This window comes from Muscardinus avellanarius, assembly GCF_963383645.1.
Source record: "Muscardinus avellanarius genome assembly, chromosome: 19".
Classification (NCBI taxonomy): Eukaryota; Metazoa; Chordata; class Mammalia; order Rodentia; family Gliridae; genus Muscardinus; species Muscardinus avellanarius.
Window position 1 is genome coordinate 40911348 of NC_137805.1, and position 141740 is coordinate 41053087.

General features: G+C 52.5%; 2 protein-coding genes across 2 annotated transcripts; one reads left to right on the plus strand and one right to left on the minus strand.

The window, feature by feature from the left end:
• Positions 1 to 10001: 10001 nt before the first annotated feature.
• Positions 10002 to 40819, minus strand: BPI (bactericidal permeability increasing protein; the record flags this gene model as incomplete). The annotated part of the gene is made up of 15 exons (XM_080716511.1): positions 10002 to 10052; positions 10157 to 10233; positions 10983 to 11046; positions 15780 to 15822; positions 18197 to 18264; positions 19724 to 19891; positions 22000 to 22059; positions 22895 to 23071; positions 27367 to 27458; positions 28794 to 28857; positions 31013 to 31076; positions 32246 to 32407; positions 34435 to 34563; positions 36184 to 36298; positions 40693 to 40819. 15 exons carry the CDS (start codon positions 40817 to 40819, stop codon positions 10002 to 10004), a joined length of 1461 nt encoding a protein of 486 aa, XP_080572637.1.
• An 18919-nt stretch (positions 40820 to 59738) lies between these two features.
• Positions 59739 to 113153, plus strand: KIAA1755 (the record flags this gene model as incomplete). The annotated part of the gene is made up of 27 exons (XM_080716512.1): positions 59739 to 59883; positions 62497 to 62722; positions 63138 to 63477; positions 69566 to 69645; positions 72050 to 72341; positions 75652 to 75717; positions 77772 to 77959; positions 78097 to 78247; positions 78412 to 78421; positions 79999 to 80060; positions 83494 to 83574; positions 86526 to 86565; positions 86658 to 86722; positions 87232 to 87273; positions 89065 to 89262; positions 92498 to 93818; positions 94333 to 94530; positions 96913 to 97036; positions 98212 to 98305; positions 99243 to 99329; positions 101093 to 101209; positions 103645 to 103743; positions 104444 to 104592; positions 106980 to 107118; positions 108374 to 108496; positions 109283 to 109504; positions 112455 to 113153. The coding sequence occupies 27 exons, from the start codon at positions 59739 to 59741 to the stop codon at positions 113151 to 113153; spliced, it is 5358 nt and encodes a 1785-aa protein (XP_080572638.1).
• Between the last annotated feature and the right edge of the window lie 28587 nt (positions 113154 to 141740).

Below are 141740 nucleotides of genomic sequence, written 5' to 3' on the forward strand. Positions count from 1 at the left end.
TCCCTGGGTTCAATCTCCAGTACCACGAAAAAGAAAAAAAAAAAATTATGCATTGGTATTTAATTTTTTTTATTTTCTTGGGGTATGGTCCTGAGCATATATTTTCAGCAAGTAAGCCAGACGTGGTGGCGCACGCTTGTCATCCCCGCGCTTGGGTGGCTGAGACAGGAGGATCGCGCAGGTTCGAAGCCAGCCTCAGCTACTTAGTGAGGCTCTCAGCAACTTAGTGAGACCCTGTTTCCAAATAAAGTATAAAATAGATCTGGGAGTATAGCCCAGAGGTAGAAAAGCCCCTGGTTTCCACCCCCAGTACCACCCCCCCCATATATATATATATACATATATATTTGAGTAAGTAAACATAAAATTTCACTTAGAAAACCAAGTTTTTCTTTTTGTTGTTGTTGTTGTGTGGTATTGGAACTTGGGCCTTCTACCTCTGAGCTACACCCCCAGCCCTATTTCTTTATTCTTTATCTTGAAACAGGATCTCACTACATTACAGAGGGCTTCACAAGTAGCTGAGGCTGGCCGCCGACCACAATCCTCCTGTCTCTTGAGCTCAACACACACACACACACACACACACACACACACACACACACACACACAAATTCTCTGAAACTCTTCTCATCACAAGATGGAGTCTGTCCGGCTCCTGTGAAATCGGAGGGCCCCTGTGTCTGCCTGCAGGGGGTGCTGTGGGAGCAGGTGACTGCACTGCTTCGCCGAAGGCCCCAGGATGCACTGGGGTAGGGCGGGAACCCCCGCGTGCAGCCCGGGAGCCCCACGGCTGCCCTCTCTGTCCCTCTGTACCATGCTGCTTCTGTCTCGGGCCGGGCCCCGTGGGGAGGCATTGTCCCTGGCCCCAGCACCCTGGCCCACAGCCTGGTGGCTCCTGGACAGCAGGACGGAGCCCCCTCTATCCGGTGGGCCTGCAGCAGCATCAGGAGCCACAAGGAAACTGATATTTATTGAACACCTACTATGCACCAGGCAGATTAAATGCACCTCCTCTTGTCCCTGCTGCAGCCCTCTAAGTGAGTGTCCTGGCGCCATCTTCAGATGAAGACGTGGAGACTACTCAGTGGAGATCGGAGCCCAGGGCTACCGGGTGCCTTTCTGGAACTGTGGTCAGGGAAAGGCTTCCCAAAGAGGGAAGGTGGCTGTGGGCCGAGGCCTGAAGGACGAGCGGGAACTGGCCTTGGAAGAGCCATCCTGGACCCAGCAAACAGCAAGGACAGACCTGCGGGCAGGAAGGCTCAGACGTGCCCCAGAGTGCCAAGGGGCCTCTGCTCCTGGACCTCAGCCTGAGGAGGGACCCGCCCCCGGCTCCTGCCCCATGACCCTCTGCAGCCTTTTCTCCTCCTTGGGCCTCAGCCTTCCTTCTGTAAGATGATGGGCCAGAGCAGGTGACTTCTGTGGGCACTTCCAGTTTGGAGACTTGGGTTGAAGACAGCCTGGAGAGTGGGCGTCATGGGGACATGGGTGTCACTTTCCCTCTGGCGGCCATTGGAGGATGTCTTCAGCTGGAGGTTGATTGCAGGGTTGGGAATTTCCCACAGCAGTGACTTTTGGACCTTAGAGCTTCCCAGGCAGTGTTGCATGTGGCCCCAGGCCAGGTCAGGACTTTACCCCACAGGGGCCACCCCTGGCTGATGGCCTGGGGCACAGCCTAACACTGGCCGGACTCCAGGGCCTTTCTTCTACTAGGCTGTCTGTCCACATTGGCAAAAGTGACAGCTGCCATGCCAGGCATGGTGGCGTGTGCCTGTAACCCAAGCAGCCAGGAGGCCGAGGCAAGAGGATTGCAAGTTCAAGGCCAGCCTGGGCAACTCAGAGAGACCCTGTCTCAAAATATAAAATGAAAAGGGCTGGGGAATGCAGGTTAGTAGTAGGACATTCCTTGGTTCCATCTCAGCACAATAAGAAAATAAAAATATTAGTGATCTGGTGCGGTTTGAAGACTGTATGTCATCTAGCTACCTCTCACACCAGAGAAACCTACGGAACCCCAGGACCCTCCTACTTCACCCCCTCTTTGCCCCTGCAGTTCCTGGCAGTACTCTCAGTTTACTGCGTCTTGATGGCTACGGGGCCCCAAATGAGCTTCTGTTGCAATGGACATGGCTCAGTAAGAAGAGAGTTTAAGATTTTTCAGGGCTCATTTGATTAAATTCTTGTTCTGAGGTCCGGGAAGCCCTGACTTTTACAGCTGGGGAAACAGCCTAGAGGGGGAGAAGGACTAGCCCTGCCCTGTCACACACAATCCACCACGGCACTGGTGAGGACGAGCCTGAGATCTAGCCAGCCAGGGCCCCGAGTCCTGGGACAGACGGGCCCGGGCAGACAGCCCTGGTCACATCTGAGATACCCGACAGTGTTTTTGGGGATGTGGGATCAACTCTTAGGTCACTCTCTGTTTTTGGTACTGGGGATTGAAACCAGGGTCATTCTACCTCTGAGGTACACCCCCAACCCTTTTAAATCTTTATTTATTTTGAAATAGGACCTTACTAACTTGCTGAGGACCTGGCTAAGTTACCGAGGCTGGTTTCAAACTCACACAACTGTCTCAGCCTCCCCAGAACTGAGATTACAGGTATGCGCCACCACGCCTGGCCCTCGGCGTGTCCTTGCTCATCCTGGCCCCAGACCGAATGTCCACAGCTCAGAGAAGCCCCCCCCAGGGCGGCGCCATCAGTCTGAATTACATCAATGGCTTAGCCCCGTGGATGTACCATGCTGGGGAATGGCCCAGAGCTCCTCAGGAAATCCACAGACATCCAAGATACTCTTGGCTGGGATCCGGCTTCCACATCAGGGCCTAGAGAGTCATCAGGAAGAACTAGTTGCACCCAAGGGTGGCCTATGTCCCCTGGGCCAGGGTTCTGCTGTGGACACAGTGGCTGAGCAGGAGGGCATGGACCAAGGAAGCCATTGACCTGCAGCCCAGGACAGGGCAACGGGCTGTGCGGGACAGATGTTCAACAGTGACACCATGTGGTCATGGCAGGAACAACAACCACAGTGTTGGCTACCCAGAGAGAGGCAGACAGGTGCGCAGCAGTGACACCTGGCGTCCCTGGTGACAGAGAAACAGTTCGCTTTAAGGATCACTCTCCAAACCCCTGCTGGACAAGAGGAAGCTCCCTGTGGACTAAGAAAACCAAGGACACTTGGGACAATGAGACTTTCTGCCAAGGTATGGAGGACTCGAGAGATTAGTTGTAGAAATAAAAAGAGGTGATTGAATCTGAGCTGTACCTTGGCGCTGCAGGCCACCAGGGTTACAGACAATGAATGAATGAGTGGATGAATAATCATAAGTAGGAAACAATATCAACCTATAGATTCTACAGGAAAACAAACCAAACTATCAGTTCCTAGCCAGGCTTGGTGGCATACACATGTAAGCCCAGTACTTGGGAGGCTGAGACAGGAGGATCTGGGTTCACGACCGGCCTCAACTACTTAGTGAGGCCCTCTGCAATTTAGTGAGACCCTGTTTTAAAAATAAAAAATAGAGCCAGGCGTGGTGGCGCACGCTTGTAATCCCTGCGCTTGGGAAGCAGAGACAGGAGGATCGCGCAGGTTTGAAGACAGCCGCGGTGGCTTAAGAGACCCTGTTTCTAAATTTAAAAAAGTATAAAAATAGGTCTGGGAGTGTAGCCTGGGGGTAGAAGGGTTTCCAGGAACCCCAGTACCACAAAAAGAAAGAAAGAAAAGAAAGAAAGAAAGAAAGAAAGAAAGAAAGAAAGAAAGAAAGAAAGAATGAATCAGGCTGGAGGGTGTAGCTCAGAAGTAGAATGCCCCTGGATTCAATCTCCAGCATCACGCTCACACACACACACACACACACACATACACACACACACACACACACACACACACACACACACACCTTCTCTTCCATTGTTTCCTTTCTCTCTCTCTCTCTCTCTTTCTCTTTTTTTCTTTCTTTCTTTCTTCCTGACAGGTTGGGTCCCTCCCCGCAGGGGTGGGACCTTAGAAAAGGAGGAAACTCTGCTGGGCAATAGCGTGAGGCAGGTGCAATGTCGCAAGAGAGGGGCGGCGTTTCCACACGTAGCCCCACCCACAAGACGTAAACCTTAAAAAGAAGGGCATTTCCTTTCCAGTGATGGAGGAGCTCAGAGGTCTCCAGGAGCGGTCCAGCTCCTATCCCCGAGAGAAGACCACATTAAAATTATTTTCGGCGCACCTGGTCTCTCTCACCTTTTTACTGCACCAAAACCTAACATCTGGTGCAAAAACCTGGGACGATTACTTTATTTTATTTTAATTTAATTAAAAAAATTTTTTTAAATTTCTTGCTGCCGCCGCTGCGTACTCTGAGCAGGCTTGGCAGAAACCTCTGTCTGAATCCGCCAGGATGCTCAATCTGCTGGGACCACTCCCACCCTACCTGCCGCTCCAGGACCGCAGCCACCGCTGCCCCCTGCCTGCCCAGACCCTGAGCCATCTTCCTGGCCCAGAGCTCTGCTGAGAGTCAACAGCCATCTTCCCCCACCCCACGCTCTCTTCTGGAGAGCCAGTGGCCATCTTCCTGGTCCCGAACTCTGCTGAGAGCCTGCGGCCATCTTCCCAGCCCCGAGCAAAGCTGAGAACCGGCATCCATCTTCCCCCACCCCAAGCTCTGCTGAAAGCCGGTGGCCATCTTCCCCCGCCCCCACACTCTCTTCTGGAGGGCTGGCAGCCATATTTCCCCATCCCAGCTCTGCTGAGAGTCGGCGGTCATCTTCCCAGCCCCGGGCTCTGCTGAGAGACGCCGGCCATATTCCCCCATGCTCTCTTCCGGAGGGCCCCTGGCCATCTTCCCCCACCCCCATGCCCTCTTCTGGAGGGCAGGTGGCCATCTTCCCAGCCCTGAGCTCTGCTGAGAGCTGGTGGCCAGCTTCCCCCCGACACACGCTCAGAGCCGGTGGCCATCTCACTGCCCTGCCAAGCCCTGCAGGCCATCTTAAACCTCATCTAGCCCTGTTTCCACCCAACAGCTCCACAGCGTGCCCTCCTGGCTCTGCAGCTTCCCAGCGCTGCGGTTTCAGTCAGCACTGGCTGATAACACTGCACTGGTAAGCTTCCCCTTCCTTGGACAAGCGGGTTCCGGCTTTTAGCCTCTTCCAGACTTGGGCTCACAGCTATTAAAAAACCCAGATATTTGGTTTTCAAGTTCTCTGAGGGTAGTCAGGCTGCCCTACTGTTGTGTAAAGGGAATGGAGACGTCCTTCTCTAACACAACCATGCTGTTTCTGAACATTAGGCAGGTTCTTGGGACGCCAAATTTCTGTTTTCGTCCTCACCTGCTGACCAGTCATGGGGGAAAGCCAGTCATCTAAAATAGACTCCCAATCCTCACTAGGCCGTGTTCTGGTTAATCTCCAGACTCTAGGTTTATCCGGGGAACTGTGCCCCAAGCAGCTCATATTTTTCTGCACAAAAGTCTGTACAATATGTTGAAATTCCTTAATAAAACCAGAGGGATTGGCAGAAAAGTAACCCAGTGTAATTGGATTATTTTTGGGTAATGGTTCTTGGTGGCCTGAGATGGGTACATTAGATATTAAAATGTTGACTGATCTCAGTAACTTTTGCAAACAGGCAGGTAAATGGTTGAAGGTTCTATACATACAGGCTTTTCTGTGTATGTGTTCCTGGATTTCCCTTTCCACCCCTCCTGACTCTACTGCTGGAGTCATGCTGGCTGGGGAATCTCGCCAGCCACAGCTGCCATCTTGGTCACCATATGGAAACTCACAGGTGCCACGTGGTGGCCTTTCTGGGTCACAGGCCTGCTATTCGGCTAACTCAAGGTCCCCATTCTGTGATGACATGTGGATGCTGGAGTCTGACCCGGCCGAGTTGCAGGCCCCATTTCCTGACAACCCTGACCCACAAGACTTCTCCTTACCACCACAGTCATCATCTTATTCCAGGGCAGCCTCCCATTCTAACCCACTCCTTTCTCCCCTGCCTTTCTCCCTTAAGGAACCAACCCTTTTACCTCCCCCTCGCCTACCCCTGTAGGTCACCCTACCCGTTCCAGAGACCCCCCACACACCTTTTCTCTCGGCCCCGCTTCATGAGGTGGCTGGTGCAGAAGGTGTGGCTGGTGCAGAAGGCGTGGTCCAGGTCCATGTTCTTTTTTCCCTTCCTGACCTTGCTCAACTTCAAAAGAGACTGGGTTCTTTTTCTGCCAATCCCTCTGGTTTTATTAAGGAATTCCAACATATTGTACAAGCATATGATTTAACTTGGTGGGATCTTCATGTCATTTTAACCCCCTCTTTAACTGCAGATGAACGAGATCGTATTCTTAAGGCTGCCAGGGAATGGGCCAATCAGGCTCACCTAACCAACCCACAGCTCCCTACTGGAACAGCTGCAGTTCCTTCTGAGGATCCCCACTGGGATTATAATGACAGGGGTGAGGGAATAAAAAGAAAAATCACATGATACTATGCCTTCAAGCTGAGCCCAGGGTAACTCTCCAGGTAGCGGGTGAGCTAATCTCCTTTTTGATTGATACAGAATCTACCTCCTCTGTCCTCCCTTCCTTCTCAGGACCTACTTTCGCTTCCCAAATCAAGGTTCAGGGGAATGACAGCATGCTCTCTTGCCCAGGTACCACAGGCCCTCTTTTATGACATTTAGAGACCTTTATGGTTAACCATCCATTCCTGATTATCCCTTTATGTTCTACCCCCTTTAAGGTAGAGACTTTTTAGCCAAAATTGTGGCTGAACTCATTTAATTTCCCCACAGCTTTGTTTCCTCTAATATACTTTTAATGGCTGCAGCTACAGTTGATGACTGGGAAGCCAAACCTCCCCTTCCAATAGATTTGGTTGACCCTATAGTATGGGATACCAGCATCCCAGTTGTGGCAACACACCACACCCCGGTCCGGACTGTCCTACGTTAACCTACTATTTTCCCTGCCTGCTCCCAGTTTCCCATATCCCTCCTTCACCAACATGGGCTTAAACCCATTATTTCTCGTCTCTGGGCCCAGGGACTGCTTATCCCTACTAATCCCCCTTATAATACCCCCATTCTCTCAGTTAAAAAGCCTAATGGGACCTATAATGATGCGGTGGTCCCAATCCACCCAGTTGTCCCTAATCCCTATACCCTCTTATCTCAGATTCCCCCCGATACCACCCACTTTTCAGTTCTCGACTTATAGGACGTGTTTTATACATTTTCTCTGCATCTTGAGTCGTACCCCCTTTTTGCCTGCACTTGGGAGGACCCTGATACCCAGGTTGCTCAACAACTACTTGGACCATCCTCCCCAGGGTTTTTGGAATAGCCCACACCTCTTTGGACAGGTTCTAGCATAGGACCTCCTCCAGTGCCACTTGGAGCCTAGTTCTCTGTTACAATATGTGGGTGACCTTTTACTTTGTAGCCCCTCCCTAGAAGTGTCCAAGCGGCACACTGCCCTTCTCCTTAATTTCCTTGGAAGCAGGGGTTACAGGGTGGCCCCACATAAAGCCCAGTTATCAGTGCCTGAGGTGCGATATTTAGGCCTACATCTCACCTTGAACACCCAAGGACTAACTGTTGACCGGGTCAATGCCTTATGAGTCTTGCGGCTGTCCACCTCAGCTGACCAGATCCAAGAGCTGCGAGTATCATGGCCTGAACTCCTATCACTAGCTCTGGCCCATGTAAGGGCCACCCCTCGAAGGCCCACCTTTATGAGGCCCTTTGAATTGCTATACGGTTGCCCTTTCCTGCTTAATCACGTTCTCCCTTCAGATCCCCCTCCTTTGTCTTCCTATCTTCCTTACTTGTCTTTTCTCAGGCATCTTCTTAGGGAACACGCTGACCAGTATCTTCCCCAACCCGGGACTGAAAAAGCAGCTCCACAACCTGCAGTTAAGGCCCTTAAGCCAGGGGATCAAGTCCTCCTCAAGTCACCTCAACCAAAACATCTCCAACCACGGTGGACTGGGCCCTTCACAGTGACCCTTACCACACCTACCGCAGCCAAACTGCTGGGGTACCCCAACTGGCATCATCTTACCCAGCTAAATTATCTTGCACAGTGTTGGGGCCTATTAAGCTTCGTTTTTCTCGGCATAATTCTCTTTGATGTTTTATTTTAGCAGATCCACTTGTTCACATACTATGGTGCTCTCCCTCTTCAGATGCCATACTGTCATAACTCCTTGTCTGCTAAAGTTTCCTCGAGCACACATCACCAAGCTGTCCAGGGTAACCTCTGATTCACGCCGCAGCCATACTCCCACCTGCCCACTTCTGGAGGACCCGACCTCTCCCGGCCGAGGGCCCCCCTTACGATGCCCCTTGACAGCAGGAAATAGTTTAAGATTTGAATCTCCGCCCATTATCACCAAAAGGCTGGGGTGACAGATTGGGTCCCTCCCCTCAGGGGTGGGACCTTAGAAAAGGAGGAGACTCTGCTGGGCGATATCACGAGGCAGGCGACATGGTGAGAGGGGTGGCGTTTCCACGCGTAGCCCTACCCACCCACAAGACATAAACCTTAAAAGGAAGGGCATTTCCTCTCCAGCAGCGGAGGAGCTAGGAGGTATCCAGGAGCGGTCCAGCCCCTATCCCCGAGAGAAGACCACATTAGAATTCTTTTCGGCGCACCCGGTCTCTCTCGCTTTTTTACTGCACCAAAACCTAACACTTCCCCTTTTTTGTGAAGCCCAAAGAGAAATCTTACAGTTATTATTGAAACACCACAATATCTGAAGTATACATTGAGAAAGCTTCTCTTTGAAAGGAACTCAGAATCCTTGAAATACACTTCCACATACACAATGGGCAAGTTTCCCGTGTTTAGGTCATTTCTGGTTCTGAGTCCAGAGACGTTTGCAAGGGGCTCTTGCTCAAGCGTAGTTGGGACTCCCTGGAGAAAGGCCGCCTGTGCCATGACCCTGCCCTGCTACAACCTGGTGACTTCAGTCAAGGTCAACATCAGCTCCCAGCAGCAGGAAATTCTAGGGAGAGAAGAAATATCATTGTCAGCATCCTTGTTTTTGAGGGCAGGGGCGATGGGTCTTTAAGAAGGAGCCTCTGGGAGCCTGATTATCAGGAAGGAGCGAGCAGAGTGGAGCCTGTCTGCTGCCAGAAAGGCAGGAGCCTGTGGGGCGCTCAGGGTCGCCCCATGGAACCGCACATCGCAGCTGCCAACACCCGGAATCTGTCAGCAGCGTCCTGGGCAGCTGCTTCCTTTCCTGACATGGAGACCCCCAGGCTGTCTGGGAGGCCTCAGTTGTCATCTCAGCCTCCTGGCAGCTCAGGGAGCCCACACTCCAATCACAGCTGCAGAACCAGCTCCCCTCACTCCTTCATGCCCGTCACTCAGAACTTGCAAAAGTAAGGAAATTAAATTGTGCCAGGGGGTCTTTTTTTAATGATGAACTTGGGAACCTGTGGGGAATGTGGAGGCTGCTCTAGCTATATTTTCCTCTGGGCTCTTAATCCCGTCGGCTCCCTAGTCTAAAGATTTGGGGGTGGATTGAGTGGACCTTTGGGGATTAGGGAGAGGGAAGGTGGGGATAATGGGGGTTCCCATGAGCGCCACAGCTGTCAGGAAAGCCATCGACCAAGGTAAGAAACTGTCGCTGGGTGATGTTGCAGAGATGATGTGTCAGGCTGTGCTGGGTGGAAGGCACCTCAGGGTGGAGACTGGGAGCCAGCCAAGGAGACCGGAGCCTGGAGCCGGGGCCGGGAGGGATCAGAGGAGGGGGCCCTGGGTGGAGAGGAGTCCTCCAGTGCTGTGTCCCAAGCTGCCAGGCACGGTCCCCATGTCACACCCACAGGGCTAACACAACTCCAGATGCAAGAGGAGGCACGTACGGCACATGTGCTAAGCACTGCAGCGCACCTATCCTACAAAAGAGGCCTGGCGAGCTCCACATTCACAGCACGAAGTGTGGGAATCAGTGGCCAGGATTCGGGACCGGCAGCCTGGCCCTGCACCCGGGCTTCATCCAACATCATGTGCCTTCTCGTTCCTGTGTACTGACAGTGCCCACGTGGCAGGGTTGCTGGAAGGGCAGGAAGTCAGGGTGCAGGCACAGCGTGGACAAAGCTCAGCAGCAGGGGGTCAGTATGGTTGGGGACGCGTGGGGACAGGAGGCGTGGGACTCACCTGGTGAGACTGAAGCAGCAGATTGAAGAGCTGGACCCGGTGTGGCATGGGGAGAGGGATGCCTCTCTGTAGCTTCTCTGTGATGGAGAAGGGTGGTGAGGACCAGGACAGGGAAGAGAAGGGCCATGGCAGGCGGCCTCCTGGGTAGTGTGCCCAGCTGGAGGGAAGACCTGACCTGGGCAGGCATGCCCCAAAATAAGGCTGCCCTGGGGTCTGCCCCCACCCTGTTGTCTGTTCCAGGCCTGTGCAGGTCTCTTCTTCACCAGCTGCCTCTGGAGAGTGTGGCCAAGCTGGGATTCACCACACCCAAGTGTTGGCCAAGAGGCAGCAGCCTACAGTGGTTAGGTGGAGTGTGGACCTGAAACTAGGGGTGTCTGTGCACGGGGGTGTCTGTGCATGCAGGCCAAAGCCCCTCGGTGCTGAGGATGGAGCTGGAGGTGGGGCAGCCGCGGCCAGCTCCCCCAGACCTCTACTCTGGGACAGGGAGAATCCTAAATTCCAGTGGGTTCCTTAGGACATTAAGCTATGTGTGTCAGGTGGGAGAAGAGATTGTCTTCTATATCACGGCTTAGTTTATAGTTTCTGAACATTCTAGTTACACAGTATGTGGGCCTCTGCTGGCCCCCTTGTCCCTGGTTCTCAGAGGCCAGGGCAGGCCCACCTGAAGCTCTTACACACTGTGTGACCTACGCGCCCCTCCTCTCTCCGGGTCACATGCTTTCTGAGTTTCACTTGGCTTCACAGGCAGGTTTTAGGAGCTTCTAGGTAGTCAGCCCCAGCTCCTGCTCCAGGACTAAGGACTGATGGTTTCTCCAAAGCTGCTTACCGTTGATCTTGGGCAGCACCACGGCAGGCACAATGTAGTTCATGAGACCCTGCAGCAGCTTCACCTGCAGACCGGGAAGAGGCCCCCAGCGTCAGGGCGGCAGCCCCCTCCAGGACGTCCACCCTGCCCAGGACGCTCAGCAGTGCCCGGCGGGGAGGGGGACTGAGAAAGCCAAACACGGCAGCGGGCCGCTCCCCTCCCCTCCCCTCCTCTCCTCCTCCTCCTCTTCTTTTTTTTTTTCTTCTTCTCCTCCTCCTCCTTCTCCTTCTTCCTCTCTTCTCTCTCTCTCTCTCTCTCTCTCTCTCTCTCTCTCTCTCTCTCTCTCTCTCAATTGGGATGGAACCCAGGGGGCATTCTACCTCCAAGTTACATCCCCAGCCCTATTTTTTATTCTTTACTTTGAAACAGGGTCTCACTGAGTTGCCAAGGGCCTCACTAAGTAGCTGAGGCTGGCCACAAACCTGTCCTCTCCTGTCCTCTCCTCTCCCCCCTCCTCCCTCTTCCCTCCTCCTTCTCTTCTTCTCTTCCTCCTTCTCCTCTCCCCTTCCCTCCCCTCCCCTTCCTCCTCCTCCTCCTCCTCCTCCTCCTCCTCCTCCTCGTCTTCTTCTTCTTCTTCTTCTTCTTCTTCTTCTTCTTCTTCTTCTTCTTCTCTCTCTCTCTCTCTCTCTCTCTCTCTCTCTCTCTCTCTCTCTCTCTCTCACTTGGGATGGAACCCAGGGGACATTCTACCTCCAAGCTACATCCCCAGCCCTACTTTTTATTCTTTACTTTGAAACAGGGTCTCACTGAGTTGCCAAGGACCTCACTAAGTAGCTGAGGCTGGCCACAAACCTGTGATCCTCCTGTCTCAGCCTCCCAAATGCTGGGATTACAAGTGTGCGCCAGCATGCCCAGCTGAGTCCTCACTTGACATCAGGTGTAAAGCCCATTCTAACCTGCAGGGCACTGCCTTACACCCTACAGGGATGATAAAGAGGGCCATCGGAGAGTACTAAATCATGTGTGTGTTTTATTGAACCCAGGGCTGCTCTGCCCTGGCTACAGCCCCAGGCTCTCCCCCGTTTTTTTGTGTGTGTACGTGTGTGTGTGTTACTGGGGATGGAACACAGGGGCATTCTACCTCCAAGCTACACCCCAACCCTATTTTATTCTTTGACTTTTGAAATAGGGTCTCACTAAGTTGCTGAGGCTGACCTTGAACCTGTGATCCTTCAACTCAGCCACTCAAGTACTGAGATTACAGGCATAAGCCAAAGCACCCTGGCTGAGAGTATTTAAATATGAAAAGCTTTGCTTAAAAAAAAAAACAAAAACCCACCTTCAGCAGGTTGTGGTGGCGCCACCTGTAATCAGAGTACTCGGGAATCTAAGACCAGAGGATCACAGGTTTTAGTGAGACCCTAAGCAATTAGTGAGACCCTGTTTCAAAATAAAGAGGGTTGGGGTTGTAGCCTGGAGGTAGAACCCCCTGCGGGCCGGACGGCAAATGGAACAACCTTTGTGAGGATTATTGAGGAACATTCATCAACAGCCTTTGTGAGCCTTCTGGACCAGCAAAGATGTCTGCAAGGCCTTTATCCCAGGGAAATGATGTGGGCTCAAGGCAAAATCAGCCACAGGGATGCTAACCAAAGCAATACACATAGCCCGCTCAATCAGCTGAGAGCAGTCAAGGAGCCCAAATTAGGGGAGTTGCTTGGAGGAGATGGTAGTACTGCCTTATTAGAAAATAGCATAAAAGTATTAAGAATAATTTAGTAGAAATTTAATCATCAACACATTGAATCAGTTAATGTTTGCGTGAAGAAAATGAGGCTGTAGAAATCACATAATGTCTTTTTTTTCCCCCCAGTACTGGGGATTAAACCCAGGGCCACTCTACCTCCAAGCTACACCACCAGCCCTATTTTTTATTCTTTATTTTTAAACAGGGTCTCACTGAGTTGCAGAGGACTCTCCCAGTAGCTGAGGCTGGCCACGAACCTGTGATCCTCCTATCTCAGCCTCCCAAGTACTGGGATCACAAGTCTGTGCTACCATGCCCGGCTAATGCCATTTTTTAAAATTAAACAGGCATAGCAAAAGGTCAAGAAGGACATATTTTAAATTATGAAGTGTTTTTTCATTGTTTGGCAAGTTTGTAAGTTCCAAATGCTGTACGGCGGGTATGTTTTGCTTTGGCAATAAAACTATACAAAACAAAACCAACTAAAAATAATGCAAAACCAGCCAGAGGATTGCCAGTAGTGGTGACATTTACAACCTGTAAATATGTATGTTTTTGTTTCTGGAACAATTGAGTTTCTCTCCCCAGGCTATAATTCCTTGGGTTCAGAAATGTGGTACCCTCCTTCCTCTGAGTCTGAGGAATTCACATGTTTTTTTTCTGCAGAAGCAGAAGTTAGTTACGGACTAGGTCCAGTCTCCTAGGAAGCCTGGGCTGGGGGGCCCTTGGGGACATACTGCGGAGCTTTGGGGACCTTGCTGCAATCTCATCACAGGGAAGTGATTGGCTGGGCTTTTTGTTTTGTGGAACTGGGGATGGAACCCAGGGGCATTCTATCTCCGAGCTCCAACCCCAGCCTTATGTTTAAATTCTTTATTTTGAAACAGGGTCTCACTGAATTGCAGAGGGCCTCACTAAGTAGCTGAGGCTGACAGCAAATCTGCTAGTCCTCGAACCTGCCATCCTCCTATCTCAGCCTCCCGAGTACTGGGATTACAAGTTTGCTGTAATATGGCTGGGCTTTTATCAGAGGTGGAGGGGAAGCTGGGACAGTACCTTGGGGAGCCCTGGGGGTCATATCAGGGATCTAAAGAGATGCTCTCCAGAGAACGACTTCTACCACAGGAAATTAATTCAGGCCACGTGTAGCAAGACACGGGGCAGAATCAACTCACTGGGCTTCTGATGTGAGGCCCAGGCGCATGCTCTAAATGGAGGGGTTAGAACCTCTAAGCAGCTGGCTCACTGTGCCTCGGGAGGCAGCCAGGCAGCTCCACCCAAAGGTCACCAGTGATTCCAGAGCGTGGAATTATCTAGAAAGATGGGGTGAGATCCTCCTCTCCTTCCTTCCTTCCTTCCTTCCTTCCTTCCTTCCTTGGTACTGGGAGTTGAATCCAGGGGCATTCTACTTCAGAGATGCTCCCCAGCCCTATATTATTATTATTATTATTATTATTATTATTATTATTATTATTATTATTATTTTGGTGGTACTGGGGTTCCTGGAAGCCCTTCTACCTCTGGGCTACCCTCCCAGATCTATTTTTTGTATTTTTGTTTGGAGACAGGGTCTCTTAAGCCAGTGCGGCTGGCTTCGGACCTGTGCGATCCTCCTGTCTCTGCCTCCCAAGTGCAGGGATTGCAAGCGTGCGCCACCACGCCCGGCTATTTTATTATTTTGAAACAAGGTCTCACTAAGTTGCTGAGGCTGGTCTCAAACCTGTAATCCTCTTGCCCAGCCTCCCAAGGGCTGGGATTACAGGCATCTGCTACCAGGCCAGCTCCCACCTGCCCTTTCTCACCTCGGACAGGGACAGGGCTCCACCGCTCCCCCAGCCAGGAGTCTCGGCTCCCACCCAGCTGGTTCCTCGGCTCTGTCTAAATGTACCTCCCACGTGGACATCCAATCCACCATCTTTATCCTTCCTGGCCGAGCCCTAGCCCAGTCCTCTCACATGGGTGCGTGCAGCAGCCTCCCTTCGTACCCATGGTCTGACCTTCTGACTGTAACCCATTTCCTGCCCCGGCCAGGGGTCTTCACAAAGTGCGAGTCAGCATGCCGCTCCTCATAGGAAACACCACCGCTGGCTGCTCCTGTCCTTCAGATGCAACCTGCCCTCCTCTGCCCTGCCCGCGGGCCCTGGGTGAGCCGGCCCTGGGTGATCGGGCCCTGGGTGAGTGGGCCCTGGCTGCCCCTCGGGGCACACCCCTTCCTGTGCCCATCCCACTCCCTCCCGCCACTCTGGCTTCCCGTGCCCCAAGCGGGCCCAGGTTATTCCTACCACAAGGCCTTTGCTGCTGGCTCCTCAGAGAGGCCTTCCCTGACCACACCCTTGAACACGTAATTCTCCCCATCATAGTCCGACCCCCCCCCCCATTCTGTTTCTCATATCTCTGACTGCGATAGAAACAGTCTTCAAGCCGGGCGTGGTGGCGCACGCTCCTGTGCTTGGGAGGCGGAGACGGGAGAATCACACAAGTTTGAAGCCAGCCTCGCTGCTTAAGAGACCGTTTTCAAAAAAATATATAAAAAATAGGTGTCTGGGAGTGTAGCCCGGAGGTAGAAAGGTTTCCAGGAACCCCAGTACCACCAGAAAGAAAGAAAGAAAGAAAGAAAGAAAGAAAGAAAGAAAGAAAGAAAGAAAGAAAGAAAGAAAGAAAGAAAGAAAAAGAAACTGTCTCCATTTTCATTTCCTACGGTCCTGTCTCCTCAAGACCAGGTAAGGCTCCGCATACCCCACGCCTAGAGCAATTCCTGGTACATAGTAGGTGCTCAGTAAAGTAATTTGTTCATCCTACTAACATTTGTTAAGTGAAAAAAATTTTTTTGCACCAGACGTGCATATTTAGTCCGATATGAACCTCCCACCACCAGCTGAGTGGAGAAGGCTGGACGTTCAGAGAAGGCAGGTGGTCTGCCCGGGCTCCGAAGAGCAGGGCCTCCTGCCCAGCCACTCAGCCCACAAGGCCTCCCGTACTGTTAATTCACAAGCAGATCATACACAGAGGAACCTAAGGCCCCGACATGATGCCAGGGGCCTGCAAGGAGACCCCGGGGGCCTCAGACTCACTGGGAAAGGGCCGACGTCCGAGTGCCTCAGCTCCAGGAGCAGCCTGTGGAGAAGGAGGGGACACTGAGATGCCGGTCTGCAGGGGGGCCCAGCGCAGCGGGGTCCGGGGTCCGTACTGAGCATGTGCCCTGAGCACGCACAGCCCCCTCGAGAGCCACGTAATCCCACACAGCAGGTGCTGTTGACCGTGCTGGGTTCCTGTCCCCACCACGCTGCAAGGCTGGACCTGTGGCCCTGCTGGCCCAGTGAGCTGGTCCCAGGCTTCTGCTAGAAATACTGGGAAGGAAGCGCTCCTCGGCCGGCCGCTGAGCAGGAAGCTGCCACCTGGTGACCGCACACTGGGGAAGGAGGCCGCGCTGGGCAGTGGCGCCGAGAGAGGAAAGACAGATTCCTGAGGATGTCGTCTGAGCACTGGGCCCACACTAGCCTGAAAGCTTCGGCCTTGCCAGGCCCCGGAGCCATAAGCCCCCTGCCCCTGCTGGACTCAGGGATGCTGTGCTCTCCCAGCAAGGGAGAAACGGGCTGTTTATGGACCCACTAAGTCGGGTGTTTATCCCGTTTATGGACCCACTAAGTCGGGTGTTTATCCCGTTGAGTTCCTGTCGCCCTCCGAGAGCCAAAGGCCATTGCATTCTTATTTTTCAGATGAGAAACTGATCAGGGTCAGAGGGGCCAAGCCCGTGGCCACAGCTAACAGCCAAACAGGATTTCCAAAAGACCTCCGAGAGGCCGAAGCCCTGTTGTCCCCCAAATCCTCAAACTTTGCAAACATGCTCTTCACCGAGAGTTGGGAGCCCAGGTCCCCGGCTGGGTGGACTCACACCCTGCCTGTTCCGGAGCCGTGCCCAGCTCGTGGGGCCTCGGCGGGAGAGGCCTGTGGGGCTTTCAAGGCAAATTAGGCCCACGTGTTTCTGAGGCAGCGCCACTTGTCAAAACGATGCCAGGAGGAAGGAGCAGAGTGTGAGTCTCAGAGGCCGAGCTCAAGGTTAGGAAGGACGCTCTGCGCCAGGGAAGCGGAGCCATGGGGTGTGCGGAGTGCGTGAGGAGGTCGCCGCGTCCCCTCTCCTGTCTCTTCCCATCACCCTTTGCGTCTCTCCCGGCTTCCACTTAATGTGTTTCTCTCTCTCTCTCTCTCTCTCTCTCCCTCTGTTTTCTTTCTTTCTTTGTTTTTTGAACTAGGGATTGAACCCAGGGGCATTCTACCTCTGAGCTATACCTGAGGGCCTCACTGCGTTGCTGAGGCTGGCCTTGCACGGTGATCCTGCTGTCTCCGCCTCCCAAGTACTGGGATTACAGGAGTGCACCACCAGCCCGGCTTGTCTCCTGCTCTCTCCAGGTCTTTCCCTTCCCTCCTGCCTCCCTCAGTGTTTCTCTGGGTGTCTTTTTCTCCATTCTTCTCCTCCCATTTCTGTCTGTCTCTACTGTGTCTCTTGCTTATTGGTCCATAGAACATCCCGAGAAGTGTCCCCGAGCCCTTCAACACATATTAATACCTCATTTAACCTGCACAGTAACACTGTTGGCAAAGAATACTTACTGGGCCCATTTTGCAGCCCGGGCAGCAGGGGTTTGGAGAGTTTTTTGCTCCTCTTGGAACCACAGCCTCTACTGCTCGACACACCCAGCTCACAGGAGCCCAGAGCCTCCCAGCAGGGGAGGGCCACTGGAGCCCCAGGGTGGGGCAAGAGATCAAAGTGGGATTCCAAGTGCCAGGGCCTGCCTGGTCACGAGTACGGACATCACGGGTGCGGACACTGTCGTGGAATGGACCCTCAGCTGGTGCTTCTGAGCCATGAGCCAGCCTGGGACTGACAGTGTCCCTGGGGGAGGGTCCACACTAGCAGGACCTGCAGTACTAGGCTGGACACTCTGGGTAAACCGAGGTCACCCTACAACGTGCAGCCTCGGGCAAGCTGCTTCATCTTTTTTGTTGTTGTTGTTTGTTTGTTGTTGTTTTTCTGGTGGTACTGGGGTGGAACCCAGAGGCTTTCTACCTCCGGGCTATACTCCCAGACCTATTTTCTATTTTATTTGGAAACAGGGTCTCACTAAGTTGCTGAGAGCCTCACTGAGTAGCTGAGGCTGGCTTCGAACCCGTGCGATCCTCCTGTCTCAGCCTCCCAACGCCCAGCTCTCGTGTGTGTGTGTGTGTGTGTGTGTGTGTGTGTGTGTGTGTGGTACTGGAGATTGAGCCCAGGGGCATTCTACCTCCAAACTACACCCATTTCTTATTCTTTATTTGGAAACTGGGTCTCGCTAAGTTGCTGAGAGCCTCACTAAGTAGCTGAGGCTGGCTTCGAACCTGTGTGATCCGCAGGCCACACGGCTACACGTGTGACAGGTGAACAGAAACAAGGTCACGGAGCCTGGGACCCGGGGACGGGTGGGCCGCCCCTCCTCCGCTCGGGCCCGCTTACCTCTCCACCTGGAGCTCCCCCACGAGTCTGTTGGACTTGGCACCAACCTCCATGAAGGCGTTTACGCTCTGCAAAGCAAGGACTCGGCTCAGGCCTGGCCTCCGCCAGCCCCCGGGACGGAGGGGCCGCTTCTCTGCAGCCCAGATCAGTTGGCCTTTGCTGTCTACAAGTCCTGGACTGCCCACCACTCATCTCTCTCCTTTTTCTGCATCTTGGAGCATCTTGGGAGCCGGATGAGACTGGCCCGGGGCTGGAGTCCCACCGAGCTCACTCACTGATTCGTTCAGAAAAGACTTATTAAGAAGAAACTGTGCTTGTAATCCCGACATTCGGGAGGCCGAGACAGGTGGATCGCGGTTCGCGGACAGCCTCAGCTACTGGGTGAGGCCCTCTGCAACTCAGTGAGACCCTGTTTCAAAATAAAGAATAAAAAATAGGGCTGGGGGTATAGCTCGGAGGAAATGGAACCCGGAGTCCATTTCCAGTACCCCCCCCACTAAATTGATTAATTAATTAAAAAATAAAAAAAGAAGAAACTGAGGTCCTGACCTCAGCTTTCCACAGTCTGTGACTCTGGGTGCCCCAGAGTGGGAGTAACCATTCTCAGCTTGAAACTGGGCAAACCTGCCAGGAACCCATCAGTGCCCCATGATGGAGAAAGGGTCCTCGCTGCCATCCTCGGCCACCAAAGGCCTGTGGAGGGAGGGGCGACCGAAGGACAGAATGCACAATGAACCATGGAAACTTGAAGAAACACAGGATGGGGCAAATCTGCAAAGACGTGCATGGATGAATAGATAATGAATGAACGAATGAATGAATGAATGAATGAATGAATGAACGAAGAAATATACAAATGGATAGCCGGTGGAAGAAAGGTGTAAGTAAAGAAATCTATGAATAATTAAGTAGATGAGCGCAGGTAGGAGCCGGAGGAGGCATAGCGCCTGATGAATATTTGCCTGGCAACCCCATGAATAATGGAATGAATTAATAATTGGGCAAAGAATGAATGGGTGAGTGAAAAATGTATAATTAAAAGACCAGAGATCAGAGCGAGTGAATTGCAAACAGTAAACAGATTTCAAGCTGGGGAGGAATGAATAATTGAAGGAATGAGGAATTGAGGGAATGCCTAATTGAATGAATGAATGAATAAATAAAGACAGGCTGGGAGTGGAGACAGGAGGGTCACGGGTTCAAGGCCAGCCTCAGCCTCGTAGAGACACTCTCAGCACTTTAGTGAGACCCTGTTTCAAATTTTAAAATTTTAAGAAAGGGCTGGGAGTGCAAGTCAGAGTTAGAATGCCCCTGGATTTAATCCTCATTAACACACACACACACACACACACACACACACACACACACACGTGAAGGAGTGAATCTGGGAGAGGCTAAACACAGTGCCTCTGTCTCAGGCTCCAGAGTCATGGTATCATCTGGGCTTGACTCTGGGCGGCGTTGGCACTTGGTCCTCTGACTCCTAGAACAGTGCTCCCCCTCTGCCCACACCCGGGAGCAGCTTACCACGCCAAGCACAAAGAGGGGGGCCAGCGTGGCGTTAGGGAGAACAGCAAAGAACTGGGCCTCCAGCGTGGGCGCGAGGGCCAGGCCGGTCGGCCTGGTGGTCAGGTGCGGCGGGGAGGAGACGGAGACCAGGATCTGCACCTTCTTGTCCGGGAACATCTTTGCCACCTGCAGCCCGCGGTGGGGACAGCGAACAGGAGGTTGTTTTATGAATGTGTCCCAGAGTTCTATCTTGCCCTTCCCTTGCAAGAACACCTTCAATGTCTTCCTGCTCTTAGAATAAATCAAAATGGCGGCAGGCTCCGGCTCCCGGCCCTCTGCCGGCCTCCCTCCGTGGGCCTCTCACCCTTGGCCTCCATCTCCACACACACGGAACTCTTTCTGCTCCTCAAGTGTGCCAGAGTCTCTTGTCATCTAGACCCCGCACACTCTGTTCCTTCTTCTTGGACGCTTGTCCGTCCATCCTTCCTTAGCCTGGCTCCACCCCTTCCTTCAGGCCTCAGCTCAACTGTCCCTCCTCAGAGCACACTGGAGGCTATAAGGGGAACCAGGAGGGCCTGGGCCACCTGCTAGTGTGGCCCGTCCCTGGGGAAGCCCAGCCGGAGCACAAAGGCTCTTCATGCAGGGCCCTTGGGCAGCCTGCCGGCCACGCCTCCTCCCCAGCCAGGGTTGCCTTCTCCAGAGACGGCTAGGGATGCCATCACCAGAGACTGCTACCAACGGGACGCTTGTCCCCTCTCCCTTCAGCTCACATATGAAAGCCCTAACCCTGGCTGTATCTGGAGATGGGGCCTCTCAAGAGTAAGGTTACACGAGGTCCTACATATGGGCTCCTCGGCTGACAGAATTAGTACGTGTGTGTGTGTGTGTGTGTGTGTGTGTGTGTGTGTGTGTGTGTGTGGTGTGGTACTGGGGTTCCTGGAAACCTTTCTACTCCGGCCTACACTCCCAGACCTATTTTATACTTTTTTAAAATTTGGAAACAGGGTCTCCTAAGCCAGCGCGCGCGGCTGGCTTCGTACCTGCGCGATCCTCCTGTCTCCGCCTCCCAAGCACAGGGATTACAAGCGTGCGCCACCACGCCCGGCATGAATTAGTACTCTTTTAAGAGATATGTCAAGCCAGGCGTGGTGGTGTGAGCCTGTAAACCCAGTGCTTAGAGGTGGAGGCAGGAGGATTGCAAGTTTGAGACCCGTCTCAGCAACTTAGTGAAGCCCCCTGCAACTTAGTAAGACCCTGTTTCAAAATAAAATATAAAACAGGGCCATGAGTATAAGTCAAAGGTAGAATGCCCCCTCGGTTCAATTCCTGGAGAGAGAGAGAGAGAGAGAGAGAGAGAGAGAGAGAGAGAGAGAGAGAAGGAAAGAGGAGGAGGAGAGGAGATGCCAAGCCAGGCATGGTGGCACATGCTGTAATGCTAGTACTTGGGAGGCTGAGACAGGAGGATTGCAGATTTAAGGCCAGCCTTAGCAACTTAATGAGACTCTCAACAACCTAGCAAGACCCCATTTCAAAAAAGAAATGAAAATTTAAAAAAAAAGAGGGGCTGGAGGTGTAGCTGAGAGGTAAAAATGCCCCTGACTTCAATCTCTAGTACCACAGGCACACAAAAAATAGAAATGAAGAAGAAGAAGAAGAAGAAGAAGAAGAAGAAGAAGAAGAAGAAGAAGAGGAGGAGGAGGAGGAGGAGGAGGAGGAGGAGGAGGAGGAGGAGGAGGAGGAGGAGGAGGAGGAGGAGGAGGAACGGCAGCGATGATACCAGAGCTCTCTGCCCACCCCCCATGCACTGAAGAAAGGCCACACCAGGACACAGGGGCTGTCCCCGAGTCAGGAAGACGGCCTCTCCCGGGCTGAGGTGCTTTGTTACAGCAGCTGGCGAGCCCTGAGACAGAGGCTTGCCTTGCTGCCACAGGAGAGCAGCCTGCACCTGTGTGGTCACTGTCTGTATTTTTTCTGTCTCCATCCTGTGGACCTGCACGGTCACTTCTCTCCCCTTGGGACCAGGAGCCCCTGGAGGGCAGGCAGGTGGTCTGCTTTGCTGGGTTCCCAGCACAGGGCCCAGGCTGGACACTCAGTAACTATCCCTCAGGTGGACGGGGCCAGAGCTCCTCCCAGGGCCACAGCAGCAGGCAGCCGGGCTGGACGCAGCTGTTTCCATTCTCTCTTGCTGGGTGGCCTCTGGGTCCGATGGGGTCCTCATCCCCCACCCGAGGAGCCCAGTCCTGCCCCGAAGCCCAGGTCACCTCAGAGCTGACAGTCAGAGCAAGACCCCCTACCCCAGGCAGGAGGCTTCCAAGGAACTTGGTCGTCAGGTGGAACTTGGATCCCTTCGGCATCTGCAGCAAGGGAAGAGAAAAGGACTTGGGGGGGGGCATGTCACAGATGGGGGGCAGATGCTGCCCAGGACTGAGAGACTGGACAGACCAGAGATCACGCCAGAGCGCTGACCCAGCTGGTTTGCAGCGGCCGGCCCGGGACGGTGGCCCTGGGCCCCTACTTCTCCCCCCAAGAAACCCCAGTCGGCTGCCAAGCCGGCGACGCAGGACGCTCGCACACCGGAAGCTTCTGTGTCCTCGCCTTCACCCCCACCCCTGCCACTGGATCCTGCCAGACCCAGGTGACGGGCAGACGCCTTCTCTGAGTGGGATGGAAACTTGAGTAAATGAAGAATCAAGGAAATTGCCAGTGCAGGGGCGAGGAATGGCACGCAGGACGGAATAAATGAGGAATGGATGAAAGGAGGGGTATGCAAACAAGCCACCGGGGGAAGAAAGGGGCCCGCCTGGGCAGTCTTGGTTTATTACCAGGGTGGGCACGATACTTCTATAGAGAACAAGACCAGTGGCCAGGCGGGGATTGGGTTGTACCTAGACTCTGGAGAGGATGGTCATATCCTCATGGACAGATGGGTAAACTGAGGCCTGAGCGAAATCTGGCCATGAACCCATGATGGAGACGAGGCTGAGCCGGGTGCGGAGTCTGGCCGCGAGTCCCGAGCCCGGTCAGCCCTGGGTCGATCGTGCATTGCCTCCTACGTGCTCAGCCCCAGCCGACTGTAGACTCAGCATCTTGACCCCTCGGGGAAGCCAGTGTAGACAAAGCTTCAAATGCAGAAGTCCTGCTGGACTCGGGGTCCAGTGTCTCCCACGTCCACCCTCTGGCCGGCCTTACCATGCTGTCCTTCAGAGTCAGGTTCAAGACGCCAGCCTCCTGGTACACGAGCCCGGCTGTGTTGAAGAAGTAGTCGGAGATGCCCAGGTACACCATGCGGTCGTGGTGGGGGGGGAACGCTATCTCCGGCGGGGCGAAGGGAGGCGGGCTGCGGTGAGTCAGACTGAAAAACTCCCCCTGGGGGTGGAGGCGCCAGAGTGAGCCCCGGGAATCAGATTCAGCATTGCACCCCAGGAAACCGCGGTGGAGGACCCCAGCCGGGCACACAGAGGAAAAACCAGCATCAGACCAGAGCGCCGCACGCCTCCTGGGCCTTGGCCTCCACACGCTTTTCACTGCCAGCCTGGGCTGGAGGCGTGATTCCACCCAGCCTACAGGAGGGGGAATCGAGGCACAGGAAGGCAAAGAGACTCGCCCAGGGTCTCACATCTGGTGAATGGCGGAGCCAGCCCCTGAACGCGGGTGCTGAGTGGAGCGCACACACTCCTGAGCACGGCGTTGGCTCAGCCTGCGTCCATCAAAGACCCGCAGAGCCGGGGCAGTAGTGCACGCCTGCGATCCCAGCGGCTTGGGAGGCTGAGGAGGGAGGATTGCAACTCCGAGGCCAGCCTGGGCAACTGAGCAAGACCCTGCCTCAAATAAAAATATAGAAGGGGGTGGGGAGATGGCTCAGTGGCCGCGTGCCTGTGGGTTCACGCCCCAGTGCTGCAAAGAAAGAAATAATAATAAATAAATAAAGGAAAGAAAAGACTCTGCTTGTTTTTTCCCCTGTGAAATTAGGAGCATTTGAGAAGAGCTAAACTGTTTGAGTGTTGTTTGTATTTTATATTGATACTATCCAGTTTTGGGTAAGAGGACTCATGTGCTGTCAGGGCCAATATATTTATGATGTTTCTAAAGAACAATTTGACCGAAGGTTACAAAGCAGATTACTTATTTAGCTAAAAAAAAAAAAAGCAAATTATATATGGATACATATGATAGGATACACCACTTATGTAAAATTTAAAAGCCCATAAACAGTATAAAACGCCAGCAGGAAGGACCCTGGCCATGGTCAGCCCGGGCACCTGGACGGGGGCAGGGCAGGCGTGGGTAGGGCTGATCCCGGAGCCCGGAGAGTTATTTCCACAGTACTTCACCAAAAACAAAACAACAAAACAAACAAAACAAAACAAAACAAAACACCCCAGCAAATATGACAAAATGATAACATCTCTTAAATCTAGGTGGTGGGTACTTAGGACTGTGTAATGTCCTCTGTCCCTTTGAATCATGCTTATTTAAAATGAATGGCCACAGCCGGCCGTGGTGGTGGCGCCTGTAATTCCAGCACTTGGGAGGCCGAGACAGAGGCCAGCAGGTTCCCAGCCGGCCCCAGCAACTTCTCTAGGCCCTCTGCAACTTAGTGATGCCCTCTTTCAAAATAAAAAATAAAGCAGAGCTGGGAGTGTAGCTCAGAGGTAGAACGCCCCTGGGTTCAATCCTCAGTACCATCAAAAACAAACAATAAACAAACGAACCCCACCCATGCTATAAAGTACTACATAAAAATAACAAAACTGGATGAAGGATCACAGCTTTGAGACCAGTCTCGGATACTTAGCGAGGCCCTGCGTAACTTAGTGATATTGTTTCAAACTAAAGAATAAAATAGGGCTGGGGGTGTCGCTAGGAGGTAGAATGCTTCTGGGCTCCATTCCCAGTAACACACACACACACACACACACACACACACACACACACACACGCAAAAAGAATTAAAAAATAGGGGTGGGGATATAGCTTGGAGGTAGAATGAACCCAAGGGCATTCTACCTCGGTGCTATACCTCCAGCTCCATTTTTACTTTTCATTTTGAAACAGAGTCTCACTAAGTTGCAGATAGTCTTATGAAGTAGCTGAGGCTGGCTGAAAACCTTCATCCTCCTGTCTCAGCCTCCCAAGTGCTGGATTAGAGGGGTGTGCCACCATGCCTGGCAACAGAACTCTTAAAAATAACAAAAGGGCCCTATGTGTTGGTCAGGATCCATCTTCAATACATAAGGTCAGATACGAAATGCAAGCAGGACGGTGTGTCTCCATCTGTGTTAACAGGCCCTTCGCAAAATCTAATGGGTTTTCACGTGCATGTGTGTGACTCTCAGAACCAGAGACCTAAGAGGTTGACAGGCCCCTGGCTGTGTGTCATCAGCTTGAGAAGCCCAGGAGCCAACATCCCTTCCCCTTCGCTGGGGTAATTATGAATTGTTCTAATCTTTATTGTGTTACTTAGATGTATGTACTTGTGGTTTTGTATATGTGTGGTACTGAAGATTGTACCTCTGAGCTACGCTCCCAGCACCTTTTATTTTTTACCTTGAAATAGGGTCCCTCTAAATTGCTGAGGGTCTCATGAAGTTACTGAGGCTGGCCTTGAACCTTCAATCCCCCTGTCTCTGCCTCCCAAGTACTGGAATTACAAGTGTGCTCCACCCAGCCCAGCTGTCTGTGTTGTAAGCCTGCACTTGGGTTCAGCAATTCCACCTCTAGGAAATGGTTGAGGATGGGCAGAGACACCATTGCGAGGAAGATCCCTGTGAAACGGAGGGAATCCTGAACAAACCTCCGCTCTCTGTCCTGGACTCCACCTGCGCTCACTAACTTGCTTGTCCAGGCCTAACTCGCTGCGCCTGCTCCTGTTATCCTCTGGTCGCCTTCCCCGCACCAGCCGTGAGGATCCAGGGCGCTCCCATCTCCGCGCCTTGGTGGTGAATCACTGACTTGCAGATCATCGCTCCAGCGTTCAGTGTACCGTGCAGGGGCAAAGCGGGCCTGCTGGAGCAACAGCTGGCTCGGTTTGTGAAAAGGTGGAAGGAACCCAGATGTTCCAGGTGGGGGCACTGTCCACACCTCATCCCAGGCTGTCAAGACTGAGCGGCCAATTGAAGGGCCACAGGGCCGGTCACGGGTGGCGGGGGTACTGTTCACGTTGAATTCTTCTATTTTCAGCAGCTGCAAGCTGTCTGAATAACGTGGCACGTGCAGACGTACGCATGTGTGTTTCTACGCCTATGATAATGTGTGCGCTCATTTCTGTTTCGACAATGCGGGTTTTGTTTGTATTTGTTTCCGTGTGTGTGTGTGTGTGTGTGTGTGTGTGTGTGTGTGTGTGTGTGCGTGTGCGTGTGCGTGCGCGTGCACATGCATGCGTGCTTGCCTGTGTCTTGGTGTACATGAGGATTATAGGTCGACACTTGAGGACTGACAGAGCTTCTCTCTGGGTTGTAGATTCTGGCCTTCCTTCCTTCCCTCCTTCCTATTAGTCCGATTCCTCTGTCCCTCTGTAGTTTATAAATTTTCTTTTTTACATCAAATGTGTTTTAGACCAACAGTAAGCAAGGAAGCAGGTCCCCGCGTGCGAGGGAGTGCTGCGGGCTCCAGCAGGTGGGGGTGGGGGAGGGGCTGGAGGTCAGGGATCGAGCTGGGGAGGAAGGGGCGGGGCGGAACGGTGAGGACGGCTGGGCGGGGACAAGCTTGGCGTGTTTGAGGAAGACGGAGGCCTTGGTGTCCGGGCGAGTGGGGGGAAAGTGCCTTGAAATGAGACTCCATCCTTCTGTCCATCTTCCATCATGTATTCATCTACTTCTCCATCCATCCATTATCTACTCATCCACTCATCCATGTGTCCACCCATCATCCTGCCATCCAGCCTTCACCCACGCATCTGTCTATTCTTCCATCCATCCGTCTGCTCCTCCAACATCCATCCTCCCATCCACCCATCCACACACTTACCATCCATTCTTCTCTACACCCACCCTTCCTTCTTTCCGTTCATCCATCTGACCATCCATCTATCCAACAAATATTTACTGAGCACCTACTATGTGCCAAGCATGGTTTCAGGTGCTGCAATACAGTGGTGAAGGCAGTACCAGCCCCTTCTCCCTCATAAGTGTGTGTGTGTGTGTGTGTGTGTGTGTGTGTGTGTGTGTGTGTGTAATCAGTGCTGCTGAAGAAAAGTAAAGCAGGTAGCCAGGAGTGGTGGCGCGTGCTTGTAGGCCCAGTACTTGGGAGGCTGAGACAGGAGGACTGCGGCCAGCCTCAGCAACTCAGGGAGACCCAGTTTCCAAATAAAATAATAAAATAGATCTGAGGTAGAATGTGCCTGGGTTTCATCCCTAGTACCACCAAAAAAAAAAAAAAAAAGTAAAGCAGAGTGTGTGGGAAGTAGAGGGCGCTGCTTGGTGGGGCGTGGGGCGTGGGGAGCTGTCTCTGGGGAGGGTCTATTTGAGCAGAGACAGGAATGAGCAGAGGAGAGGCGCATGGGCGTGGGCATCTGGGGCGGGTGCCCCCAGCAGAGGGTCCAGCGGGGCCCAGGCCCTGTCTCCGGGAGAGCAGAGGGCCAGTGGGGCAGACAGGAATGGGTGAGCCCTTGGTTCCCAGGATGCAGGGAGCCCCTGGGTCCCAGGTGGAGGTGTGACTCTCACCTTCAGCTGCCCGTCCAGGCTCTCAGCTGTGACTGTCGGAGGCGCCACCAGGTGATAGTCGATCCCGGCCACAGCATCTATTTTGGCTGTCACTAGAAACAAAGAGGATGGGGCGTGAGCGGGCTCAACAAAGAGGATGGGGCGTGAGCGACCCCTACACATGGATGAGGAAAGACGTGCCAGCCACGCTCTCCTCCTCCAGGGAGGCCTCCCTGAGCTTCCCTTCAAGGAAATGAAGCTGCACTCAGCACTCACAGACACCTCACACCCTTCCTCCAGCAGCCCCATGGTTAGGGTCCCCAAGACTCCCCAGGCTGGAGGGGACAGAGGGAGCTGGCTCTGTGTGACTTTGGACGAGTTCTGGCACTTCTCCGGGCCATCGCTGTCATTTGTAAAGTGGGGGATGGTCTACGACCATACCACCCTGAACACTCAAGATCTCGTCTGTAAAGTGGGGGTGTATCCACAGCCTCACAGGTGCTGAAAACTGGATGGGCAGGTGTAGCTGTGCACCCTGTTGGCGCCCAGGCACAACTCTAGGAGGCCGTCGTCAGCAAGGACGGCATCCCAGGCCAGGCCGTGCTGTCTCCCATCGACAGCGCCTCGGTTTCCCAGCTGACGTCACTGAGAACAAGAATCAGCCCCTCTCTCTGCTCTTTCTGCCAAGACAGGAGAAACTGAGGCTCAGAAATCCAAGGTGTCCAGGACCACACAGCAGTGCGTGAAGAAGCTGGGACTCTAGCCCAAACCTCGTTCCTGCCGCTGAGCCCAGACCCGGGGCCGGCAAGTGCCTGGAACCTGCAGGCTGGGCTCCCCGCCTCGGGGAAGAAGACATTGTAAATGAGCCCGCACTGGGAGGCCGCCCTCGGAGCAGTTTGCAGTTTAGAAAACCAGACAGGTTGGGATCCTGCTTCTACCCTTAATAGCTCTGGGCCCTCAACCAAGTCTCTGCTCCCCTCTGAGATTCCCCTTCCCAGAGACTCCGCTCTCAGTTTCCTCATTTTTGCAGCAGGAAGAATAGTGCCTGTCCCAGTGGGGTGCTGGAAGGCTGAGGCGACCATTTCCCAGGTGCATGCAGCTCGGTGGGTGAGCCCGGCCAGATGGGGTCCAGCTGTTGCTCTCTGGGGTCACCACGTGCCCATGGACAGAGCACAGTTCCCATTTTAAGGATGTGGGAAGTGGAGTCTAGAAGGAGTGATGTCGGGCCTGTCCTGTGACTCTGGCCTCAAAGAGCCATAGCATCTGTGTCTATCCCCTGCCGGGCTGGGGGACCAGCGGGTGTGAGCAGGGCTGGGATTTCCATCTCATCTCTGCACCTGCAGCTGGGGCGCAGCCCACTGCCAGCTGCCACTTGCCCCTTCCCATGGAAGTCCAGGCCCGCCACACCCTTCCCACCCTCCCTGCCCTTCGGCACCGGCCTCGCCCACCTGGTAAGGTCCGGATGTACGGCTGCAGCCTGGAGGACACAGAGTCGCTCAGCACCTTGCAGATCTAGGAGAAGCCAAGAGGGACCCTCAGAGAAAACGTTCTGAGGACACAGTGGTCCAGGAAGGCTATAGAAAAGATATCCGAGGCCAGGTAACTCATGAGAGTGATGTCGCTCACAGTCCGAGGGCAGCGCCGGCATCTGGAGCCGGCCTTCTTGCTTCGCGAGAACGTGGCGGAGGGCATCACAGCAAGCAGGCTAGCTCGGGTCTCCCACCTCTTGGCACTTGGAAACTCGCTAGTGCTACCATGTGGTGGGGGCTCGCTCTTAGGACTTCCTCTAACCCTAATTACCTCCCAAAGGCCCTGCCTCTAAGCACCGTCAACATGAACAGGGGGATTAAATTTCCAATACGTGAATTTGGGCACATTCAAAGCTTAGAACATTATATATATATATATATATATATATATATATATATATATATATATATATATATATATGATTTTGAAACAAGGTCTCAATTGCAGAGAGCCTCACCTGGTAGTTGAGGCTGGCCAGGAAATGCGATTCTCCTGAGTAAGCCTCCCAAGTATTGGGATTACAAGCATGTACCACCATCCCCAGCTTCCTCGAATGTTTTCTTGAAAATTATGTTACTTTTCTCTTTGACAACCAGGAAGCTCCCAGCCTTAATTTTTTTTTTTTTTTAATTTTTGAAACAAGGTCTTGCTAAGTTGCTCAGCGTCTCACTAAACTGCTGGGGCTGACTTTGAACCTGCAATCCTCTTGCTCAGCCTCCCAAGCACTGGGCTGGTAAGTGTGCACCACTGCATCCAGCTTCTGCATTTGGCTTCTTTCTGGTGTAGAACTTCCCTGGTGGCTGTTTATGTTTTTTGTTATAATGTGAGGCTTTCGTCTCTGGTTGTTTGGTTTTTCTATTATTGACCTGTATGTATATAACGTATGCATATATATTAATGCAATATTAACATACATTAGTATATATTAATATATATGCAAATGTAACAGAGCTCTTTTAAAATTAAAAGATTCAGGTTGTTTTTACCCCAACTTCATGGTAACAGTTATTTTTCTAGCTGGGTATGGTGGCACCCATCTACAATCCTAGTATTTGGGAGATCGAAACAGAAGCATTCTACCTCCAAGATACACTCCCAGCCCTTTTAATTATTTTTTTGGTAACAGGGTCTCGCTAAATTGCTGAGGCTGGCCACAAACCTGTGATTCTCCTCTCTCAGCCTTCCAGGTATAGGCCAGTGCCACCAACCTGGCTCTCTGCCTTCATTTGGGATCCGTCTCTTTTATTACCTTAAACTTGGGGTTGAGTGCCAGCTCAGCTCTGCACGTAGGCATATTAATCATTTAAGGCGTTTCCATCTAAATACACGCACCCAGTGCATGGTGGCGCACGCTTGTCATCCCCTCGCTTGGGAGGCTGAGACAGGAGGATCGCACGGGTTCGAAGCCAGCCTCAGCTACTTAGTGAGGCTCTCAGCAATTTAGTGAGATCCTGTTTCCAAATTAAATATAAAATAGGTCTGGGGGTATAGCCCAGAGGTAGAAAGCCTCTGGGTTCCACCCCCAGTAACACCAAAATAAATAAATAAATAAATAAATAAATAAATAAATAAATAAATAAACAAACAAAAACTAGTCACCCAAGATCCATTAGCCCCACGACTTCCTGACCCATCCTGTCCTCCTTCAAGGCAGGCAAGATTGCAGGCTCCTGTTTGAGAGCCCTGGAGCGGTGCCTAGCGGCCATGCCCTGGCCTTCTGAAAGCAGAGCCTTGCAGAGAGAGCACCTCCAGGGCAGGGGCACCTGTCTTGTTGGAAATTGACTTGGTCCTTTCCAAGGTCCCAGGTCTGACGTAAAGGTCCTGAGCAGCAGGTGGGAATCACCCTTCGAGGCTGGAAAACGGCTCCAGGCTCCCGCAGAACCAGAGCCAGAGATGAGGCGCCGGACCACTCGGCTTGCCTGAGACTGCTCCTCCGTGCCCGCCTCTCCCCCAGCCCCAATCCTTCCTCTGTTCAAGCTCAGAGCTCCTGTCTGTGGCCCAGGACGGGGCTAAGAGGCTGGGTCTCTGTCTCCCGGTTGGGGCCATCCCTTTGCTGTCCGGTTTGTTGGGCCTGGGAGTCAGGCCTCCGCTAAGGGGAGGTGTGTGGCTCCCACGGCCCCGCCCTGGCCCCTCCTACCTTGCTGCTCATGGTGTCTCGGAGTGACCTCTCGATTTTCTTGTGAAACAGCTGGATCAGCCACCTGGAGGTTGACACGTAGGGCCATGCATGTGGCTTCCCGGTGTCCCTGGGCTGGGTTCAGGAGGCCGCCTCATCTGAGAAGCCACCCTCCATCCCTCCATCCGTCAGTAGGCCTTGGCAGGCTTACCCAGGCTCCAGCTGTGCACACCCCATGGGAATCTCTCCTGCTGTCTGTACTGACCTGCCTATGGGGTCCCCGTCTCCTTCCCCACCTCTCCCCTACCTCTCGGCTACACCAGCCACGCGGGGCTGCCATATCCTCTGCGACCCGTCCTTCCTCCCACCCCAGGGCCCATGCACATACTGTTCCCTCTGCTTAAAACACTCCCTGTCCCCAGCAAGGACCTAATCAGCTCCCACTTAATTCTTTTCATCTCAATTCAAATGACATTTCATCCAGGAAGTACGGGCCAGCCCCCGGGCTGCGTCCCATCCGCCTGTTCTAATTGTTCACAGCACTTTGTACGTCTTTTTCTCAGTTTGGTTTTCTTTTGTAAGTAGAGGTGTGCCCTGCATGAATGCAATGATGTTATTAGTGTCCGTCTCCTCCACCATCTCCTCCACTGGGCTGGGAACTTGGGAGCAGGGTCATGTGGCAGACAGCCTGGGGCAGACAGTGCTGAGCTCAGCACTCGCTGGCTCTGGAAACGGGTTACTTCCTACCCTCTCCTGTCTTGCTTCTCTCCCCTGAAAACGGGGTAACACTAGACCAACTTCAATCCATGGTGTGGATTGAATGAGATTATATCTCTGCTAAAACGGTGCCTGCACACAGTAGGCCTTCAACCAATGCTACCTCTTCCCAAGTGTTTAGGGGACACCGCTGCTTCCTGAGCATGCTGCGTGGCCGACACGCGCTGGACACTTGTGGAGTGGACGGATGCGTGCCTGCCTACGGCTTTGGGGGTGAAGATCGTGTAATTGAGCACAGATTTAAAGGACTTAGCATGAGCCTAGGGCACAGTGGGTGCTCAGTGCTGAGTGAGGAGGGGATGAGCACTTATGCCCCACACAGGGACAGTCGCTGCACCCATGGGCCCCGGGGTCCTTCCCCGCCTACATCTCTAGATAAGGTCTGGCCTGGAGGGAGCAGTCCAGGGCACTTCCTAAATACAGGGATGACCAGGCAGCTCCCCAGGAAGCCCCTTGGCCCCGCCCAGGCGCACCTACCCCAGTTTGCTGTCCGAGATGTGCACGCGGACCCTGTTGATGTGGTTGCTGCAGCTGGTGCAGGCGACGGTGATGCGGCCCGAGGTGGGGTCTCTGCCCAGCTTCAGCTTGGCCGAAATGGAGGCGCCCTCGATGCTCAGGTCAAAGGTGCCACTGCCCTTGCTGGAGGAGAGCCGAGGGAGTGAGGGAGAGCCGGCCCTTCCTTCCCGCTGCGCTCACACGAACACCAGCACTGGGAGGTGGGCTGTGCTCGTACCCCCATCCAGGGGGCAGGGAGGGCACAGAGAGAAGAGGCCGCTGGCCAAGGTCACACAGCACTGGGGGGTGGAGTCGGGATTCCAACCTGAAGTCTGGACCCTGCCTGGCCGCGGTCCTTGTTGTATGGCTTTGGACGTGTCTCTTAACCTGTCTGAGTTTCTGTTTCCTCACTCAGACCCTGGTTCAGCAGAGTGCATATTTCATTTTGGTTCGGTTTGGTACTGGAAGTTAAACCCAGAGGCATTCTACCTCCAAGCTCTACCCTGAATCCTTCATGAATGTTTATTTTGACCCAGGGTCTCCCGAGGTTGCTGAGAGTCTTATTAAACTGCTAAGGCTGATTTTGAGCCTGAGATCCTCCTGTCTCAGCCTCCCAAATACTGGGACAACAGGCATGTGCCGCCACACCTGGCTTGTTTCTCAGTTTTGCCACTAAAAACCTGAATGTTTGGAGCTGGTGACTTGAAGCAATCACTGCCCCATTCATTTAATGAATGAGGTTACTAGCTCCTTCCTCAGAAACGAAATGAGTGGGATAAGACAAGGGTTATGGATGAAAGTTGTTAGCTCTTCAATAGCATAATGAAGTGTCGTTCTTATTTTGCTCATAAGTGAAACGATCGCTGTAACAGAGCCCAGGTGGAGGGAGGGGCGGTTCCCACTGTGGGAGGGGCAGACACGACCCTCCGCCGCACATGTGGCTTCTGCTGCATCTCCTTCCCAGACTCCCCACGAAGGCGACGTTCTCAAAGCGAAGCTCAGTCTGGCCGTGATTACTAGTCGGCAGGGGACTCCGGGGTGGACCCAACGTTCACACTCAGAGCTGCAGTCTGCGGATTTGCCCCAGTTAGTCAGCCCTGTCTGGACCCACACTCTTGACTTTGCCTATTCTGGGGTGTTGGGAGGGGCGCTTGACTTTGTCTTGGCCACGTGACATGATTGGCCAATGGTCAAATGGAGAGCAGAAGCGACCGAGGGCCATGTCTGAGGCCAGGCCTTCAGAACACCTGTGTGTTTCTGCTTTCTCTTTTTGCATCTTTGTGCCATTAAGAATCTACACTGGGTTACCATAGGTCCAAGGAGAAAGAGCTACACCTCCTCAGCTAGGCTCAACCTAGATCAGTCAAACGCCAGTTAATAGGCAGATAAGAGGCTAGCATGATTGCTGTTTCAAGCCTCTGAGCTTGGGATGTTTTGTTACACAGCAACAGCTAGCTAACAGAGGGAATTAATGAAAGGCCCTGCTTAGCTTTCCACTCTGGACATGTGGACCAACTCAATCTTGCCATGTCCTATGTTGAAATGTGGACAGGTGTTCAGCTTTTCACTGAGGGTTATGTTGAATATTCTTACGTGAAAACTTCCCCTGGGAACCCTGCAGGGACAAGTCAAAAACTGGCCAGGAATGGTGGTACATCCCAGTACTTGGGAGGCTGAAACAGGAGGATCACAGGTTCTCAACCAGCCTCAGAAACTTAGCAAGGCCCTCTGCAACTTGGGGAGACCCTGTTTCAAAACAGGGTTGGGAGCCAGGCTTGGTGGCCCACACCTGTGATCCTAGTACTTGGGAGGCTGAGACAGGAGAATCGCAGGTTCGAGGACAGCCTTAGTAAGTAGTGAGATTCTCATCAACCTGGTGAGACCCTGTTTCCAAATAAGAAATAAAGTCGTGCTGGGGGGTGTAGAAAAAAAGTAGAATGCCTCTGGGTTTAATCCTTAGTAACGCACACACATACACAAACGCGCACGCGTACACACACACACACACACACACACACACACACACACACACACAGAATGCCCCTGAGTTCAATTACCAGCACCATACACACAAAAAGAAAAAAAATAATCGTGCATTCAGACACCCTGGCCTTGATCCCTTCCAAGGACCCCAGGAGTCCACCCAACAAACCCCAAGTGTGGAGACGCACAGGATGTTCTTCTTCGCCTTCCATTTCCCACGGATCCTCATGTTGATGTCGCTGACGGAAAGACTCGGGCCCACGCCGGGCAACAGGCTTATCTGGGGGTTGGGAAGCTGGAATCTGAACATGGCTATGCTGCAAAGGACAAAAGTCGGGTGAGCTTCCTGGGTGCTCACTGCTTAGGTCCTTCACCCCACCCATTCAGGAGGGGGCTGAGAACAGCTCCAGCAAACACGCAGGCACCGAGGTGGCTGGGGCTCCGCGACAGACAAACCTACGTGCAAACCCCACTCCACAGGTATGCTTGTGTTACCCTGGACACATTACTAGTGACTCAGTGTCCTCATTTGCAAAATGGGCATAGTCACCTTTATCTTGCAGCTGTGGGTCAATCAGTGCAGATAACAAGTATTGTCACTTCACAAAGCTGGAGCCTCTTTTACTATTGTAGCCCAGAGCCCACTGTGTCAGACACATAGTAGGTGCTCAAAATACCTGCCGGCTGGGCATGGTGACACACACCTGTAATCCCAGCCCTTGGGAGGCTGAGACAGGAGGATCGAAGGTTCGAGGACAGCCTCAGCAAGTAGTGAGATTCTCTGCAGCCGAGCAAGACCCTACTTAAAAAATAAAAAATAGAAAGGGCTGGGGGGGCAGCCTAGATAGAATGTTTCTGGGTTCAATCCTCAGTACCACCCCCCAAATAAAAAACAAAAATAGATAAAAAGCCTGCTGGATGAAGGGGATGCTCATAATCTGTAGAATACTTTTATGTTTTTCTGCTCAGCACCCACACTCTCTTCTTTCTTTCTTTCTTTCTTTCTTTCTTTCTTTCTTTCTTTCTTTCTTTCTTTTTGTGGCACTCAGAATTGAACCCCAAAGGCATTCTACCTCTGAATTAAAACTCCAGGCCAATTACATATATATATATATATTGGAAACAGGGTCTCACTAAGTTGCTGAGGCTGGCTTTGAACCTGTGACCGTCTCAGCCTCCCAGGTACTGGGATCACAGGCATGCTCCGGCTTCCACACTCCCTTCTTGTGATAACAGAACTGGCCTATTCTGGGGGCAGCCCAGCCCCACTTCTGTTCATGACTATCCAAACACGGTTGACCTTACTTCCATCTTCCAGAGGAGGAGCCTGAGACTTAGCCTTAGCCAATCAGTGTAGTCTTTTCCCTCCAGGGCCACAGCGATTGGTTCAGGGGTGCGTATAGAACCTAAGGTGGACCAATCAGAGCAAATCTCGGGTTTTTTGCTTGAGTTATAGGGAGAAGGAGGTCTTCTTCAATCCAAGCTAGAATTGCCGCCAGCCACTTCATCTCTGGAAGGGGCACTGCTCAGGAACTGGGCCTCTCGGAGGAGTGATGCTGACGGCTGGCAAGAGAGACGTAGCCTCCGGTGGCCTGTGAGCCTGGCTCAAGCTGAACCTGAAGCCCGCGACTCCGAGGTCTTTTTAGTCACGTGATCCAGTTACTTCTGACTTAGGCCATTTAGAATTAGGTTTCCTGTCTTTGAACCTTCTGCCAAATCCTAACCGATCCATGGAGCTGACCCAGAACTTTGGGGTTCACCCCATCTGCCCGGGCAGAGCAATGTGTGGCCTGGCCAGGCTCAGCGTAGGGAATGGCGTCCCTGGGGTGGTGTGGACACTGGCTTGGGGAGCCCAAGGTGCCTGTGGCTTAGTGGCTCTGGGACTGTAGGTCTGGCGGCCCTCACGGGAGCGGAGGCGGAGCTGTTACAGACCTCACCTGTGGAAGCTGTAGTGCCCCTTTCCCAGATGCTTGACTTTGAAGCTTCCGGAGTAGTCGGGAATGTGGATCACCTCCAGCTCCTTCTGCAGCAGGACCACGAACTGCTGGCAGGCTGTGGGGAGGAGCAAGGCAGACAGTCACAGGGGGCCGTGAGCGGGCTCAGGCCCCTCGCGCCAGGCAGGACCGCCAGGCCCAAAGCAGGGCTCCGTGGCGGGGTTCTCCAAGGGGCTGGAGAGTAAATCTTTTCAGCTTCTCGGTTCACACTGTCCCTGTTACAGTGATGTCACTCCGCTGTCACTGAGCAAAGGCAGTCACAGGTGACCTGCAGGTGCGCTGAGGCGGCCGTGTTCCAGAATTTTAGTTATGGACACGGGAATGTGTATTTCCTCTCGTTTTCATATATTGTGAGCTATTATTCTTCTTTTGAGCTTTTCAACCATTTAAAAACATAAAAACTTCAGCTAAGCGTGATGCCACACGCTTGCAATCCCAGCATTTGGGAGGCTGATATAGGAGGATCGTGGTTCACGGATAGCCTCAGTTACCTAGTGGGGCCCTTTGCAACTCAGTGAGACCCTGTTTCAAAATAAAGACAAAAAATAGGGCTGGGAGTCGGGCGTGGTGGCGCACGCTTGTAATCCCAGCATTCGGGAACCTGAGACCGGAGGATCGCAGTTCATGTCCAGCCTCAGCTACTCAGTGAGGCCTCTGCAACTTAATGAGACCCTGTTTTATTTATTTATTTATTTATTTATTTATTTATTTATTTATTTATTTATTTATTTATTTATTTTGGTGGTACTGGGGTTCCTGGAAGCCCTTCTACCTCCAGGCTACACTCCCAGGCCTATTTTTTATTTTTGGAAACAGGGTCTCTTAAGCCAGCGCACGTGGCTGGCTTCGAACCTGCGCGATCCTCCTGTTTCTGCCTCCCAAGCGCGGGGATTACAAGCGTGCGCCACCATGCCCAGCTTGAGACCCTGTTTTAAAATAAATAAAAGAAACAGGGCAGGGGTGTAGCTCAGAGGTCAAATGCCCCTGGGTCCCATCCCTAGACAAAAAAAGAGCTGGGGGTGTAGCTTGGAGGTACAATTGCCCTAGGCCCTATCCCCAGTACCACAAAAATAATACTAATAAAATAAAAACATAAAAACTTCAATTCCTAAAAAAAGGAGAAACCCCAGGGGAGCAATTGAGGGGGCTTGTGAGAGGGAGTGGGTGGAGGTACACTTAATTAAGGAGATACTTCAAAAGCAGACAGTACATATATGAAATTATCAGTGCCAATCTCAATACCATGTGCGGGAAGGGGAGGGCGTGGGCCGAGATGGGGGTCTCACCGAGTGCTGCCTGCAAGTATGTCTCTGCCGCTCTGAACTTCATTATGATGTGAGGCTATAATGCACCAATAAAAGTATATTTTATTTTATTTCATTTTATTTTAATTAATTTATTTTTTAAATTGGTGCATTGTAGTCATATATCAATCACATTGGAGTACAAGACTTGAGAGGATATAAAAGCACACATCATCCAATTAGCCCTCCTCCAGCCCCCATCCCATTCCCTCCCCCTCCCTCCATCCCACACTTCTTTGGTGATTTACTTTGATACATTTGTTTATGTACCTCCTGCGTTTTAAAGAGGCTCCGTCCTCCAGTATTACATACCCTCTGATTGGTCACATTAGTTGCTTCACTATAGGGCCCTTTCTATAGCTCAACCTCTTCCTGTTGCCCTTTTCCTCCTAGTTATTGCTGATTAAGAGAAGCGTCTGATTTATATTTTCTGCGATATTTCTCTGTGCATGCTGCGTTGCAAGTACCAATCCCACTCTTGATGGTCCCAGTAGTGGTCTGGCTACTCAGTGGATTGATCCAGACCTCGCTGGCTCAAGCAGCGGCCTTGCCTCATGGGAGGCCCCAGTTCTGGTCTCGCTGGCCCCTGAACCGGTCTAACCCCTAAGCTGGCTTTGGTCCCGGCCTTGGAGGCCGCAGGAGTGAACTTGCCTCACGCCAGGCTCCGATGCTGGCCATTGGCCCCTGCACTGGTCTAACCCCTTGGCAGGATTCCAATCCCGGCCTCGGAGGCCCCAGCACCGGCCAATAAAAGTATATTTAAAAAACCCTTAGTAATCCCAGTATTTGGGAGGCTGAGACCGGAGTATCGTGGTCCGCGGACAGCCTCAGCTACTCTGAGGCCCTCTGCAACTTAATGAGACCCTGTTTCAAAATAAAGAATAAAAAATAGGGGGTATAGCTCGGAGGTCATATGCCCCTGTGTTCCATCTCTAGATCTGCAAAAATTAAAAATTAAAAAAATTAAAATCCTAAACATCTTTCTTAGCCCCTAGGCCATCAGAAAGATGTAGCAGGCCACATGTAGCCAGGAAGGCATCCTTGGAACATGAGTGCACAAGCTCTCCCCAGCCTTGCCCTGTGCCGGGCCCCACATACTCTGCCTCTGTGCATTTGGACTTTCTGGCCGCAGGACCTTTCCACATGCTCTTCCTTGGCCAGCCTCTGGTCATCACTTCCTGCAGGAACTTTCTCTGACCCGGTAGATGAGCCACACACACACTCCATTATCATTCTCACAGTGCCCTGAACGTCTCCTCTGGAGTCTCTGTTACGGTTTGTAATTATGCATTTATTCGTGTGACTCTGATTAATGTCTCCCTCGCTAGATGTAAGCCCCCTGAGGTTAGTGGCAACGCCGGTTTTATTTATTACTGTGTCATCTACATTTACCACAGTGCCTGGCACTTAATATTTGCTGGATAAATAAATGGATGCCCCAAAGGCAGGAATCTCACCATGCATTACTATGTGGCGAAAAGAATCAAAGAACCAATTAGCAGGCAAACACATTGCCTGAGACTGAGCAGGGAGCGAGGCTCACCACCCGGCTGGTGTCTCCCAAGAGCCAGCCTGGAAATAACAGTAACAACAACAACGATGATAAAATGTATCAAGCACTTACTCTGCCCTCAACACTCCTAGGAAGCGGTCCTGTCCCTATCCCATTTCACAGGTGAGGCTCCAAGGTAAAGTGCTTTGTTCAAGACCACACGGCTGACCAGTGGTAGAGACAGGGTTTGCACTCAGCTCTTCTCATCCCAGAGCCCACACCCCGGTGTAGACCTTCTACGGGCTCAAAAGTAAACAGTGCGGAGGGGAAAGAAAATGGGGGGAGGGGTGGCCAGGACTGTAAGTCTATAGGGGCCAGGCCTTGGAGGGTGGCCGACGCCAGGCCAGAGGGGAGCCACTGAATAGTGTAAGGGGAGGGGGAGCACTGTACAGGGTCAGATTTTCTGCATTTCAGAAATCTCACTCCTGCAGCCACATGAGGCATGAGTAGAGGGGAAACTGAGGCAGGCGCGTCTGAGCCTGAGGACTTTCAAGGTCAGTGCCCCGGGATGAGCCTCTGCGCCTTCCTCCTAGTGCTGTGGGGCCACTGTTTGCACCCCTGGGATTCAGAGATGGGCTGGTTGGAATTCAGGGGTGGGTGCTAGGCCCCTGAGTCCTGTTCTATTGTCCCCCAACTGGGGAGGACCTGCCTTCCCCTGGGTCTGAGTCCCCCACAGCCCTGCAGTTCCTCTCTCTGCCACTGAGAGGCAGCGTTGAGCAGCCCCAGGCTGGGGGCATCAGACAAAACCAGAGCTGCCGCTTCTCAGACCCCCAGGTCTTCATTTTCCTCCCCTGTGAATGTTAGCAGTATGTCCCACCTAGGGTTGAAATGTGGCTAGCCAGGCGTGGTGGCAAACAATTATAATCCCAGCGCTTGGGAAGCTGAGACAGGAGAATCGCACAGGTTCGAAGCCAGCCTCAGCTACTTAGTGAGGCTCTCAGCAACTTAGTGAGACCCTGTTTCCAAATAAAGTATAAAATAGGTCTGGGAGTATAGTATAGCCCGGAGGTGGAAAAGCCACTGGGTTCCACCCCCAGTATCCCCCTCACACACACACGTGGATAAATGAGACCATGTGAGTGAAGCTCAGAGGGCTGGGTCCACGTCAGGCCGGGCAGCGGGGCTGTTCCATTCTCCTCTCTGTCTGGGCTTGGATGAGTGGCCTGGGGGGCCCGCTCTGGGTCACCCAGGGGGTACTGTGCACACCATGGCTGCCAGCCCTGCACTGCAAAGACCACTGAGAAAGGCCCTCCCCACACTCGGTCTCTCCCCACACCAGCATCTTCAGCTGGAAAACTCTATTGGAAAATAGAATTAGGCCTAGAGCCGGGGGCTGGGTGGAGGGAGGGGACCATAAGCACGCTCAAGGTGGAGTCCTCTAGACCAGCGCTCCAGTCCCGCCTCTGCCACCCCCAGCCCTGTGATCATGGGCACCGCACTCCGCCTTAGTTCCTTCATATGGAAAACGAGGGTGAGGGGCCTACCTTGCAGAGCTGTGAACCTGCCACGAACGGGATTCAAAGGGCAGCACACACAGCAGGTGCTTAATAAGTGCCCTTCAGGGAGAGGAGAGGAGGAAGGAAGGCGTCCAATTACCATAGTCCAGGCCCTTCTGGGAGACCCTGATCAGGAAGCCAGGGTTGGTGGCCACTGTGGCTGTGGCTGCGGCGGCCAGCACCAGCAGCGCTGCCCGCTTTGGCATGCGGTCAGGGCCCCTGGCCATGTCCTCCCTCATCCTCCAGGGCTGCCAAAACCTCAAGGCCTTGAAAGAGAACTAGGAACCTATAAAGGAGCCGGCTGGGGAAACGCAAGTCAGTAGAATGTTGAAAGGAGGAAGGAACCCGGTGGGGGTGGAGAGGGAGGAGGCCACCCGGGGACCTGGAGCTCCTCGCCTGCCCTTACTGTGCCTGTGCGGGGACCTATCCCTCACCCTAAACACCCCACCCACCTCTCTGAGTGCCCACCCCAATCCCCATTTACCAGACCGCCTTGGAGCTAGATGGCGGTATATCAGGATTCATTATATTTTTTCTTTCCAGTTTCGATTTCTTTGGTATTTTCAACAGTAAAACATTTAAGAAAACAGAACCTTGGTGTGTGCTAGTGTCCCAAGAGGCAGCGGTGGTCGTGATTAAGCACTCAGAACTTGCAGTGTAGTCTCTTGATGATGGTTTTAAAATCCGAGCTCTTGGGGGAGTGGTGGCGCACGCTTGTGATCCCAGTATTCAGGAGGCTGAGACGGGAGGATCACGGCTCACAGCCAGCCCCAGCTACTTAGTGAGGGGCTCTGCAACTCAGTGAGACCAGGTTTCAAAATAAAGAAAAAAAAAAAAAAATAGGGCAGGGACTGTAGCTTGAAGGTCGAATGCCCCTGGGTTCCATTCCCAGTACCGCAAAAACAGAACAAAACAAAACAAAAATAAAAAGCAAAACCAAACAAAAAACAAAAAAAGTAGAAGCACATTTTAGATTTTAGTGCATTGCCCCCTTTTTTAAAATTCTCTTTTTCTTTATTTCTGCAAGCATGCATAGATAGTCGTGTTTTTCTAACTGGTCAGTTTTGTAAAGTTCCCTTTTATCAAGAAACAATAGGCGGGAAACATTCTCCCACTCCCCCGCCCCGCATGAAATATTTCGTTGATTCCTCGGGCCACAGCTTTCCTAACCAAGCTTTTGTTTTTAGACATTTTTCACCCTTTCCTTTGACAGCTGAGGCTTCTCGAGGGGAAAGTGTCTTCCGGCAGGCAAGCAGCGAGCTGCCTGCGGAGCCAGGATCCAAACCCGGGTCTTCCTGACGCGCCCACACCTGCCTGGGCCCTCCGCGCCGCAGACACCTCCCAGAGCCTCCGGGGTCCGGATGGGGGGGGGGGGCGTCGCCGCTCGGCCCCGCCCCTCCTATTGCCACAGCTTCCGGCTCTGGTGGGCAGGAACCCCGCCGGGCTGCGCGCTCGGTCTCCATGGTGATGAGAGGAGTCCGGGCTGCGGGGAGGCGGCCAGCTTCCCTCCCGCTGAGTCCTCATCAGCCCCCTGGCGCCCAGTCTCCCCAATTCTGATTTTATGAAAGTCTAATGAAGCCTGCTGAGCCTGAGGACGTGAGACCTTCTGAGTTGGGTTTTTTTTTTTTTTTCTTTTGTCGTTTTCTCTTCTCCTGGTTCTAAAAGGATCTCCACTTCCCGCAACAGGAAGAAGCCATTATAAAATGAAGACACTGTCCACGTACAGAGATGCGGCAGGTGTTTTCTATGCGTTACCTCCAAGGCTTAAAACAGCCACCGGGAGGGATGATTATTCTCCCTTTTGGGGAAGAGGAAAGTGAGTTGAGCGCAGTTAAGGCACTGGCAGGACACTCTGCCTTTCAGGGCGAGAAGGCTTTCCCCCTACCGGGGCGGTTGCCAGAGGCACTTGTCACTCTGCCCCTCACTCCGACCCCACCTCACTTCAGGCGACGGGCTCCACAGTCAGGTCTGTGCCCATACAAAGGAGATCGACATTGCCGCACAAACAGGAAGAGAGGTGACTTGTCATTAAATTAGTTTTTGAAAAATAATCTTGCTTGGGAACACCTGCGGCTCCTAACTGCCCTGAGTGACATCCCCGAGTGTCCCCCAGGCCCAGGCAGACGCATCCAAAAGGGTGTCAATTAAAGAGCATTAAGATGAAACCACCTGAGGCTGATTCTGAGGGAGACGGGGGAGAAATATACCCTCATGGAGACCCAGACTCAGGGTTTGGGAGTGAAACACAGCCAGGCATTTTGTACTCTGGTGATAATCTCTCTCTCTCTCTCTCTCTCTCTCTCTCTCTCTCTCTCTCTCTCTCTCATACTGGGCATTGAACCTATTCATTATTTATTATAAAACTGGCCTCTCACTAAGCTGAGCATGGTGGCACACACCTGTAATCCCAGTACTTGGGAGACACACACCTGTAATCCCAGTACAGGAGGATTACAGATTCGCGGCCAGACTCAGCAACTTGTCAGGCCCCCCAAAACTTAGTGAGACCCTGTTTCCAAATAAAAGAATAAAATAGAGCTGGGGGTATAGCTCGAATGTAAAATGCCCCTAGGTTCAACCCTCAGTACCACAAAAATCAGGGTCTCACTAAGTTGCCGAGGCTGTCCTGGAACTTGTGACCCTTTTGTCTCAGCCTCCCAGGTCAGACTGGTACTGCAGACATGTGCCACTAGCCTGTCTTCCAATCATAATTTCTTTTCTTTTCTTTCTTCTTTCTTCTTTCTTTCTTTTTAATTTTGTGTGTGTGTGTGTGTGTGTGTGTGTGTGTGTGTGTGTGTGTGTGGTATTGGGGATTGAACCCATGGTAAATCTACCTCTGAGCTATACCCCCAGCCCTATTTTATTTATTTTATTTCCAAACAAGGTCTTGCTAAGTTAGCTGAGGCTGGCCTGGAGCCTACAATTCTCCTGTCTCAACCTCCCAAGTACTGGGATTGCAAGTGGGCACCGCCATGCAGCCTTCCAATCTTGATGCCCAAGATCTGTAACACTCAAGTCACTTGCTCTTTTCAGAAAGGGTTAAGGGAGGTGCTGAGGGCTTCACAGGCTTTTCCATGAGCAGAGAAGGAGAGTAGATAAGATAGCAAAGACTCACTGCAAGGTGTCAGATAAGGGCCCCAAGGAACCAGCAGATGTCAGCTGGAGGTGTCAGTGTGAGGGGTCCAGTCACCACGCTGAGCTGAAGACCAGGGACAGACAATCAGGGAGATCCATCTCTATGGTGATTTTCTGACAGGTTTGGGTACCACCATATCCAGTCTTGGGGTGCTCCTCCTTTTACAGGTCTCAGGTGAAGGGGTTGCTTCATTCAGTGGTCTGAGTGTTTGTTCAGCTCATGGGCCTGGTTTTTCTGATATTGAGGAGATAGAAAGGAAATAGGCAGATAGGGAAGAGGCCTCGGGAGAAAAAGCTAATTTCCTGAGTTTCCTGAGGGGCGAGGAATATCTGAAATTCCAAAGGCTCAGAGATAAGAAGGACCAGAGCTTCACAAAGCCATTGGTTTACTAATCAACAAACCCAGGAGCCCTCACCGAGCAAGTCTCTCACTTCTGCTGAAAGGAGATTCTTCAAGGACTTGCAAATACCCTATGCAAATTCTGAGAGCTGCTTCCCAGAATTCTCGGAATCCCAAAGTCACCACAACCAAAAGAGGACTCGCAAACGTCGGGCAAAGCCCCTAGCCGGGCAGCAAATCGGGTTTTTCCCTCTCGGGATCCCCTCCCCTTTTAGGGAGCTGTTCTCTCTCTCGCACGTCGTGTTAGCCCTGAGAGAAGGCAGAGTGCAACTGAGGGCATGTGGCCCAGGCAGCTCCTGGGTAGTGACCTGAAGGCCTCTGCTGGACATCAAGGCTGACCAGGGCCCCTAGGGGTGATCTGCACCTCTTTTCTGGCAGATCGCGTGGACTCTGTCAGTTTGCAACTGACAGCACTAGGCTCAGGCTACATCGGGTAGTGACCTAAAGGCAGCTACTGGACACCAGAGACCCGACAGCCCGAGTGGTGTTCTGCTACTTTCCCTATTCCCTTCTGGCAGATCGTATGGACTCTGGAAGAAAGCAAATGAAGGCAATTCGGCTTGGGCTACTCTCAAGTATTGTCCTACAGGCAGCTGCTGGACCCCAGAGTTCCAGCCCCTTTGGGGTGTTCAGCCACCTTTCCCCATTCCCTGCTGCTTCCAATAAACCTTTTACTCCCCTTCCTGAGGTCTGTGGGTGTCATTCTTCGTTCACAGTAGACAAGAACCCTGTACGGAGATGCCGAGTTTCTTCTCAAGAAACTCCGCTTCTTCTATGATGAAACTCCAGGTTTCTTCTCAGGAAGCCCCTCGTTTCATCTTGGGGGGGCTCAGAAGAAACCCCTGTTTCAATATGGGGTTTACTCCACCCACACATCCACTTCCTTCTGATTTAATTAGTAAGTTCACAGGGGGTCGTTGTAACAAGTTTATTTATTTATTGGCCTGTGCCTTATAGTTGTGCTGTGCCAATTGTTACAGTTTGGGGGGAGGGAACTGTTCCCAGGGACCCTTTTAGGTGCCTGGAAACTGTTCCAGTAGCCGCGGGTTCTTGTCCTGAACTAGGTATAGATAAAACACTAGTCCAAACTCTGGTTGAAAGCTTAAATAAGTTTATTATTACAAAGATAGAAATACAGGAGATGGTTTCCAGAGTGGCTGGAAAATAAGTCACGGACAATTCCTAGATACAGAGTATTTTATAATGGGTCTTCTGACCCGACTAGATCTGTCCTTTCTCTGGGGCAGGTCTTTTAATATGGAGATTTCCTCCTGTAGACCTGCACACCATCTCCCGGCACAGACCCCACGCCTTTTGTTACACTCCAAAATGTGTTAAGTTGCTTATTGGCAGTCTGGGATTCTTTTAGAAATGTAAAAAGACCCTAGGCTGTTGGGCTCCTTCTACTCTCTTGCTGATTACCCTTGGTGCCTGGAAATCTGTAGCTAGCCCTTTCCTTGAAGCTTCTGGCGTTTTGGTTGTTTTTTATACTACCGAAGATATATTTTGAAAACTGAAAATATTTCCCAATACTGGTACATTAATACATTTTGACGCCCCTTCCCAATACTGGTACACCAGCGGCGGCCAGTCACTTGTACAAACAAGGTAGAGTCATTCTGCCTCGGCGCTCAGACTCAGAATGGAGTAACTCCTGGCAAGTTTGTAAAGTAAATACTGGTTTCCCAAACTGAGTAGCTCAGGGCTAGACACAGCCTGGAAACTGCTGTTTTATACATTATGAAAGGTCTCAAGAGGGACAACAGCCCACTCTGCACATCAGGGATGCCTTCTCTGCCTTCCCTCCCTCCCTTCTTTGGCATCTGTGTGTGTGTCGTACAGAAACTACAGCCGTTGGGGCACTGGGCCTGGGCCACAGGGTCAGACATTAGTCTTCGTTGGGGGATGAATGCGGGCCAGTTCCACCCCATTCCCACATCTTAGGAAGGGCCACTGCCTTGGCCGTCTTCAGCCTCCTCATCTCTAAGGTGGGGTAGTTATGCAGCCGTAGCGTGTGCGTGGAGGGATCCGCATGGTCAGAGTGATGGCACTCAGCAGCTGAGCCCTGCGGGCGGAGGCTCAGCTTCCTCCTTCCTTCCCACCAGAAGTTCTGTTCTTCCCACAGCCTGGAGCCAAGGGGAAGGAAGCCCCGCCCTCGGTGGCTCAGGCACCTGAACAGGAGCCCTCCCTCCGCTTGCGTTCTGTATTTGCAGTCAACTCTCAGGGGATGAGAAATATTTCCAGAAAGGAAAAAAAAAAATTTCCAGAAAGTTCTGAAAAGCAAAACTAGAATTTTCCTCACACTGAGCGTGTGCCAAGTCCACCGGAGGAAGTGATGCGTAGGCATGGCCCCTGCAGCCCCATTTCGCGACCCCAGCACCTGGCCCCAGCCTCTCTTAGTGCCCCTTTGGAGCACGTTTCCCCTCAGGTCTCCTTGGTGTACTGTCGTTAGGCTTGTGATGGTTTCGGATCTACTGAACATGCACTGACGTTTTTTTCTTGTCCTCATCCCCTCAACAATACTATATAATAGTGATTTATACAGTATTTGCATTGTGTTACGCATTCATAGTTTAGAAATTAAAGCATTCAGGAGGCTGTGCACAGGTTATGAGCAAGTGATGCTCCATTTTCTAGAAGAAAATGAGTGCCTGGGAGCTCCAGTCACTCTGGAAGCTGCTGAGCACGGGTGAAGGGGTCTCATGCATGGGCCAGGAGGCTGCACAGCTCCTCCTTTAGCAGCAAGACTCTCCTGCCCGAGGAAGGAGCAAGACTCAGAGCGCCATCCCGTGTGCACGGGCTCTTACCGCACAGCCCCACGCCCAGAAGCCTAAGCCTGAAAGATCTGCGGCCATCCAACAGCCAGAATCCTGGAGGAGGGTCCAGCTAAGCTAAATAGATGCTTCATGGAAAACCCAGGCTGCGGCGCAGAGCCCAGAGCAAGAGCGTGACTAGATATGCTTTTCTGGGACATTGCTTTGGACTGTGGTGCGCAGGATGGATGGGTTGGTGGGGTGGGGAACACCAAGGGCTGGACCCTGTGAGGAGGCTGATGCTGTGGCCCAGGAAGGATCGCACAGCTGGCAGGAGCTGCTCCTCTGACTGCGTACCTGGCCTAGGCCCAGCATGGTGAAGGGGCAAGTCCCCAGGGGAAGGGACGGAGCCAGGAGGCCACGTTTGCTCTTGCGCTTAGAGACGGTGACCCATCACCCACCTTCCCCTAGGCTTTTTTTTTTTTTTATTATGAACATCCTCCCAGATAGCAGTTGGGTTTACAAAGCACAGATTGTAAAAAAGCTACTGTGCATTTTATACATTTTCATTTTAAAAGATTTCCAGTCTGCCGGGCGTGGTGGCGCACGCTTGTAATCCCCGTGCTTGAAAGGCGGAGACAGGAGGACCGCGCAGGTTCGAAGCCAGCCACGCTGGCTTAAGAGACCCTGGTTCCAAATAAAAAGTACAAAATAGGTCTGGGAGTGTAGCCCGGAGGTAGAAGGGTTTCCAGGAACCCCAGGACCACCAAAAAAAAAAAAAAAAAAAAAAAGATTTCCAGTTTATAGATATTTAGAATGAGGAACCTGGGCACATGTTTGATGGCATGTGACTGAGTTTGGCTACAGGGTCCTGGGGAGAGAATGCCCACAACCTATCCTGCCTGTTTCCTGCTCAGCCCCCCCTCTACTTGGGAAGCTGAACCTGCAGAGAAACAGGCCAATCCGCTAGCAGGTGGGCCAGGGGTCCAGGCTGAGGCTGGGCTGGAGCAGAGAAGGCAGGAAGGTCAGGGCCTCTGTCTCAGCAGCAGGCAAGCCCGCAAGCCCGCCCGGGCCCCTGCTGACCGCATTCTGCTGCCCGCCCACATAGGACATCAGCAATGCAAAAAGGAGAAATGGATTCCACGCAGTTTTCTGGCTGGTTTCTCCACCAATCCTACAGAAGCAGTTATAATTTATAGAAACAAATATTTGCCAGGGGATTACCTCGTAGACCTAGCTGGGCCGTGCTAGCCAGATAGCAGGTTGCTTCCAGCTTCCTTGCCGCCCTGGGCTGCAGAGTAGTTTAACCAGTTTTCATTCTCCGCAGGAAGTTGAGTTGCACACACGCAGCCGTCGGGAAGCTGCTTCTCATTTTTGAAGGGCTCTGCTTTATCTGAACAGCTCGTCTGTGCACCGACACAGGAGGGAGCCCCCAGAGTGGCTACCGGAGGCAGGGAGAAGAGCGGGAGGGAGCTCGGCCTTGGTCGACTGCTCTGCTCGCGTGGCCCAGAGAGGCCTTTCCGCCACAGAGATTCCTGCCTACTAGAAAATAGGGCCCAGGCGGTATCCCAGAGTCCAGCCAACCCGAGTGGCAGTTCCAAATTCCTAGGGGAGAGGGCAGAAGTGGGAGAGGAGACAATCGGGTGGTGTGTGCTGCCTGCAGACAGTGCTTCATGGACATTTCTTAAAAATAATTCAGAGTCCCCACTGTTGCCGGGGAGGAAATGTGCGTGGTGTGTGTGTGGGGAGAAGCAATCCCCCCCCACCACCACACAAAGAGACAAACAGAAAAACCGTGGATTCTTGTCCTAAGCTAAGAATAAGTATTCATCGCTTGGACAGCTGCTGAAGATTTAAAGAAGTTTATTAAAAACATAGAAATACAGAAAATAGAAATACAGCCCCATGCCAAGATGGCATGAGGGGGTGACTCGAATGAGTACACCAAAGGGCTTACACGTGCACCGGACTTTTTAAATCCATGACCTCCATCTTGTTTGCGTGACTCCCAGTAAGGTACCTCCCCTTGCAAGGTGTGGAGAGGTGTCTCCTTTCATGGAGGGCAAGGCCAAACCCTGCCCCATCCCCCCCTAGATCATGTAGCTCTGTCTTTAGAAAGAGGAAGCCCTCCGCTCTCCTCTATTGACTTGTTAATTACTTTGAGCTAGGTTGATTTACATTGGAATAGCTGCCTGTTTTAGGCAGAAACCAATCCATGTCTGCCTCCATTTTAACACAACTATTTTGAAATATTCTTTTGAAATATATTAATAATCAAAGCTTTCCCAAATCTTCCTAGGCCATTCCCCATTCTGGCACACCCACCCCACCCAAAAAAGAGCCCAGACACCAGGATGGCCTTGTGGACAGGGAGCTTTAAAGGGTTTCAAGCAGAGATGCCTCAATATACAATATGGTGTGTGTGTGTGTGTGTGTGTGTGTATTGAACCCATGGGCATTCCACCTCTGAACTGCACTCCCCCGACTCTATTTTTATTTAATTTATTTTTTAAATTTTACTTTTCATTTTTTGTGGTACTGGGGGTTGAACCCAGAGGCATTCTACCTTCGAGCCACATCCCCAGCCCAATTTTATTTCTTATTTGGAAACAGAGTTTCCCTAGGTTGATGTGAGCTGGGGCTGTCCTTGAACCTGCAATCCTCCTGTCTCGGTGAAACGGGGTTTCTTGAGAGAAAACCCCGGTGAGTTCTTGTCTGGCGAGTTCTTGTCTACCGAGAGCGAAGAATGACACCCGCAGACCTCAGGAAGGGGAGTAAAAGGTTTATCGGAAGCAGCAGGGAATGGGGCAAGGGTGGCTGAACACCCCCAAAGGGGCTGGAACTCTGGGTCCAGCAGCTGCCTTCAGGACAATACTTGAGAGTAGCCCAAGCCGAATTGCCTTCAGGTGCAGGCTGCTTTCTTCCGGAGTCCACGCGATCTGCCAGAAAAGAGGTGCAGGTCACCCCTAGGGGCCTGGTCAGCCATGATGTCCAGCAGAGGCCTTCAGGTCACTACTCGAGAGTCGCCCGAGCCACGTGCCCTCAGATGCACTCTGCCTTCTCTCAGGGCCAACACGACCTGCAAGAGAGAGAGAACAGCTCCCCAAAAGGGGAGGGGGTCCCGAGCGGGAAAGTCCCCGCTTTTGCCATCTGACTGGCCAATGCCTGACCGCTTGCAAGTCCGTTTGTGGTTAGGGTGACTTTGAGATTCCAAGGAGAATTTGCATAGGACATTTGCAAGTCCTTTGAAGGGTCTCCTTTCAGGAATGCCAGGCTTGCTCGGTGGGTTTGTTGATTAGGAAACTCAGGATGGCTTTGTGAAGCTCTGGCCTTCTTATCTCCTGAGCCTTTGGAGTTTCAGGCATTTGTCGCCCCTCAGGAAACTCAGGAAATTAACTTTTTTCTACCAAGGCCTTTTCCCTATCTGCCTATTTCCTTTTTATCTCCTCATCGGTCTCCCACGTACAGGGATTACAGGCATGTGCCACCATGCTTGGATTATTTTTAAAAAATTGAAATAGTGCTTAGCTAGGTTGCTGAGTCTCACTAAGTTGTTCCTGCTGGTCTCAAACTTGAGGTCCTCCTGCTTCAGCCTCCCAAGTGTGGATTATAGGCGTGTGCCACTTAGAACCTCTTTTTTGTGGTATTGGGGATGAAATGCAGGGGCATTCTACCTCCAGGCTACACCCCAGCCCTATTTTTTTGTTGTTTATTTTGAAACAGGATCCCACTAAGTTACAGAGGGCCTCACTAAGTAGATGAGGCTGTCCTCAAACCCGCCATCCTCCCGTCTCAGCCTCCAAGGACGGGGAGTCCAAGCATGCACCACCACACCCAGCCCTATTAGAACCTTTACTGCTAAGCATCCATCTCTACTAATTTTAGTAAGATTCACCCTGACCTCTGGGTGGAGGCCTGGAGAATTTCCTGCGGTTCCATAAGTCAAATACCATCCTTCTGATACATTCCGTTCTGTTCCAGTTGGCCATGGTTGGTTTCTGTTGCTCGCCATTAGAAGCCCTGGTGGGTACAATGCCCAGAAGTTTCTGTGCACTCTGCGGGAGCCTGTATGTGGGGCTGGAGTAACTGAAGCAGCTGTGGTGCCTTGCTCAACCGTGGGAGGCACCAGGGGGGACCCAGGGAGCCCCGGAAATGAGTGCTCTGACCGCAGAGCCCAGTGAGGCCCACCCGCCATGTTGCAACCCCAACGACATGTCCCAGCTGCATCACAATAAAAAGTAAGAGTCTGGCATGTCCTCGAAGACCCCATCAGGACCCGGGAGGTGACCGGAACACCTGGGATCATCTGTGGCCGCCAAGCTGATGTCGCCTGCTCACACCTCCTCCTCCCACCCCTCACCAAGTCTCTAAGAAGGATCCACTGACCCCCAAACGCGCCTCTCACCTACAGGTGGCCCACATCTGACCTGTGTGTATTTCTTGCTTTCCTAAATAAATCTCTGTGGCTCTACCCTTTGCCTTGGGAATTCTTCTCCAACCCGTGTCCGCGCCATGACAGTGACTGTGGTGACGAGAACCCCCAGGGGCAGCGTCCGGAGGTCTTTCCCAGATGCAGGAGAGTCTGAAGATGGAGGCATCCTCCATGTACACAATCTCCCATGTACAACGTCTCGTTTAACCCGTGGAGGAAGAGGCTGGCGTCTGCTTGTTACAGATGAGGCCACGGAGGCTCAGGGTGGTCCTGGAGGCCTGGAAGATACTTAGGGGTGGAGCTGAGGACGTGCCCAAACTCTGGTCTCCCCACACTGCACCCACCGCCCATCCATGGGGCTCACAGGGCTCCCTCGAGGACTAAGGGGGGAGGAGGCCAGGAGAGGAGGGCGGATAGGACGGAGCACTGTGCGGTGAGCGAGCCTGCGACCTGAAAGACAAGCCCTCAGCTGCTGACTCGGCCACGCGTGCGCAGTGAGAGCTCAGCCTACCTGCGGCGCACCCAGAGCCTGGCCTGCACTGTGCCCCATGCTGCAAATTCCCCCGGATGAGCAACTGTGAGGCCTGTGCCCAGGGTTGCCACCAGTCCCCCAGGAGCCAAGATCGCCACCGGGAAAAATAAGGCCACCACGGCTGAGCTCCTACTGTGCGCCGGCCAGGCGGGCTACGCTCTCCTTGGAATGGGTCACATCTGGTGATGACTGAGCCTGCCTGCGGGAGAGTCTGGCTTTAGGGACTCAGCTGCTTTCTCTCCCTGGAGGGGGTTCTTGGGTTTGGGCAGCAGAAGGAGGAAGAAAAGAGGAAGGGAGAAAGTCTGGGGCCAGGTCTGAGGGCCAGCTTGTAATTCCCATGTGGACAAATGGGGACTTCAACAATCTCCTCCTCCTCCTCCTCCTCCTCTTCCTTTTTCTTCCTCTTCCTCTTCTGTACGAAGGATGGAGCCCATGGGCATTCTACCTCCAAGCTACATTTTCAGTCCTATTTTACTTTTTATTTGGAAACAGAGTCTCACTAAGTTGCAGAGGGTCTCACTAATCTGCTAAGGCTGGCCTCAAACCTTTGATCTTCCGAGCTCAGCCTCCCAAGTACTGGGATTATCAGCTTGAACTACCATGCCCAGTTTGACAGATGAAGATTCTTAACGACTCCCACCCCTGCTCCAGTGTATCGGAAGAGCTCAGAACAGCACCGGTCACATAGCAGATGTCCAGGGAGCACTGTGTGCGGGTGCAGTGGTGCACACATGTGGTCGCTACCAGGAAGGCTGGGCTGGCAGGAGAGCTTGGGCCCAGCCCAGCATGGTGATCGCGACGGCCTCAGAACAACCAGCCACGAAGCCAAAACAGCCAAGCACAGCTGGACTGGGTGGAGCTGGAGAAGGGAGTCTCCCAGACCTAGTGACCAGTGCTGGGGTTGGGGGAAGCTGACTGTCGGGGGACCACTTGGAAGTCTTTCTAGACACTCCACGTTTCCTTCAGCGTGCTAAAAAACACAAGGGAAGTACTTAAATCATTTCCAAGTTATTCTGAGACTATAATTCTGTCATTACCACTGCCCCGACATGGCACTCCAAGACTTAGCAGCTGTTGTTTTTGTTTTGTTTTGTTTTCCAGCGCTGGGAATTGAACCCAGGGCCTTGTATACACTCGGTGAGCGCTCTACCACGGAGCTAGAATCCCTGCCCTATCAGCTGGATTTGCACATCTCTTCCCCCAATTACTGAGCAAGTAAGCGATACAGATTACCTTTTGCGCGCGCGCGCGCGCACACGCGCGCACACACACACACACACACACACACACATCCCGAGGAGGTGGGCACCATCTTTATCCTTGTGTTAGAGGCACAGAGAGATTGAGGACCTGGCCCAGGGTCACACAGCTGCTAAGTGACTCACTGGAGTGGGTCTGGGGCGGCACCTCACCTTCCACTCCCTCACAAAAGCCCAGGCAGTGTGTGGGGGGCGAGGGAGCAGAAGCCACAGGCTCAGGGAGGGCGGGCTGCCTGGGGGAGTCTGAGGCGCTTCTGAGCCTGGATTTTGGCCCCCTCTTCCAGGCTCCCGCCTTATCCATCCAGGAAGGATAGATAAACATGGTCAGGCGGCCCGGGCTCCTCTGGGGGCTGTTTTCCCAGCTGTGGAGAGGCCGCCCCTCCCAGCCTCCCTGAGCCAGCCCCAGACTCCAGCGGCTCCAGAGAACCAGGACACAGGGTGGTCATCGTGGGAAAAGTAGAAAACAGCAAAAGAAAATAAAGATGGGCGTGACCCCTCCCCAGAGGGGCTCGGGGCCACCGGTGTGGGCGTGCCTAGCGGCAGTTCCTTCTCCCGGGCGTGTGCATTCCCGTGTGCTCCTGTGTTCAGGGGCATGTGCCTGCTCCTGCAGCACACACTCAGGAGTCAACATCCTTACTACCCTTAAATGGCCTTCGGCAACACTGCAACAATGTGTTTATTTATAAACACATTGCTGGTTTATTTTATATTTATTTATTTATTTGTTTGTTTATTTGTCTATTGGTGATTGAACCCAGGGGCATTTTATCTCTGAGCCATAACCACAGTCCTGATTTTTTTTTTTGGGGGGGGGTACTGGGAACCCAGAGGCATTCTACCTCCGAGCTACACCCTCAGCCCTATTTTTTTATTCTTTATTTTGAAACTGGGTCTCACTAAGCTGCAGAGGGCTTCACGAAGTAGCTGAGGCTGGCTGCAAATCTGCTTGTCCTCAAACCTGTGATCCTCAAGTCTCAGCCTCCCAAGTACTGGGATTACAAGTGCGTGCCACTGTGCCTGGCATTTATTTATTTATTTATTTATTTATTTATTTATTTATTTATTTATGTACTGGGGTTCCTAGAAGCCCTTCTACCTCCAGGCTACACTCTCAGACCTATTTTATATATTTTTTTATTTGGAAACAGGGTCTCTTAAACCAGTGAGGCTGGCTCTGAACCAGCACAATCCTCCTGTCTCAGCCTCCCAAGCGCGGGGATTACAAGCGTGCACCACCACGCCCGGCTTTTATTTATTTTATTTTGAGACAAGTTCTCACTAAGCTGTGGAGGGTCTTGCTGAATTGCTGATGCTGGACTCCAGCCTGAGATCCTCCTGTCTCAATCTCCTGAGTACTGGGATGACAGGCATGCACCACCACGCCCGACTATTGGCTTATTTAAATTGTCAGAGGCGTTACATGCAATATGTTTCATAGTTTGCATTCTTTATTGAGAATAAAATGCACCATTTCTATTGTATACATCAATGAATTTTGATAAATTCATGTGATAATAACCATGCTCAAACACAAAATAATCCATTCACCCCCCAAAAAGTTTCTTCACACCCCTTTATAAGTCAACCACTTCCACCACTCTAGTCCTTGCTAATGTTCTGTTTTCCTATAAATTAACGTTTTCCAGAATGTCCTACAACTGAACCATAGCGTAAATAGACTTCTGGGTCTGGCCTCTTCCACTTAGCATAGTGTATTGAAGCCTAGCAGTGTTGCTGCATTTTATTTTTATTATTTTGTGTGTGGTACTGGGGTTCCTGGAAACTCTTCTACCCCCAGGCTACACTCCCAGACCTATTTTATAGTTTTACTTGGAAACAGGGTCTCCTAAGCCAGCACAGCTGGCTTCGAACCTGCGCGATCCTCCTGTTTCCGCCTCCCAAGCGCGGGGATGACAAGCGTGCGCCACCACGCCCGGGATTGCTGCATCTTTTAATAGTGCTTCCTTTTTATTGCTGAGTAATATTCCATTGCATGGATGTACCACAGTTTGTCCACTTCCCAGTTTGGGGGTAATTATGAAGAAAGTTGTTATAAATATTCACATACTGGCTTTGTGTGAACATAAAATTTCTTTCTCTTGAGAAAATAGGAATGGGGTTGTCAGAACCCACAGTATGATCCTAAGCATATATGACAAAATTTTTTAACACAGAAAGGACAAATTTTGTTTTTCTTATGGTTGTCTAATATTATTATAAAAATTCAACAATATAAATAAAAGACTAAAAGTTTAACTTAAAACCTTCCTTCTTTGTATTACATCTCTGAATATACTTCTGGATTTCATAAAGAGAATGATACTATAGGTGAAACTCTACAGTCTGTTTTTTCAATATTTCTTTCCACATTACCATATTAAAAACCTACCACCTCTTTTTAGATTATTGCAGAAATTCATGTTTTATGGAGGTACAAAAATTTATTTAAACACACCCTTCTTGTTGGATATGCAACTAGACTGTTTTCTAAAATTTTTTTTCCAGTAGTGGGGATTTGAATCTAGGGGCATTTTACTTCTGAGCTACACATCCAACCCTTTATTTTTTTATATATATTTTGAGACAGATTCTCACTAAGTGGCCGAGGGTTTCATTAAGTTGTTAAGGCTGACTTTGAACCTGAGATCCTCTTGTCAGCCTCCCAATTACTGGGATTACAAGTGTGTGTCACCATGCCTGGTCAACTAGATTGTTTTCTCATTTGGGGCTTTTATAAACAACATCCTTGAGCCAAATCCTTTTTCAAATTAAATTCCTAGATGTAAACTCACTGGGGTAGGGCCACGGACTGCTTTATTTCACCTTTTCCTCCTCTTGCATATATACAAAGTGGATAACACACAACTCACACTGCAGACCGAGGTGGAAGGGTTGATTTTGTTTTTGGTGGTGGTACTGGGGGTTCCTGGAAACCCTTCTACCTCCAGGCTACACTCCCAGACCTATTTTATATTTATATTTGGAAACAGGGTCTCTTAAGCCAGCACAGCTGGCTTCGAACCTGCGCAATCCTCCTCCCACGCGCGGGGATTACAAGCGTGCTCCACCACGCCTGGCAGAAGGGTTGATATTTTTAATCAGCAATGCCAGAATAATTAAATATTCATATGGAAGAAAATGAAAATGACTCTCTATGCCGTCTCACACATGAAAAATCTATTCCAGATGGATTACAGGTTTAAGTGGAAGTGGTACAACTTTACTTCTCTCAAAATGAAAGCTGGGTGTGGTGGCACACACTTGTGGTCCCAGTACTTGGGAGGCTGAGGCAGGCTCAAAGCCAGCTTAGCATCTTAGTGCGACTCTCAGCAACCTAGTAAGACCCTGCTTCCCAACAGGGCTGGGTGTGTATCTTGGAGGTAGAATGCCTTTGGATTCATCCCCATTACAAAAAAAAAAATGTAGAAGAGTATCTTTATGAAACAACTCTTTATAATAATAAAACTTTTCTTAAAAGAAACACAAAAGTTCGAAATATAAAATAAATAGTTGAAAAGATTGACGACAAAAAAAATTGACAAGTTCATTCGCCAAAAGTCCTCGTGAAGAGAAAGAGAAGGCGAATCAGCAATTAGGTGTTTGCAGCCCCCATAACTCACTAAACGGTAGCAGCCAACAATGACGGCAGAAGCGGCCGTCACTTGAGAGAAGATGCCCAGCTTCGTTATCCATCACACACGTGCAGGTGAAGACGACCCAGGAGATGTCATCACACACCTGCTGCCCACTGCATATGCAAAAGATAAAGAGTCAGTCAAGGCAAAGGAAGATGGGCTTCTGGAAGGAGCCGGCAGGCATATAAACTTTGGAAAATGATTTCCCGTTATTGTCAACAACGCAGTAGAGGCTGCGCTGTGATTTAGGCACACACGGATGCTTGTCTCTACTCCCAGGTGTCTCAAAAGAAGTCCCTGAGGCTGATGTGTATCAGCGACATGTAGAGAGGTGTAAACAAGTGGACCAGCTAAAATATAAATATCAAAGAGAGTTATGTCGAGAGAAACAAAGTTTAGTGGGTCCCAACACCGTGCAAGAGAATTTGTCCTGGAGCTGTTGTAACAGAGCCCTTTTAGATATGGCCTAAGCCGTGGGCAGAGGCAGGAGGGCTTGCCGTCTATCACCCTGGACCGAGATTTGGGAAGGGAAACTAAGGCCTGAAAGATTGAGCGGGCCACCAAAGAGGAAACTGGCTTACCCTGTACCTGCAGAGTTACCCTGGGCCAGCAAGGAAGATGGAGGAAGGAGGATGAGGGACTCCAGGAGCTGTCAGTCCTCAGCCAGACCGAACAGGGCCAGTGGCGGGTCCTGAAACAGGCTCCTGGAGTGGTTGTCTTTACTGTCGTCCTACCCTGGGTGGCACTTGCCGCCCAGAGGGCTGCCCTCTCTCCGCTGGCCTCAGGGCTGCTGCCAGGGCTTGGGACTGTAGGTCCACCATCTGGCGAAGTTGGAGGGTATGCTCCACTTCTGCCTGTTCCTCTCTGGAATTAAAAACTCTGAATGCCATGTTCACCAGATCTTGGACAGGGGTCTGGGGGCCGTCCTCAGCCTTTTAAAATTTTCTCCAAATGTCAGGGGCTGATTGCCCATTAAAATGGGTGGCCAATATGATCGAGCCTGCCTCAGATGATGGATCTAGACGGGTATAGTGGGTAAGAGCCTCTCGCAACCGATTAAGAAAAACTGCTGGGTTTTCATTTGGACCCTGGGTGATTTCCCTAAGCTTTTCATAATTAACCACCTTATGGGAGGCATCTCGCATACCATCAAGAAGACATTGTATCATATAATTTTTTATTTCTATTCCCTCCTTTACATTATAATCCCAGTGGGGCTCCTCGGAGGGAACTGCAGCTGTGCCAATAGGAAGCTCCAGGTTTGTTAAGTGAGCCTGATCGGCCCTCTCCCTGGCCGCTTTCAGAATCCGATCGTGTTCGTCTGGAGTTAAAGAAGAGGTTAGAATGACATGAAGATCCCGCCAAGTTAAATCATATGCTTGTACAATATGTTGGAATTCCTTGATAAAACCAGAGTGATTGGTAGAAAAGGAATCCAGTCTCTTTTCCAGTTCAGTGAGGTCAGGAAGGGAAAAAGGAACATGGACTCGGACCACACCTTCCGTACCAGCCACCTCACGAAGTGGGGCCAGGAGAGAGGGAGATGGGGCCTGTAACCCAGCTGAGTCAGACTCCGGCACCCACGTTTTATCGCAAAATGGCGGCCGTGAGTCCACAGAATTATAAACCTGTGAGCCAGAAGGACCACCAGGTGGCGCCTGTGAGTTGCCATGTGGTGTCCAAGATGGTGGCTGTGGCTGGCGGGAATCCCCAGCCAGCCTGCCTCGGTCAGTAGAGCCAGTAGGGGAAGAAAACAGAAAATGCAGGCGCCAGAAGGGCTGCATGTACGTGAGGTCGTACCATTTTGCAGACCGTGTGCAAAACTCACTGAGAGCCATCAACATCCTAGGATCTAGTGTGCCCATTTCAGGCCATCAAAAATTATTAGTTAAATCATATGTCAGCCAGACCTTAGTGCAGAGAAACGAGCCTCTCAGGGGACAGTTTCCTGGAGAACCACAAAGTCTAGACATTAGCCAGAACATGGCCCAGCGGAGACTGAGAGTCAATCTCAATCTTTGATGGCTGACTTCTCCCCATGACTTGTAAATAGGCAAGAATGAAGGCCGGATATCAGCGTCCCAATATCCCTCCAAGCGTCCAGAGCAGAACGGGTGTTTTTAAGAGAAAAAACATCTTAATTCTCTTTACACACCCCCAGATCGGCCTGGAAGACCGGAGAGAACCTGGATACCGATTCTGGATTTGAAAAGTCAGAATCCCCAAGTTCGACAGAGGCTAAAAAGCCAGAACCTGCTTACTCAATTAAGGGGAAGCTTACCGCTGAGAGAGGCTGCTGTGAGATGTGACCTGAAGTAATGGCTGTAACAAGTTTTAAAATGGCCACTGCCTCCCAGGATTGGTTAGGAGCAGAAAGTGGGAGGGGTTAAAGACGGTGGGCCCCCAGTGAGGCGAAGTGGGAGGTGGGAGGGTTTAAAGATGGCAGGCCCCCAGTAGGGCTAGGAGGGAAGTGGGAGGGGTTAAAGATGGTGGCCCCCAGTAGGGCCACGTGGGAGGTGGGAGGGGTTAAAGATGGTGGCCCAAAGATGGTGGCCCCCAGTGATTCCACGTGGCTGGGGTAAATCACGGATGGAAGCCTGCTTACCAGACACCAGGCAGATTCTGAGTCCAGATGCATAGCATGAGCCTCTGCTGTGGCATAGATGTGTTTGGTCCAGGCCGAAGGTGGGCGGGAGAGGGCAGAGCGCAGGTCACAGAGTGGTGGCTGGTTGCAGTGGACGAGCCTGCACAATGCTGAGAGTGAAGAATCAGCAGAAGACTCTGAAGATTGGGGCAGGGCGGGTTTTTTGGTCTGGGGCGGGTGGAGGCCAGTTCCAGGGCTAGCTTGTGGCGGTGGAGACGGGCGGGCAATCAGCTGGGCGGGGCGCCAGGGGTTGGCGGGGCGGCGGTGGGGGGCCATGAACCCGAGCGGTCAGGCTCCGGTGCCGGGGCCAGAGCAGCAGAGGGCGGCAGGGCCGGGCTTGGCGGGCCAGGCCGGCCATGGCCGGGCCGCAGTGGCGGCACCTGGCGGCTGTGTGGCAGCGCGGGGGCGCCGTATGGCTGCGGCTGGGGCGGGAGCTGGGCTGGGAGTGGCGCCAGGTCGGCGGGATGGAGCTGGGGGGCTTGGCCATATCCCGAGCGACCGGTGGCGCGCAGATGGAGGTCCCAATCACTGGCAGGGTTGAGTCGGCTGCAGGCAGAGCGGATGGAGTCCGAGCAGGCCCCATTCGTTCCATACGGATTAATCGGCATCAGATGATTAATAAATAAAGTACGGCGGGTCCCTCGGGGTGCACAGATAGGCAGGAAGTCGGATATAGATGCCCCGAACCTTTATTCGTCCAGAGGGTCAGCCGCCCGCCATCGCAGGCAGCTCCTTCCCCTGCCCGCTCCTGGCGTGTCTCTCTGGGGCTCTCTCGGGCTGCTCTTCGGGATGGGAAGGACCCTTCCTTTTAGGAGTAGTCGGTCACCCCACCCGCGGGAAACAGAATTCTCGCGAGGTAAGGAGGCGGGCCTTCCCGCCTCCCGGCTTCCGGCCCCGCCCCTGCGCTGGCCCGGGACTCAGACCTTTCACTGGGGAATGGAGACCTCTCTTACAGCTCCAGAGCGGCCAGCATTGTTTAAACCAGGCAGCCCTCAGATGCCTGCGCTGCCCTGCCTTGCCTGTCCCATGGAAACCCTGATAAAGCCCCCTCATGCCGCCTCTGCCTCCTGACGGCCCTGTGCTTCCCCTCCGCCTGTGCGGGGTGCGGCGTGCCCCCCAGTGCCCGGAACTGTGGGTAATACTTCCTTCAATGGCGGTCTTCTCTCCAAGTTTTCACTAGTTACCTCCATAAATTAACACCCCCTGGTACAATAACTGGAAAGAGAAGGGGCGTCTGATCAGGACAGGCACACGGGGAGCCTCCAGGGGAAAAGTAATGTGGTTGTGGTTGTGGTCGTTGTCGTCGACCACCTCCTCCTCCTCCTCCTCCTCCTCCTCCTCCTCCTCCTCCTCCTCCTCCTCCTCCTCCTCCTCCTGGCAATTGAGCCCAGGGGCAGTCTACCTTTGAGTTACACCTCCAACTCCTTTTTAATTTTTTGTTTTGAAACAGGGTCTCACTTCATTACTGAGAGTTTTGCTAAGCTGCTGAGATTGTCCTCGAACTTGCCATCCTCCTGTTACAGCCTCCCGAGTTCTGGGAGTACAGGCCCGTTCCACTGCACTCTGTTGTAACGTTCTATTTCTGAAATGCAGTGCTGGGTGCAAGGGCATTCGTCATAATTCTTCAGACTGTACCTGTACGTCCTTGTATGTGTGACATGTTACACAGTAAAGATTTAAAAAAAAAAATCTTTTTTTTTTTTTTTTTGGTACTGGAATCATTGGGCCCAGGGCATTCTACCTTGAGCTACACCCCAAGCCCTTTTTACTTTTTATTTTGAAATAGAGTCTCACCAAGTTCCTGAGGGTTTTGCTAAGTTGCTGAAGCTGGCCTGGAACCTGCGACCCTCTTGTCTCAGCCTCCCAGGTCCTGGGATTGCAAGTGTGCCCCACCATACCTTAGCCTTACAATCATTTTAATCCACCATAAAAGTAATGTATCATCTCGCCTTTGTAAATTCCACAGTTTTATAAACATGCCGTGCTTCTCTTAAGGTCTTAACAGAGGGGAACCACATGAAGGATACACTGGGATTCTTCATCTTTTCTTTGTAGCCCTCCTGTAAATATAAAATGATTTCAAAATAAAGTTGTTTCTTTTTAAGTAACACGGAAGCTGGGCGTGGGGGCCTTGGACACCTCCGAGGCGTTGGGTTTCTGTTCTCTGAACCATGGGGTATCCCTGGAGGAGGCTGGGCAAGGGCCAAGGATGTGATAAGATACCCCAGGGCCGCTGAAGAATTTCAAACATTGTTCCAGATGCGGGGGCAGGACTTCCCCATGGCCAGATGGAGACTGCCTTGACCTGGGCCTGAGTCCAGGCTGAGGCCGTGTGGCCCCATGGAGGACAAGCTGAGGGGGACCGAGAGAACAGAGTAGCCATTGATCAGCGGCCGGAGTCCCACAGATTAGGAGGAGGGGGAAGGAGAGAAGATGCTGGGCTTGGGGGGCTGGGAGGGAGGCCGAGAGCCTCCATTCTTGGGCTTCAGTGACCTCCACCTCCCCAGGCCCTCTCCCTTCTTATACCCCCCAGTTCCCCACTCTCAGCAGGTTGTAGCCCCTGCACAGCCCGGCTCTCCTCCCCCCACAACCGCCCCCCACCTCAGCACAAGATGAGGCCCAGTCTTCCCACCACGGCGCTCCTTCTTTTCTGAAATGTTGTGGGATCTTCCCAGCTCACAGGTTTTTCTACCCTAAATTCAGATAAAAGCAGCCCTTAATCTCAAGTCTCCCTCCAGCTAGCGTCCCAGATCTCCTCAGCCCAGTCCCCTTGAGACTGAAGTGCTACCCCTCACCATATCCCAGAATGTGGCCTTATTTAAAGAACTGCCCTTTACGAGCCAGTTAAGCTGGGTGAGGTCGCCCATACCTACAGTCCCAGTACTTGAGAGGCTGAGACAGGAGGATCACAGGTCTGAGGTCAGCCTCAGCAATTTAGTGAGATCCTGTTTCCAAATAAAACTAGAGCTAGAGGTAGAGCTTAATGATAGAACATCCCGATACTATTAAAAAAAACAAAAGTAATTGACTTGAGAGGAGTTTGGTGGGATGGGCCCTACACCAAGGTCCTTATAAAGAGGGGAAATCTGGACCTGTCGTGTGCTCGGGGAGAAGGCCACAAGAGCTTGAAGATAGCATTCACAGCCACAGACGGGCCGGGAACAGCATCCTCCTTCACAGCCTCCACGAGAGCCGGCGCCGCGGACGCCTCCAGACAGACCAGAACTCCATCGCCCAAGCCATTCGGCGCGGTGCCCACAGGCCCAGCCGACTCCCAGCCTAGGAGCGGCCGAGCTCTGCTCTATCTCCACTGCCAAAAACACTGCTTGGCAGGCACACAGTAGGAGCTCAGTAAGTGCTGATTGTCTGCATAAAGAGTGTCTTTCCAAACTCCGTGGAGACTCCTTTTGGTTGTCTGATCTTTTTTTTTCCCCCTTAATGCATTTATCAGAGTAGAAAGGAAAAAAAGATGTGAAAGAGACAAGCTGTAAAGAGCGCGAAGCACTTCCTTCCTGGCGCGCTCTAGACAAGAGCAAGCAAATCACTATCGTGTGCTGTGCAGACGGGTGGCCTGAGGGTGTCCACACTCGCTCCTGGCCGCACGCTGCCGAGAACTTATACTTCCTTGCAGACACTGGACGCAAGATGAGCTCGTCATCCCGTCCCCAGGTCTAGTCCCCCGTCACACAATGCAAAGGGCCGACAGGTTAGGATTCTGTGGACAGAGTGTAAGAGTTTCTCGGTCGGATCAAAAGATGTTGCGGCTTCTACTTTGCCCCCCCGAGGGCACCGCCGCCCTGGGGGAGCCAGTTACGGTGTTGTAAAGACACCCGGGAACCTGTGCGGAGTCCACGCCATCAGGAACCCAGGCCTCCTGCCGACGGCCAGCACCAGATCATCAGCCGTGTTAAGCGCACGGACTTGGAAGTAGATCTGTTAGTCCATCAAACTGCAGACGACGGTTTCCCGGGCCAGCATCTTAATTATAACCTCATGACAGACTCGGAGCCAGAACCACCCAGCCAAGCCATTCCTGAGTTCCTGATCCACAGAAACCGTGGGAAAGAACAAAAGCTCGCTGGGCCCGGGCAGTCGGTAACTAGAGCTGCCTTCCCACTCTCCTTGAGACAACGCTCTCTCTCTCTCTGCTTCCCCGTGGGCTTCCTAGAGTCTGGGGTCCCATCCCCTCCCTTCCTGCTCAATGATCCTGCGCCATCACAAAGGACCAGCAGGTCAAGCCCTTTCCCCGGGCCCCTTGGTGCTGCAATACTCTGATCCTCTCTCCAGCTCTCCCCTAGAGCCCCAGATCATCACGGTCCTGGACAGGTCACCCCACCAGAGCTCATGATCAGGAATTCGAACCTAAGTGTGTCTTCCCCGGTCCCGCTCATTCTGAGCCTCCATCTAAGAAACATCCCCTCCCACAGGTGGTTGCCTGACATCATCCTGATGCCGCCTTCTCCCCACGGCAGCAGCAGCCACCTATCCCTGTGAATCGCCTCCCGGAGCGTGTGTAGCGCTTCTGTTCTCCACATCCACCATCACTTCCCACGTGGGCCACTGTGACAGCCTCCTCGACACCCATCCTGCTGCCACCCGGTCCCTGAGCATGGCAGTCAGGGACCTCTGAAACCCAAACGTGACCCTGCTCCTCCCCGGGTTAATCCTTCTGCTGGATTCTTATATTTTACAAAAAGAAGAAATAAAAGAAATCTTTAGCCCGTCAAGTAAGGTCCTCCTGAATCAGCCCCTGGCAACCTCCCTCCAGGCTCGCGACACCTGTCTCAAGACCTTTGCACATGCTGCCGTCTTCCCAGAACACCTCTTACCTCCATCTTTCCCCACCCTACCCTTCATTCTCGAGGATTTCACTAATGGCCATTTTCTCCAAGAAGCCTTCCCTGGCTGCCTTTCATAAAATGGAGACCCCCCAGCCCCTTAGCCTGCTTTATTTCTCCCTGGACACTCATCTCATGAATCTTAGGCAGTTGTTTGCTTACCAGTTTGTGTATTTCTTTCCTTCCTGTAAGAATGGAGAGGCCCTGAGAGCAGAGACTCGGTCCACTTTGCTCCTGGTGTTCAAACCCAGCGCCTGAACAGGGTCCAGCAAGGGCCAAGCACTCAGCAGATGGGATGATGACCTCCCGCCTCTTCCTGCTTCAGTTTGGACTCCAGAGACATGGACGTGTGGACCTGCCCGGTTGGCCACCCACGCAGGGTGCTGCCCATGCCCACCCACCGGCCTGGAACCCCTTCCTCCATGGCTTAGATGCTTCCTGTGACTCCTTTGTTAGCTGGGCATGGTGGCACATGCCTGTACACCTGTACTTGGAGTCTGAGACAGGAGGATTGCAGGTTCAAGGCCAGTGTGAGGTAATGTAGTAAGGCCTTGTTTCAAAAATAAAAATAAAACAGGTCAGGGGTGGAGCTCAGAGGTAGGATGGTAGGATGCTTTGCTTCTGGGTTCAATTCCAGAGAGAGAGGGGGAGGAGGGAGAGGGGGAGGGGGAGAGGGAGAGGGAGAGGGAGAGGGAGGAAGCTCTTGCCTCCTCCAGGGGCCTCCCGGATTCCTGCAGTATCATGGACATCTCATTTGCTTTGAAAAAAATCTGTTTGCCTATGAGAATATAACACACCAAGGGAAGTATGTTAAATAAAAATAATAGTAATTTTTTTTAAAAAAAGTCTGTTTGTCATTAGCTTGCTTGCTTTATTATTTTAAGCATCTATGAGCAAATCTCCTCTCTGGGAAATCCTTACTGAGAGGCCTGGTATAGTCAGTGCTGAGTCAATTCTTTATGAATGAATGAATGAATGAATGAATGCTCAAACCAGCCAATTAACCATTAGCCCGAGTCCAGCCATAGCTCTCCTCTGACCCTGAGCAGGTCTCTGTCCCTCTCTGGGTCCTTGTGTTTATTAATCTGTCCAACCAAGTGCCCAACTAACCATCTATGTTTATTAAAACTATGATTCCCGGGCCCAGTCGTTATGGTGCTCATCCTACTGGGCAGGAGGGGATATTTGTGTGTGATGCACGCCTGCAGGTCATCCTGATGCGGTCACAGCTGGAACCATCGCTTCTAAACCCCTACCTACTCCGCAGACCTGATACTCTGCTTTATAAGAAGTCAGAGGCAGCCGGGTGTGGTGGCGCACGCTTGTAATCCCCGCGCTTGGGAGGCGGAGACAGGAGGATCGCGCAGGTTCGAAGCCAGCTGTGCTGGCGTAAGAGACCCTGTTTCAAAAATATAAATTAGGTCTGGGAGTGTAGCCCGGAGGTAGAAGGGCTTCCAGTAACCCCAGTACCACCAAAAAAAAAAAAAAAAAAAGAAAGAAAGAAAGAAAGAAAGAAAGAAAGAAAAAGAAAAAAGAAGTCAGAGGCAAAACAGCACTTGGCGACCCCTGGAGGACCCCTGCCCCCGACAGGCAGGGCCAGGAAGAAAAGTGGCCGCTCCCCCGCCATCAGGGCTGCAGACCACAGTTAGGAAAACAAGCCCAGCTGCGCAGGACAATCCAGTCCTTTCATCCCCTGAAGTTCCCAGCACCCCCTGAGAGGCAAGGCCGCCCCTGACCCGCCCCCTCCCAGTGCTGCAGCCCCAGCTTCCGCCCAGGTCTTTCACACTGTAGTGGGGAGGTCTGGGGAGATCTTGGTGGCCCTTGTGCCCTGAAATGGGTCACAGAGGGAAATGGCTGTCTCAGGGAATGAAGGGAAAGGCCGGCAGTTTCTAGGAGGGGGAGCCTCAGTGCTGAACTCCCAGGAAAGTAGATCCAGGTGAACCTGAGGCTGCTGTTGGGGTGTGGCTCAGGGAGTCCTTGTCCTTTTTAATTTTTTTTTTTTCATTTTCTTCATTCCAAGACAATGTGGGCAATTACCACATGCTTTCTGAGCCCCCTCCTTACCTCTCTGTGAAACAAATTGAAAGGTTCAAGCCACCCCTGCCCCGCAGGGGGCAGGGCCGGAAGCTAGGAGGCGGAGCCCGGTGATTCCGAGAGGGGACCATGCCTGTGGGTCAGGGAGAAGGGAGTTCAGAGTTCAGAGGAAAGCCCGAAAGAGAGACACAGAGAGACGGGCTCTCCCACACCAGCCCCCGGGCTCGCGGGGGGCTAGAGGCCGACTTCCCACAAATAAAAGCATTCATATCATCTATAATGGATCTCCGCGTGTCTTTGTGCGCCAGGGGGACCCGCCATATCTTTCACGAATGTCCTCTGCCGATGTGGCCAGGAGCCCTGCAGAGTGCCTGCCATTCTCAACATCCTATAAGTTTGGGATAGATCCCTGGGACAGGGGTCAGGGTGGTGGATTTGAATCCTGACTCTGTCACGAGCATGCCGTGTGGCCTTGGAGAAGACCGTTGCCATCTCTGGGCATCTTGCAAGACAGAGGGGGAAAATGGAAGGTCTCTAGGGCAGCCTGGAACTCGAGTACCCCGTCTTCGCCGGGTGTGTCAGAGCACACACTGCTGACATGACTTATCACTGTTGACAGTGGCCTGACCGCCTGGCTGGCCGAGTATTTGCTGGTGTCTCCATTATACAATTGCTTTTCTTTCCCTTTTCCACACTCTACTCTCTTTGGAAGGAAATCACTAGGTACAGCCCTAGTGATTTCCTAGGAGCAGGGAATTACGCTCCACCTCCTTGAGGGTGAAATACCCACATACGTCATTTGGAATCCTTCTGCTTGGAAAATTTCCCATTCTCTCTCACTTATTGATTTATCCACTCGTTTATTTCTCCTAATGCTTTATTTTTTTTTACTAAAATTGTGCCAGCCTTGGTCATTAGAAGCTTCTTCAGTTGTTTTCCATGTCCCTTTGCCGTGTTTCCATCACTGGAGGCTTTGTTTGTTTGTTTGTTTTGGGATATAGACCGTCCACTGAAAAGCTCACATATTGATGTTCAGAGCTGATGCAATAAAATCAGAATGATTCTAATCTCATCAATGTGTGGGTACCTAGGCAGGGAGAGTAAGACTGGAGGGTTGGGTCACTGGAGGTGTGGCCTCGGGGACATATAGATATATAGACATGGCCCCCATCACAGATTCTGTTTCTGGTCTCCTCAGTGTAAGAGCAGGGTGCTCTCTCTCTTCTCTTCTCTTCTCTTTTCTCCTCCTCCTCCTCCTCTTCTTCTTCTTCTTCTTCTTCTTCTTCTTCTTCTTCTTCTTCTTCTTCTTCTTCCTCTCTCTCTCTCTCTCTCTCTCTCTCTCTCTCTCTCTCTCTCTCTCTCTCTCTCTCTCTCTCTCTCTCTCTCTCTCTCCTCTCATTTCTTTCCTCTTTCTGTTTCCCACTTCCACGTGCTGAGCTCTGCAGACTGCACCTGGCCTAACATGGACTGGACCCCTGAAATCTCCAGAACTGCGAGCAAATAAGTATTTCTCCCTCTAAGTTGTTGTCATCAGGTATTTTGAGTCACAGTAGTGAGAATGTTGAATGAGACTGTTTGTTTGTTTCAGCACTTTCTTACCTCCTAACATTTAAGACGCTTTGGGCCCATATTGACTATTTTCTATCCCAGACCTAGAACCAGCCATTTCTCTAAGGAGCCCCAGTTCCTCTTATTGGAAATGGCATTAGACACCAAGATCTTGGCACCTGATGTGCTTGTTGCTTCTGGGATGTCAGGGCTTCTAAGCTCTTTCCACTGATGGAGCAAGGAAATATATGTCTGTACTAAGTTCTGCATACATATTTTACATATACCTATCAACCTATATCGGTACGGTTATTAAGCTACTGACTTCAATTCTGGTCCACAAGCACATGAGTTATTCTCACCCCTTACTTGGTTGTAAGTTCTCACTCCAACAGCGAGAACCTGAGCAGTTCTTTCTGTGAAAACTTTGGCTGCTGGGGGCCCTTGAAGTCGACTCCTGTTGACACGGTCTCATCACTCTTTGGGTGGTGGCTTGCTGTCACAAGAGACCTCAGGGCCGCCTTGCACAGAGGTGCTATTTCTCTAAGGACACTGGTTCTGCTTTACAGGGAATGGCAGATGTGGCACTGGGTGTGCTTGTCACCACGGGGGTCTTGCTGTCACCTGGTCCACTCGTGCCGGCTTCCCCACTTATAATTCATAGGCACAGAGCCTTCCTCCCTTCCCATAGTGAGGACCCTGATTCCTAAACCAGCAATATGTTTACATCTACCATATAACACACAAGTAGCAGTCTCAGAATTATAACACTAATAGAGCCTTAAGACCAAAGCTACTTTAATTCATTGTTTTCCTGGTATTATTAATTCAATATACAGGTAAGCTCATAATTTTCTATTTGTTTTCACATTTAAGGCTTATCTTTTTATCTTTTTATTCAATTTTATTTTGGGGCATGTAAAATGTTTGTATGATTAAAATGTCATGACTGATTGTAAAAAAATATTTTTAGGGGCCTCTTACTCCCATGTCTTTCTCCTCCACTGCACTCTAGCCAGCTCCTCATGAGTGTCCATTTTCAGTAAGTTTCTGATTTATCCCTCCTGAGTTTATTTTGCATAATTAAGTCAATGAGTATGAATGTAAATAAATGTTTTCCTTTTTATTTTCTCAAATGAAAGATATACCATAAACAGGTCTTAATACCATTTATTTGTTTATTTTTGCTTAGCCATATACAATGAAAATCTCTCCAAACAGGTTCATAGAGGTCTTCCTTCTCCCTTTTATGGCCGTGTAACATTTCTTATATGATACCATAGTTTTTTCAACCAGTTTTATATGGATGGATATTTGGGTATGCCAATTTTCTTTCTTCCTTTTTATTTCCTTTATTTCTTTTTTCTTTTATTTGTGGAATTATACTGTTAAAGATAATACTAGAAGTAAAAGTGCTGGGCCAGAGAATAAATACATATATTGTTTGTTAGATATTACCAATTCTCTTTCTAAGGCTTGCTACCACCTAGCACTTCCACAGCATTGGTCAGATTTCCGTTACTATGACAAAATACCTGAGGTCACCAACTTACGGTGAGAAGGTTTATTTCTGTTCATGGTTTCAGAGGTTTTGGTCTGGCTCCTTTGCTTTTGGGCAGGGCATGTATGGTAGCGGAAAGCTGTGCATCTCTTGGTGGGAAAGTAGAAAAGAGAGAAATAGGAAGGAGCTGGGCTCCCATCCTTTCCTTGAAGAGCACACCTGCTGTGACCTCACCCCCCGTGGCTCTACCATGTCTTCACAGCACGAAGCAGGTGTCCAAGCCTTTAACACCTGGGCCTTTGGGGACATTCCAATCCAAGCCATAGCACCCACCATCGATGTGTGAGTGTGACCATGTGCCCAGAGCCCCCCAATACGTGTATGTTTGTTGTCAGGCTTTTGAACTTTCACCAACATGAGAGGTGAGGAACAGCATGTCAGCACTGTCTTTACGTTAAACCTTCTCCGTGTGGCGGGCCATCTGCATCTCCATTTCCCCAGCACGCACGCTGGGTCATTTCCAACAACCCTGATCCAGTGGCTCTTAGGGCTGGCTTAACCCCACGGGCGGCTGGGTCTCCATAGAGGGTCATAGCTCCTCACTTCCCCCTCTGATTCCTAAAGACCACTGGCCCTGAGCCCCCATCAGCAAAGGGAAGAACTGCTTCTCCCACACAAAGAAGGCTCTGAGTGAGGAGGGTGACGAGGCTGCTGAGAAATGCCGAGACCTGACCTCAGCGGGGCCGAGGACCGCGGGGCGGGAAGGACCAGGGCGCTGCTGCTGGGGGAGCCAGAGCCGGAGACACAGGCTGCCCTGTCTCCCAGGATGGTTGGTCCAGCCTCTGACTGACCTCTTGGCTCAGGACTCATCCTCTCTATCCTTCCCTGTGTGGCTATTTCAGGGATCAGCCTAAAACTTAGAGATGGCCATGGCACTCCCAGATTATAAACAGCTTCCAGCTTTCCAGGGTAAAAATGCCCCCTTACTTTCCTAGTGAAACCCCAACCTTACCTAATGTGCTCTATGTCCCTCCCTCCCTCCCTTCCTTTCTTCCTCCTATTCATTCATTCATTCATTCATTCATTCATTCATGCATGCATGCATTCATTCATTCATGCATTCATTCATATACCATCTATATTGATTTTCTACTGATGTATAATAAATTATCTCACAACTCAAAGCCTGAAGCAACAGTGCGCAGCGTTGATTCGCATGGTTTCTGTGGGTCGGGGCCTGGGAGCACCTGGCTGGGCAGCTGTCGCTCAGGGCCTCTCGTGAGTTGCAGTCAAGGCGTCGCTGGGGGCTGCAGCTTTCCAAAGGCCGGCTGAGGCCCCACTCCCACTGTGGCTGGCTCACTAGTGATCGTGCTGGCTGATGCATGATGCCACAGTCCTCCCTTGCACGGCGTTTTTACAGGGTCTCTGAATGTCCTAAAGACATGGCGGCTGGCTTCCCCACAGCTGGCAATCCAAGAAACAGCACGGCAGATGCCCCGATGTGATTCTCGACCCGGTCTCTGAAGCCACACCACCACTATGTCCACGTTTCAGTCAGTGCAGCTGTGTCTGACTCCAGCCCACCCCAAAGGGGCTTCACCTTTAGGAGAAAGGAGTATTAGGAAATTTACAGATGTGTTTTTAAACCAACACGCTAAGGCAGGTGTGGTGGCACACGCTTATAATCTCAGCATTCAGGAGGCTGAGACTGAAGGATTGTGGTTTGCGGATAGCCTCAGCTACTTAGTGGGGCCCTCTGCAACTTAGTGAGACCCTGTTTCAAAAAAATAAAGAATACAAAATAGGGCAGGGAATGCAGCGCGGAGGTTGAATGCCCCTGGGTTCCATCCCAAGACCTACAATCAATCAATCAATCAATCAATCAATCATCACGATGCTATCCATCCACCTAGCTGATGAGCGTTTATTGAGCTCCTGCTGTATGTCTGACCCTGTGGTCAACTCATTGTCCAGAATCTGCAGAAAGGGATCGTTTAGATCAAGGGTGCAAAGTCAGATGCCCTCAGCGTCCGGGAAGTAGCGTGAATGAGAGGATGCCCGGGCCAGGGCTCTGGTGAGCTGGGAGCCGGTGTCGGGATGAAGGCAAAGGCTGCTACCCAGCTCCAGGACTTGAGGTGAAAACTCCCAACTTTAGATGTTGACCACTAATTCCATTTTTGGTCTTAAAATTCTGTTTGACTTATTCGGCCTATCTGCAGCCAGTTGGCAAACTGATGCAGCCACGCAAATTTCTTGAGCTTCCCCCCCAAACACTTATTTATTCAGCAAACATTTACATGCACTGGAACCCTTTACACATCACAGGAATGACCTGCAATGACCAGCTGCACACACAGTTTCTTTGGCTTGATATGTTTTTTTCCTTTTTCTACCCACAGTGAACTTCTATTCTTCCTTCAAAGCCCCAGTGCAAGTGTCTCTTCCTCTGAGAATCCGCCTTAGCTTGACCTGTATAGGTATTACTGGTCTCCTCCTCCAGGCCAGTGTCCACAGACCCATCATCACACCCGAGCCCCTGAGCAGAGGGAGAAAGACCACCTTGCACCACTGGGCAGAGCTTCCCAGAGGAGATGGTCCTGGAAGGATAAAGGGGGCTTGCGAGCAAGGGAACTCCGGCGGGGAGGAGGGAGAGGACGGGCAAAGCCGAGGCAGGAAGGCGTGGGAGGCGCCTGAGGCTGGCTGGGTCCCAGCTCCTTCCCCTGAGACCTCTCCCAGCATCCCGCAGCTGGCCGGGATGCTTGCGGCTGCCTCCAGATGGTGAGGGGCGAGGCCTGCAGGCCCCGAGTCCAAAGCCACCAGGGGAGGAGAGGCGCTGGAACAAGAAGACCAGGTCCCGAATGAGTCATCTGTGGAGTCTGTCCCACAATAACACCAAGGGCTGGACGGGACGGGAGGAGGAAGAGGACTCCGGGGCAGAACTGAGGGCGCGCTGTGACCACCAACCAGCCCGCAGAGTCCCCGCCTGGAGCCTGCAGGCCCAGTGTCCCTGGGAGCCCCACCTTGGCTTCCACCAACCTGTGAGACTGAGGGTCTCATGTTGGGGAGCGCCCCTGCAGCCCCTGCCCCTTCCTGAGGTGTCCTCTGCCCCGCCCTGCAGCTAGAGGGATGGGAGGGCGAAAAAAATTCTACCCTGATCATATTACCCCCTCTTTAATTTCCTCCCATGGATTTTCAAAGCTCTAAGGAGAAAATTCAAGCTCTCTGGTCTGCAGAGCCTCATCCACCCCTCCTCCTCTGATGACCCTGCCCCTGTCACTTTCTGCTCCTTTTGTGCCTCTGGAATTCCCTGTGCTAGAGGACCTTGGCACGGCCGGCCGTTCCCTCTGACCCTCGCGCTTGCTTTCCCCACGTTGTCAGTGACCACGCCTGCTCTCTTTGGGTCTCACCTTGTGCCCCGGGGCGGCTCTCCCGCCCCCCGAGGCTCCTCTGTCTCCGCTCTTCTCTTTCTTCTTTAAGAGAGTTCCACTATTCAGATAGCTTGTTATTAAAATGAGACTCCCCACACCCAGGCTGCGAGCTGCATGGGGCAGGGGCCGTCTGGTGGTCACCCCGATCCTCCAGCCCCCAGCAAGCTGTCCCTGCACACCGTGGGCACTCAACAAGTGCCTGGCCCGCCCCTGGCCAAGGGGCCCAAGGGCTGCTGGGCCCTTGGACCAAGGACCAAGAAGCTATTGGTTCCCGAGGGCAGATGAGACCAATGAGGTTTAGAGAATTTAGGCGAACTCCCAGCATCCCCAGAGTCAGAAAGCTGCTGGGGATTTGAGCTGCAGGCCTCTGTGCTTATCACGGGCTCCTGGGCAAGACGACAGCCTGGGAATCAAGCCACATCTTCCGGGAGCTGCCTGCAAGCCAGGCCTTTCCTGGGGTTTGAAGTCTAGTTCAGGGCTCAGTGCGGGGTCTGCCCCTCACTGTTCCCTCCCCTCTCTAACCCTCTCAACAGGCGGGATGGAGTCTCAGGACTCACAGGTCTTCCCTCATTCCCATCCGAGCACCTGAGCAGAAAATTAATTTACACATGACGTTTTTCTCTGTGAAAAGGAAAGCCACTGAGGGATTAAACCTTCTTTTATTTTTTCTTCCACTGCTTATGAAGCGGGTAATGTGTTGAGGAGGATTTTAAGGTTGCTTCAAGGGTCAGCAGGAAATTCCGTCATTGATTAGTAATGTCTATATGGGTAGAGGAGGGCAGGGAGATACAGGCATGGCAAGTATCTGGCATCCTTGTAGTAGAAACAAGTATTTATTGAATGAGTGAATGGATTCAGAATCCCATAATATTCTGCTTATCTTAGGCAATCGCTTCTCCCAGGGAAGCCTGTCCCCTGGTGTCCTAGAAACTGGGAACCTCAAAATCAGAGGCACAGCTGCCATAACCTGAGGACCTATTCTACATCAGATCTAGTCCTCATTTTAAAGCCCATTCGATACATTATCTCACTGAATCCTCACAATCTCCTTGCAATGAGAGATTAAAACCTCTACCTTATGCCGAGGAAACTCTGGCTCCAGGAGGGGAGGGATCTTCCCAGGCCACCCAGAAGATCAACAGCAGAGCCCACTGCCATATCCCTGCCCCGTTCTCTCCACCCTCTCCGTCTGCCAAACCAGTGATGGATTTTGTTATTTTTCAAGATCTCGTGTAGCAATTGGAGCCTGATTCAGTCATTCATTTGCCAAAGAGAGAGGAAATAAATGCTTGAGCGGATCTTGGAAAATCCTCTGGAAAGTCCCCGCGAGACAAACCACGTCCAGTCTGTGTATTTGGAGGCGAATTTCACAACCATTGATGCCTAAACATAAACAAGGCTGTTTATGTCATGCATCTCGGTTCTGCAATGTGCCGGGCACAGTGCAAAGCAATTTACACCAGCTTCTTTAATCCCACCACAAATCCACGAGAAAGTGTTATTCTGTTTGCAAAGGATGAGCCTGAGGCTGAGAAAAGTGTTAGGTTCACACATAGTACAGGTCCACACCATACAGGTGTGTGTGTGTGCGTGCGTGTGTGTGTGCGCGTGTGTGTGTACATTGTTGTTTGCATGGCACAGACCATACATCAGCAGGGTTTGTTTTTGGAAGGACGTGCGTGGGCATGGGGTACGCAGGGGTACGCAGGATGTAGATAGGCGCAAGGGGTGGGCTGTACTGGGACTTGTTGTTCATAAACCGTATCGTGTCTATTCCCGCTCTTTCTCGTGTAATCTGATTTCCTCTTGGGTGGCCAACTGTTCCTGATATGTGCAGTCTTAGTGAGGCTTGGACGCATGGCCCTGTCGGAATTTCACGTTAAAGGGTTTGAATCGGGCATGGACTGTCTGTCACAAGGCGGGAAGAACGCTCGGGATCCGTTCAGGTAGCAGAGGGAGATAGTTAATGGGTATTTCCTAGGCCTAAACAGCGAATACAATTCTAGAGCCCACGGTTTACTGTTTATCTGACAGTGGGAAAGTTATCTCTTCCTCACCTTTTCATCTGTGAAAACGAGGACAGTAGTTGAATCTCACTTACACGCTTAGAAAAGTGCCCGGCACGCACAGAGCTCTTCCTTGGTGTGTTTGCCTTGAAGCAGTACTCTCAGTTTCAAGGGATTCCAATTCATTCCTGCCAAATGGTGGCCCCTGGAGCATCCTGTTTATTTCTGTGGTCCCGTAGCCTCTCCGCCGAGTCTGCGAGCACCTCATACCTTTCCAAGGCATCTTTCTCTGCTTCGCTAATTTGGAATCAGTTCCTGTTGCAGGTAACCCCAGGACCTTGGCTGTCAGGTCCATTCTGTCTCCTTATAGACTGAGTCTCAAGCCTCTAAGTTTTAACGCCCCTCCCCACTATTAGTGGGATTCTGCACCAGACACCAAGTCTGTCCTCTTCTAAACACACGAACCCGTGCTCCAGAACCATCCCGATGCTCTCCTGCAGTTTGGAGAGGGGTTTAGATGCTTAACGAACCCCATCGCGGGGATCCTCGGGGGTGCGTGTCATGGTGGCCCTATCGGGGATTATTAGTCTTGAGTTAACAATGAGCACACACAGGTCCAAGGAATACCATGGACCTTGTCAAGAGTGACCTGGAGAGGTGGGCGTGGGGTGCGGGGTCCTAACTCAGTTCCCTCTGCTGAAAGATCAGTCGAGGGCTTTGAATTTGTATCTTAACCACTACGCTTGCCCTCGTTCAGTTCTTCACCCCCGGCTTCTTTAGGCTTGAGGCTCCCCCGGAGCCTTGGCCCACGCAGTTCTCCCTGCCTGGAACTCTGTTTCTCTGTCCCACCCCCACCCCACCGCAACTCACGGGATTCCTCCCTTCAGCTCCCATCAGCTCCTCCTCCTTCCCAGATCACCAGCCCCAGTCCAGCCCTCTTCAGCTCCAACGTCCACACCTGTCTCTTTCCTTCTGAGCAGGTACCTTGCTCAGTTCTTCTGTTTACCCATTTCTTCCCGCCGTCCCCTCTAGACTGCACGTGACCTGAGAACAGGGGCTCTGTCTCTCTCTGGCTCGGGGCTCAAGACGACGTTTGATAAATAAATGGTTGAATCACTGAATCACCCAAGCAGAATTAGCTTCAGCCATTGTCAAATTCCGCTTGGGCCCCTGTAACAAAGCATCGTAGACTGTCTGTCTGCCTTCTTTCCTGTCATTGATTGATTGATTGATTGATTGTGGTACTAGGGATTGAACTCAGGGACATTCTACCTCTGAGCTACATCCCCAGGCCTTTTTTTTTTTTTAATAGGATCTTGCTAAATTATTGAGAGTCTCACTAAGTTGCTCAGGTTGGCTTCAGATCTGTGATCCTCCTGTCTCAGCCTCCCAAATGCTGGGATTACACTCCTGCACCACCATGCCTGGATGGGTGGATGATTTCTAAATAACAGAAACGCATCTTTTCCCAGTTCTGGAACTGGGAAGCCCAAGATCAAGGCACCAGCAGGTGGGTGTCTGGTGGGAGCCCTGTGTTCTCTGTGTTCTGCCTCTAAGATGGCGCTCTAGTGGTGAGAAGAGGAAGGCAGTCTCTGTTCAGCCCACGCCGTCCTTGAACCTGGGATCCTCCTGCCTCAGCCTCCTGAGTGGCTGGGATTACAGGTGCCTGTCACCATGCCCACCCGGGTGGGGACCCTCTCTAAGGACACATGCCGTCCATGATGGCTCTATTCTTGTGATCTATTTGCCTCCTTCTACCATCACACTGGAAATTGGGTTTCCACACACAAGTGAGTTGAATGGTTGGCATGGTGGCGCAAGCTGTAATCCCAGTACTTGGGAAACTGTGACTGGAGGATTGATTGCAGGTTTGCAGCCAGTCTCAGCTACTTAGTGAGGCCCTCTGCAACTTAGTGAGACCCTGTTTTATTTATTTTTTATTTTTTATTTTTTGGTACTGGAGATGGAACCCAAGGGCTTTCTACCTCCGGGCTATACTCCCAGACCTATTTTTTATATTATTTAGAAACAGGGTCTCACTAAGTTGCTGAGAGCCTCACTAAGTAACTGAGGCTGGCTTCCAACCTGTGCGATCCTCCTGTCTCAGCCTCCCAAGTGCGGGGATTACAAGCGTGGGCCACCACGCCAGGCTTGTGAGACCCCGTTTTAAAACAAAAGAATAGCCGGTCCTGGTGGCGCACGCTTGTAATCCCCGCACTTGGGAGGCGGAGAGAGGAGGATCGCGCAGGTTTGAAGCCAGCTGTGCTGGCTTGAGAGACCATTTCCAAATAAAAATATAAAAAATAGGTGTCTGGGAGTGTAGCCCGGAGGTAGAAGGGTTTCCAGGAACCCTAGTACCACCAAAATAAATAAATAAATAAATAAATAAATAATCAAACAAAAAATAAAAAATAGGGCTGGGGATGTAGCTCGGAGGTACAATGCCCCTGGGTTCAATCCCCACCCCAGTACCACACACACAACAAAAAATGTTGAATGTTCAGACCATAGACACCATCACCCAGTTTCCCAGTCTCCCTCCAAAGCTGAAGTCCAGTAGGGAACAGCCAGTTTTTACCTGAGACAAGACCAGCACTCCCAAACAGCCACCCTCATCTCAGATCCCTGAGATGGCCTGTCCTGATGAGGGAAGGAATTGTAGGGAAATGATCTGGGAACAGGTGCTGACTCCTGGCTATGAAATATAAGAGTTAAACCAGGATCGCGGACAAGCACAGCCTATAGTCCCAGCGACTCAGGAGACTGAAGCAGGAGGATCACATGTTTGAGATCAGCCTGGACAATACAGGGAGCCCCTTTCTTAAGATAGAAGGGCCTGGGGTGTAGATCAGTGGTAGAGGGTTTGCCTAGCATGTATGAGACCTGGGTTCTACTCCCAATATTGCAAAAAGGGAGGGGGACAAGGAGATTGAGAGAGAGAGAGAGAGAGAGAGAGAGAGAGAGAGAGAGAGAGAGAGAGAGAGAATAGAAATATTATCATCATCCCCAACCCCCACTCATGCCCATTTTACAGATGAAGAAACTGAGGCTTAAGAGAGCCTGCGCCTTGCTGGAAGCGGGTGAGAAGACCCTGGCAGTTGAGGCACCTAACCCGCTGGGCTGGCGGCCTGGCTCTGCGGGTCTGCCCGAGTCGCTGGCGGACACGCGGCGGGAGCGGCTCCTGCTCCTGGCAGCCGACGGCGAGCGGCGGGCGGGCGCCTGGTTCTCATCACCGCGGCGGGGGAGGCGCCGCCACAAAGGGGCCGCTGTCCCGCGCGCTCGGACCGCCCCTGCGCCGCCCAGCTCTCCTCCCGGCCTCAGTCCCGGGCTCCGCGCGTCCTTCGGGCTCCCTCTCTCAGTCTCGGGCCCGGGCCGCCCCTGGGTGCCCCGGGAGCGCCCGCCCTGCTGTCTCCAAGGCTAGACGGGTCGGGGCTGCACGGGACGGATGCGCCGCGGATGCACAGACCCGAGCGCTGGAGAGGAGCTGCCGCCGCTGTGCCCGTCACCATGGTAACGCCTGCCAGGCCTGGACCACCGCGCGCACTCTGCCCCTTCCCCGCTGACCCCTAAGAGATAGCCCAGCGGCTAAGGGCGGAGGCATGCCCTTTACAGCGAGACTACCCCCAATTCCTTGCCGGGGGCAGGGGGGCTTCTGTGCTTCACCTCCCCCACAGCCCAGCAAGGGTAGGGAAGGATTATGCCTCTGGCCAGGTTTTCTCTTGGCCTCTCCAGGCATGAAATGGATGGGATAGCGCTGGATGATTTAAAAACTTCTGTGTTGTCCCCGCCCAGAGAGCAGAGCTGAGCCTTGAATCCTTTTTCCTGGGCCCTGGACAACACTTGGTGTAGTTTTGCATTTTAGACCCCGGGCTGAGGGTCAGATATGCACACGATTCTAATGTGGGGGTTTGGATAAAGATGGGCATTAAAGTCCTGGGGAGCCCAGCAGGGCCTGGCAGGGAGGGTTATGGGTGCAAAGTGGAAAAGAGGGAATTGTTCACCAAAATGTAGGATGGTTCTGTGATTTTAGAATAGGGCTGGAAAATCAGATGTGCACATTGTTCCGACGTGGGGTGTCCCTATACAACTGGGTAGGGAGGTTCCTGGGGAGGGAGCAGTGGGTGGGCAATACCTCCTGCCTGGGCTTTCTGCCCTGGCACAGTGAGGAGCTTGGGATGCTCTGGGAAGTGTGTGTGTGTGCACACCAATATCTGGGAGCCTAGAAAGAAAGAAAAGTCTGTTTTCAGAGAATTCCAGCTCAGCTCCAAACAGGCCCAGGGGCCCCGGGCGAATTCACAGGAGTGATTTTCCAAATCACAGGGGATTTGGAAAAGGGCTGTGAAGAGAGGCCAGGGCTTTAAGCCTCGGCTGTGATCTGCCGTGTTGATTTGTGTGGGTTTCTACTGGTGTGAATGCCCACCCAGAAGAATCCTATACAGAAGTGTGTTCAGACACACGCATGCATTCAGGCACAGCAAAACAACGCCCTGACTCCACAGCTGAGCACAGGTGTCTTCTCACCTACACAGTCCCTGCGTGCACACCACGGACAAAGCACAAACCAGGCATCTGAATCCACACACCAGCAGGACTCGCACGCGCGCACACACACACACGTTGCTTTTGGAGCATTTGAAAATGGTCATTACAGCGGGGTGTGGTGGCACACACCTGCAATCCCGGTACCTGGGAGGCTGAGACAGGAAGGTCACAGGGTTGAGGCCAATCTCAGCAGCTTAGTGAGACCTCGTTTCAAAAGCAAAAGGGCAGGAGGTGTATTTTTGAGGTGGAATGTCCTTGGATTCAATCCCTAGGATAAGAAAGAAAGAGAGAAAAGAAAAGGAGAGAGGAAGGAAGGAGGGGAAGGAGAGAGAGAAAAGAATAATTACAAACCAACGGTCATCGGCCTCTCCTCACAAGCCCTGTTCTGGGTACTTTACAAATGAGAACTCATTCACACACGCCAACTCTGTTTTTGTTTTTGTTTTTGTTTCCTTTGTGGCAAGGTACTTGGAATTGAGCCCAGGGAAACTCTACTCCTGAGCTACACCCCACCCTATTTTATTTTTTATTTTGCAAGAGGGTCTCATTAGGTTACTGCACACTGACCTGTGATCCTCCTGTCTCAGCCTTTTCATTTTAAGACTTGCAATCCTCCTGCCTCAGCCTCCTGAGTTGCTGAGATTTCTGGTGTGTGTGTCACAGCACCTGGCTCCACACCAATTCTTGAGAGTAGGCCTCCTGGTATGTCTACCCCACAGACGGGGACCTGAAGCTCTGGAGCGGAAGTGGCTGTCCAAAGTCACCCTGCCAGGAAGTGCAAGTCAGGACAGGCTGAATTCCAAACCTGCACTCGGCTGTCTAGCCACCAAGTGCCACTGGCCCACCTCACCTAGAGGCCACTCAACAAGCCCTAGAACCTCAGATCAAGGGTCAGAACTGGGCTGCCTCCCTCAAAGGCTGAGCAGCTCGCTCCTGCGTGGGCACAGCGGGCGGATTTCCCTCATTTTTCTGAATCAACGTCACTTCAGTAAAGCCATCCCAAGCCAGGCGTGGTGGTGCACATTTGTAATCCGAGCACTTGAGAGGCTGAGACAGGAGGATCGCACAGGTTCAAAGCCAGCCTCAGCTACTTAGTGAGGCTCTCAGCAACTTAATGAGACCCTGTTTCCAAATAAAGTATAAAAAAAATAGGTCTGGGGAGTGTAGCCCGAGGTAGAAAAACCCCTGGGTTTCACCCGCAGTACCACCAAAAAAAGAAAGAAAGAAGGAAAGAAGGAAAGAAAGAAAGAAAAAAGAAAGAAAGAAAGCCATCCCGGCCCCCACGACTGTAGCTCTAGCCACAGGCCCCTCCATGGCACCCTGAAAACTGTAATTTATGTGAAGTGGTTTGATTAATAGCTGTCTAGTGTTTGGGGGCAGCTCAGTGTCAGAGAATTTTATAGCAAAGAGGCTTAGGGCCTATCCATCCCCACAGTATCACTGGGACACTTATATAACCACTTCCCAGATAAAATATTATAAGAAAATAATAAAATCGACTTATTTGCTCAATATTTTTCTTTAAATCAACTTCCTTTGCTAAATTTAAACTCTATTTGAATGGACAGCTTCATATCATAATTATGAAAACTCTGTTGTCATAAATAGAAAAGAGCTGTAAAAATCTGTCCCCTGCAGGCTGTGTCCTATTGGTAAACTGGATGAGGCTGCCCGGGAACCGCCCCACGCACAAGGACTGGTTTCTTATGTTAAAAGGAGTGGTGTCTGTGAGTGTTTGAGAAGCACTGACGCCCCAGCCCGAGGCTCCTTCCTGTCACCAGGAGGACTGGGAGGGAACTGGCGTAACTCCCTTGCTGTGACTCCACATCTAGTCCATTTCCCACTTCGGGCGACCCCTGCAATCCCATCCCATACTTGGAGATAAACTGGTCTAGTCCATCTCTCCATCTCAACTCATTCAAGATTGTCAAAGAACCTACTACAACATGGTGGTTCCTGCCCAAGCCCCTACTGTGTGCCAGCCTCTTGGAGATTGCAGACCTGCTCACTGAGAGTTCTGAGCTCCGTGATGGTGGGAGATCATCCCTCTGCCTGGATACATGTGTGTTGTGGGAAGCTAAAGAGATGAGTTGCAGATCAGACAGGGTTCTGAGGGATGAGTAGGAGCTCGCCCGGACCAGCGAGAGTGCAGTGTGAGCTGAAGCCCTGTGTCCGGGCAGCACTTCCTGGACATGGGCCCCCACCGTGGCGTCTCGGGGTGGGGGGTACTCTAGATGGCTCTTAGATAGACGTTTCTTACTTTATAGCTTTTCATTTTAGTATTAGAAAGTGATTTAAATAACACGAGAATAACTAAATTTAAGTTGAAAATGAATGGACAAAAAGACAAACACTAAGTAAATAACAATGGATATTCAATAGTAGATAGTAATCATAATATATATTATATAATATATATTATATAATAATATATATTATATATAATTATATATATATTATAAGATATAATTATATATATAATTATATATATAATTATATATATTATATTATATATTATATATAATATATAATATATATTATATAATAATATATATTATTCTATATTATCTATTATTATATTATGATAATAATAGATAGTAAGCAGATAACAAACTAGGGTATATTAACATGGCAGGAAAATCTCCTGCCTGGGGAACATGGATGTCTGGGAAGCCCTGGGCTGGAGCATAAAGTATATTTAGAAGAAATAGAGATGGAATCCAGGAAGCTGACTGATGGCCCATAAGCACCAGGCCCAAATCCCATCTGTGTAAGAAAGGCCACTGGTGGCCCAAGGGAAGGCTGGCTGGTTCTTGCACCAGCACTGCCGTTTGCTAGCAGGACAGCCTCAACTTCAGGTTCTTAACCTGTAACCTGGGAACAAGCTATCCAGCCTGTACAATTATTGGGGTGATAAAATAGTGCATGGAAAGTGCTTAGCACAGCCCCGACACGGAAGGCATGTTCAGTAGAAGCAGCTCTAGTTGGAGTCTTCATTATCATGGAGCTTGGGGGAAGAGGGGAGCCCCGGGCGGTTGCGAAAGAAACGAGAGGCAGAGAAAGGAACAAACAGAGGACAAGGCTCAGAGAGGCGAAGTAACCTGCTTGGGGGAACACAGGCGATACCCAACACTCGCTGTGGGTCTTTTGAGGCCGGCTCGCTTCTTAAGACCGCTGCATCTGGGCTGTTTTTCTGAAATAAAGAGCCAATTCTCACTCAGACCTCCACCCACACACCAATAAAAAGGGCTTAAAGCAGGAGAGGTTTTACTTGGAAGTGAGCAGGGACTTTCTGGTAGAGAGAACGCTGGTCTTGGAGTCTCAGGCCAGATGAGTTCAGGAGGAGTGTCTGTCCCGGGTAGTTGAGTCTGGAGGTCGCCGTCTGACACCTGCTAGGCTGCATCTGGCTCACAGATGTGTTTGGACCGACCGATCTTCAAAGCCTCTCAGGAGGTTTAACTAAAAAACTCAGAAGATCAGGCAGTGCTGGGCCAAATTTGGCTGATGCTGGCGAGGTGGGCGTGCGCCCCAGGCCCCAGTGCTCCCCACTGATCTGCTGACCCTCAGGGGCCCCTCACCTGAGGGGGCTGGAGCTTCTCTCTTCAGGCCCCCGAAGGCATTGGCATCTGTGCCTGCTTGTTTAGACTCTCCCTGGACCCTCCAGGGAGGTGGGAGAGACGCATCTTATAAAATTATCTTAGCAACTGAGGATTAACTGATCCTATTCAGAAACCACATCCTGGCTCCAAACCTTTCTGAACCTGATTGTACTAAAAAGTAATTTTAGAGGTGCACAGTAATTAGACGGCGTAGTGAGGTTTAGGGTGATAGTCCACGTGTGCGCATGTGGCCTGCGGCGGCCCTCTGGCCTCACCCCTCGGGCCCCTCCGGCCTCCCTGAGCCTGTTAGCGAGACCGGAAGTGATGCCACACGGGAGCACAGCATGATTTGACCTCTGCCTTCCTCCCTCCTCCAGTCCCCGTTCCCTTTTTACTGGTCTCTCTCCTCTTTCCTTCTTTCCTGAAGTCCCTTTTCTTTCCTGTTTTCTCTCCAGCTTCCACATACTATAGAGAACATATGACCCTTGACCTTCTGAGACCCTTGACCTTCTGATCCCCCTTAGCATAAATGAACCTGATTACACTCTGAATTCTGAAATGCTCCTGCTGGAAGGACCTTTGGAGATCGATATGCCCAGGGCCTCCCTTTTACAGGTGGGGAAACAGGCCAAGATCCGTAAGCAGGTCAGGGGCAGACGCTCCCCCTCCCTGGGCTTCTTGCCAGGAGCAGATCAGGTGTGGTAGGCGGCCAGGCGCCCCCTGCCCCAGCCCCTCCAGCCTCCTCGGCTTTTCTCTGTCCTCAGTGAGAAGCAGCCGGAACCTTGGCCTGCTGGAGTTAGTGGGTAAATCTAGACCTTTAAGAAAAGTCCAGTCCGCAGAGAAAAAAGGCTTAGAAGGTCCCGCAAACATCTGGTGAGACCATTTAGAAGGAGAACCAGCCTTCAAAACACACACGGCCACACTTTTATCTCCCCCTCCCTGATTGTGAAAGCTGACCGAACTGGTTACAGAACATTTGGAAAATCCAGCAAACAGTGAAGAAAATTAAACCACTGCCTTGCTAGGCCTCTCAGGCCCCCCCAGGGAACTGCAGTTAACACTTTACTTAACACCACTTGGACTCGTCTGGGTTTATTCTGCAGATCATGCGGTACTGGAAAAATTTCTTTTAAAAAAAGCTACAATGTTCAAAAGTACAGTTTTGGGGTGGGAGAGTCGGCTGAGAGAAGGCCTCTTCGTGGGGTGGTGGGAATTGATGTATTGACGTGGGTAATGGTTACAGGTGTGTGTGTGTGTATCTAAGTAAAAATGAGCTGGGCATGGTGGCCCATGCCTATAAACCCAGTGCCTGGGAGGCCGAGACAGAAGGATTGTGGGTTCAAGACCAGCCTTCCCAACTTAGCAAGACCTTCAGCAGCCTAGTGAGACCCTGTTTCAAAAATAAAACAGTGAAAAGGGCTTGGGTGTGTAGTGTGGAGGAAGAATGCCTCTGGGTTTAGATCCCCAGTAATACACACACACACACACACACACACACACACACACACACGGCATAAAGGCATTGTCCTGTACACTTTATATTTGTCCTTTTTGCTTCATAAAAACAATACTTATGATTACAACAATAACAGCTGCTCATTGCAAAGACATTAAAAGAAAATTGTAGGAATGTGGCCGCCCCCCCTGCCTGGGCATAACCATCGTGAGCGCATGTTTCTCCCTCCCTCGGCACCATGCGAGACCCCCAGTCGGTCCAGAAGATCCTGAGCATCTGTGGGTCCAGCCTTGGGCAGGTTCTGCTGGCGCGCGCTGGGCCCTCCGCCCTTCTGGCTTGCAGAGGAGGGGACAGGGGATGGCGAGGGGCCACTCATCTCTCTCTCCCTTCCTTCTCAGCAGCTTGGCCTGCCTCGGCTCCTGCTGAGAAGCAGTTAAAGGCCCTGCTGAGCCGCCTCACCGGGAAGGAATGGAAACATGTCTATTAAGTTTCACGGAAATCATTTGGAGGGTCCGCGTCTGGCTTTGGGTTCCTGCCTGTTTCAAGCCGGGCCGCCCAGTTGATTTGGAATGGCACGCAGCCAGTGTTCCTTTCTGCAGCCGCCCAGGCCCCTTCGCTGTGTACTTCCCCGAATACTTGGACAGCTTCTGAGCCCCTGGGGTCCAGGCCTGTAGCAGGTAGTGTGCTGGCCAAGAGCACGGAGTCCTGGTAACTTGGAACAACCTCCCGTTCTGCTGGCTGCCCCTTAAATGGTTACAGTGTGTGGCGATGCAAGCCAACGCGTGGAAGCCAAGGGTGGCTCAGCCTGCCAGCTTGCTCTTCCAGAGGTAAACACTGGAAACAGGGAGGGGCAGCAGATGGGCCCGCCACCCCCGGGGCTGGTGGCCCCGACACAGAGCAGGCAGCAGGGGACCGGAAGAGGGCTGACTTGGCTGGGCTGGAACCTGGTTTTTCTCTTCCTCTCTGTGACCTTGGCCAAGGACAGCCTCTCCCTTACTTTACTTGCAAAGTGGGGTGTCCCTGCTGAGTCCCAGCCTCACTGGTGGGCCAAGCAAGAGAAGGTGAGTCGAGGGCCTAGCACACAGCAGGTTCCAGAAACTGCTGTCATGAGGGGCGGGGGGGGGGGTGGTAACTGTCGTGGATTTGGGAAGGCAGGGAAAGGGGGCGTCTTCACACAGTGGTTAGGGCCTGAGCTTCCTCCAGTAGGGTGAGTAGCAACAAATACAGATGAAAACCAGAAACAGCAGCAGCGCGGCCTTCGCCTTCCCGGGACCCCCTGCGCGTGTGTCAGCTCCTTGAATCTCCAGCACAATCTGCTAAGTGGGTCAGGATGGGAAGGAGAATCCCAGTTACAGAAGGGAGACTGAGGCACCTCGAGGAAGGGAAAGCCGGTTTACTGTTTCCTAGAGGCTGGGTACAGCCTGTAGTTAGCACATCCGATAGGTCACAGGCTAGAACTAAGTGACGGGGACCATGGGGTAAGAGAGTCAATCTTTCTTTCTTTCTTTCTTTCTTTCTTCTTTCTTTCTTTCTTTCTTTCTTTCTTTCTTTCTTTCTTTCTCTCTCTCTCTCTCTCTCTCTCTCTTTCTTTCTTTCTTTCTTTCTTTCTTTCTTTCTTTCTTTTTCTTTCTTTTCTACTGGGGATTGAACCCAGGAGCATTCGACCTCTGAGCTACTCCCCTAGCCCATTTTTTTAGTTTTTCTTCTGGAACGGTGTCTCGCTAAGTTGCAGAGGGCCTCGCTAAGTTGCTGGGGCTTGCCTTGCACCTGTGATCCTCCGGTCTCAGCCTCTCGAGTCCTGGGATTGCAGGTTTGTGTCACCATGCCTGCCCGGCGAGTCAGTCCCTTTGAATCCTCTGAACTTTTGCACACCAAACAGAGCCTGTGCTGGGGATTGGACATGAGTAAGGCCTCTCCAACGCTTCAGGACCTCACGCTGGGAGAAAGGAGAAGACTCCTGAGCCTGAAAGAGGCGCCCCAAATAACACAAGAAGCTCAGCCCAGCTTAGTTTGCACACAGGGAAAGACTCAGAGAGGGCCGGTCAAGGCTGCAGAGTGAGGAAGGAGTGCGGTGACCAGTGTCCTGCAGAGATGGGATGGATGGGGCGGGCACGGGGCAGGGAGGGTGCCAGCCTCTAGCAGGTGTGTGTTCTCTATTGGCAGATGTGGCCCTTCCCGCTGTCATCCCCAGGATCACGCGGAGCGGGCAATGTCGGGGTTCAACTCGCTTGGTGAGGGCTGAGGGTGTTGGGAGAGAACACCAGACCAGAGGCCCCTTTCCCTGTTGGGCCACATTGCAGCCCCTTCCCCATCTCTCGGGCAGGTGAGCTTCTGCCCCTGGGCCGGGGCCTGGCAGCAGGTCGCCCCTCGGAGCCCTCTGCCATCTCGGTGCCGGCCCTCTTTCCTTCAGAACAGGGCTGGGACTCTCATTCCCTGCTCCCTGGTCAAAGTCCCTCTTTTACTGCCCTGTTTTCAAGGGATTCATTTATATAAGTGATTTTTAAATTTATTCTCATCTCCTTTTGCACCTTTATTAGATGAGCCCAGAGCTTGCAAATCAGTTGGCAGCACCCAGAATGGCTTCCGGCAGCCTTTATTTTTAATTTAAGAGTTGAAAATATAACCCGTGGATTTGATTACTGTAGCTGATTGGAAACTTTCAGCCTTGTCCGACTTGCGCTGTGTAATAGATGGGAAAAAATGTGGTTCAGCAAGGGACGTTTCGTACACCCCGCCACAAAATTTACTGAGCATCTATTTTGTGCCCGGTCCTGTGGCGCGTCTAGAGGACCCAGAGGGGAAGAGGAGTCTGTATGTGCTGGGTTAATTTTCTGTTGCTGTTGTGAAAGATGTAGGTGCTTTGAACAGCACAGCTTCATTATGTCGACGCCCTGCAGATCCGGCATCTGCTGTGGGTGTTGCTGGGCGACGCTGGCGGTGTGAGCAGGCCGCATTCCTTCCTGGAGACTCCTGGGAGAATCCCTCGCTCCCTCTTCCAGTTCTGGTGCTGCCCACATGCAAGTTCAAGGACAGCACCATGGCGTCTCGCTGATGCCGCTCCTTTGCTGTTTCTTCTGCCTCTCTCCTGCACCCTCCTTTCGGTGGCACTGGGGATTGAACCCCGAGGTGCTCTACTTCTGAGCTAGACCCTCAGCCCTATTTTGAAACAGGGTCTCGTCAAGTTGCTGAGGCTAGCCTTGAACTTGCGATCCTCCTGCCTCAACCTCCCAAGTACTGGGATTATAGGTGTGCGCCATCACACCTGCCTTGCAGTGTGTGTGTGTGTGTGTGTGTGTGTGTGTGTGTGTGTGTGTGTGTGTACTGGGTATTGAACCCGGGGTATTCTACCACTGAGCCACATTCTAAAACTTTTTTATTTATCCAACCCTTTAAATAGGTGTATTATAATTATGCAGAGTACTGGACTCATTCCTACTATATGTGACGTATCCCTGCATGCATATAACACAACTTGACAGATCTCACCCTTCAGTACCAGCCTGTTCATGCCCCCGCCCCGTTCCTCTACTCTGCCAGGCTCCTTTATGTTTTCTTGAGGTCTCTCCCCCCAATTTTTCTCTCTAGCTTCCACATATAAGAAAACATACAACTCTCGACTTTCCGGGTCTGGTTTATTTCCTTTATCATGATGTTCTCCGGTTTTACCCATTTTCCTATAAAGGACATAATTTTTGTTCTTTGTTATGGCTGAATAACACTCCTTTTATTTTTAATTCTGAGATGAGAGTGTCACTAAGTTGCCTAGGCTGAACTCGAACTTGTGATCCTCCTGCCTCAGCCCCCCAAGTTCCTGGGACTCCAGGCTCGACCCACCGCACCCGGCTCCTCTCTCCTTCTGAACCCACTTGTAGACTCCGGGAGGATCTCTGTTTTCTGGGCAGCTGATTAGCAGCCCCAGTTCCACCTGCAGCCTTAATCCAGGGATCGGGATGTGGGCATCCTTGGGGAATGCCACACACCCCGCCTAGGGAGTCAGAGCTCTCTGTGGGGCCTTCTCTGACGGGCACCTCAGAGCCAGAAGAGGAGGCCCCTGACCTGCTGGGGTGGGAGCAGGTGCAAGGGCAGAGAAAGCCTCGCAGGAGGGGTGAGCGCTGACCTGAGTCTCGAAGGAACTGGCAGGGAGGAGGGAGTAGAGGAGGAGGAAGGCTGGGGAGGAAGGAATAGGGTGGGCAAAGATCTGGGGGTGAGGAGGGGGTCTCCTGCACTCCTGTGGGTTAGCACCAAGAGAGGTAAGACTAAGTAAGCCTAGAGGCCAGTAAGTCACTGCGGGCTGGATCCTGGGGACCCTGACACCTGGGGGTGGGTGCTTCCTGAAGGCCCTGAGAGCCATTGAGAAACGCCGAGCAGGGGGCTGATGTGTTTGAGAAAGGCCACCTGGGGTCGTCTGGGGTGGAGGAGCTGGCATCCAGAGCAGGGGTGCTTCCCTGGGGCAGGTGGTGGAGGCCCCACCCGGGCAGGGGAGGGGACAGGCGGCAGGCGGGGGTGATTTGTAAGGGACAGAGCTGAGCTGTTGGCCGGATGAGGAGATGGCAGTCTGATGGGATGGCGGGGCAGCCAGCGGGTAGGGGCAGGGGGAGAAGCAGGTTTGTGTGGATGTAAGCCGGGGGTAGGGGACAGGAGTGGCCTTAGCCGCTGGGAGCCTGGACGGTTCCTGGAAGCGCCACTAGCATTGTTAATGTTACTTTCGTCCTCTCCTTCTGTCCCCACAGGATGCCCCCTCCCTAGACACGGCCATCCAGCACGCCCTGGCGGGCCTCTACCCCCCCTTCGAGGCCACGGCACCCACCGTCCTGGGCCAGGTGTTCCGGCTCCTGGACTCCAACTTCCAGGGAGACGGGCTGAGCTTCCTCTTGAATTTCCTGATCCCCGCCAAGCGCCTGTGTGAGCAGGTGCGGGAGGCGGCCTGCGTAAGTAGGAGGGACGCGGGCCCTGGGGACACTCCTGGGCAGCGGCCAGCAGAGGAGCTGGGCTGGGGCGTGCCTCATTGTGCACAAGACCCTTCCTGTCTCTCATCTCCACTTGCTAGTATCATTCCTACAGGCTGGATGCTCTAAGATGACCTCCTGCCCTCCAGAGAAAACCAAACCCTCCTCCCATAGCTGTACACAGAAAAACCTCAAGGGGAGATTCTGATTGGCCAGGTCTGGGCCACGTGTCCATTGCTGGGTCAACCACTGTGGCCAGAGGAATGGGGCGCTGGAGTTGGCTGGGCTTAAATCATGTTGCCATCCCTGCACTCAGAGGATGAGATTGCTTTAAGAAAACGGTGGGCCTGGGCGTGGTAGTGGGCACCCAGGACTTGGGAAGCTGAGACAGGAGGATGGCAGGTTCGCAGCCCACTTCAGCTACTTAGTGAGGCCCTCCGCAACTTGGTGAGACCCTGTTTCAAAATAAAAGAATTAAAAATAGGGCTAGGGGTGTAGCTTAGAAGCAGAATGACCTTGGGTTCAGTCCCTAGTACCACAAATAAATAAATTAGTAAATAAATAATATATACATACAAAACAAACAAGGTAAGGGACGCAGCTAAAAGAAGGCTTTTGGGTTCAATTGTCAGTAACACACATACACACACACACACACACACACACACACACACACACACAGAAAAAGAGTGGGGAAATCCTCCAAGGAGATCAGCTCCTCCAGTGCCCACCACAAGCGTTGCCCACACCCCCATGGGTTTGCCAACAGCTCCCTGCACTGCTATTACTTAATGCCAGCCTCCGGCCATCCCAGCCTCACGGACCACAAAGAGGTTCTTGGGCCCCACCAGCCTTTCCTGAGTTGCTCGCTGCCCATCAGGGGCAGAGCCCTTGAGCAGCAAAGCCCAAGGGTGAGGACTGTGTGTATCATCTAGGAACCAGAGTAGAGATCATTGGAACTAGAAGGAAAGAGAGATTATCCATTCAATCTGACCAGCACGGTACTGGGCACATAGAAATCCTCGATGCACATCATGAATTGGCCTTCTGGGAGAACAGAGGGTCTCATGGGAGCGTCTGCAGCCAGCGCCACGCGTCCACACTGGGCATTTTCATGCAATTCTCCCCAGCCTTATTTCTCCTTCCCGACAAGCCACACAAACTGCTCTTTCCTTTATTTGGCTATTGAGACCACACTTGCGCTGCCCCCTTCCTTATTTCTCTCATTGCAAAGACCCAGCCTTTCTGCGCCTTTATTTTTAACTATAAGCAAATTGAATTTGACCATTGTCACAGGCAAGTTTCTGTCAGCTCAGAGCAGGAGGGAGAGATGTGGGATGCATAGGAGGGCCTCTGGGGCCAGGTACCCCGGCTTGAGTCAGATCCGTGTCGCCTCCCTGAGCCCCTGCGGGAAGGAGAACGGCCCGTGCCCTGAGTTACCGCGAGAGTCGTGAAGGACGGCACAGCTGGCATCTCTATGGTGCTTTGCTGTTTGCAGAATACGACTGTGCTATTTTGTCCTGTTTAACGAGAAGGTGAGAGAGAACATGCTGTGAACTGCAGAGGGCTGAGTGGAAGCGGTGGCATGGCTCCAGACTCGCCAAGGGTCACCGATAACAGTGTTCTCCAAGGGAGCCGGCATTGCTAGGAACTGGTTGGGGTGCAAATACTTTCAGATCTTGTGATGCCCTTAATTAATAACTCCAGGGCTCTCTCACATACATCCAAATTATGTAAACCATAAGACTCTCTCAAACCACAGGACTCAGACTCTTTCCAAAAGCCAGGTAGAGACTTGCCAGTCCAGCGGGGTGTTGTTTCTATTGTTACCACTTGGTGTCGCTGTTGGGCATGGGTTCTGCACAGCCCGGTGGAGAGGCTCAAGGTCAGGCCTGCTCTGGGATGACCGGTAGAACCCATCTATTCAGAAAGAATTTTTGGCACCTTCTCCCGTTGAAAAAAATATGTTTTGCCTCGCCTGTCATGTTCTTACTCACTAGTGAAAAATGAAATAAATAACAAACACATAATAGTGTCCAATCTCAGAATAATTTGGAGGTCAAGATGCAAAAGTGGAATGTCTTTCCAAATATCACCTGGTAAGTTAGTAATAGGCTCGGATTTCCTCACGCATTCAGCACTGTTACTTCTTCACTCTGTAACCGCTTTACTTAGCAGCTAGAGGGTGGCATAAAAGCAGCAAATGACTTTTGTTTGAACTGAAAATCTCCACAGTTTCTTAAAGGACAAGTTGTTGTCAGAAGAAGAGGGAAGGCCGGACATGCTGGCGCATGCATAAGGTCTCCGTACTTGGGAGACTGAGGCAGGAAGATCGCAAGTTTGAGATCAGCCTCAGCAATCTAGCGAGGCCCTTAGCATCTTAGGAAGATCTTGTTTTAAAATAAAAAATAAAATAGGGCTAGGGGTTTAGCTTGTAGGACGAATGTTCCCGTGTTCGAGTCCCAGAACTACAAAATAAGAAAAAGAGGGAATTAATATTTATGGAAATTTTACATATTTCATGCTAAGTATTCTATTGGCTCTCTTACCTATATGGTCGATCTCACCTAATCCTCATACCCAGCCCTAATACTGACATGTTTTATTATTCCCATTTGCAGATAGGGAAATCAAGACTCAGAGCAGCTAAGTAACTTGCACAAATGACTTAGAACCCTTTGGACCTCTGTCTCCCTGGCTTTAAAAAGGAGGGCTAAGGCGAAGGCTGGGGTGGGAGAAGTCTGGGCTGGATGGGGAGGAGAAGGAGGTGCAAGCCACAGAAGAAGATTGCCATGAGAAAGGCATTTTCTAAATAGAGCACTACAGTTGCACATGTCTATAATACCAGTGCTCTGGAGGCCAGGACCAGAGGATCATGAATTTGAGGCCAACCTCAGTGAAAAACAGGAAATAAAAAACAGGAATGGGGGTGCAGCTTGGAGATAGACTGCTCCTGGGCCCAATTCCCAGTACCAAATAAGTAAATAGAGCCTGGCTCACCACCTTCTCCTTCGGGCCAGCTGGCTAGAAAGTATTTTCAAGGCTAGGGCTTAGAAGAGAGAGAGGCGAGGGCGGCGCTTTGGGCTCCTGAGGTGAGGGCCCTTCTAGGCTGCCTCCCCTTTCCCAGGCTGAGCTGTCCAACATTCCATGTGGGAGGCGGAGGGAACAGATCCAGGCGGGTCCGACTCTGTGACAATGCGCCCCCTCCTCTCTGCAGGCCCCCTACCCGCACCGCCTCTTCCTGCACGCTGGCTGGCCGCTCTGTCTGCAGGACAAGGTGGTGGTGCACCTGGCCCCCCTCAACCCCCTCTTGCTGCGCCAGGGCGACTTCTACCTCCAGGTGGAGCCCGGGGAGGAGCAGTCTGCCTGCATGATGCTCAAACGTCTCTCCCTGGACCTCCGCACCGTGGACCACAAGCCTGTCCCTGCGTCCTCCTACCCTCTCCTCTTCACCCAGCAATGGCTGCAGGCCATCAACAGCGACTCCAAGGGAAGTCCCTTACACAGCTGCCTGGTGGCTTCAGAAAACGGGATTGCCCCCGTGCCTTGGAACAAAATCGCCAGCCCGGAGTTCGTGGATGAGGAACCTGCAGTGGGGGACAGCCCCTCCCCGGCCTGGGGCTCCCTGCAATTAGAGGCACTGGATTTGAGCGGCCCCCAAGAGTTGTGCCGGGCCAGTCCACCTGGAGGCCAGGTGCTCTTCACTTGGAGTTTGGTCAAGGGCAAGGATAGGACAGCTGGGGACAAGTACCCGGGCCTCATCAAGGTGGAGCGAGCCAGGCCTGGGGAGGTGGCCTTCGGGATGGACAACGTGGGCGGCCAGGGCTTGGAGGGGGACTATGTGGCCCTTCTAGATGTTTCCCAAAGGAGCAGAGGAGGGCCGGGCAGGGAGGCAGAGCCATCCAGTGGCTGGACCTTTGGGACACTAGAGAAACTCTCTACGGAAATCCCTCTGTCTGAAGGAAAATCACCTCGCTCAGGACCAAGTGGGGCACCTTGCTTGGAAAAATGGACTCATGGGAGGCCAGCAGCTTCAGAGGAAGAGCTCCGTGCTTTGAGCCCGAGGAGAAAGAATCAGCCCAAAGCGCCTGGCCCTGCCTCGGGCCTTCCTCAACCCCCCTACCTTAATGTCCCCAAGGAGCCACCATTGGGCGCCTCTGGCCTCGGGGCAGGTGTCTCAGAAGAGGTAGCTGTCTCTGGGATGCAGGGAAGCCCAGAGACCACGGTCCAGCCCAGGCGTGGGCCAAGACAAACGTCCTCTCCCAGCCCAGCCCCAGCGTCCCCTGAGGTCCCAGGTTCTGAAACAAAGATGGAGAAGACCCAGCGGGAAACTAGGAGACGTCCTCAGCCCGTGGCCTGCGCTAGTCAAAATACTGCCTCCTCCTCCAGGCCCCCCACTCCGGGGCTCAAGTTCCCCTTTTTGAAAGGGCAGAGGCAGTGCCCGGTGCCACCGGAGAAAGCGCTGCACGAAGGGCCTTGGAAAGCCCTGCGCTCCTTCTATTCCCCTAAGCCCAACCCGGACACCCCTGCCGGGACAGGTAAGGTGCCCGCTGGCTCAGCTCCATGGGGGTGTCGTTTGGATGAGGGGAGCACACGGTGGTTCTGGCTGTGAGGTTGCAGATGTTTAGCACACGGTGCAGCCGGCTGAGAGGCTGGAGCCTTGTGGGTCTGGAGTTGAGCCAGGCTCTGAGCCTGCGTGTGACCTGGGCCACAGCTTAACCTCTCTGAGCCCAGGTGTCCCTCTCTGCGCAGGGGCATCTCACGTCACAGAGTTGTACTATTTTTTTTTCTTGTTTGTGGCACTGGGGATTGAACCCAGGGCTTCAGACATGCTAGGCAAGTCTCTGCCAGCGAGCTGTAGCCCAGCCTCACAGAGAGGCTCTGATGGTTCAGAGAGATACTGGGGGAAAGCGGTTCACTCAGTGCCTGGCACGCAGCAGATAAACAGCGGTGGTATTATTCATCGAGGGCTGGGGGTAGAGACAAAACATTTTCCCCTCCGAAAGTTCATCTTCTGCTTAACATCCTTTTCTTTGTTACCGCTCCCCCCAGATGGAAAGGCTCAGACCAAAACATCTGGTCCTGCCGCTGACTCAGGCCCGCTGGCTGGGGAAAAGACTGGCTTCCCCGAAGCTGCTGCAGACCCCACAGGAAGAAGCCCAGGCCCGCAGGAGGGGCCCCCGCAGCCTGCAGCCAGGAGCGGTGCGCTGGGCAGCGAGCTTTTCCACTCGGGGATCGCGTGCCTGCCAGGTCCTGGGGGACTAGCGGGGAGGTAGCAGTGGAGGGGAGGGAGCTGCAGGTCCCAGAGCATGTGCGGACCCCGGGCCTCGGTTTCCTCATCTTTCCAATGAGGGATCTGGATTAGATGAAGGCAATTTCTAGGTATCCATCTGTTCATCTGCCTGTCCATCTTCCATCTATCCACCCATCCATTCAAATCTCAGTGAGGGAGCTAAGGTGAATGGTGGGTTACCTAGATGCAGAGCCCGAGACATGGATTATCAGGAAAGTAATTTATCGGAGGAGGGCTTCCAGTAGGAGGGAGGGAGGGCAGGGGAAGGAAGGAGCTGGAACCACACCTCCCGGCCGCTCCAACTTCAGCCTCTTCATGCTGCCCTGGCAGTCATTAACTGCAGGCTGATCCTGGGTCTGTCAGTCGTCAACCACAGGCTGATCCTGGGTCTGTCGGTCAATAGCTGCAGGCTGATCCTGGGTCTGTCAGTCATCAACTACAGGCTGAGCCAGAGTCTGTCAGTCTCAACCACAGGCTGATCCTGGGTCTGTCAGTCAATAGCTGCAGGCTGATCCTGGGTCTGTCAGTCATTAACTACAGGCTGAGCCAGGGTCTGTCAGTCATTAACTACAGGCTGAGCCAGGGTCTGTCAGTCGTCAACCACAGGCTGATCCTGGGTCTGTCAGTCAATAGCTGCAGGCTGATCCTGGGTCTGTCAGTCATCAACTACAGGCTGAGCCAGAGTCTGTCAGTCGTCAACCACAGGCTGATCCTGGGTCTGTCAGTCATCAACTACAGGCTGAGCCAGGGTCTGTCAGTCATTAACTACAGGCTGATCCTGTGTCTGTCAGTCATCAACTGCAGACTGATCCTGGATCTATCAGTCGTCAACCTCAGGCTGATCCTGGGTCTGTCAGTCATCAATCACAGGCTGAGCCAGGGTCTGTCAGTCGTCAACCACAGGCTGATCCTGGGTCTGTCAGTCAATAGCTGCAGGCTGATCCTGGGGTAGGGATGTGGGGTAAATCCGTGGTCCTGTCCAGCCCAGGGCAAGTTTTCAGAGAAAGGAGCATGTGTGGGTGACTTGCTGCCAAGGCCTCCAGCCTCTGGGGCGAGTTCTTTGCCTACAGAGCTCCCACAGCCCCTGGACCTCCTCGCATCAGAATTCTCTTCACGCTGGGTGGGAATACCCTGTTCTCTCCAGCACTGGAGCATGGGTTTCTTTGAGGGCAGAGAGCACATGGACTTGCTCCCTTGCTCAGCCCAGGGCTCAGTAAATATTTGGCTAAACAGTAAGTGAGAATGATAACACCTTTAGGAAGGATGCTGTGGGCGCCACCCACGCGTTCTGTAGGCAAAGAACTCGCCCCAGAGGCTGGAGGCCTTGGCAGCAAGTCACCCACACGTGCTCCTTTTTTGGCCTTTAATATTTTTATATGCTTTGTATTCTATTTAAGAACGCAGCCGGGCCCAGTGGTGTACACCTGTAATCCCCATACTTGGGAGGCTGAGACAGGATTGCTGGCTTAAGACCAGCCTCAGCAAATCTAAGCTAGGTCTTATGCCACTTAGCGAGACCCTGTTTCAAGATAAAAAGGGGCTAAGGGTGAAGCTCAGAGGTAGAGTGCCCTGGGTTCAATCAGTGCCCTTGCTAGAACCCTCCGTTACTCAACGTGTGGCCCAGGGACCCACTGCACGGGCATCACCTGAACCTTGAGGCCGCGTAGAATCCAGTCTGCTGAATTGGAGGGAGTCGCCATTCTAGCCAGATCCTGGGGTGCCTGGGAGGCGGAGGCAGGGCTCTGACGGACCCAGAGGGCAGCCTGTGCAGAGCGCAGGGGCGGGGGTGGAGCACTTGGCAGCGGACTCCCACGGGGGCCTGACGTTTGCAGTGCAAACCCGGTGGGACTGGGTTTCTACAGAGGGAGTCGGGCGTCTTCCTGGAGGTGGGTGTCTTGGGGCTTTGAGAGCTGAGGGGATTTCAGTGGTGGAGGCAGGAGGGAAGGGGGCGCTTGCCAGAAGGAGCAGAGTGGACGGAGATGGGAGACGAAGGGGCGGCTGCATGAGGGCAGCGATGGAGGAGCCGTTCTGGCTGGGCCCCAGGAGACCAGGGGAGACCGAGTGTATCAGCCTGTGCAGGCTGCTGTAACACCGCAGCACAGAGCCGGCATGAGGCGCACAGCCCCATGGAACCCTGGACAGGAAGCAGCTTGTGGAGGTCTGCAGGATGGCTAGTGAGCAGGTGACAGGCACTCGGGATGAGCTCAGAGCTCACAGAAGGAGAAGAGAAAGGGCGTTTCCAGCAGAGGGGTGGGCATGGTAAAGGCCTGGAGGCCACAGAGGAGGCTCCCACAGACAAGGTCCTACCAAAGTTCTCCTTGCTCTTCTCTCTCCTCCAGGCAGTAGAGACAGGGCAGGGCGGCCCCTGCTGCTGGTGTCCACCGCCAAGGCGTCCTGGGAGGTGGCGTGGTGCACGGCCTCGGAGGTCGCCAAGCTGTTTTCCTACCTGTGCAGCATCCCCAGGTGAGGGGCGGGCCCCTGAGCACGCCACCCCCACCTCGACCCTCTGGGCCCGAGCCCTGGACCGGGCACGGAGAGGAGAGGCACCCAGTGCTGACTGCAGAGCCTGGTGGAGCCAGATGTGGGGCTGGGGGGGAGGCGGGACGGGCCCAGGCCCTGCAGCGGGCACTCGTGGGCTGCAGGGAGAAGGCGGGGCTGCAGGAATCAAGTCATGGACACCCAGCTTTCAAGAGCCGCAGGAAGCAGATGTCGTAGGTCAGTGGTTCTCAAACTTGAACCTGCGAATCAAGGCTTCCCTGCCGAGGTGATATTTAAACTGGCACCTGACTTATAAATATTTGTTGAATAAATGAAAAGGTGAATGAATGAATGATTGAGTGGCCGAGTAAGAACTAAAGAAGGAACCTGAGTGAAAGGCGATGGCCCAGGCTGATCCCCTCCCTCCCCCGCGGCCCTCACACAGTGCTGGATGGACCGGCTGGCCCTTTTCTTGGAGCCTCAGCCCCCAGCCTTGGAGGCCTCCGGAGTGGCATTGCTCGGGGCTGTGGTTGCTGACCCCAGAGCTACCCTAGGGTTCAGGACCAGGTAGGGGCGGGGGGCCCAGGGAACCTTCTTCAGGCATCGTGCCCCGCGGGAGCCATCGCCGCCCCTGCTGGACACTGAGACGTGGCTTCCTCATGCTGGGTGGAGTGGCCCTTCTGGAGGGGGAGACGGGGTGCTCTCTTCTGTGCTCTTTGCTAGAACTTTAAAGGAAAGAATGTCTTTCTCAGAAGCCCTGAGCACACTTCCTCTCTCTCATTGGGCAGAAATGTATAGTGTGACCTATTTCTAGCCCAGTTATTGGGTCACTAGTGTGCCCTCCACCAATCAGAAACCAGCCCCGGGGTGTTGGAGGGAGATGCATTGTTTTTAAGCAAAAGGGGGTTCTCTCCACACAGAAGGGGCAGTTGAAGGAGGGTGACTCCAGGATGTGGGGGATATAAAAGAGTGTGATGCAAAATGTTGAGGTGATCAGTGCCTGCGGAGAAGGCAGTGGGCATCTCCCCAGAGGAACCACGGGGGGCTTCCTGGAGGGGGCGCTTGCTCCTACAGAGGGAGGCTTCGCACCTTCTACTAGGGCCTTCCGCCAGGGGAGCCCAGGCTCTCCAGCAAGCCTTCAGGCCTGGTTCCCACCACAGGTCTGAAGATAAAGCCAAGGGGCTGGCGGTCGTGGTCGATGCCCGGAAACAGCCCCCACGGCCTGAGCTAGTCGGCGCCCTGCGGGCCACCCAGGTGAGCGGTGTGGGAACTGCTCCAGTCCCGAGTGTCTAGGGAGTCGCCAGGGACGCCCGGGCTTCAGAGTGGGAGAGTTCATGGCAACTAACAGAGACTCAGCACAACAGGCTTAAAGACAGCAGGACTTCCCTGGCTCGTGTACTGGACAGTCTAGGAGTCGAGTCCAGCTGCAAGTGTGGCTTGAAACAAAGGCTCCAGAATTGTCACCAGACTGTCCCCCCTCTTGGCTTCTGGCCCTGGGAGGAGAGTCTTCTCTCCTCCAGACTCGATGCCCTGATGGCTCCCAGCAGCTGTCAGTTCACACAGTCTTTTATTTACATCCAGTAGGAAAGAGTGAGAGATTATTTTCCCAGAGGTCCTCCAAAAAAGTTCTTGGTGTCTCATGAATCCTGATTGGTTCAGACATTTAGCCATCAACCAATCCCTGTTGCCAGGGGAATGCAACACTTTGATTGGCTCTGACTTGAATTCATAAACCCAGTGAGGAGAAGGAGGAGGAGGAGGAGGAGGAGGAGGAGGAGGAGGAGGAGGAGGAGGAGGAGAACAAGGAGGGGGAAGAGGAGGAGGAGGACGAGGAGGAAGAGGAGGAAAGAGATTCCCAACCAGCCAGTGGTATGGGCAACTGGGTAGATGGAAGCTTTGTGAATGCTTACCTGATGGTCTGACCACCTTTCTTTATAGATGGGGAAAGTGAGGCTCAGGGGGTGGGGCATCTAGAAGGTTTGTAGGTGGCTTGGACCTGCTTGCTCTCTTGACTTCTCGTGGTTCACCCTCTAAACATACCACATATTTTACTCTGAGACTGCCCAGCCATGCAGGACTCCATCCCTGTGGCCCATTGGCCTGCATCTTAGGGGGAAGGAGGAGGCCATAGAGGGGTGGGAGGCCCAGTTAAGCCTGGGCAGAGCAGTTCTGAAGTGCTTCTCTGCGACAGGCCCTGGACCCAGCCTCCATCCACACGCTGCTCTTTCTAGGGGAGAAGGAGGACGCGCTACACCTGGAGGCCTTACCTGATGTCCAGGTGAACGGGGGCAGCTGGGGCAGTTGAGGGGGACAATTCTTGGGCAAGCTGCATGGGACTGGAGGGGAGGAAGGACTGCAGAATTCATAAGCTAGAAGAGGCCTTGAAACAATCTAGGGTAAGGCAAGAAATTTGAAGCCAGGTGCTGCACCTGTTTCTCTAGTCCTGCCTCTGTGGTGGGCATTACCAAATCACCTGCTGCATGATCCCTCCCTGGTGATCCCAGCAACTCACAGCGGACACTGCCACGTGACTGGGAGTTGCATGTGGTACAAAACCTACGTGGACCGTTTCATCTTGCTACCTTCCCCTTCTTTTCAGATGGGTTAAGTCCAGGTATCAGGCCACCCAGGCAGCCAGCCAGACAGACAGCCAGAGCTGGTGTCTCCTAACTCGGCCCAGGGCCTCACCCCCACTGCCTGCTCTGTCTGTGTTTCTCTCCCTAATTCATGTAGACGTGGTTGATTTGGGACTTTGCAGGGAAGAGCCCCACAGCTCCCTTCATTTATTATTTATTTATTTTGCGGTACTGGGGGTGGAATCCAGGAGCATTCTACCTCCGAGCTATACCCCCGACCCTATTTTTTACTCTTTATTTTTGAAACAGGGTCTCACTGAGTTGCAAGGGACCTCGCTAAGTAGCTGAGGCTGTCTGCGAACCGCGATCCTCCCGTCTCAGCCTCCTGAATACTGGGTTTACATTTAATGAATGCTGTGTGTTATAAGGTTGAACGTGGGCACCCAGCCTCCGCCCCGCTTTGGGAAGTGGCTCAGAGAGTCTCTTTCTTTCTCCTGGCTGGCGGCAGCGCAGCGTGGGCAGAACTGTGCTTCCCAAGCCTTCCTGTGCCTAGATTACCCGAATCACTTGCCTAGATGCTGCTGTTAGAGCCGAGGGTCCGCCTGCCCTGTTGGAAGTGGACAGGGCCAGAGCAGGGACCCGGGCAGGAAGAGTCTGCTTGGGGTCTGGTCTAAGTATAGATTCTGATTATGTAGTTCTGGACATGGCTGGGGACTCTGCATTTCTAATGCGCCGAGGCCATGCTGGTGTTGCTCACCCATGAACCATACGTCAAGTATCAGGGTAACAGATGGGTCTCAAATTCCTCAGGATCCATCCCATCCCAAGCCTTGGTATCTGGAGTTGTTCCCAGGATAAACCTGAAACTTCACTACCTGGGGGAGCAGTAGCCCAGTCCTTTTTCTGAGTATTCGGGGACTCTGTAGGATTTGACAGCCTTTCTCTTCAGCCCGAAGTAGGAGGTGGGTCACGAGAGAGCAGTGCCCAGATCACAGAGAAGCTCCTTCGTGGAGCCAGGTGCGAGCTGTTTGTGTGATTGCCTGTAGCGTCATGTTGAGGAAGAGCCAAGCTCAGAAGGAACAACGCTGCACTCGATTAATGATGCCTGCCTGGGCACAGGCTGAGAGCGGCAGTAGGAGGGGCTGCACTCGATTAATGATGCCTGCCTGGGCATAGGCTGGGAGCGGCAGTAGGAGGGGCTGCACTCGATTAATGATGCCTGCCTGGGCACAGGCTGGGAGCAGCAGTACGCGGACTGCTTATTTGCCATTTCTTAACCAGGATCTGGTTCAGAGCTGTGATTCGTCAGAGCTTCCAGAGAAGACTGGTTGCCCAGAAAGCAACGCTAAACCTTCCCTATGGAAGATGGGCCAGTGAAAGGACAGGCACCCGAGCAGTCCCTTCTCAAATGTCTGTCCCCACACAGAGTCCTCTGCTCCTCCTGACTCCTCTCTTTTGTCTGCAGGTGGAGGTGCTGACCTCCTTGAAGGCCCTCAGCCACCACGTGGACCCCAGCCAGCTGCCCGCAGCCCTGGAAGGGCCCTTCCCCTACTGCCACAGCGAGTGGGTGCAATTCTTCCAGGTGTCTGCCTGCACAGCCTTAAGCCCTGGGCCCTCCCTCCTCCTATTTCTCCCTCCACCACCCTCCCCATGGAGCAACCAACCCTGTCAGGTTCAGAAACAGACAGTCATTCAGCATGCGGTTACAATGCAGATGCAGAGAGGACTGAGTAAGACCTAGATTGCCTGGGGTTCTGCCCGGCTCTGCTGTGCAGTCTTGGGTAAGCTACTTGCATTCTCTGAGCCTTGATTCTTCATCAACAAAATGGGAGGGTACTAGTAATACTCTGCCTGGGTCTTGTTGTGAAGATTGAATGAATGTGGGTGAAGACTTAGAAGAGTGTCTGGCGCGTCCTAAGAGCTATGTCTGTGTGGAGTGAAAATAAATGTACAGGCATCTGCTCTGGGGATGTGCACAACTCCAGGAGCTCCGGGTCTGCCAGGGGAGGCAGCCGTGCTCCCTACTGGAAGAGTAAATGACCAGGCCAGGCTCCTTCCCCGCATGATCGCGATCCCTCCCCACCACAGCCCTTCCGGGGGCCATCTCATGCACAGTTTAACCTCTGAGAGCACACAGGTTGGGCTGACTTTCTCAGTAGCTCTCGGGATCATCAGCTTAAACTGCGGAAGCTGCTGCCCGGAACGTGGGCCGGGCGCTCTGCAGCCAGGCGTGCTCTCCCGTGGGCCACCCGCACTCCAGGCTGGGTAACTCTCCTTTGCTGGGGCTGCCTTGTTTACTGGGGTATGTTTGGCACCATCCTCGGCCTCTCCCCACAATTTATGACAGTCAAAAAACATCTGTACACGCTGCGTAATGTCCACTGGGGGACAAAGTCACCCCTTCTCCCCACTGAGAACTCCCGTCTCTACTAACAGGCTGTTAGTAGAGACGGTGATTCTTTGCTTTTTTTTTCTGGTTGCCCAGAAAGCAATGCTGGTTCATTTGCTTTTGTCTAGGCAATCCTCTCTTAATTGTGTGGTGCCAGCCCTGGTGGTGCACACCTGTAATCATAGTACTTGGGTGGTTGAGACAGGAGGATGGCAGGTTTGAGGCCAGCCTCAGCAACTTAGCGAGGCCCTCCATAATGCAGTGAGACCCTGTTTCAACATAAAAAGTAAAATTGGGCTAGCTCAGAGGTAGAATGCCTTCCAGTACCAAGTGTCTGGTTTCAGGTAGGTAGTAAGTCGGCCCTCCATGTCTGTGGCTCTGCACCCCTGCATTCAACCAATTGTAGATGCAACCCACCATGGGCTGGAAATATATTTTTTTTTAATTGTGCATGTAAGCCGGGCGTGGTGGCGCACGCTTGTAATCCCCGCGCTTGGGAGGCAGAGACAGGAGGATCATGCAGGTTCGAAGCCAGCCGCGCGCGCTGGCTTAGGAGACCCTGATTCCAAATAAAAATGTAAAAATAGGTCTGGGGGTGTAGCCCGGAGGTAGAAGGGCTTCCAGGAACCCCAGTACCACCAAAAAAAAAAAAAATTGTGCATGTACTGAACATGTACACACAGTTTTTTGTCATTATTCCCTAAACAGTACACTCTAACCACTATTTACATTGTATTAGTATGAGGAATCTGAAGATGATTTAAGTATTTAGAGGGATGTGCAGAGATTAATGCAAATACAAAATCATTTTGTATAAAGCAATTTACACTGAGCACCGGTGGAGCTTGGGATTCGTGGGGTTCCTAGAACCTGTCCCCGCGGGTGCCAAGGGATGACTGGACTATATTCAAATTTCACACAGTGTACACTGAGAAGTCTCCTTTCCTCGTTCTTCCTGGACACCCAGTTCCCTTCTCCAGAAACCTCCAATTAGTCCAGTGACATTTGAACTACACGTTAGCATTTAAACCTTCCCGTTAAGCGAACTCTTCTCACCTGGAGACCCAGAATATAAAATTGATGGTGGTGACGTCCAGTGGCCGTTGGGCTCTGTTCTAAGTGCCAGGCACAAACCAATCTGTGGAATCCTCATACCACCCTTTAAGGCGGGAACCACTGTGATTCTTATTTCATGGAGGAGGAAGCAAAGGCCCAGAGAGGTTAAGTAACTTGCCCAAGGTCTCACAGCTAGGAGCTGGGACAGAGTAGGACCAAGCCAAGGATGTCCGCTGACCCCGCCTCACGTGCCTTCTCTCCTCCTCCCCCAAGGGATCCCCACTCTGGGCGTGGCTCACACCTGTCATTTCTCCCACCACCCCTACACCAGTGCTTCCCAAGCTGTGGTCCCCAGACCAGCAGATCAGCATCCCCTGGGAACTTGCTAGAAGTGTGTCCTGCCCTACCCGGGGGAACCGACTAAGGGGCAGGACTCAGAAGCCTGTTTTTACCAGCTTTCTAGATAATTCTGATGCATCTAAAGTTTTGGAGCCACGGCTGCTGCCTCCCCTGTGTCTGGGGGCCGGGCTCGGGCCCGGGCTGACAGCCTGACCTGGTCCTCTGTCCTGCAGAAGTTGGACCCCTTCCTCGCTGACCTTGGCCAGGCGTCCACCCTGCTGCAAGCTGCCATCCAGGAGTTCCAGAAGGCTGACCCCCCTGGGGACGTACAGGTGAGCCCGGAGCAGGTGGTGGGAAGCCACGGCACAGCCCAGACTCTAGGGACTCGAGGCCTGGTGGGGCAAGCCAAGTGGGCAGGAGCCCTGCTTCCCTCTCTGTCACTTGACTGACATTGACTGGGCATTTAAGCTGAAGTCTGAGGTTCAAAGAGAGTCTGCCTTTGAGGGGGACCGTGCTCCGGGCAGAGGCGAACGTGTGCAAAGGCCCTGCGGCGGTGTGCAGGGTCAGCCGAGGCCGACATGGGCAGCTTAGTAGGAGGGAGGGAGAAGTGCTGGAGGGTCTCCTGGATCCAGTGGGGGCCGGATTAAGGAGTTAGACCGGGATCCCACCAACGGGAAGCATGCTGGGAAGCTTCTGGAGAGTTCTAGGCAGGGGCTTGAGACATGGTCAGGTTTGTCCTTTGCATTCCCTTCAGCTGTTACATGGAGAACAGACTGTAGGGGCACCAGAGAGCAGCAAAAAGGCAGGAATAAGTGTCCTAGCCAGAGCTGGTGGAACTTGGGCCATTGCGGTTGCCATGGTGATGAGAGGGGGAGTGGCTTGAGGAGATGTGTTAGAGACCACAGGATAGACTTCCTGGAGAAACCTGAATGCCAGACTGGGGGAGTCGGGCTTGATGTGGGTGTGGGGAGCCTTGTAAATTGTAGATGGAGAGTGGGGACTGGGTCTCAGGGCACCTCTCCATGCGGGCAGGAAGCCACCAAGTGCCTGAGCAAGTCCAAGGAGCTGATGAAGGCCGTGCTGAGGGACCCGGGGCTGCTGGGCCTCCAACGGGAAGGTGGAGCCACCCTGGCCAGGCTTCGGCATGAGGCCAGCAGATTGGACTTCAACCCTGACGTCAGGTACAGACACCTGGGCCTGCCCTCCTCCACCCCGCCTGCCCCCAGCCTGAAAGCGCAGAGGTAGGGTCAAGCCGTTAAGGGGACACAAAGGACGAGTCCATGGAGGCCCAGGGTTAGGCCTTCCCAGGCCCATGTGTTGGGTGAGGCCTTGACCTGGGCCGTGGCCAGCTCCCGAGCCCTTCTTCTTCCCCGGCCATTTCACTTATTCCTGGCAAGCACCCCGTGAGGCCCACATCATCGTCATTTGGTGGGTGGAAACTTAGGTTCAGTGAAATGAATTCGCAGCTAGGCGACGGCCCTTTGGAGATCTGAAGCCGGACATCTAAGCGTCCAGCGCCCGCCCGGCCCTCCTTCCCGGCCAGCTGCTCGGCCCAGCGGAAGGACCTCACGTCTCAGAGCCATAGAGTAAATGATGAGCATCCCTGGCAAGTTCCAGGGGTCTTCAGTCCCGGGGGCGGGGAAGGTCAGTACAGGACAGGTGGGGCCTCTAATCTAAAAATAAGAAACCCAAAATGCAACAAAATCTAAAACACTGGGAACACAGGCAGACAGGTCCACCCTATGAGACTTGGTTTCATGCACAGACTTATTTAAGATAATGTATAAAACTATCTTCAGGCTATGTATAAAAGGTGTGTGTCAAACACAAACGAATGTCATGCTTGGCTTTGGGTCTCATCCCCAAGATATTTCATAATGCATTTGCAAATATTCCACGAGCCAAAATACTTTCGGTCCCACAAGAAGGGATACACTCAGTCTGCAATTAAATTGGTCAGTAACTGGAAATATTTTCTCAGGACACAGCTACTTATATTCTGGAGTCAAGTGCAAAGTTTGTGCAAGTGTAACAATTGTTTATTGAGCCAGCGCCTACATAGCATTTAGTGTGTGTGCAGTGTTGTTTTAAGGGATTACAAATATTAATTTATTTAATCCCCACTACTGTGGAAGATCCCAGTCTTATCCTTACGTTACAGTGGAGGGGCCTGAGGCTCCAGCTGAGTGCCTAGGCCAGGGCCACACAGCTAGGATGTGGTGGGGCCGGGACTTGGCTCCGAGATCTCACCGCCTGAGCTGCACCTCTGGCCTGGAAGGGGGGGCTCAGTTCTTGGAAACGACGTGAGTGCTGGCTGCGGTGGGGTCTGGCGCCAGCTGTGGGGTCACCTCCCTGCCCCCACAATGCCCCGTGGACTGACACTGTCTCTCCCAGCATGCCCGGGCCTCACCTGCCGGGCGGGCCCCTCCTGTCCACCTGGGTCTCTCCAGGCCCTGGGCTGCCAGCAGCTCCACCAGGGGGCGCTGTGGGCCCGCGCGAGCGCTGCGTGGGTTTGTTCTGTGCTGGGTCTCAGCAGCCCTCTCCCGCCGGGCTCCCTGCAGTTCGTCCTCCAGCTCCCAGGCTGGCTTGTCAGTTCCCTTCAGGCACCCTGGGCCCTCATCCTTGCCTGGGCAGGATGGAGACTGTGGGAGCTGCGGTCAGATGCTGACGCCCAGGCAGAGCGAGGCTCTCTCCTGGGAAGTGGGTTTTTTTCCATCTCCTCCTTTTCTTTCTCCTGGAGACAGACCTGCCAGGGCACAGGAGGGTGGGGTGAGATTTGCATCCAAGAACGGCCAGGCCTGAAATCCCACACACATCCCTCCCTTTAGGTCTGTGGCTTTGGCCATTAAAAAAAAAAAAAAAAATCCCATGCAGAAAGCGCCCTGGCGGGCTTCCAGTTCAGACGGCCAGGAGAGCACCGCCCTCGCAGGACCTGTTCTCCCACCTGTGAGGTGGAAGCGGGGTGCAGGGGGCGTTGGAGCTACGTACCTCATTGCAGCGGGAGCCCTGGGTGCTGGTACTGTGGATTTGCACGCACGAGGGTGGTTCTCTCTCCTGCTCCCCCTGAACCTCCCAAGCTTTAGAAAGCACTGTGCCCAGCCTCACCCAGAGACTGACCTCGCTGGCCTGCTGTACAATGTTGGCCTTGAGGTTCAAGAAGCTTCCAGAGCAGGCAGACCCTGGCGCTAGCCAGGGTGGAGAACTCAGGCATCAGACCGTTAAGTCCTCGCCCCCGCTCTGAAAAGTGGACTCGGTTATTAGTCCCAGTCTGTGGACAGACACAGCAGTGCCGAGAGGTGCAGGGACGTGCCCAGGGTCCCATCCCAGGAGTCCACGACTTGAACCCATCTGTCTAGCTGGCTCCGTGTCCTCAGGGGAGTGGGGATGGTCATTTCACCTTCTGCTATGTCCTCTGGTCTTGCCTTTTCTGTGGAAGCCAATACTGAGGCCCAGAGAGACGCAGGGACCGGCCAGGCCACACAAGCCGCGGCCGGAGCCCGGGGCCCGTGCCGGGCAGGACACAGGCCGGGAGGGGCGCCCGGGCCTCTCACCGTCCTCTGCCTCCCAGGAGCCACCTGGCTGAGGCCGCCACCTTGTACAGCCTCGTGGACGAGCAGCTTCACGTCCTGGTCACCACCTCCAACCACCTCCTGGAGAAGCTGGAGCTCCGCGTCCGCCTGGGCCACCTGGAAGCCGCCATCCTGCAGGTGAGAGGCGAGGCTGGCGGGAGGACATGGGGCTCCGCCCCCCACGAATGGCCTCCCGGGGCCAGCCCAGCCAGGCGCTTTGCTCTGTATAAGAACACCTGGCCGGTAGCCCTCTGAGGGCCGGGCAGGCACCCCTGGGGCCAGGCGCAGGCATGGAACTCAGTAAGCGCTTAGTGGGTAAAAACTTAACCCATGAGCTGCACTTATGGAGTGCCAACTGTGTACTGGGCTTTGCAGGGACAAGGCAAAATTATATACATTTTTTTTCTTTTGGGGTATTGGGGATTGAGCCCAGGGGCTCTACCTCCAAGCTACACCCCAGCTTTTCAGCTTTTGTAATTTTTATTTTGACACAGGGCCTTACTTTGTTGCTGAGGCTGGCCTCAAACCTATGATCCTCCAGTTTCAGCCTCCCAAGTACTGGGATTACGGGCATGGGCCACCAACTCTAGCTCCTCCCGGAGGCTAATATGTGCTTTTTGGGACAACCCAACAGGAGAAGGAAGCTCCCACTCACGGGGCTGAGGGCCTTGTCATGCCCTCTGTGCCTCGCTGACGCTCCACAGGTTTCTATTTTGCTATTTAGAAACTGCGGCCAGGAAGGAAAAGTGTTTTTCTCCATCCACACAGCGTACCGGCAGCCTGTCCGCCTTCCTCTGCAGTGGGCAGCCGCTCCTCCGGCACCGTTTGCGTGCCCTTAAGGATGAGGAGCTCAGCACCCTGAGGCTATCCCCCCCTTTTTTGGTAATGGAGTTTGAACCCGAGGTATATCTACCTCTTAGCTATACCCCAGCCCTATCTTATATTTTATTTTGAAACAGGGTCTCACTAAGTTGCTGAGGGGCTTTGATAAATTGCTGAGGCTGACCTCAAACCTGAGATCCTCCTGTCTCAGCCCCTCCCAAGTACTGGGATTACAGGCGTGTATCCCCATGCATGGCTGAGGCCGCCTCTTTTATGGCTGGGTGGCAGTGAGTGGTTAGACTAGGCTGAGACTTGCAGCCCTCTGACTTCTGCCCCACAGCCATGTGCACAGAGGGCCTACTATGTGCAGGGTGCTGGCCTGGCCAGATTCCTGCTGGGGTCCTGCTCAGGGAGTCCCCTCCACTCAGGTGTTTGCGGAACACGACCACAGGATCAGAGGGCTCAGTCCAAGTTGGGGACTGAGGAAGGAAGGCCCGAGCCTCCCAGGAAGCTGGGGAGCTGCCTCGGGACCCTGGCTGGGGCCCCTCACATCCAGAACCACGTTCCACAGGTCAGCGACTGGATGGAGCAGGAAGGAAGCCGGTGTCTGCAAGTGCTTGCCCCCAAGGACGGGAGCCTGGAGGCGGTGGAGGCAGCCCACGCAGCGTTCGAGGACTTTTTCCTGCAGGCTGCGGTGCGTCCCACAGGTGGAGAGGGCCCTAGGCAAGGAGATAGAGGCAGGGAACTTCCAAAGTGCTGAGGATGCCTTCCCAGGCCAAGGCCCAAGAGCGCCCAGAACCCCAGAGCATCCCCAGAGCATCCTCTACATGCAGATTCCAGGGTCTTGGCCCAGATGAAGCTGCTGGGTATTTTTGTGTTTTGTTTTTGGTACCAGGGATTGAGTGTAGGGACATGCTACCTTTGAGTTATACCCCAGCCACCACTCCCCTTTCTTTTCTTTTTGGAACAGAATTTTGTTACATTGCCGAGGGCCTCGCTGAGTTGCTGAGGCTGGCCTTTAACCTCTGACCTTCCTGGCTTAGCCTCCCCGGTACTGGGATCGCAGCGTGCACCGCCATGTCTGGCCGGGAGGACACGCGCTGAGCCGGAGACACGGGGCGCTTCAGCTTGTCACAGGAGCTTTCAAGCCTGTGGAGGATGCGGGTTGGGGGACAAACAGGGAAATGACAGAAGGTGTGGGGGCGCAGAGGAGAAGCCCGTGACCCAGACTTTGGGGCTGGAGAGTTTTCCAAGAAGGAATTGAGGCAGAGGCTGAGCCTGGAGCATCTGAAGCCGGTCACTACCCCAGCTTGATAAACTCTTACTGTGGGGTGGGTGCTACTGGACTCCTGTTCCAAGGAGAAACCTATACCAAGGGAAACCGAGGCTCAGGAAGCTTTGTAGCCGGGCAGCAGGAGGCCCTGGTCTCTGGGAGGGGCGCTGGGTGGGGTCCGAGTGGACGGCTCGTCTCCCTGCTCAGGCGCAGTACCGCCGAGGCCTCGAGCTGTCCAAGCAGGCGGCCCAGCTGGGAGCTACAGCCGGAGGGGCCGGCGAGGCTGGAGAGATGGGGTCCCCGGAGCTGGCGGCTTTCGCCTCCACCCAGCGGGCCTTCCAGGCCAAGCTGACCCACTTCTACATGGCGGCCGAGCGGCAGCGCACAGACCTGGAGACGCTGCTCCAGCTGCACCGCTTCTGCAAGAAGGTGAGCCCTGTGGCCCCCCCGCAGGCCTCCCTGCGGCCAGCTCGGGGCACGGTGGGAACAGGGATGGCCCCGACGCTGCGCTGGGCTCTGTGGAGGGGAAGAGGCAGGCTGGGGCAGATGTGTCCATGCTACATAGCATCCCCTGAATCATTTTCCGGAGGAGGAAGGGGTGACAGGTTCCCTTACCCAGGCCTGCACAGCGGCGACGAAGATGGTGAGGTTCTCAGGAAGGTGGCCCACATTAGCGTGAGTGCGTTGCGCCATGGCTCACCTGTGGGCGAGGGGCCCCACACCGCTCCCCTCTCATGGGAGGAAACTGAGGCTCAGGCAGGGAAGCGACTTGCTCCAGGTCCCGGGGTCAACAGGATGTGATGTAAGGGTCCCACTGCTCCTCAATGCGCATAGGCCAACCTCTCGCCTTTATAATGGGGAAACTGAGGCCCACAGGCAACAGAGGAGCCACCTGGGAGAGCTGGGACCCAGCTGGGACAGGAAGCCATGTGGTTCTGAGTGCCCTCGGCTGCCCCTTGAACTTGCCCCTGGAGACCTACCATGGTCAGCCCGGCCCAGCACGCAGGGGCAGAGAACACAGCGTGCCTCGGGGCAGCGTGCGGAGCCAGGGTCAACTCTCTTGCCCGGAGCCTGGGAAGACAGGGCCCTCTCTGTCTCCTTGGGGCAGTGGGCAAGGCAGGCAGATGTTGGCAGGGGCAGGGAGGGGTCACCCCACAGCTGCCCAGGGCCAGAGAGGATCTGGGACTCAGGGTCAGGGCTGCCTCTGCCTATGGGGCTGGTGGCCTCCACAGCAGTCCATGGCCCTGACCCTCATCGTTCTTAAGTCTGGCCCCCAGCTGGCCATTTCACACCTTATTTTATTATCAAACCAACCCCCCACTAGTGTCATGGCCCATTTCTTTTTCCCCTTTCTTTTTTTCTTTCTTTCTTTCTTTCTTTCTTTTTTTGGTGGTACTGGGGTTCCTGGAAACCCTTCTACCTCCAGGCTACACTCCCAGACCCATTTTATATTTTTTATTTGGAAACAGGGTCTATTAAGCCAGTGAGGCTGGCTTTGAACCAGCGCAATCCTCCTGTCTCCGCCTCCCAAGCGCGGGGATTACAAGCATGCGCCACCACGCCCGGCATCACGGCCCATTTCACCCACGAGGAACCAGAGAGGTCCAGTAACCCACCCAGGGTCACACAGCTGGCCGCGAGGCCGACTGAGCCTCGAATCCAGAGCATCCGGCTCTGGTACCCACCTTTCCAGGCAGCAAGCTAATTAGATGCAGTGCACGTGACTCCCAGCACAGCACCATTACTAGCGCATTATCATGAGGGTGGGTGCCTTCAAGATTGAGGGCATCTGGAAGCTTCTTCCCTTGCTTGCTGATTTCTGCCCACAGCAGCCCTGGTGGACTTCCTGGATGAGCTGTGCGTGCTGTTGCAGCCGCCGGGAGTTCTTCCCTGGGCAGCCGCTTCTTGTCTTTCTTCTGCGCTCAGCTCAGAGGGCCCTGCTCGCTGCAGCCGGTCCTACCCACGCTGCCCCCAGCTCCTTTTCTGATGTCACTTGCTTCGTGGCTCCCTGGTGCCCTTGTGATGGGAACCGCTCCTGCAGCTCGCCACATCACCCAGGCGGGTGCTCCCTGCGGGGACCAGGCCCAAGCAGGCTGCTCACAGGGGGTTGTGCACTCAGCCCTGGGGAGGGGGGGAGAAGAGGACACGTGTGAGAAGGTGGCATCTGCCCCAGGCTGCAGGGGGCACCGTGGGAGGTGGCAGGTCCACTTTGAGTCCCGCCCTGGGGGCTCTGCTGTGTGCTCTGGGCTGGGAGCCCTTCCTCTCTGGTCCTGATTTTCATCCGCAGCAAGGGACCAGGCAAGATGGGTTTTGAGTTGTCGTCCACGCTTCTCCTGCTTGGCTGGAAATGCTAAGTCCCAGACAGACAGACAGACAGACAGGATGGCCCCATGCTAGGCTCGGCCCCAAGTGGGGCGCATGCATGCAGGCTTTGGTACTAAACAATAATAAGAGGATCGTGTCGCTAAGGGAGATTTATGGAGCCCTTTCCTGGCCATGAGCTCCCTGTGCTGCCGCGACTATGAAGCCATTTATCTAAAGACAAGTTCCCTTAATCTGCGGGAAGATGGTCTCCGCAGAGAAAACGTCTGAGCCGTCCCCACGGCCTGGCGGCTCACTGTCTCACTCTAAATTAATGGAGGGAGAGATTAGGTTTTTCATGAGCTGCTGGGGATGCACTGGCTTGTTTGCAGCTGCAGACATTTTGTGCGGGAATCGGGGACGGACACAAGCCAGGCAGAGGCCCAGCTGCGGTGTGGGCCAGGGCCGGCCGGCTGACCCTCATGCCCTGCACTTCACTTCTCTGCAGTGAAGCTGAGTGGAGCGCTCTGTAGGAGGCAAGATGGACCCGAGTTGGAATCCCAGCTCCTCCCGGCCTTGCCATGTGACCTGGGGAAGTCATTTCACTTCTCTGAGCCTAGGTTTCCTCCTCTGTAAAATGGGCTGCATACATGCTCATACATGCAGGTGATTATACATGCGGCTCATACATCCCTCTCTGGCCTGTAGGTTATTAAAAGGGTTCAGAATAAAAAATAAAATAGGGCTAGGGGTATAGCTGGGAGGTAGAATGGCCCTGGGTTCAATCCCCAGTACCACCACCAAAAGAAGAAAAGAAAGAGAGAAAGAAAGAAGAAAAGAGGGAGGGAGAGAGAGAGAGAGAGGTTCCAAAGAACCCAGAGGCGCTGGCAGCTCTACCCAGGCGGCAGGTGGGTGTAGCCCCAGGAGGGAAGGGAAGTCGTGATGGTCAGTGGAGAATCACCACCACGCCGAGGCTGCCCTGCGTTTCCTGGGTTCATGCTAACGCACGCCAGCCATACTTATCCCCAAGCCCCTCCCTGACCTCACGGAGGCCCTCCTCCACCTCTTCTTCCCTCAGATGACCTGGTTTCACATGGACTGCCAAGACCTGATGACCCAGCTCAGGCTGGGCAAGGCCCAAAGGGCCAGTCCCGGGGACCAGCGCCGCCTCCACCGCTACCTGCAGAGGCTGGTGTCCGAGTTCCCGGAGGAGAAGCTCCTGGCCATGGGCCGGCAGGTGGCCTCCCTGAGCCGGGCGGGCTTGGGCCAGGGCCTGTGGGAGGAGGCCCAGGCAAGACACGAGGAGATCCAGAGCCTCCTGAGGAAGGCGCTGGCCCCCGGCCCGTGCCCGGTGGCTCTTGCCGCCCAGTCGCCACACCTGGAACTTAGAGGGCCAGCTCGCGGGAGCCAGGGGCAGAACGGCAGAGTCACTCCCAAGGGGAGTCGGGACCCGCCCCTCCAAGAGCCTCCGGGGGCACGGCCTACTAAATCCTCCTGGCCTCCTGGTGCTGCCGATGGGGGACAGAACAGAAACATCCAGGCAGGACCTCCGCCCCGGACAGCTGGCCAGGCCGCAGCAGCTGGCGAGGACACAGGCCCGCGTGGGCTCCCTGCGCCCGCCTCAGAGCGGTTTCTGGCCACTCTCTTCTCCTGGCAGCGGACCCCCAGGCAGAGCCAGGCCCCCCGCCCCACAGCGGGCAGCTTCTCCTCAGAGGGGACAGACTCACAGACATCCCTAGAGGACTCGCCCCAGACCAGCCCGCCTGCGTCGCTCTAGTTGGGAGCCGTGGCTATGGAGCAGTGAGCTTATGTTTTGCTCACACCGGGAGGCAGAGAGTCTTGACCCTGATCCCAGCTAGAAACTCTGGGAAGATACTGTGCCAACACCTGCAGAAGCAGGAGGGTCAGGATGCAGACTCAGTATACGGCACAGACTGGGGGACTCCCGGCCCACTCTGGAAGGCCTGAGGGTACCGCCCGCCAAGGCCTCTTGCTTAAGCAGCCCCAAGGGCCACGTGGAGTCCAGGAGGCTCCCAATCACACGCGTTCTAGACACAGGGGTGGGAAAGTGGGCATGGCCTCCTATCTTAGTCTCCCAAGGAAAGCACCTTGGAACAAGAACTGGTGTGTGTGTGTGTGTGTGTGTGTGTGTGTGTGTGTGTGTGTGTGATCCCAAGAACCCCTGCTGGGCAGGAAGGGAGGGGCTGCTGGGAAGGGAATGAAGGCCATATTGTCCAGCAAATTCCCACGTGGGCCACTGGGACCTGGTACTGCTGGGGACCTCAGGAAAGCAGGATGGAACTCTCTAGAGCACCCTCCAGGCTGCGCACCGAGGAGAGAGGGAGTGGCTCCCAGGAGCTGGCCCTGGAGGACTGGGGCGAGGCCAGCCCCCTTTCCTGGGCAGAGGGAGTCGGCTGGAGCGAGGCCGGCTGTGCGCATGCTCCAAGTCCATGGCTCCTCTGAGGGGTGGTCGCCCTGCAAATGTTCCAGGAACCCCTCAGGCTTGCGCTTGCATTTCAGAGAGGACCTCTCTGCCTTCCTCGCCTCCTCACAGTGTCTCAGGCTCAATGTCTCCCGCGCCCACCCAGGCCCCCACCTCCCTTTCAGCGGAGGCTCTTCTGTCCAATGTCATTAGGTGTCTGTGGGGGTCATCTTCACCCAGCAGACGATGGGGGCAACGGGAAGAGGCCTCATCTCTGGCAGGGAATCTAGAAGATTCTGTGCCTTTCACGTAGCCAGAGTAATGCCTCCTTTGAGAATCACAAAACTGAAAGCTTTTGCCCCATCTCTGAATTAGCCTGCATTACCAAGCTGGTCTCCTGGCAGCTCAGCCTGGATTTTCCTGGCTCCAAGAAGGAGGTGGGACACATCCTCCCACTAATGAGGCGGTGGAAAGGGGCGGCGGCCGCCAGGAGCAGCCCTGGGAGGACAAGTGGAGGTTCTCCGAGTTAAATCAGCAAAGAGTCACACACTCAGGGCCCCAGTAGCCTATGGACCCTTCAACTGACTCTGGGTTTCTCCAAGGGTGGCCTGGAGCCTGCCTGCTTCAGAACCGTGAGTGGAAAGGCTCCTAAAGCAGCTTCCTCGGGGACCCCACTCCCAGACGCCATCCCAGAAAACTAAAATCAGCCGCGTTTGCCACCTGCTTGGGCATTTGCCATGCCGTTCAGTGAGGTGGGCGTATCCTAGCCCATTTTGTGCTGTCAAAGAATACCACAGCCAGGGCATATCTATAATCCTAGTGCTTGGGAGGCTGAGACCCGAGGATCACAGGTTTGAGTCCAGCCTGAGATCCTGTTTTTCAAAATAAAAAATAAAAAGGACTGGGAATGTAGCTTGGTAGCTCAGAGGTAGACTGTTCCTGGGTTCAATCCCCCAGTACAAACAAAGACAAAAACAAAACCCACAGGATGAAAAACGCGCAGCTCTCTGCTTCCCGGCCACCCTCGGCCCCGCGGCTATCCCCTGCCACGCCCTTTCACCATGACGTTTCTGCCCCGGAGCCAGCCAACCATGGACTGAACCTCTGAAAACACAAGCCAAGTAAATCTTCCCTCCTCTAAAAAACAAAGAAACAAGAAATTTAAAAGCAGTAGCAGTTTGCGGGTTGATGGGTGTGGAGACTGGAAAGTCCAGACTGATGGGCTGCATCTGGTGGGGGTCTTCCTGCGACCTCAAAGGTGTCACATTGTGAGAAAGGTGGGAGGGGCTAAACTCATCCTTTACAATTAGACACTCCTGTATTAATCCCTCCGTGAGGACCTGGTCACCTCTTAAAGGTCTCACCTCTCAACACTGTTGCGTTGGGAAGGGGTAGGTGGGTAAATTTCCAACATATGAGCTTTCAGGGCACATGCAAACCACAGCAGGGGTGCTGCTGGGAAACACTTGGGGCCAGGGCCGGAGCCAGCCCACACTGCAAGCTCTGATTCTTGTTTTCCACTTCCTCACCTTGCATGTGGTCAGGCCTGAGGATGCGTGAGGCGTTTGATCAGACCATCTCCATCCATGCCCGTTGCCTCAGAGGGGAGTTGAAGGCTCTTAAAATGTTGTTGCCATAGCAACAGCATCCAGCCTGTGGGGACCACAGGCAAGGAGCCAGGGAACCTGGGGTGTGAAGATGGATGCTGACTTCTGAGAGACCATAGCTACTGCTAGAGATGAAGGGGCCGGAGGGCTGATGAATGATCCGAAAGTTTTGGGATGAGAGGGATCCCCATGGTCACCTTGTACATCCCTCTGTCTCCAAAAAGAACTACATCCCAATAACCTATCTACTCAGGGGAGAATGGAATACAGAAATAAAATATGAGTGAATAATGGGGCGTTGTGGTGCATGTCTACAATTCCAATACTTGGGAAGCTGAGACAGGAGGATTACGGGTTCCAGGCCAGCCTTAGGACCTTAGCTAGACCCTCAGCAACCTACGAAGACCCTGTTTCAAGATTAAAAATGAAAAGGGCTGGGGACATACCTGGGAGGTTGGACACCCCTGGATTCAATCCCTATTACCACACAAAAACATGAATAAATAACAATATGTAAAATTATGAATAAAAATAAGAGTCCTAGCTTTGTGCTAAGCCTTATTTATTTATGTATTTAGTCACTGGGGATTGAACCCAGAAGTGTCCTACCTCTGAGCAATACCCTCAGCCCTACTTTATTTTTAATTTTGAAACACTAGGTTGCTGAGGGCCTCGTTAAGTGGCCGAGACTGCCCACAAACCCACGATCCTCCTGTCTCAGCCTCCCAAGTCCTGGGATTACAGGCATGGGCCACCACACCTGGGTATGTGCTAAGCCCTTCTAAAGCTTTATGGGGCTTGTTGAGTGCTTTGCAAAAGCCCCATGAAGCTGGTACTGATTTCACCTCATTTTCCCAAGGAGGACACTGAGCGTCTGAGTGACTGACTGGAAGGGGCCTCACACAGTGTCAGGGAGGGCAGAGCTGGACTTGATACCACAGCAACGCCTTGGCCCATCTTCAGGTTTGCTGAGCCTCACTGACCATGCATTTGTACCTCGGCAGCCCAGTGCCTCGTGCCCAGGGGCCCTGGTTGGGCAAAATGGTCAGTAACAGAGATGCTGAAGCGAACTGGCCAAGATCCCGCCGGGCTCCACCGCTCACAAGCGCGCGTCCCTGGCCAGGTGACGTCACCTCTCTTTGACTTGTTTTCTTCAATTGTAGAATGAAAACAGTAAGACCTCAGAGACTTGTTGTGAGTCTTAAATAAGTTAGTCTGGAAACCCCTCAGAAACATAATAAATGCTCATTAAACAGCCCCTCGGGTTACACTTTGGCACCAGCCCTGCCAGCCCCTGTGTTAATTAACCGTTAAGTCAAGGAAGATATCTCTCCAGAGGCTCCCAATAAACTCCCCTGCTGATTTCCAGAGTTTTCCACGCAGTTCTGTGAATTCCTCGATTCATTTTCTGAATCCCCCCGTTGTCTTGCAAAGGCCGCGGGGGCCTAATTTATTGGCTTTGGGGGTGTGGCAGGAAGAGTCCCCCTCCCCTCCGGGAAATTCCCCAGCAGTGACCACATAGCTTTGAATCTGCAAAGCCAAAGCCTCAGCCCCCTCGCCCCCAGAGGCCGCACTGGGGAGGAGGAACCACAGCTCCCTCCCCATTGGACTGTTTAGCAAAGTCTGCAGCCCGCTCGGGTGGGAAGAAGATGGATGGGACGAGGAACCCAAGTCTACTCTGATGGCTGGAGGACCTGCAGTGCTAGAAACCCTTTTTCAAGCTTAAGGTCCTGCTTCCCCCTCTCTGTGTAACGACTGACCATTCATCCAGGCACCCAGGATGGAAATCTACACGTTGTCCTCTTGGGAGGCAAGAGACCCTTGGAGGACCATGGCTTGGGAGGCAGGAGTGTCAGGTGACAGCCTGGGCCAGCCCGCGCAGGGTTGCTCCCCCTTTCTGGTGGCCACTTTCCCCATGTGTCTCGTTGGGGGGGTGGCATTGGATGGGTAAAGGAATCAGAGAGGCCAGCCTTTAAATCCAGCCTTAACAGCCTAGTGCCCCTGAGTCTCCCCGCCCGTCCAACAGGTTTGTCCAGCCTGCTGGGTCACAGTAACAAAATCCGATCCCTGAGCTCCACACCAGGCCATTTTCTCTCATGGAGGACAGTGGTCTTGAGAAGTAAAGCTTGTAAAGTAGGCTGGTCATCGCCTAGGCCAGAAGTAGAATGGAGCCCAAACAGAAGTCCAGGCACTGTGCAGTATATAGAGTACTTTCTTGTTGGGGGAAGGGGTGCCGGGGATTGAAATCAGGGGCGTAGTACCTCTGGGCTACACCCCACCCCATTTATTTACTTTGAAACAGGGTCTTGCTAAGTGGCTGAGGTTGGTCTTGAACCTGTAGATTCTCCTGTCTCCATCTCCTAAGTACTAGGGTTATAGGCATGTGCCATTGTGCCCAGCTTTACAAAGCACTTTTTTTTTTTTAATCCATCCATTTCCTCATCTGATATGTACCTCAACTCTGAAGAGCACAGCAGTCATATCTAGGCTGTTCCCATCTTCTAGATGGGAAGATTGAAGCCCAGGGGGATATTACTGGCCCAAGAACACACAGCCAAGAAAGGGGCCGAGAAGGGGGAACCTTGGCCCTGGCCCTGGTTCTGCTCCGTGCCTGGTCCGGGGGGGCAGGTGGACCTCCACCCTGCGTGCGTCGTCCCTCTGAGGTGGGCACCCCACACCCTCGTGCCTGCTACTTACCCATTCCAGATCCAGACGGGACAGCTGGCCGGGGTCAGGGTACAGTCTGCCCTCCTGCAACAGAGCTGCTCTGTTCTCCAGGGGCGTCGACTGGCTTCCAGCCCAGGACAAACACGTCTTGCCTGAAGCCCCACCCTTAGCTGAAAAATAGCTCCAGAAAGCCAGAGCCTATGCAAGCCCCTGGGGAGTGAGTGCCTAGCGGGGCAGCAGGACTCCCAGGGTCCATTCCCCAAGGGCTAGGGCACAGTAGGGGCCTCCAGGTGGGGGCTCCAGGTAGAGAACCCCTAAGCTCCTCACTTTCCCCTCTGTGGAATGGGGGTGTGACATTGGGCTACGATGAAGAGTATACATTTAGTCTCTATTTCTGGTTCCTGGTTCTAAGCTCCTAAGACTGTCTCGTGTATGTTAATGAGATGGCTGGTGGCGGGGGTGGGGGGGGACCCTAGATAGCCTCAGGATGGGGTTGATCACTAGCAAGGCCAAGCATGATTAGAGGACGGGAACTTTCAAGCAGGATTGTATAAAGAGGCCTCCAGAGGAAGCCCAAGGGGACTGGGTTCTGAGAGCTTCCAGACACATGGAGATGCTGGGGTGGTGTACCCGGAGGACATGGGGCTCGCCGCCCTTCCCCATACACCTAGCTCTGAGCATATCTCTCCTTCTGGCTGTTCATCTGTGTCCTTTACAATAACCCAGTGCTTCCCCAAATTCTGTGAGCTGTCCTAGTATTAAGAGAACCCAAAGAGGGAGAAGTGGGACCTCAATTTGTAGCTAGTTAGTCAAAAACACAGGTCACCAACCTACAATTATGACCGCCATCTGATGTGGGGGCAGTCTTGCGGGGCTGAGCTCTTAACTTGTCTCTAACCCCAGGTAGATACTGTCAAATTGAATTAGAAGACACCAAATTGATGTTCACCAGAGAACTGCTTGGTGTATGGTTTAGACGTTGAAAAGTTCTGTGTCGCATGGCTGTGGAAGGGAGTAGGAAAAAATGGCTTGTTTTTATTTCTTTGGAGAGCGTCTTGGGCCAGCCCCAGTGTGGCAAGTTGGCGCTGTTTTGCATGTGGAGATCTTGACCTGCCTTCCCAGTCCTGCTTCCCTCTCTGTGTAATGACTGACCATTCATTCAGGCATCCAGGATGGAAGTCTCCATGTTGTCCTGGAGCCTCCCCATGTCCCCTGAGCCTGCCATGAAAATAAAGGGAAAAACACCATGAAAAGATCATTGAAAGAGCCTTTCAAAATGGTACCAGGAGGCCATCGCAGAGGGACGCACACACGACTGCGGCTGTTGGCAGAAACGTGAACTCTGGACTGACAGTGGCTGCCAGAACAGGTAATTACATTGTGCCCAGAGACTCAGATGCTATTTGATCTGTGTTTTATGGAACTGTTTCTCTGTGTCTACGTTGTTTTCTTTATCTTCTATCAGTTACACACCACCTGCACCTGTTGGTGGGTCCAGCAGAAGTATCCCCATAAAGAGCTGTTGCAGACAGGTATAGTGGTACATGCCCGTAATCACGGTACTTGGGAGGCTGAGACAGGAGAATCACAGGTTTAAGATCAGCCTTAGCAACCTACCAAGACTCTGTGTCAAAATAAAAAATAAAATAGGGGTGTATTAATTTCGAGTCACCCCCTCATGCCATTTTGGCACGAGGCTGTATTTCTATTTTCTGTATTTCTATCTTTCTAATAAACTTCTTTAAATCTTCAAAAAAAAATAAAATAAAATAGGGCTGGGGGTGTAGCTCTGAGGGTGAGTTATTATATAGGGCTTTTTTTTTTGGCTTAACAGAAAATTACTGTCTCACAGTTATACATTCTTGGTTTTGTTTTTGCTTCATGGTGCTGGGGGTTGAACTTCAACACCACAAAACAAGAAAAAAAAATTACACATGAACATACATCATGAATATAGATGCAAAGATCTTCAACAGAATGCTAGCAAATAAAAAATATATTAAAAGCATCACCAAGTGGGATTATCCCAAGAATTTGAAGGTTGTTATACACAAACAATCAGCCAATGTAATGCATCATATTAATAAAATAAAGGAAAACACACACAAATGACTATTTCAATTGATGTAGAAAAGTATTTGACAAAATCCAACACTCTTGTATGACAAAAGTCACTCAGAATAAGGACTAGAAGGGAATTTGTTCAACTTGAAAAGGGGGGCACTTATAAAAAGCCCACAACTGGCATCAAATTCAGTGGTGAAAGAAAGGCTAAAAGACTTACCCCCAATATCAGGAACAAGACACTTTCACCACCTTCAACATTGTACTGAAAGTTCTAGCCAGAGTAATTAGGCAAGAAAAAATAAATAAAAGGGATCCAAATGGGAAAAGAAGTAAAATTATCTCTATCCACAAATGACATTATTCTGTATATTAAAAAACCCAAATAATCCACAAGAAAGCTAGTAAAGCTCATAAACAAATTCAGAAGCATCAGGATGTAATATCAGAACAAAAAAAAAATCAGTTATGCTTTGTATACCAGCAAAATGAAAATTTCCAAAAGGAAATTTAAAAAGTAATTCCACTTACCATGATAACTAAACAAACAAAATGCATATAGAAGATTTGTATATTGTATATTTGTATATTGAAAACTACAAATCAATGCGGAAAGAAACTGAAGAAGACCCAAAGTAATATGGAAAGACATTGCATAGGCCTAGATGGAAGATGTAACATTATTAAGATGTCAATACTACCCCAAAACACTCTACAGGTTCAAAGAAAGCTCTATTAAAACTCCTAGAGCCTTTTCTGCAGAAATACAAAGTCAATTCTTTATATCAAATTGCAAAAAAATCAAATAGCCAAACAGTTTGGGGGAAAAAAAAAGAACAAAGTTGGAGGATTCCAGATTCCCAATTTTAAGAACATAGATCTACAGTGGTCCAAGACTGGGAATGTAGCTCGTGGATAGAGCACATGTCTTGCATCTGTGAGGCCCTGGACTCAATTCCCAGCATCTCTCTCAAACCAAAAATTGACAGTAATTAAAATAATATGATTTTAAATAAAATAATTCCAAACACATAGACAAATGGAATAGAATTGAAAGTCTAAGATCAATCTATGTCTCCATTATCAATTGTTTAGTGACAAAGATGCCAGGTCCATTCTGAGTTTAAAAAAAAACTATTTCTTCAACAAATGGTTCTGTGATAATTGGATTTCCACATGTAAAAGAATGAGATTGAACCCCTACCTCACACCATATAAAAATTAACTCGGATCACAGACCTAAATAAAAAGCCATGACTAAAAATGTCTTAGGAGAAAACACGAGGGCAAATTCTCATGAGCTTGTATTGAACTGAACTTATAACCTTTTGTACATCAAAGAACATTATCAAAAAATTGAAAAGATGCAGGGCGTGGTGGCGCACGCTTGTAATCCCCGTGCTTGGGAGGCTGAGACAGGAGGATCGCACAGGTTCGAAGCCAGCCTCGGCTACTGAGTTAGGCTCTCAGCAACTTAGTGAGACCCCGTTTCCAAATAAAGTATAAAATAGGGCTGGGCGTTTAGCCCAGGGGTAGAAAAGCCCTTGAGTACCCCAAGTACCAACACACGCACACAAAAGAAAGTGAAAAGACAACCTACACAATATTTGCAAATTACATATATATGTAGAGATAGAAAGATAGATAGATGGTTTAATATTCAGAATATACAAAGAACCCCTGCAACTCAACAACAAAAACAGACAACCTAATTAACAAATGGGCAGAGAACTTGAATAGACACTTCTTCATAGGAGATGCATGAGCAACCAAGAAGCCCAGGGAAAGATACATCATTGATCACTGGGGAAAGACAAATGAAACCACAATGAGATTCCACCTCACAGCTGCTAGGTTGGCTTTAATAAAAAAAAAATGCAGGAAAAAACAAATGTTGAGGATATCGGGAAATTAGAAATCATGCATATTACTGGGTAATAGAAAATGGTGCAACTGCCGTGGAAACAGTTTGACAGTTCCTCACAAAGTTTAGCAGACAATGATCCCGTAATTCCACTCCTGAGCATATGCCCCAAGCAGAGCATGATGGCGCACACCTGTAATCCAGTACTTAGGTGGCTGTGACAGGAGAATTGCAGAATTGAGACCAGCCTCAGCAACTTAGTAAGACCCTCAGCAACTTAACAAGACCCTGTTTCAAAATAAAAAATTAAAAAGGCTGAAGTGAAGCTTAGAAGTAGAACTCTCCCATGTTCAGTCTCTAGAATAAAAAGAAAGAAAGTGTTAATCCCAAAATTTGAAAACAGGAACTCAAAGAGATACGTGTATGCTATTACGTTGTGGATAAAACAAACAAACAAACAAAACAAAACTCATCTGTTAGCAATGCAGAAATGTCCAGAAGTAAAACAATTGAATTATAAGGGCTTTCCCCTCAGCAATGAATCAATTCATGATAGATTAAAATTTGAATTTTTAATTTATTTTGTGATGCCGGGGTCCTGGAACCCAGGGGCTTTCTACCTCCAGGCTATACTCCCAGACCTATTTTATACTTTATTTGGAAACAAGGTCTCACTAAGTTGCTGAGAGCCTCACTAACTAGCTGAGGCTGGCTTCGAACCTGTGCGATCCTCCTGTCTCAGCCTCCCAAGCGCGGGGATTACAAGCGTGTGCCACCACGCCCGGCTAACAATTTGAATTTATTTACTGGGTGGTAACTATATGCAAGTAGTCATCTCTGGTGTCATAGGTAAGGTCACTGGGGAGGCACATCTTGGACTAGATCTGTCCCTGGTCCCTTCCTTTCTGGCTCTTCTCTGCTTTCCGGCTGCCATGAGCGCAGAAGCCGTCCTCTGCCGCGCCCTGCCGCCATGATTATTCTGCCTTGGACATGGCCAACCATGGGCTGAACCACTGAAACTCTAAATCAAACATACCTTACCTCTTCTAGGTTGTCCTTGTCAGGAATTGGGTCACAGCAATGAGAAGCTGACTAATACATACGCCCATGCTCAGCACAGATGGAAAGAACCCAAATGCCCATAAATAGATGAGTGGATAGGCAACAGAGATATACATTCTATACCCATGTAAAGAGGAATGGAGTTCTGATACATGCAGCTGCATTGATGATCCTTCAAACCACATGAAGCTGGCTTTGGTGGCAATAGGTATAATCGCAGCAACTTGGGAGACTAAGGCAGGAGGATCCCAAGACCAAGGCCAGCCTGGACAACTTAGTGAAACCTCGCCTCAAGATAAAAAATACAAAGGGGTTATATAGCGTAGTGGTAGAGTGCCACTGGGTTCAATTCCCACTACCACAAAAAGAAGGAAAGAGAGGAAGAAAGAAACAGAAAGAAAAAGAAAGAAAGAAAGAAAGAAAGAAAGAAAGAAAGAAAGAAAGAAAGAAAGAAAGAAAGAGAAAGAAGGGAGGAAGGAAGGAAGGAAGGAAGGAAGGAAGGAAGGAAGGAAGGAAGGACCACTATGTTAAGTGAAGTCAGATACAAATGGACCACTGTTGTATGATTCTATTATATCAAATATCTAAAATAATCAAATTCATAGAGACATAGGTTAGAGATTACCTGTGGCTAGGAAGAGAGGGGGGGGAAGGGAAGTTGTTAGTGGGTAGGTTTCTGTTTTGAGTGGGAGATTTTGTTTTGTTTTTGTTTTGTACTAGGTAGTGAGCCCAGGGGCATTCTACCTCTGAGCTACACCACTAGCCTATTTTATTTTACTAAGGTGCTGACGTTCAAGCTGAAATGCCAAGGCTGGTCTTGAATCTGTGATCCTCCTATTTCAGCCTCCCAAGTACTGCGATTACAGGCCCAGGTGGAGAGATTTTTTTCTCTTAAGTTTTGGAATTGGATAGTGGTGATGGTTACACATTGCAGATATAAATAACACTACTTGATTATGCACTTAAAATTGTAAGGAAAGAAGAATGGCGTATGTAGCACCATGGACAATCCTATAAACTTAATGGCAAGTGAAAGAAATCAGCCACAGTAACTATTTATTATACAATTCCATTTATATAAATTGTCCGGAATAGGTAAATGTATATAGACAATAGATAAGTGGTCACTTAGGGTTGGAGAATGGGAGATAAGAGATTCATAAAAAGCACAGTGTTTCTTTAGCACCCCCGCCCCTCTCTCTCTCTTATCCTGGGAATGGAACCCAGAGGCATTCTACCTCCAAGCCACATCCCCAGCCCTATTTATTTATTTATTTATTTATTTATTTATTTATTTATTTATTTTTGGAAACAGGGTCTCACTAGGGTTGATGGGAGTCTTACTACTTGCTGAGGCTGTGCTCAAACCTGGGATCCTCCTGTCTTAGCCTCCCAAGTACTAGCATTACAAGCATGTGCCACCACACCCGGATTAGTCTCTTTTTGAGATGAAGAAAAGGTTCCAAAATTGATTGTGGTGACAGTCGCATATACCTGTTAACATAAAAGCCATTGAGCTGTGCATTCTATTGATTGATTGATTGATTGATTGATTGATTTAGTGGTACTGAGGGTGGAACCCAGGAGCTTTTTTACTTCTGTGCTATACTCCCAGACCTATACTCCCAAACCTCACTAAGTAGCTGAGGCTGGCTTCAAACCTGTGCGATCCTCCTGTCTCAGCCTCCCACACACGGGGATTACAAGCGTGCGCCACCACGCCCGGCTAAGCTGTGCATTTTAAATGGGTGAATTTTTATAGTATGTGAGCTCTAGTTCTATAAGGCTATTTAAAACATGTGCACTACACGGACTTACAGAAGCCAGTGGAGGAATGCACAGAGAGAGATGAGTGATGACAGAGAACCTGGGCACTGCACTGGCGGCGTCTACCGCAAGCTCTTTCTTGTCCCTGGACCTGGAATGTTCCTCCCTCATCTTTTCAGCTGCTAAGCTTTTCTTATCCCTCAGATGTCAGCAACAGGCTCAGCCTTTCCTAGGCACTCTGAGGGGTCAAAACCCCATCCTAGGGCTGGGGGCATTGCCCGGTGGCAGAGCACATGCTTAGCACGCTGGGGCCTGGGTTCAATCCGCAGCACCAAAACAAACGGCAGTAACAGCAGTAAGCCCTCTTATAAAAGCCATGTACTTCTCCTTCATAGCATGTATTTCAATTCCCAGTTTTCAATATTTTATTAATATTCATACACCCTATTAAACTGAGTTTGCGAGAGCAGGAACTAAGCCTGTCTGATCCGTGTATCCTTGGCACAGGGAAGAAACTTAACAAAATTCGTCAGATAAATGAATGAATAAATGAACGAATTAGTAGGGGCTGCCAGAGCTCTTGGTCAGCTCGGTAAGGGAGCATTCTGATTGATTAATGATGTCTGCTGTGGGCGCTGACCAGGATACATGTGATGGATGCGTCCCACATTTTCAGTTTTCGATGGGCCAGTTTGATCTCCTTGATGTAGATGGGCTGTGCCTCAAGGTCTCCGATCAGAGGGTGCTCAGGGCTGCCTAGAAAGTCGTACCTCTCCCCCTGCTCCCAGAAAAGGAGTACACTTGTCATCCCAGCTAGCCTTGATAATCAATCACACAGCCATGCAGTGCCCGTTAGGATTTGTCACCCAGCCACATCCAGGTGTGCCAGGCAGGAGCAGGCGGGTTCATTTGCATCTCATCTGCATGAAATTTGCATGTGCCTCCACAACGCAGGCTCTTTGCAATTTTCAAGTTAAAATGTCATTACCGCGCCTGTGAAGCCTGTTATTTCTTGATTTCACTCTTCCTGTTCCTCTGCCCCCACTCCCTCCTATGTCTCAGATACTTGAACCTAGGCTGGGAAAAGGAAATGGGGGCTGAGTTCAGGTTCAGCCACTGACTCCCCCTCGGGGCTGTGTCTGTGCACCTGGCGGGAGGACGGGCAGCCACAGGAGGGCTGACCCAAACTTCGCCCCTCAGTGCCCTCCACACCAAGCGCCTATCTCTCACTGCTGAGCCTCTGTGCTCGCTGTGCCCTGCCCCTGGAAGGGTCCTCTCCCTCTACAAGTCAGAATGACAGCTATCGACAGCACTGCCCAGCACCCCTCCCATCGGCCCTCTGCTTGGGCAGTGCACTGACTGGCTGGAAAGATAGACATGTGACTCACGTTAGCCAAGAGGATTCATTTTTCCAGGACTTGAATTTAGGAATCAGAGATGCCCGTTGGTTTCTGAACCAAGCACGTGCTAACTCGGCGCAGAGGGCCAATGGGTCCAGCTGTGTCCATGGAGCACAGGAAAGCAGTGCTCACTCAGCACACCAGTCAGCTTTTCTTCCCTGTGACAAATATCTGAGAAAGACGAAGGCAGAAGATTTATTTTGGCTCATGGTTTAGAGGTCTCAGTCCATGGTCGGCTGGCTCCAGGGCTCTGGGCTGGAAGCGAGGAAGAGCATCCTGGTGAAGGGTGTGGTGCAGGAAGCTGCTCAGCTCCTGGAAGCCGGGAAGCAGAGAGAGAGACAGACAGACAGAGACAAGAGGAGAGGAGAGGAGAGGCCGGGGACAAGATAGAGTCCCCAGTGGCTCACTCCCATCAACGAGGCCTCACCTAGTCTATATCACCTCTCAAAAGTCCATTCAAATTATTAGTCAACTAGACCATTCCCCTGATGAGGTTAGAGCCCTCATGCTCTAATCATTACCTAAAAGGCCTCTCCTCTGAAATCACTGCACTGGGGACCAAGCCTTCAAAACCTAAAAATACGGGGAATATTTCATATCCAGCCCATAACACTAAAGAAGAACTAAAGCTGACAGGCTTGGAGCCAGACTCAGGAGGCCTGGGGGCAGCCACAGCGCTGCCTCTGGGTCCAGCCCTGCCCAGGGCAAGCTGCCCTCTCCTGAGGGCTCCACTGCTCACCCCAGCCTGCCTCTGAAGCCCTTTCCTTCCTCCTTTCATGAATTTTTGCAGCCTGGATGAAACAACAGGTGGATGCGAGCTCCTTTTCCCCTTTTGGGGGGAAAAAGTAATATTTGAGACCTCAAAGAGATGACTAAAGTTGCCATGGAGAGAAAACAACTTCAATAAAATTTCCTTTTTGTAGCTATATTGAGACAAGCTGGCACCATAAGCGCTTTAGAAATAGGTCCGTACAGGCCAGCGATGCAGCTCAGTGGTACAGCACTTACCCAGCACCGCAGGGCCCCAGGTTCAGATCCGCAGCACCACACAAAGAAAGAAACATAAAAAGAAAGGCGATCTGAGGCCTCGACTGGGGAGAGGAAAGAAGGGAGCGAAAGAAGGAGTAATGGAAAATTAAGTTGACTGAATTACCCCGGGGTATATGCATGTATAAATATGTAACAACAAATGCCACTATTATAGAACTATAATGTGCCAATAAAAAACTAAGAATAAAAGCCTAGAGCCTTGAGTAGACCCTGCGCAGAGGCCACCTCCTCCAGGAAGCCCCGCCCAAGTGAGAAAGACCCTCCTAGGACTCAGCCTGCAGCTCTCATGGGTCTTTATTTGTGCTTTGCCCCTTTAACCCGGCCTTCATTCCCACAGCCCTGTGGGATAATCTCAGGGTGGGGCCACGGCTGAGACCTCAAGTTCGCCCTTCTCAGCACCCAGGGTACTTGATTAATACATTAAACTTGTGCAAATAACAGTGGGCTCTTGCTTACTACACATGCGCCGCTGTGAGTTGCATGATGTCATCTCTTCTTTGCCACAGACCTCTGGTAGTTTTGTAAGATGGGCTTTTCTATATAAGAGCTTTTCTATCCAACAGGTGGTCAGATAGCAGCCATTTTTTTCCAGTACTGGGGATGAAATCCAGGGGCATTCTACTTCCGAGCTACACCCCCAGCCCTATTTTTTTTTTTATTCTTTATTTTAAAACAGGGTCTCACTGAGTTGTGGCTGGTGCACGCTTGTAATCCCAGCATTTGGGAGGCTGAGACAGGTGGATCGCAGTTTGAGGACACCCTCAGCTACTTAGTGAGGCCCTCTGCAACTCAGTGGGACCTTGTTTCAAAATAAAGAATAAAAATAGAGCTGGGCGTGTAGGTTGGAGGTAGAATGCCCTTGGTTTCCATCCCCAGTACTGAGAGAAAAAAAAAAAATAGCTTGCACCACCAAGTCAGGCTCAATAGCAGTCACCTTAGCACATATAACCTCTGGTTGCCAGGAATTGTCTAGACCTTAAACACTGTTTTGTTTTGCTTTGTTTTGTTGGTGCTGGGGATGGAACCCAGAGGCTTTCTACCTCCGTGATATACTCGAGGACCTATTTTATATTTTATTTGGAAACAGGGTCTCACTAAGTTGCTGAGAGCCTCACTAAGTAGCCGAGGCTGGCTCCGAACCTGCGCGATCCTCCTGTCTCAGCCTCCCAAGCGCGGGGATGACAAGCGTGGGCCACTGCCCTGGGGCTAGATCTTAAACATTGTTTTAAAACTCTGCCTGTTGTAGAAACAAGATAATCACTGCAGAGTTGCACTTTAAACTTTGTTTCTTTGTCAAACTTTGTTTTTTTGCTGAACTTTGTTTCGGAATTTCTGTCTTAGAAAACAGCTAATTTCGCAGAGTGTGAACCCAAGTCCCCACCAGTCAGGGCAAGGGACGGGATCCCATTAGGGATAAAAACCCTAGTTGACTGCATGTTCAGCGTACCTGCTTACCAATTTTTTTTTTTTTTTTTTTTTGGTGGTACTGGGGTTCCTGGAAGCCCTTCTACCTCCGGGATACACTCCCAGACCTATTTTATATTTTTGAAACAGGGTCTCCTAAGCCAGCGCGCGCAGCTGGCTTCGAACCTGCGCGATCCTCCTGTCTCCGCCTCCCAAGCGCGGGGATTACAAGCGTGCGCCACCACGCCCGGCCCAATTTTTTTTTTTTTTTTTTTTTTGTCTGTGGTACAGCCAAAGTAAAATGGTTTTGCCTTGCTGAGTGAATCTTTTTTCTGTTGTTGTTACCGGGGATCAAACCCAGGGACATTCTACCTCTAAGCTACACCCCCAGCCTGATTTTATTTCTTATTTGGAAACAGGGTCTCACTAGGTTGCTGAACGCTTCTCTAGTTGCCAAGGCTGGCTTTGAACCTGCGATCCTCCTGTCCCATGTACCAGGATTACAAGTGTGTGCCACATGCCCAGCTAGTGAATTGTGAGTGTCTTGTTTTGATCACTGACTCTCATTTGCATGCCCAATAGTTTTATGGATGAGGAAACAGGATCAGAAAGTTAAGTAATGTGCCTGAGGAACCACCACGTGAATCCAGAGAGTCTTATTTTAGACTCTGTCTTCGAGACCTCTGTATACAGACTCAACCCCCCCCCCTCCGGGGTGGGGGGTCTCTTGATTTGAGTAGTTCTCAAAGAACATGCCTACCCCAGAACTCACTGACCCTAACTGGTGGCGGTAGCCTGTGACTGACGACTGTGCTTCTACTTCCATTAAGCAAAGACTCTTCCGTAGGGGGTAGGCTGGGTGCCCTCACTGTGGAGGATCAAGGAAGGCCAGGAAGACCGAGGCCAGGGCAGCCTTAGGACCACTGGGCTGTGGGGAAGAGTCATGGACACGGACCAGCTGAATCTGCAGGGAGGAGCTGCTGGCCCTTCCCGATCCTCATGGTTCCCACGCATCCAGCGCACCCTGGGGACAGAGCTTGGGTCGAACGTCAGTCAGCACCCAGCTGCAGCTTCTCCCTGCCCTCAGCCCCTCCAAAAGAAGGTGATCCTGTTTCCCCTCCGGGCCTCAGTTTTCCCATCTATTAAATGAGGCAGTTAGACGGGCATGGTACACGCTTGTAATCCCAGCGCTTGGGAGGCGGAGACAGGAGGATCACGCAGGTTCGAAGCCAGCCTCGCTGGTTTAAGAGACCCTGTCATATATATATATATATATATATATATATATATATATATATATATATATATATATATTAGGTCTGGGAGTGTAGCCTGGAGGTAGAAGGGTTTCCAGGAACCCCAGTACCACCAAAAAAAAAAAAAACCTAGGTGGTTATCATGCAGTTATCATGGTTCTCCCTGCTGGGTTGGCCGGGGATCAGATGCCTGCAGGGCTCATCTGCTTCCAAACTCCCCAGGAATTCCTACCAAGGTGGCTATATCTACTTGGGGCCCCTGAGAGTCCTAGTTGTTAATGGGCTGGAAGCTCCAAAGTGTCTGAACAAAAGCTTGGAAATAGCCCAGTATCCCCAGGATCCCTCAAAATGCCACTGAGGGCTCATCCCAAAATAAAAGGACAGTGAGAGTCCTGCTGAGGAAGGGGCAAAGGGCAAATGCACTTCTGGGTCTTGGCTCATGGCTTGACAGCGGACCCAGGAGACCTGGCGCATGTTACCCTCAGCCAGTGTCAGCTTCGCCTCGCCACCGTCAGGGCGCCCTGTGTGCGTTCTTATAAACAACTACAGTAACTTATCTTTAGCACAGGGCCAAAGAGTAGCCTACAGCCAATTAGCAGCCCCGACCTTGCAAGTAACCAATAAAGAAGCTCCCAACTTCCTCCCTCCCCTGCAAGAGACCAATAAAGAAGCTCCCTTCCCCTCTCCTGTCAGGGAGACAGACTGACATCTTGTTTCCAGACCTGTCTTCCTTCCTAACTAGAAGCCCCAATAAAAGCCTCACCCGTGTGCTCTCTTGCTCGGCTCCATTTTGCTGTCGGTTTGACCCGCAGGGCTGTGATGGGATTGGAAGGCGCTATGCGTGAGGCTCAGCACGTGACCCACAGCGCATGGGAGGTGGTATAAGGGCCAGTAATTAGAACGTTCCTGAGGGATTCTGAACCCCAAAAGGCCTCTGCTGGACCACCTCAGTGGAAGAATTCAGGGCTGGGGGGTTCAAGTCCCAGTTCTGCCAATGTCTTACTGTGAGTCCCCTCCCACCAGGCAAGCCCCTCCAGCCCCCAGGGTGAAGGCCAGGGCTGGGGAGTGGAAGGAAGGCAGAGGTGGGGCGTTCTGGGATGGGCCAGGATGAGGAAGCCATAGCTAATCTAACCAGGCTGGTCAGGCCGTCACCCCTCCCACACACACCCACAGGCTCAGCAACCCTGAACCCCGGGTCCCCTCCCCTCTGCAATCGGGGTGCAGCTGTGTGACCCTGCTGTGCTCCCCCCTCTCCCGGAGGCCCTGTTCCCGCCAGTGGCTCTCCGAGGGTCTCTGCGGTGGCGGGGCCAGCCCAGGACTCTGGCTGCACCCCGGGGCCTCATCACAATCACCGCCTCCGGCTGGGGCTCATCTCCAGCTGCCTCTGTCTCAACATTTCCCCAGCTGCTTGGCCAAGGCTGCTGCCCCCGTGGGGTCAGGGAGAAGCTGCGTGGGGTGGGGCTGATTGCTTTACTTTCCCTCAGTGATTGCAAGGCAAAGGCCTTACAATCTGCTCATACAGGGCTGCTGCAGGAAGCTCGTGGCAGACAGTGCTGCTCCACTAGGAGGGACCACACCCCCGATGCAGTGATGCTTCCTCCTGGGGAAGATCATATATTTCAAAGATGGCCACAAGGATGTCTCCAATCCCACATGAGTTCCTTACAGTGTGACCTTACACTGCTGAGCAGTGGGGACCAACTTTCCCTTGTCTTCTGTGACTGCTTGGACATGGAGTGACACTGTAGATCCAGGATCGGTGGCTTTCATCTGTCATCCCAGCACTGGGGAGGCTGAGACAGGAGGATCGCAAGGCTAGAGGCCAGCCTGAGTAACTTAGCAAGACAACTCAGCAACTGAGTGAGACTGCTTCAAAATAAATAATAAAAAGGGTTGGGAGTACCACCCTGGGTTCCACCCCCAGTGCAGAAAGATTGCAGTTTCTGAGGCCAGGTCATAGAAACGCATATGCGGTCTGCTCCCTTGCAACCCACGGCCACACCACGCGTAGGGATGCGCAGGGAGAGCCCGCCCGAGGGCCACATGGAGGTGCTCTGGCCAGCAGCCCAGTGAGCTCCCTGCGAGAGCTGCCATCAATCACTAGACCTGCAAGTGAGGATGCTTCCAGATGACTCCAGCCTCCGGCCATTGACTCGCCCTGCAAGTGTTCCCAGCTGACCTCATAGCAGGAGCTCCTGAATCACAGAACCCATGCTGGGTCACAAAAGGAGGCTGTGCCACGATGGTAGCAGGTCCAGGGGCCTCTGGAGGCTGCCCTACCCAAGCGCTGAGCCTTGTCACCCTCTTGTAGTTGCAGGCCCTCACTCAGACATTCCCTCATGGGTCAGAACAAACAAGTGCAGAGGGACGGGGACTTTCCTGGGGCAAGCCTTCAGCGTGACTGGCCTGCAGTGGACGGGGGTTCTGATGCCACAGCCCGTCTTGCCCTCAGCAGACTGCAGCTGTGGGTGGGTCTGCAGGAGGCCAGAAGAAAGGAAAATAGGAGACAAAGGATTTCAGGTTTGCAGATAGCCTCAGCTACTTAATGAGGCTTTCTGCAACTTAGACCCTGTTTCAAAATAAGGAATAAAAAATCAGGTTGGGGGTATAGTTTGAAGGTGAAGTGACCCTGGGTTCAATCCCCAGCACCAAAAAAAAAAAAAAGAAAGAAATTATGTTACATACTATATCTTTGTAATATTTATAAATATATAAAGTTATATATTTATGATAAGTAAAATAAAAAATTAAATGCGAGTAAAATAAAAATAATGTGAGTAAGGCGGAGTGTGAAAAATACGAGAGAGGTCCGGTACACATGGCATGTAAAGTTTTAATGGCGCGGCTCTCCCGGGGATCAGGGCGAGGCACCGTGGGGCCCGCGCGCCTGTCCGAAGCTTGAGGACGCGGGCTCTCCTTTTCAAGGTATGCATCTCGCGAGAGGAGGGTTTACTCGCGGGAACGCCCAATTCTCGCGGGGGTTTCAGCCCCTCCCTTGCCCTGCAGAGGTCATGTGACACAAAGTCACATGAGTGCAGGACCCAACTTAACATTCCAGCCTTTTGATGGTAGGGATAATGGATGACGTTGGACCCTCTAGCTTCTTCCTGCTGTCAAGGGGCATTGTCAGGGGCCCCAGGCCGGGAGGAGTTGGGAGTCCAGTCCCCCAGAAGGGGGTGCAGGTGGGTGCATAGCTGCAGTGCGAATTGGAGGTTACCCTAGACAGCTTAGTGATGTGCGCTTGAGGAGGCTTGAACAGGCAAGGGCTATTAAAGAAAAAACAAATCATGAGATTGAGCAGGCGACCAAAAAGGAGACTGGCTTACTAAGTACCTGGAGAGCTACCCTGAGCTGGCAAAGAGGATGGAGGTTGAGGGATCCAGGAGCCGTCAGTCTTCAGCCAGGCTGAGTAGGGCCAGAGGCGAGGCCGGGTCTGGAAAGGTGCTCCCCCTGTGTTGAGGCACCTGGGGCTCACCCTTTTCCAAGGGCACTGTTCCAGTGGCCCTCCTGGCCGCACGCCGGGCACAGTCTGATTGGTGGGCGTGGCTTCACCCCACTTCAGGCAGGCTCCTGGAGGTAGTCATCGTTGCAGTCCTCCACATCTAGGTGGTGCTCCAGAGGGCTGAGCCGCCACCGCCAGCCGAAGGGCAGCTACCAGGGATCTGCTTTTTGGCAAAGTCGGAGTGTACGCTCCATTTCCGCCTGTTTCTCTCTGGAATTAAAACTTAGATGCCATGTTAAGGTTCTGTCAGCTGTGACGGATCTACACTCACACACAAAGAGCACGTCCCTGGGCGGGTGTCCGGCAAGAATGGCAACGCAGACTCCCCATAGGCAGACAGAGGGTGTCACCCCAGCCCCGGCGTTTCCTACAGCACCTAGGGCACGCCCACGCAGGCCGCCCAGCAAAATTGCAGTCTGGCGCGGGCCAAGATGGCGACTGTGACATCACCAGGCAGCGACTATGCACCATCACAAAATGGCAGCTGGCGGGAAAATAAATGGAAGCTGATGGGGGAGAGCATTTGGAGGGATACCAGACCACTTAGAAAAGTTCCTAACTGTTCCTGGGCCACCGCAACCTATTTCCCAACTCGTATCAAGGCAGACAGGCTCTCAGGGCATCTGCTAGTATAAAGGTTCGACTCCCCATAATTGGTTCGCGGGCGGAAACGAAGAACAGGAAATGGGCGTCCCCGATTTCCCTGCTCAATCGTTCGGAAACGGAGGTTAAGAGATAGGGAAGAACGTCTTCATTCCTTCTCAAAACCGGAGGATGACCTGGTCATCCACAGCGTGGTCCCAGTGGACCATGGGACAATGGGTCACCAAGCGCTTGGATTTTGGGGTCCCAGTGGACCGGAAGACCCAAGTCCGGAACCCGCTAACCAAGGGAAGGAGGCAGTTTACCGGAGTATAGTGTTGTCGGCCAGTGCTGGCTGTGACAGAAGCGCTGAGAAGCTGCTGGGGGCGCGGTGGAGCCAGGGCGCGTGGATGCCGGTGGCTGGTGTGGACGGCACTGGCGGCTGGCGGGATCAGTGGGGGCGCGCAGGCGGCGTGGCTTGCCGGGCCCGCGGCGTGGAGGCAAAATGGCTTCCAGGCACGCGCCAGACGCTGAGGCTGGGCCCCGAGGAGCACCGCCAGTGAGCCTGGCTCAGGGCGGGTGGGGCAAACCGGCCAGAGGTCCCGGCGGTAACCGGAGAACCAAGCTGGAACGGTGCTTTAGGAGGTCCAAGTGGCAGGCAGAGGTCCTGGCCCGCGCAGGCGGTTGGCAGGCAGAGCAAGTGCCAAGCTGCCTGGCTCGGGCCGGAAAGATGGCCGCCGACTCCTAGGATTGGTTAGGAGTGGAAAGTGGGAGGGATTAAAGATTGTGAGGCCTCCAGTGAGGCCATGAGATGGGAGGGGTTAAAGATGGCGAGGCCTCCAGTGAGGCCATGAGGTGGGAGGGGTTAAGGATGGCGAGGCCTCCAGTGAGGCCATGAGGTGGGAGGGGTTAAAGATGGCGAGGCCTCCAGTGAGGCCATGAGGTGGGAGGGGTTAAGGATGGCGAGGCCTCCAGTGAGGCCATGAGGTGGGAGGGGTTAAAGATGGTGGGGCCAAGATGGCGGCCCCCCAGTGATTCCACATGTCCAAGATGGCGGGCCAAAGCTGGCGACCCCCCCCCCCAGTAATTCCATGTGGCTGCTTACCGGAATGGCCAGGCCCAGGCAGCAGGGGTGGGCAGGCACAGGGTGAAGGGCGCCAGGGCGCGAGTCCGAGTGGAGGAACCAGCTGGAGTGCGGGCTGGACTTGGCGGGCTGGGGGCTGTTTAGCAGAGTGGCGGCCACCTAGATGGAGGAGGCAGGCGGCCCCGGCAGGCGGGTCTAAGCAAAGCCAGGCGCGGAGAAGACATAGGCGCGCGGTGTGGCGCAGTCCGCGGGCGGCGCAGTCCCATTCCAGCGGCGGGCAGCGTGGGCAGGTGGGAACGACGGTTTTAGGAGGTCCAAGCGGCAGGCAGGAGCAGAGCAGGTGCCAGCATCACCCAAAGAGCCTGGCTCCGGGCGGGTGGAACTGGCAGCCTGGTGGCCGGCGGAGCCTGCACGCCCCGGCAGTGGTGGCTGTGGCCGCAGTGGCAGTGGAAGATTGCCATCGGCGCTCCAGAAGAGAGCACGTGGGCAGGAAAAGATGGCCACTGGCTCTCAGCAGAGCGCAGGGCTGGAATGATGGCCGCAGACTCTCAGCAGAGTGCGGGATCAGAAAGATGGCCACCGGCTCTCAGCAGAGCGTGGGGCCGAAAAGATGGCCGCGAGCTCTCAGCAGAGCGTGGGGCCGAAAAGATGGCCGCGAGCTCTCAGCAGAGCGTGGGGCCGAAAAGATGGCCGCGAGCTCTCAGCAGAGCGTGGGGCCGAAAAGATGGCCGCGAGCTCTCAGCAGAGCGTGGGGCCGAAAAGATGGCCGCGAGCTCTCAGCAGAGCTCGGGGCTGGAAAGATGGCCGTGGACTCTCAGCAGAGCCCGGGGCGGGAAGAAGGCCACCGGCTCTCCTGGAGAGCGCAGGGCTGGGGAAGAAGGCTTACGGTCCGGGCAGGCACGGGGCGGCAGCGGCGGCAGTGGTGGGAGCAACGCCTGCAAGCGGAGCACTGGTGTGGGACCTCGCAGTCGAGCTGCTGGCGGGTCGGAGAGTCCGGGGCTCAAAAAGAGAGTAAAAATAAAAAGAGAAAACAGAAAAAAAAAAAAAAAGGAAAAAAATGGGGAGGGACCCAAGAGTTCTCCCGGTTCGGCACCAAATGATAAGTAAAATAAAAAATTAAATGCGAGTAAAATAAAAATAAGTGAGTACGGCGGAGTGTGAAAAACACGAGAGAGGTCCGGTACACGTGGCATGTAAAGTTTTAATGGCACGGCTCTCCCGGGGATCAGGGCGAGGCACCGTGGGGCCCGCGCGCCTGTCCGAAGCTTGAGGACACGGGCTCTCCTTTTCAAGGTATGCATCTCGCGAGAGGAGGGTTTACTCGCGGGAACGCCCAATTCTCGCGGGGGTTTCAGCCCCTCCCTTGCCCTGCAGAGGTCATGTGACACAAAGTCACATGAGTGCAGGACCCAACTTAACAATTTATAAGTGTGTGTGTGTGTGTGTGTGTGTGTGTGTGTGTGTGTGTGTATTACTGGGGATTGAACCTAGAGGCATCTACCTCCGAGCTATACCCCAGCCCTATTTTACCTTTTTTTCTTTTGCGGTACTGGGGATAGAACCTGGGGGTATTCTACCTCTGAGCTACACCCCGAGTCCTATATTTTTATTCTTTATTTTGAAGCAGGGTTGCAAAGGGGCTCACTAAGTAGCTGAAACTGGCCATGAACCCAGATCTTCCGGTCTCAGCCTCCCAAATGCTGGGATTACAAGTGTGCACCCTATTTTACTTTTTATTTGGAAACAGGATCTCGCTAAGGTGCTAACAGCCTTTCTAAGTTATTGAGCCTGGCTTGAACCTACCATCTTCTGATCTCAGCCTCCCAAATACTGGGATTACAAGTGTGTATCACTGAGCCCGGCATAGTTTGAACGTAAGGTCCTGCGTGCCCTTCCAGACCTGTCACTCCCCAAGCCAATCTGTCTCCCAGGTCTGTCACTCCCACATTTATAGGTAATCAATAAACCTTAGAGTTAGCATAAATTCACTCTCTTATGAAAATTACCTTGTTCACTGCTAATTAACCTGCACAATATATAGATTCAGCAAGAAGAGAATACAACATGTTAGAAATGTATAATTTAGGGGACTCTCCATTGTTACATAATGATCAGACATGGGGATCAGGTCAGCCTAAGGATTCCGACAGTGAGCAGAAGATGTCATCCCCATGTGCCTTTCTATGCCCACCTCTCACCACGATTCCTTTCAAACAGGAGCTGAGTGGGCGCAGTAGCTCACGAGTACAATCCCAGTACTTGGGAGCGTGGGACAGGATTGCAGGGTCAAGGTCAGCCTCGATGAGCCCCTCAACAACTTAGCGAAACCCTGTTTCTATAAAATAAAAAGGGCTGGGTGTGTAGTTCAGGAGTAGAATGCCCCTGGGTTCAAGCCCAGTACCAAAAGGAGTAGAAGGAAGAGGAGGAAGAGGAGGAGGAGGACGAGGAGGACGAGGAGGAGGAGGAGGACGAGGAGGAGGAGGAGGAGGAGGAGGAAGAGAAAGAGGAGGAGGAGGAGGATGAGGATGAGGAGGAGGAGGAGGAGGATGAGGAGGAAGAGGAAGAGGAGGAGGAAGAGGAGGAGGAGGAAGAGAAAGAGGAGGAGGAGGAGGAAGAGAAAGAGGAGGAGGAGGAAGAAGAGGAGGAAGAGGAGGAAGAAGAGGAGGAGGAGGAGGAAGAAGAGGAGGAGGAGGAGGAAGAGAAAGAGGAGGAGGAGGAGGAAGAGAAAGAGGAGGAGGAGGAGGAAGAAGAGGAGGAAGAGGAGGAAGAGGAAAAGGAGGAGGAGGAAAAGGAGGAGAGGAAGCGCGTGAGAACCCCCAAGTGTCTCTCGCTCTTGAGACAGCCCACACTCTCCCTTGAATGTGCATATCTGCTTTTCCAAATAAATCCCCACCCCGCCCGTGGCTCTGACTGGCCCGTGCAGAAATCCTTTTCTGTCACATACGCCAAGGACGCCACTTGTCCTGAGTCAAGGTTCGCCTCTCCAGAAACTTCATGAGCCTCTTCTGGCTACAGGCCTGCTGCCTGTTCTTGTAAATAAAGTTTTATTGTAACACAGCCATCCCTGTTCATTTACATTTCATTTGTGGCTGCTCTCAGACTACAAGTGAAGTCCAGGACACTATCCGGCCCTCAACAGAAAAGCTTTGCCGAAGACCTTCCTTGGAGATTGCAGCCCTCCCAGAAGCTCCCCAAGGGCCAGGGAGAACAATTCCAGGAAAGAAAGTCACCATGAGACCTGGGGCCTAAGCTCATCTCTCTCCAGGCCTCAGTCTTCACATCTGCAAAGTAGGGCAGTAATTGTTCCCGCCTCTGCTAAGGGCTGGGCATGTGGCTAACTTTCTGCTCCTGACAAAGTGCACCCCACCCCGGGCACACAGCAGGTCTCGTGGGAGCTCCCGCCCACCCCAGTCTCTTCCACCCAGAGAAGCTTCTGGCATTCAGGGAGGGGCAAGAATGGAGCCAGAGCCCCCAGAGAAATGAGCTGCTTGGCTCTGGTGGCTTCAGTACATTTCTGATGTTGATTGAGTGGATTTGCATAACGTGTGCACCGAGGTGTTATTTTACGTGCACATTTAAATCATTTAATCTTCTGCAGTTTCCCCCCTTAGTCTTGATGATGCCGAGAAGGGGAGGGGGTGGGGAAAGAGAGAAGGGAAACTAGGAGCCTGTCTCTTACACACACACACACACACACACACACACACACACACACACACACTACACGCCTGAGGATGTCCATTCACTCCTGATCTCCATCCGTGGCCTGCAGCCACGCGCACACTCCTAGCGCATTCCTGCCTTGGCCCGGCATGCCCTCTGTTTGCTCCCTGGCCTGACATGCCCTCTGTTTGCTCCGCAGGGTACACCCTCTCTCCAGAGAGCACACAGCTTCCTCTTTCTCCCTATAGGTCTCCTTAAACATCAGTCACCTCTAGAGGGCGGTCTCCCTTGACCTCCCTGCCCCATTGAGCACCCGCTAGCCCATCTGAGTTTGTTTGGACCTTTTTTTCCTCTTAAGCAGAATGTAAGCTCGTCAAGGACAGGGCTTTTATTTTGTCTTTTTTTTTTTTTTTTGGTGGTACTGGGGTTCTTGGAAACCCTTCTACCTCCGGGCTACACTCCCAGACCTATTTTATACTTTTTTTATTTTTTGGAAACAGGGTCTCTTAAGCCAGAGCATCTGGCTTCCAACCTGTGCGATCCTCCTGTCTCCGCCTCCCAAGAGCAGGGATTACAAGCGTGCGCCACCACGCCCAGCTCATTTTGTCTTTTATTCTTTCATTGGCCTGTTCATTCTAGTCTTCTCTAGTGCCTGGCACACAGTAGTTATTCACTAAACATGTGTCGAGTCCATGAACAACTCAAGCTTTGCAGGTACAGAGACCTCAAAGGGAGAAGACGCGCGGCCGTGACAGGCCCAGCTGCCGGAGGACACGCCATGGCGCAGTCACCCCGCGTCCCGCTCACAGAGCCAGTCTTTGTTGTCACAGAGGCCAGATTTTTTCCAGAAATGGAGCTGTTTCTCGAAATGCCCTCAGAGGAGTGACCCCAGCTCATTGTCCGCTGTGGGCTGGCATTTCCCAAGCAGACAAGAACAGCCGCCTGGACTCCAGGGAGCCGAGCCGGCAGCCTCCCGGGGAAGGAACTGGCAGGAATTGTGCAACCCAGGCACCCTCGAGGGGCCCGGGGCCAGGCTGCTAAGGCTGAGAAGTCAGTCTGACCACAGAGGGCGAGGAGAGGAAGTCTCTGAGGTCAAAGGGACGGGGGTCACCGCGAGGCCTGTGACGGGGCTGCGCTCACTTCTCAGGATGTTTCGAGATGAAGTCAGAGCTGGGAGTCCAAGCGTCCTCTGCACCCTGTGCAGATGAGGAAACAGCTCGGTGCAGGGAATCGTCTTGTCTGCGTCTCTTGAACAGGAGCTGTGGGGCCAAGAGGTCATGGGGAGGCGCTGGGCCGCCACTCCGCCTGGGTGACGCCGCCTCCTCCTCCTCCAGTTCTCAGCCCGGGTCACTTCCTCAGGAAGCCCTGCTCAAGCGCCGTCTAGGGCACACTCCTCTGTTCTCAGAAAACCTCGCTCTTCCCTGCGGCACTCACACCTCTGCAGGAATAATCTGACGTCATCTTCCAGTCCGACTCTGCCCTCCTGGAGGGAAGGGACGGTGCCAGGCTGTTTGCTGCACTGCCCTGTTCCTGAGCCTGGCACACTGTGTGTGTGTGTGTGTGTGTGTACGTGCAGTGAAGACATTGCTGAGTGGATGTGTGAGGCATGAGAAGTGTGGAGTTGGGATGGTGTAGAAGCATCCCACAGGCTACTAGGTGACCGCGAAGGCTGGCTGGCGAGCCGGGCGTGGAGGCTCACGCTTGTAATCCCAGAGAGGCTGAGACAGGAGGGCCAGAGGTTTGAGGCCAGCCTCAGCAACTTAGTGAGATCCTTAACAACTTGGCAAAAATCTGTTTTAAAAATTAAAAAAAGCCGGGCGTGGTGGTGCACGCTTGTAATCCCCGCGCTTGGGAGGCGGAGACAGGAGGATCGCGCAGGTTCAAAGCCAGCCGTGCTGGCGTAAGAGACCCTGTTTCCAAAAATAAAAATAGGTCTGGGAGTGTAGCCCGGAGGTAGAAGGGCTCCCAGGAACCCCAGTACCACCAAAAAAAAAAAAAAAAAAGAAAAGAAAAAAGGCTGGGGGCCTAGCTCAGAGGTAGAATGCCTCTGGGTTCAATCCTCAGTACAAAAAGAAAAAAAATAAAAAAGAAAGAAAGAAAAAGAAAAGACTGCTGGGGCCAGGATTGGTTGCTTAGCCCCTCTGAGTGCCCTGGGTCTCTCGGATCCCTTTCTGGCCCCCAGCAGGCCAGCTCCAGATGTGTGCTTGTTTCCACAGCCCACACCAGCTGTCCCTGGCTGCCGAATGCATGGGGGACACATAAGTGCCCCCTCCCCAGCCCACGCCGGCCTCTAAGGACACCAGATCTGCACTGTCTGCCTGCCAGAGGACCTGGCTTGCTCCCTCCCTTGCCTGTCCCTCTTGTCTCTGTTGTTTTCTGAGAACCCTACCTAATAGATTCCTTCACACAAATCCTTCTCAGGGTCCTGGTTATACCTGGCAAAGGCTGGAGTCAGACACACCTGGTCCCAGTCCCAGCTCTACTCTCCACCCACTGCAGGATTCTGGACAAAATGTCACCACCCTCCTGAGCTTGGTCACGATAGCACGGCGAGGTGTGCGGGCCAGGCTGGCCCTGATGACGTCCCACGTCACCTTTTCACCACGTTCTGCCCCCAGGTGTCTGGGATCCCACCCCCTTGGAGCTTCCAATGGGGAGTACACGTTTAGGAAAGCAGCCGCCCTGGCCCCGAGGCCTGGACATGCCAGGAGCTTGGGGATCTGGTCCAGGAAGTTCCAGACAAACTGTTTGGCTTTCATCATCTCCTTCTCTGCCGAAACTCCTTGGCCGAGTCCCTGACATCTGCGCGTCCTCCTCCTGACCCCTTCAGAGCAGAAACCCGAGCCTCGGGGCTTGGGCAGCCAGTGGATCTGTATAGAATCCCCACGCCTCCTTCAGTAGGACTGACCTCCATCTTCCCCTTAGAAAGCCGTGCTCTCTGCTCCTTGACACCTGCTATTCCCACCTAAG